The following is a 139,710-nucleotide window of genomic DNA, read 5'->3' on the forward strand; positions in this document are numbered from 1 at the left end:
GCTGCCCACCCACGAATCGAATCCCATGGCGAGGATCGGGACCTCCAAGTCCGGCCTGATCCCATGACCAACGAAACGGATCGACCGGCGCGGGTAGCAGCCGCACGTCCCTCTCGGCGGCGCCCCCGCCCGTCGACGTCGCCATCGACCGGCCCATCCATCCATCCATCACCCATCCTCGTCGCGCGCGCGCCGGGCGGAGCGGACCACCCGCGTGCGGACACGCACGCCCCCGCACCGAGCGTGCTGGTCCGCGGTTCGCGCCGCAGACGCCTCCCGCTAATACCTCCCATTGGGCACGTTGCCATTTCTCTCGCTCTCTCGCTCGCTCGCGCGCGCGCGCACCACCCCTCGCCACGGCTTACGCACGATGACATGCGCGGGGACGCAAGCGGCCGGAGACGACGTGCCGCTGATTGATCCATCGGCGGGGGCGGGAGCGAACACGTGGTTCTCACCGACGCCGCGCGCGCCAGCAATCCGCCGTCAGTTCGATCAGCCTTGCACGGCTAGGCAGCCACCGACCGTGACATGCGCCGAACCGTACCCCAAAAAGGTTTAGGCCATGTTTAGTTGCTCAATTTTGAAGTGTCAAAATCACTGTACCAGCACTGTAGCACGCTGTAGCATTTCGTTTGTATTTATGAATTATTATCCAAACATTGACTAATTAGGCTCAAAAGATTCGTCTCGCAAAGTACAACAAAACTGTGTAATTAGTTTTTAATTTCGTCTACATTTAATACTTCATGCATGTACTGCAAGTTTGATGTGATGGGAAATCTTCTTTTTGTATAGTGTCAAAGTTGGGATTTGACGGTGAACTAAACAACGCCTTACTACCTACTACTCCACCGCAGGATCAGTTCGATCATGTATCTCTCGCGACGAAATCAGCACACAGCCTAGAGACTCTAGAGACGGCTACCTAGAATGATGCTAGCAGTTACTCCTCCTCCTAGCTGCTAGAGAGCACTGAGTATCTCGAGATGTCGAGATTAAACTACGCTTTTTATGCGCACGATGTTAACTTGCATGGTTTGAGCAATGCTCAGGGGGTGTTTGGATCCCCGGACTAAATTTTAGTCCCTGTCACATCGAATGTTTGGACACTAATTAGGAGTATTAAACATATGCTAATTACAAAACCAATTTCACAACCCCTAGGCTAAATCACGAGACGAATCTATTAAGTCTAATTAGTCCATGATTTGACACTATGGTGCTACAGTAAACATTCACTAATGATGGATTAATTAGGCTTAATAGATTCGTCTCGCGATTTAGCCCAGGGGTTCTGCAATTAGTTTTGTAATTAGCTCATGTTTAGTCCTCCTAATTAGCATCTGAATATCCGATGTGACACAGACTAAACTTTAGCTCCAGGATCCTAACACCCCCTCAGTCTCCATCGGAATGAGTAGCCGCCGGCCACCAAGAGCCAACTTATTCTGTGCTAGCTCTAGCTTTCTCTCACCTGTGAAAGGAGGTATACGTGCACGCAACATATCTTTGCCGTGGCATGGCTTCAGGCTACGAGCCTACGACGAACGAGTGAGCAGTGATCAAGTGGCTAGGCTGCCAAACGCATATATAGCCCTAGCTGCTGCCTGCTGGGGTCGGCAAAGCATCCGCAATCAACTCTAACCCCTTGTACTTACTCGGGTGAAAGTGAGCCAGGAAAGCGGCACCAAACAGTACGGTGTCGATCCGTAGCTTGGCCCGTCGATCACGTACTGCCATGTATGAGCTATAATAGCGTTGTTCCCAAGCTGCTAGTAGTATCTTAATTTTTCTTGTTAGGTGTTTGATTAATCGCCTAGCTAATGGAGATTTTTTTGTGGTTTGTGGAATGAAGCACGGTGAGAAGTTTGCTTTATTACCGAGCACGTAGATCGTGGGAGGACTTGAATTTGATGCTTGCACGGCATGGAACAACCACGGCATGGGAATTGAATAGTTTATTGCATATGGACTTGACTTGATCTAGCTAGACAGGCTCACAGACCTAACAAACCACCCATCGTCGAAGGAGTGAAACGCTGCCCTTGGACCGCCAACATGCTCAGCTTGGACCAGTGTGACATCGGCCTCCCATGAGCATGACGTACGACCACCGTGTAGGCACTAGTTTAACTGTAAATAGTCGTAGCACTAGTAAATGATCATTCTGTTTTCATGCCTATCAGTTTGTTTTAACAAAAACATCACTACACATAAATAACCACTCTGCTCCCTGATAAAAAAAATTAAATACACCCCACAAATATAATAATTTTGATATTTTGGGGTCATTTTGGACCTTGTTCTTGCTCAAAGAGACTCAGTCCTGCAGATATGTGTCACCTGTGCACGAACAGTGTTCGTGCGATAACGATTAACAGCAGCCAGACATTAGTCTAATAGTCTTACGGTCTTACCGGTAACCCTCCTTTTCCAAACTAAACGAGCACGTTTTGATCCCGTCAAAAGAATCCAAAACTCCTCCAAAAAGCTGAAAGCTGAAATGTCTCGGTTTCGCCATGCATGCCTCTCACTTTTCCGACTAGATCACCCAGCCACCAATTTGACCGGGTCGTAATCCTGACCATGGCCTCCTGTAGTATGCTCTGATGGCCACGGGCAGGCAAAGCAAGGCAAAGCGAAGGAAAGGAGTGCATGCAGCCATGCAAGTGGAGAGGTCTCATAGGCCGGGAGGCCCCCTCGTTTCCATGCCCCCCACTCAGATAAGATGGTGTGGAAAAAGGATGGCCCATGGGCAACTTCCCTTTACGTTTTATCCTGAAAGTGATGTGATCATCTGGGTTTGAGTTGGGAGTTGGAACTGCTGTTCGCTCATGCCTACATTCCCCTTTAGCTAGGCTCTCTCAGCTTTTGGCACAGGATTTACCCGGATCTCTTTCCCGGCTTCTGGTTCATACTACGTTGTACACAACAGTGAGAATGGAAACAGGCTGCTTTGTTAGCACTAGCAAGCTTATTAGCTTACTCAGATCATGTGAGTGTTTTATTTGATCTGGTCAAACAAGTCACGGAACGTGCATGGTCCAAGGGGGCAAGGGGCAAATTCTGTGGCGATCCACAGCCACTTGCCTCATTGTTTACTCGCTCCCTTTGGACCAGCAGCCAATCGACGGGGAAAGCTTTCAATCAGGTTCAACGTCATGTGATCGGCCTGTCTCTGCTACTTTAGAAAACCCTCTGATCCATCCCATAATTTATGGTGGCAGATTGGCATTTCAGTTACATCAGGTATGCATGCAATCTACCGGCCAGATGCCCCTTCCTCTGCTGGATGGTACTCCTACCTAATAATCCTACAATGTACTACTTTATTGTTATTCATAATTATTCCTTATAAAAGATATAGCATGGTACCTCTAGTCCTCTACTATCGTTTTTTTGGAAAAATTCTAGAAAGGTAATGCACAGAAATATTTCCTCCTTGCACGATCTTTTGAATTCATCAATTGCACAAAGTGACCATGGTTTACCAAGTAAAAAAGCTACACTTAACTTGGAAGATGCTTCTTCTTCCTGTCTTTTTTTTTTAAAAAAAATGGTTCTTTCATCAGAGCCTTGCAGGACAAGAGTACTGGTGCTTGTCAAAGATCGTTACAGGAGTGGACTGACCACTGACCATTTGCCTGCAGAGTTTGTTTATAGATACGCGTGGCAGGTGCATGGTGTTTATTACCACTGACCATCTTGGGGCCCCTTTGACTTGCACTCCTGAGTCCTGACCAGTTGGGTAGATCGAGGAGGGGAGGCAGTGTTTTTATACACATAAAGCCTTTTTATTTTTTTATTACTCTCTCTTTCTCCTTCGGGGGCCGCAGAGAATCTTCTCCCAAAAGACTTCATTCAGGTCCGTTCACACCTCTCCACTTGGGGCTCGGGCTCGGGAGGGCCCTAGCTCCAATGATTACCTGTGCTGAGCTCATAAAGTTCGGGACGGGAGAATACGGGCACTGTGACAGTTCTGTCAGATGTGTTTGGATAATCCGGACTAAAATTAACGTCCCATCCTTCCAAATGGGATAAGAGAATTATTACTACTCTTTTTCTTTCTCTCAGTTGAAGAAATAATTGGAAAATAAAACAACAAGTACAAAAATAATTAATAAACCCATTTTCTTTACTTATTCAGTTAAATTTGGTGTTTTCGAAGTCCTTATGTGAGGAAAATATTCGGAGGCCAATTAGAAGAACTAAACATGAGCTTAATTATAAAACTAATTACACAGATGGAGGCTAATTCGCGAGATGAATCTATTAAGCCCAATTAATCCATCATTAGCACATGTTTACTGTAGCATCACATTGTCAAATTATGGATTAATTAGGCTTAATAGATTCGTCTCGCCAATTAGTCTCCATCTGTGCAATTGGTTTTGTAATTAATCTATGTTTAATACTCCTAATTAGTATCTAAACATTCGATGTGTCAGGAATTTTAGGAGGAATTAGTATCTTTTGGTTGGATGCCTCGCTTCCTTTTCATGTAAACCTCCGTCGGTATTCAGACCCGGCAACCTACCGAGAAGGTACCCGAGGTAGTGCTTTATGCGTGGGGTTTGTCGAAGACCAGAAACTCAAAGGTAAACTCGATCACACGATTTAGACAGGATCGGACCACTTATGTCGCGTAATACCCTACATCCTGTCTGTTGGTTGGATTTGTATTGATTGATGATTGTTTGGAGGGGGTCCCTGCCTCGCCTTATATTGCCGGGGGTTGGGTTATAGGTCATGTTGTACAAGAGTACTAGTCGGATTCGACTAGAGAGTCCTACTCTAATTGCGATGAGTAGTTTCCTAATCCTCAACTAGTCCTTTTCCTCCACGTAGACCACGCCGTCCTGCACCGTAGTCTCCATGTCTAACACGTCTTGGTGTACAACCCCGTATCTAGGACCGCCCAAGTGTCCCAGTGGGCCCATAGTTGTATGGCCGACAAACCCCCGAGTACTTTTTAGTCAAATGCAGCAGTCAAGTACTTTTGTAAATATCTCCGACTAGTTTGTGGTGCTCCTTTTGAGTACTCCAACGGATTGATTCTTCAAATGTGCTCGAGTACTACTATATGGCTAGAAGGTGCTCAAGCCTCATTTAACTTGCTCTTGAATCTTAAATCTTGAATTTTATATGGAAGTGCGATGAAAATCGCACTCCATATGGAGTAGCCCCCGAGCCTTAGGTTGAATCAAAGAATCAGGCTAAGGGTCACATCTTTTTCCCCTTAAAACCCAAAGAAAAAACTTTTTGTCCAACGGGCACGTGGCACACATCCTCCGAGCCATTACACGACTAGTTTGGGTATAAGGGTCAACCACTGGTCATCGTGACCGTTCACCTTCAGAAATCTTATCTCTTCAAAAAAATTGGAAACCGTTCCGGTGATAACTGAGGGCTTTAAAAATGGAATATTCCTCATAATTTTTGCCTCTCGGTTAACTGTACCGCGGTTATAAATATCAGAGGGAGTTATCCCCTTCCATTTCACCCAAGCTAGTGCGCCCGTTCACCTCCTGCACTATAGCCCTAGTGCCGCCACCTGCCATTCCCAAGCTCGAGCGCCGCCACCCCCCACTCTCTAGCCCTCCAGCTCATGCGCTAGAAGACCATCGGAGCAATGGCACCGAAGAAGGCATCCTCGAGCAAGGTGGCGGAGACGAAGAAACGCAAGGCCGCCTAGAAGGAGAAAGAGATCTGGCTACCGGCGCCCAATTATGGGAAGACCGACCAGATGGTGCCGCCGAATCAGACCTGTGCCTGGAAGAAATCTGTCTTGAAAGATGCAGACGTCCAAGCATTGGTGGATGCAGATCTACTCCAAGAGAAGGAGTTCATTGATTGGAGGGAAGCAGCCGGCAATCCCTAGCCTTTGGAAAGCTACCCCGATGAGACAGTCATCTTCGTGCATTTCATTGAGCGTGGATTGGGTTTGCCGTCATCCGACTTCTTTCTGAGCCTTTTGAGGTACTACAATCTGGAGCTAGTCCACCTCAACCCCAAATCCATTTTGCACATTGCGATATTTGTGCACCTCTGCGAGGCATTCCTGAGCGTTCAGCCCCACTTCTGGTTATTCAGGAAGTTCTTCAAAGTGAAGCTCCAACCCCGGATGGACCATACAAAAGTAGTCGGAGGGGCAAATTGAGTATGAACTTCGGGAGCAGTTCAAGAGCCAGTACATTGAGTATGAACTCGTAGACTCCCAACTTCACTCCTTATTTTTCTCAAGGAAAAGGTGACAATCTATATGCTCATTTATGTAGATGATATAATTGTTACCAGTTCTTCTCAAAGTGCAATCACTCGTCTACTTCATGCTCTTGGTGAGGAATTTGCTCTTAAAGATCTAGGTGATTTACATTACTTTCTTGGGATAAAGGTTGTAAGACAAGGAGACCATGTGGTACTATCTCAAGAGAAGCATGCTAGAGATATTCTCACTCGATCAGGTATGATGACATGTAAGCCCTCGCCTACTCCTCTCTCAGCTTCAGAGAAGCTTTCTCAGTTTGAAGGAGAGCAATTAAATCCAGAACAAAGTACAAGGTATAGAAGTATCGTGAGGGCTCTTCAATTCCTTACCTTGACATGTCCTGATCTTGCCTTTGCTGTAAATGAAGTTTGCCAATTCTTGTATGCACCAACTACTGCTCACTGGTCTTCAACAAAGAGGATTCTGAGATATATTAAGTACTCTCTTGATGTTGGGCTAATAATACAAAAGTCAAGTTCTACATTACTAAGTGCATTCTCAGATGCTGATTGGGTTGATAGCATTGATGATAGGAGATCTACAGGAGGTTTTGTAATATTTTTTGTCCAAACTTGGTGTCCTGGAGTGCAAGAAAACATGCTATTGTTTATAGTTTCTAGATCAAGTACAGAGGCAGAATACAAATCAATGGCAAATGCGACAGCTGAAGTAATCTGGTTGGAATCTCTATTGGCTGAACTTGGTGTTCGTCTTTATCGACCACCCTGCTTATGGTGTGACAATTTAGGAGCAACATATCTATCAGTTAACCTAGTTTTTCATGCTAGGGCAAAGCACATTGAAGTAGACTTTCACTTTGTTCGCGAACGAGTCACCAACAAGCAGTTAGAGGTTCAGTTTATTCCTTCTAAAGATCAGCTTGCTGACGGATTTACAAAGGCTCTCTCGGTTTAGAAGTTTGAAGACTTTAAACACAATCTAAACCTTGGCAAGAAGAAGTAGTTTAGATTGGGGGGTGTTAAATAATATCTGTAATCTACAATGTAACAAACATGGCTGCGTCCATGAATTAGATTTGGCTGGACTCGGTTGAGATAGATTCTCTTAGAGATAGAGTTGTAACTCGAGTTCAACTATTCTGTAAACAAACTCTGATGTAATCTCTTTGGGTACTTGCCTATATAAATCAACACACAGACGTGGTAAGTTAAGGTAGGCAGCCACGTTCTACTAAACTTTACACATTGTACGTGCAACAAGAAGTCAGGGATCGGCGTATGCCTGCAGCCTGCCTGATTGGAGAAAGCATACAACCCAAGACCCATCTGTTTCAACTGAAACAAACAGCTAAAGGGACCTGGTGGCATCCAGTTCGACACGACGGCAGGAACACATCCCCGTTCTGCCGCCCACTGATAGATCCCATCGGCCATCAGCCATCTCGCACTGACGACCGGACTTTTACCAGCGTCCGGTCGCCGTCAAAAGCGACCGCGGTGATACGGAAACCACCTGCAATCCTTCCCACCTGTCTCGTACCAACCATCCACTCCCCACTTCCACAATCCCCAGCTCGTCATCGGACCGCCGGTCGAGCTCGGGCCGGAAGCCGGGAACCCCCGGCCAAAACCCTGGTTGACACTCCACTCGCGCAACGAACAGCGCCGGTGCGCTTGGGCTGCCGAACCATGCGTCCATGCGTGCGCAGCGCAGTGTGCACCTGCCCGCTCGCGCACGGATGGGCTCCCCCCGCGCCCGCGCGCAGACGCCAGGCAGCAGGCACGGCAGCAGCCGCCTGGACCGACGCGAAAGCGCGTCCCGGGGCGCGGGGATACACGCGTGTACGTACTGCGGACGCGGCGGGCACATGACGTGCCGGCCGGCTGCGGGATGCGCTGTTCCATCGCGTCAGGGCGCGCAATGCTATGCTATGGCTATGCGCTGCCACGCGACGCCTGCGGCCAGCGCGCGGGGACAGGCGATCGAGGCGAAGATGTCAACGCCCTGGCCCCGCGAGCTTTCGATCTCGATCGGGCGCCTGTTGGAGCGTAGCGTAGCGTCCGCTAGCTAGGCCGCGATGGATGCCCGTGCGAACAGACAAAAAGAGAGAAGAGGGTCAGAGGGAGGGAGATGTCTGTCCGGCTGCCTGAGATTCGCCGGCCTCTGAGTTGGTGCCTCTGCCTGCGCTCCCCGCGTGATTCGTGGTGGCGCCCATGATTCTGCTTGCCCGCTAGCCTGCGGCTGCAGCATCGGTGTCTGCAGCCGCGGGTGTATCCTGTCGATCGAACCGTCGGATCCATCAGCAAAGCCCACGGCTGCTGCTGCTCGTGGACTGCAGCATAGTATATTTTGTTTCCCCAGATCGATGGGTATGGGCAACGGGATATACTGCATTTGGGTATGGAGATCGAAGCTGTAGCGCACAAAGTCAAACGCCCGAGTATTTTAGGCCATGTCACGCTTGGTCGCCGTTTTGTCTAGCGCCTGGAACTCCCAAGTTGTAACCGGCATTTCGAGGAAAACTGGTAAGGGGTTCTTGTCGTTCGCAGGAAGGTCGGTGTTTCACTGTTTTGAATGGGGAAGATGGCATGCAAAAAAAAGAGCGCTGGTTGTTACGGCGGTAATTCCGGTCTTGGCTTCAGTTTACCGATACGTAATGGGCTAATCGCGGTTTGAGTCAAGAACTACTTACCGATATGTGTGTGTGCTGCAAAATTATCGGTGCCCCTGAACCCTGATCTGATTCGGTGTCTGCGTACAAGTGCGATTAGCTGACTAGCTATTGCAGTTAGAAACCTGAGGGTTCAACTCGGGCGTGTTTGGCCCTGGAAATTTGTACCTGAAGCATGTCGAGCGAACAGTGTCGCTTTTCGATATGCCCTTGTCAATCAACAAAAGAAAAGAAACAATCAAACAACAATGTTTATGAGGCCAGAAGCCAGGTCGATCTTCATTTAGTAACTGGACCGTGCCACGCACGTATTTGATACCATAGGCCCAAATTACTCGGCCCAACAAGTAAAGACGAAATACAGGCCCATAAAGAAGCGATAAAAAAACTCTGTGAAAAAAAAAAAAGGAAAACGAAAAGGGCAAAGAGCATTCTAATACCGAGACAGAGCGAGCGATCATCATCCAGGTAGCACTGTAGTAGAGCAAAATAGTGTATCTGACGGCAGGTTAACAGAGAAGAAACATTGCAATATCTTCTCCAACTACTAGGGCAAACCCGGAAGCAGAGCTCGTGCGCTTTGCTTGTGTATGACTTTTGCTAGATAGGTAACAGATGTTCATCAAGCCATGCCTTGTCGCTCATCAGTCCACTGTCCACAAGCATACAGTGACGACCATCTACAGATATCAAAGGCTTGACGCCAAAACACTGAAAATTGCTGCCACAGAAGTGGCATGAATATCAGAGGGTGTTTGATACCTCAGACTAAACTTTAGGCCTATCACATCAGACGTTTGCACACTAATTAGGAGTATCAAATATTGTTCAATGATAAAACTAATTGCATAAATGAGGCTAATTCGCGAGACGAATCTATTAAGCATAATTAGTCTATGATTGGTCCATGTGATGCTACAGTAAGTATGTGCTAATTATGGAATAATTAGATTTAATAGATTCGTCTCATGAATTAGCCCTCATTTATGCAATTAGTTTTATAATTAGTTCATGTTTAGTCTTTCTAATTGCTATCCAAACATCCGATGTGATCCGAACTAAAAATTAGTCTATGGATCCAAACACCCCTAATAATTCCGGCAAAAGGGACAAAGCAGTCAGATGCAACGAGTGAAAAATGGCAACAAGATTAGGTTTATCCCACCAATAAACATGAAGGAAAGCGAGATGAAATGTTGAAAGGGAAAAACGAAGACTAGAGCACATTTTCTTTTTTATTTCGAAGCTGACTAAAGCACACCAGCCACCTGCATTAACAATAAGAGTTTCATAATTCAGATGTCCAACATGCCTAAGAGGGTTTCCCAAATTTGGAATATGGTTAAAAGATATAAAGAGGCTCAGGAAGAAACAAAAAACTCTTACTAGAACCATCTCAGACCAAATATTAAGAAAATTGCAAATGGCAAGTTCAACAAAGCAGGCCACAAAATTTTTTCCAGAATAAACTACTGAATATTCAGATAGTTTAAACTAGTTTTTAGCATTGATGGGAATTGAAGTAATAACCACAGGAGAGAAAATCAGAACAGCAAACAACCTGATCGTGCTGATTCTTTTTTTGCATTTCAGTCATGGACTTTCTGTTTTTCTTTGCTTCGATGTACTGTACAACCTTATAACTGATGTATATACTGCTTACTATTTCTAAGTAATGAGGCCCCATAACTGACGCATTTGACAGCCCTCTTCTTGCTTGATGGCAAAGGCCATGGGTCACACATCCACTATTCACAGTTGCCATTTGAATCAGAACATGCAGTCAATCCTGTGAAGTTGGAACCATTTAGAAACAAGCAAACATCCACGAACATTTTGCAAGTAAGAACACAGTGCAAAGGGTAAATTGTCTATGTAAAATTAGCTCTGCCATTTCGTAGCTGTATAACTACCCCATTCACACATATCAACTATGATATGGTATTCATCCCTGCTAGACGACGCTTTTCAACTATTCATCATCTTAAAGCACGAAAAAAAAATATATTCAACAATCTTCAGCAACCATACTCTTCTCTATTATATGAAATGGCCACATTCTTGTACCAGTTCGTTAAAAAAAAATCTTCAGCGACCAGGAGGGACGAGACAAGCACAGTGATAGTGTAGTGCAAGATACAATAGTGATAAGATCATGGCACGCTGCATGAGATGATGAGAAAGACAATAAATGAGTAACCCAACTTTTCCAGGCATGCCAACAGTGCAGGTGATAAAACACAGAGAAGTACATTGTCAATGATTTATCACATTATGTAACATCCTACAAAGCATAGTGAGTTTGCATATCATAAGGGAAGCATCTGACATGCCATAACATTTCACCAGGTTGCCAAAGTTGACATGCTGCGGGCAAGAAGGCATCCTATCCTCAGGTTGTCTATAAAACCAGTGAAACTCTTTAGAAACCAGGTCCAGAATCTTGAAAACAGAAATTTCAACATGCTTAGTACATCAGATAATGACAGAAAATACAACACTTTAGCATTAGAGTAAACCCAAAAAGTAATTCTTAAACATTGAAAAACAAGAGTAAACAAGAAAAATAATTCGTAATTATGCAACCCCCTTCAGAAGGAATCCTGCAAATACAAAAAAGGTGAAGCTTCAATAATAATCATCACAGATGTAACAGTAACACCAAATAAGTCAATTACAAGCTTTAACTCGAATACTACCCAGTTAATTTCACATGAATACGAATGACGATACATGGACATGGGCACCCAGCCTGCCAATTCATTTCAATGCCAGACCTTTGCAACCAAACAAAGAACAGACAAAAAGTACAGAGCACAGAATAACTGCTGCCCCTGACATTAGGTCCAGTAATCTGACATCTTTAGCAGGACAAGGATGATGTTGTCAAAACTGCTATTTAAGTCCATAATTTGACATCCTTGTATAATTAAACATCATGTCCCATAGTCATCTCAGGGTCTAATAGCATGTGCATCATGAAGATGATCATTTATAAAGGGATGGTACAGGATGATGAAACACTTTTCAAAAAGGAGAACTTAAGGAATCATACAAGAGAGGGCATTTAGAGAAATTGTGGAATGGAAACACAAAGAAGCAAACTAAAGGAATCATTCGGACGGTGCAATAGATGAATAAGGGCTTGCTACTATAATAATAAACACTTAAACAACAAATTTATGCTGCATGATCTAAACTTACAAATTTATAACTGAAGATATATGAATAATTACTGCACAATGTAAGTTGGGACTATGAAATAAGCAACACTCACATTGATCATACAAACATTGCCAGCTCAGGTCGGCTGAAGATATTATCCCCATCATCCTCCAAGGCAGGATAAGCAGCAACAAGTGCATCTTGTGCACCAATATACAGTGAGTTGTAGATCTTCCAGTAAACTTCACGCACTTTCTTTGCTGGATGGAAAAGGCCCTGGAGACAATAGTTCAAAATCACAGCAGCACCTAATGCGACTCTCATCCCCTCAATTGCCTCCATGACAGCATTTATGACATGGGGAGATGTCTCAAATATGTTGGACCAGACAAAGTTAAGCAATGGACAAGAGCAACCTCACAACCCAGGCCAGCCACACCTAGAGCGATGTGCTTAGTAGCAGATGCAGCAGTCTGCTGGTGAACAAGGTCTCTGTCCATGAGAGCATCTTCGAGCAAGGGACTGACAGCATATATGTAATCTTTGCCCATCTCACCAATATACTCAAGTTGTATGGTGTTTAGTTCATGTTAAGTGATATTTTTTTAATGCAATTACACATTTAACTGATTTTCTTCACATAGGCTCTAAAGAAGTTTAAGGGCTGAAATCAACAAAACGAGAAAACCCCAAAACCAAAATTAATTAATGCAATTAGTTTTAATAATAAGGCACATGTTGCAGATTAATCAAATGCCATGGTATTACATTACTACAAGAATGGTTTCCTAGGTAACTTTGTCTTCTAGATGCTTTCTAATTCAACCTGGGTTCATCAATGAGCTATACAATATAGTTTTGGAGAATTCCAAGGTAGCACAAAAAAACACCATGTTTCATGTGCAAAACCTTACCTAGTTCCTTCATGGTTATCAGCTGGAATTTTTTCCGATCACGAGTATGCCTGCACAACACCAGCGCTAACTATTAATTATGCGATCATGCAGGAAGGACAAAACAACAGATGCATTGGCTGTACGTGGGAGGTGAATTGGAGACGGAGGCAGAAGGGGTGATGGACGATAGACGGATGACAAACCCCTTCTCCTGGCCACACGTGGTGAAGCAATGGACGATGGCCGCTGTGGAGTGATGGATGACGGCAGCGGCGAAGGAACCTTCTCTTTGCCGCGGTGAAGCGATGGACGATGGCCGTGGCGAAGCACCTTTCTCCTTGCTGCGGTCAAGCGATGTTGCTGCAGTCAAGCGATGGACGATAGCCGATCGACGGGAACAACGGGGGCGATTGAGGACGACGTCGAGATGGCGATTGAGGAGGGCGTCAAGGTGGCGATTTAGGGCGCGACTTTGTGTGGATGGTGTGGTGGACGGGCGGCAGCGGCGGAGGGGATCAAAGTGAGGAGAGGCAGTGCGCGGGGAAAGATGTGAGAAGGAACGGGACGATCGAAGGGGAGGGACGTTCGTGGGTGCGAGTGGGGTCCTCTCCTTCGATCGGAGGGCGCTGGAGCTCCCCTCGCTGCGACTCACGCTGACGGAGGCGGTCATTGGCTGGAGGGCGGACCGAAACTGAGCGGAGGACCCGACGTACGACGTTTTGACTCGGTTTTGCTTTTTTTAAGCTGTAGAGGCAGGCGTGGCGCTGCTCATTTTGGCGGTCTAATAAAATTTGGACCGATAAGCTTAAAATGAATTATATTTGTACTAAAAAATGAATTATATTTGTACTAAAAAATGATGGGCGAGCTAGCCTGAGTCTGAGCCCGGTCCAAGTTGGATCCGATTTTGTTGGCCTGATGAAGTTGATGAGCGGGCTTGGTAGAAATTTGAGGCCTGAAAGAAACGAAACTTAGCATGGTGGTATATGCGTGGGCTGGGCTTACTCAAACTCAACCGACCTACCCCCGTCACACCGAGAGAATCCGTGAGCCAAATCTGTGTTACCAACACAAATTTTCTAGTTCAATAGAGAGAGAAGAACGCAGGCAGGCCGATGATCCAAAAGGATCAAAACTACGGGGCCCAAATGCCCGAAACAGTCACGCATGTGGAGGAGAAAAGAAACATGCACGCCCTCAGTCCTCACCCATGGTTCTGCAGAACAACGTCAAATCAGAGAAGACAGGAAGAACAACGCGTGGTCATCTCCAGCGCAGGGATCTCCGCGGTGCCGAGCGCGTACGCTGTGACCTGACCTGTGAGATCCATAACCGCATATATTCGACCCGACAGGTCGGTTTCATCATGACATACTTTTGCGTGCCATTTGCTTATCGCGCACAGGGCGTTGGCTTCGCTCTCAGCTGCAGCTGGTGATGCTGCAACAGCAGTGAAGTGCACTGAAAACGAACGGTTATGCTCCGTGCCTAACGATGGCACGAGCTGGACCGTCATCCGCGGGCGGCTCTCGCTCCCGGCCCGGCAGACCAAAGCGCGATGCGCATCGCCATCGGGGTTCGCCGCGTTCACGAAACTAAACGATTCTGAAAGTTCCGTTCGGGAAGCTGCCTGTGTGTTGGAACGTTACCGCAGCCACCACGAGCCCTGAGAAGAGGAGCCGGCCGTTGAGCGCACGTCCGGTTTGACCCGATCGACCGCCTGGCCCCAGATTCTTCGGTGCTGTACACGGCTGCACCGCGTTCAAATGATTGGGAAGGAACTGGTTCACGGTCGAATTGACCTTGCTTTGCTTTGCTCCCAGAACCTTTGGCTACCGTTGATTAGTTGGCAGCTAACGGTTTTGCTTAAGCTCCAAGTTCCCGGCTTGGGAGGGGTGGCTGGCGTCATACATCATCTGAATGAGGGACAGCGATTCTTTTTTTTTTTCTTCCTAAGAAGCCTCTACTAATGATTTAGAATCATTTGAGTAAATTTGAGGCCTATTCGTCTGGTCACCTAGCTCTCCACCATCAGGAAATTAAACAAACTGATTATAGGGCACCTTTTATGCTATGACTTATCATTTGGAGCAGAAGCAGGTTTGCATCGATCGTGCCTTGGACGTTTGCAGATGTTGTCTTCCTCTGTGCGATTAGAATTGAATGATCTTCTGTATCGTCGTGGACTGCAATTATCCGCCCTTACCTTACTGACCGTTAGCTGGGCGCACATGAGGTAATTAAAACACAGCATGGCTATTGACTACTATCCTGCATCCAGAATCAAGGGTCCATTTGGCATTGTTGTGCTACACTCCACAGTGAGTTAATTAGTTTTCTCATGCGTAACACCGCTGCGCTAGTCAGTTTTAAGCGTACGTACGTGAACCGAGAGGATACACAGATGGAGACAGAGCGATCTAGACAGGTTACAGTCGCCTGATCGTCATCCCAGACGGCAAAAACACGGACGGAATGAAGAACGCATGCCTAATAACCCGCCCGGTTCCAGAAATCACACACGCCATTCAATTGTTGGCTCCAGCTGCCGATCGAGCCATCCGTCCATCACAAACGCATGGTGCCCGTCCAAATAAGTCTGAGCTGAAAGAGACGTCGGCGTCGTGCCAGTGTTTTTCAGCAGCTTATTCGGGGACGGACAGCACTAGCTGCGTGATTGAATCGGAGGCGGGTAGTAGGTGGTGCTGGTGTGTGGTGTCCGTGCATCCATGCAGCTAGCTAGCCATGTGACCGGCCCTCGTTTCATGCGACCGGACGCGAGTTTTATGCGCGCTGCACTACTCGTGGTCGTGCTCATCGATCGGCTTTGGGAGTTTGGGGCCCGAGCGAGATTGCCGCCGCCCAGCTGCACAGGTTTAATGATCGCACACCGGTCGCCGGCGTGCAGGTGTAACGAACTTCCAGCGCTGGGCAACGGTCTGAATCATGAACGGCACTGTACAAGTTGGTGGTAATGCCAATTGCCTCCGTTTTGCTGGACCTTCCGCGGTCGTGGTTAGTGACCTCTACAAATTTTTTCAGGCGTGCAGAAACTGCCGCCCAAAGCAGAAGGAGCCGACAGCCATGGGCAGGCAACTGCTCCCAAAACACAGGTGTGTTGAGCGGTTGAGCCTCGAGCCCTTGACCAGCGGTTCTCGTCGCTGCTCGAGGCCACCAACCAAACAGCGCCCCGGTCAGGGGACTTCAAATTTCGAACCGGCCGCTACTAACGGTCCGAGAACCGCCCCAAAACTAGATCAAACTATATATATATATATGTATATATATATATAAAAGAAAATTAATTTCAAACCACATCAACCAACCTATTACTCTTATATATCTAAACCAAACCAACTAAAGGGACGTTTGGATTCGAGATGCTAAACTTTAGCAGTGTCACATCGGATGTTCGGATGCTAATTAGGAGAACTAAACATGAGCTAATTATAAAACTAATTGTAGAAACTTGTGCTAATTCACGAGACGAATCTATTAAGCCTAATTAATCCATCATTAGCAAATGGTTACTGTAGCACCACATTGTCAAATCATGGACTAATTAGGCTTAATAGATTCGTCTCGCGAATTACACTCCATCTGTGCAATTAGTTTTGTAATTAGCCTATATTTAATACTCCTAATTAGCATCCAAACATCCGATGTGACGGGTATTAAATTTTAACACCCTATTGCCAAACAGCCCCTAAGTGGTGTAAAAAACTACAAACGAAACCAAACCCATATCTCAAACTGGTTCTAAGCCACTTAAAATCTATTATATATATATATATATATATATATATATATATATATATATATATATATATTATAGTTAGCTTTCAACATGGACCCACATATAGATCTAGTAGTACCAATTTGCACGAAGTAACTAATTGTCATTTTGAGACATCTCTAACAAATTTCAGTCAAATTTGTTAAAATTTTAAGGTGTGAAATTGAGATTTTAGTTTTAGCGTCTGACTTTCGACGTGGGATCCACGTGTAGATCTAGGCATGCTAATCTGCACAAACAAAGTAGCTGACTATCATTATGAGACATCTCCAACAAATTTCAGTCAAATTCGCTTAAAATTTAAGGTGTGAACGCGATGTTTTAGTTTTAGGGTCCGACTTTCGACATGGGACCCACGTGTAGATCTAGCCACGACAATATGCACGAAGTAGCTGATTATGATTCTGAGATATCTCAAACAAATTTCAGTCAATTTTGCTAAAAATTTTAGGTGTAAACGCGAGATTTAAATTTTAGATTCAGCTTTTGACTAGGTCACACATATAGACATACTAATTTTACTATTACTGAATATTTTGAATTAGTCAAACCAATTCCAACCGCCCAAACTATTACAATTGTTAAACCAAACCCAACCATTATATATGTCACCTCATTGTCCACCAAACTAACCAACACCAATTAAGAAAACCAAACCACTAAAACTAGTTTGAGACCATGATGAGGACATCACCTCCTCGCATACAACCATATTAGCAACTTTTGATTCAAAGGTGAAATGATTCATAGTTATTATTGTATTTGATACATTTGATGAATTGATGATGCACCATGATGTGTGTTCATCGTTATTTTTAAAAATACATACATGGATCAAAAAGAGTGTTAAACATATATGGAAGGCATAGAGGTCCAAAGAAATTGATTGGGGACTAAGTCCAAGAATTCCCAGCGTTTTCCACCAGGCCACCATGTCACTTTTGGTCCAAGGAAAGAAAGAGATCAAATCCAACACGTTTCGGAGTTGGATTCAGACTGCAGAACGATACCAAATTGTGACGGTCATCATGATCGCATACGTACTCGGATTGGGGTGTCTAAGTACTTGATGAAAATCTTATCAAGTCTATTTTCATATGAATTTGAACTCATGTCCATATCTTTTTTGAGGCGGCCGCAAACGTCGTTTTACTACAGAGACCTTTTTCTATCAATGGTGATGTGTCACCTTATTTTGGCCCAATGGGTCGTGCATCAAGTTGGGTCCATTAAGGACGCATCCTAGGGTTGGAGCACAACCCCAACACCCTGGTGGTCATCCTCCCACATTTATACACCCCTTAGCCACCACCAAGAATAATTGGATTTTGTTTAGATTAAAGTTTAGCTATTGCTACTTCCTTGTAAACACGTGTGTCGATTAGACCACCTGATTTGTTGATTTAGAACCCCAAATTCGACTTTATCATATTCATCTCTTGGGTAAGATCTGTGCATTGTTTGCTTGTCCACCTGTTCTTGCTTGTTCTTTGATTTGCTTGCAGGTTGAAGGTTGTTCTTAGCACGACAAGAATAGCAACAAATTGGAGCCGGTGTAACTGTCGCTAAGACGCAGCACCCCTATTGGTCGTTGTAGTCGGGCAGCACAATGTCGGATCCACCCCAAATCGAGTTATCCTTCACTCACCAAAAGATCGGGAACAAACCCAAGCATGTTCATATCATGTGGTAATCAGAGCGAGATTTTTTGGTGAGTGATTTACCCATTTTATTTTACCTGCAGTCCAAAAATCCCCAAAAATAGGTTAGATCTTAAATTCCCAACAACAAGATTGTGCCTTTGCTATTCTTCTTAATCTTTGCTTGTTGAGTTTTCGGTTGCATTTAATGTGTAGAACTGTTGATCTTAGTGTTTAATCCTTTAGAGTTTTGAGTTATTTCACGTTTTGGTCACCACGAGATTCACCACCACCATATACATCTCTGTTGCATTTTTGCCACCACGGATCCATCTGATGTCCAATTAGGGAATTTAAATACAATATGTAAAGCTTATCTTGTGTTCTTTCTAACGGATTTGTCCATGCCTCCAAATTCCTTTTGAGCGTTTCGCAACTGTGCTGAAGATTTGCGATCTGTTATCTAAAACTAGAGTTGTTAAATTTAATTCAAAGGGGTTGTGTGCAGTAAGCCTTTTGTTTTGATTTGTCTTGATACTGAGCAAAAGAGTTTAGTCCTCTTAAAAAAAAGAGGGGAAGAAAGAAGGAAAGATATAAAAAGAAAAAGAAAAAAAGAAAGAAAGAAAAGATAAGAAGAGAAAGAGAAGAAAGAAGGGGCTGAATCTATTGTTTTGTTGGATTCCTTGTGATATCTAGTTTATTTCAAAAATGATTTTTGTGCATGTTACTATTCTGCAGTAGGAGCTATGATTTATTTTGTGTGAAGCCTTAAGTGCCTTATAAAACACATAGTGCTTTAAAAATTGTGAAACCACTTTTGTTAGTTCACTTGTGACATGCATGTTTAAGATCTAAAACTTGTGCTACTAATCTAGGTGATGTTCATGTTGTTTTAGGGTCAAAGGCCTAAATGCTAGTTGAATCTTGTTATTGGAACTATAAATGGAAGAAAATGGATAAATATGCAAGATCACTTTTGATAGGTTCCTGATGCATCTGTCTCACTAGGAAAAATACTAGCTTCTATATGCTACATGTTTTATCTTGTTTAAATAAATGCATATGGTTGAATACACTTAAAATATGACAAATAGTTTTCATGCTCAATAAACTTTGAAAAATTTATAGTAGCCTCTGTTAGTGTTAATGAAGCTTCTGCAAAAATTTCAGAACCATATCTTACCTAATGCTTCCAGAAGCATTTTATCAAGTTTAATAGCTAGCTAAATGCATGATAACAACTTCTAGTTAGAAAGGGTAAAATAGTGAATGATTAGTTATGCTATTTAAAAATTTAGAAACAGAATAACTTTCCAAATGGATGATGAACAACACCAAAATAGCCACCACCTTTCTTTGATGAATTCTAAGTTACTAAAACTTTATATGTGTATACAATCACCATCAAATAAAAACCATGTTGTCTTTCCAACCAAACTCGTTGTGTGAAGAAAAGAAATATTTATACGCTTGTCTAGATGAATGTGTTCGAAGTGCACCGTGAGCTTTTATAATGTTTACAAAATGCAATCTACATCATGAATGGTTATAAATGAAATCTTATGCATATACATCTCGTGTAGAAGCTAACCTCGCTGACAGAACATACGAGCTCGGCCCGGAACGTGAAGAAGGATACCCTCTCGTGGAGCTGAACGTGATCGAGATGAACCAAGGCCCGAACCAAAGTTTGGAAGAGCCCAAGGCTAACTTAGACAAGAAGACAAGCCTCGAAGCATAATCTTGGTTTCTAAAATTTTGCACGACTTATGCTAGTTATGTTTGTGCATTAAGTTTGAATCTGTTATTTTATTAGTGCCGTACTAGCTTTTCTTTGTCAGTGGCTACCTTTGTGCCTAGGCTCACGTCTCTAGCATGGTTTAGCCTAGGACCAGCATAGTATCGTTGTTGAACGATTATTTAGTTTGTTTTGATTAATGTGGCTCTAGCTATTCCTTGATTTTACTTGCAGCCACCTATAGCTTCACATATTATCTACTACATCATAGGGGTGCGCTTGTGTTACCATTTGTGTTCTTGTCGGATGCCAACACCTTTTGAATGGACAGGTTTGAGTGAAAAGCAATCCTCCACTACCTATTTTCTTTAGTTGGTAGGCAACTTCTTGTAAATTTTTCTACTGTCCGCTAACAATGGCAGGCCCAACGAGACACGTGGGAGCTCGGAGCCTACACCATGAGTGTTCACGACCTCGACAACATATGGGAGCACACCCACTGAAGGTACATGATGATGTTCTAACTGAAGTCAGTAATGTTCTACCTTCTTTTGAGGGAAATTTTGACCCTCGTGCATACATTAATTGGAAGCTTAAGATAGATGATGAATTTGATAATTATGATTTTTCTGAACATCAAATGATTTTAGTCGCTGCAAGTGCTTTAATGAAATATATTTTGACTAAATGAAAACATATTTGTAGGCACGACAAAGTTCCACCAACTTGGAAAGATTTTAAAATACGTTTTCGAGATGCATATATTCCCTCATATTATGTTGTTCATTTGCTTAACAAACTGGAAAAACTAAAACAAGGTAGTAAGATTGTGAACATGATTTTAAAATTTCTATCATGTATGGTGGATTAGATGAATGCATGGAATATGTTATGAATAGGTTCATGAGAGGGCTCAATTCTAAAATTAGAACCTTGTTGATTAGCAATTCTTATAGCAATATTCGTCAATTATTTTGTCTCGCTCTCAATGCTGAAAAGAAGATTCTATTATCTGTGAATACTTGCAAGAATGATGTGACCCATAATGTTCCAAATTTGTCCACTTTATATGCTAATCAAGAGCAACAAATAGTAGAACCTGCTGCTGATTTACCTTTGTTACAAGATGAATTCCTTACTGTTCCTTGTGATAAAAAGGACTTGTGTACTGATGATTCTTTTACTCCTATATCACAAGTAGTAAATAAATATGATACATTAGTTTGGAACCATACACATGTGCTGAAGATAAGTTTTTCATCCTATTACTTTTGCACAAGATGAACTAAAATTGTTGTCCACTTTAAATACTTTGGGTTATAATGAATTTGATATTATGTGCTATCTAAATTGTCTAAAAGAGAAACTTAAATTTGATTCTGATTTGCCAAGTTTTAATCATTGTTCACTTCATGCAATTGGCAAATATAACAACAAAGGAGAATATTTGGTGCATAAAGTTTATTTTTTTCTCTAATCTCAAATATCCTTTTGAGCTGCAATACCATGATTAAATAGGGAGCTGCACTAACACTAATAATGTCTTGCAAAGTTTTCCCAGTTTTTCCTTTGTGCAACAGGGTCAGCCCGAAGAAGGGAAGCATTGCTGGTTGTGGCCGTGCAGCATAGCCGTCGCTCCGTGTTCCAACATCAAAGCAAGCACCTTTGAATACCATTGGAGTAAGTCGAGGACGACTTGCAACCAAGAAGAGGAGAATGATGAGGACATCACCTGCTCGGATGCAACCATATTAGCAACTTTTGATTCAAAGGTGAAACAATTTTTTATCATGATTGTATTTGATGCATTTGATGAATTGATGATGCACCATGATGTGTGTTCATTGTCATTTTCAGAAATACACACATGGATCAAAAAAAGTGTTAAACACACATGGAAGGCATGGAGGTCCAAAGAAATTGATTGGGACCAAGTCCAAGAATTCCCAGCGTTCCTCACTAGGCCACCACGTCACTTTGGCCCAAGTAAAGAAAGAGATCAAATCCAACACGTTTCGGAGTTGGATTCAGACTGCAGAACAACACCAAATTTCGACAGTCACCACAGTCATATACGTACTCGGATTTGGACGTTCAAGTATTTCATGGAAACCTTATCAAGTTTATTTTCATATGGATCCGGACTCATGTCCATATCTCTTCTGAGGCGGCAGCAATCATTGTTTTTATTACAGAGGCCTTTATGGTGTTGCGTCATCTTATTTTGGCCCAATGGGCAGTATATCAAGTTGGGTCCATTAATGACGCATCCTAGGGTTGGAGCACGACCCCAACACCCTGGTGGTCATCCTTCTACGTTCATATACCCCTTAGCCGCCACAAAAAATAGTTGGGTTTTGTTTAGATGAAAGTTTAGCTACTGCTATTTTCTTGTAAACGTGTGTTGATTAGACCATCCGATTTGCTTGATTCAGAACCCCAAATTCGAGTGTATCATATTCATCTCTTAGACAAGGTCTGTGCACTATTTGTTTGTCCACTTGTTCTTGCTGGTTTTTTGATTTGCTTGTGAGTTCAAAGTTGTTCTTAGCACGATAAGAACAACAATAAATTAGAACCGTTGTAGCTGTCGCTAAGGCATAGCACCCCTATTGGTCGTTGTACGTCGGATCCATCCGAAATCGGATTATCCCCGCTCACCAAAACATCAAGAACAAACGTTCGTATCTGACCAAACCATTCCCATCCTTACCGGCCACTCCCTCTCCAATCCCGCTCCGTCGTGCCGCCCCCCAGGTCGGAAAACCGTGACAAAACGTGCGGCGGCCGAGAGCGAACAAAGTGGGCACGGAATGCCATCCTTCCCAGCCAGTTCGGCTCCAGCCTGGCGCATCCCGGCCCAGCCAGCGCTCGTGCCTGCGAATCATCGAACACCTGTAAAAACTTCCGCTGACTGCTACCTGACCGTTCTGCACGCCCTGTTTCGTTCAGATACATCCTCACGTTCTTTTTTCGCATCAGTCAGAGGCAAACGGAACCAAGAGGAAAAGAGCAACGAAAATTAATCAAACACTTAAAAGTCTAGAACTGCACGACTTCAGACCTCTTTTGATTCTTGCTTGACGGCCAGCAATCGCTTGAAGATTTTCCTTTTTTAAAATTCGGTTTGAAACTCTACCTTCTCGAATGAGGTTTCGTTTTCACGAGATATTGTTTAGCTTCTGGAAGGTCACGAATTTATGTCTCCGAGTTACTGCACGTATACATATCTCCAGGAGAAATACGTATCGGTCAGTTTGCCGTCGCGATACCAACGGTTCGAAACCAAGCCAGCAACATGCCAATAAACGATGAGCTGTACTCTCCTTGTACAACACACGGAGCGGAGTACGTATAAAGTATAAACCCCTGCCCCAGGGTGCAAAATGCAAACCGCCGCGAGAGCAGAGGACTCCGGCCTCCGGGACTCGGCGCGAAACCGGTTTCCTTTATAACCCCAGTCGTGACGTCCCCGGTCTCCGCACGGCCCGCCCGCCGTCCCCTGCAGCTGCACCGCTGCACGTCGCCTCTCCCACTTCTCCCGTCCCGTCAAAGAATCTCCTTCACCGACGACTCCTCCGACTCCCGACTTCCCGGCGTCCATGGCCATGGCCGCGCATCATCATCAGATGGACATAGCGCCGGCCGAGGGCACCTCCCCGGCGGCCGCCACCGGCGCGGCGGTGCGGCAGCGCAGGTGGTGGCTCCGGCGGATGTACTCGCCCGTGGGCGTCGCCGAGCGCGAGCAGGGGGCGGTGACGGCTGCCGTGGACGCCGCTGCGGACGACGATGGCGGCGTGGCGAGGAAGCCGCGGCGGGGCGGGTGGCTGCGTCGGCTGGTGCCGCGGGAGCACGCGCTGCGGCGGCGGTGGAAGCTGCTGAGCGGCGCGCCGTCGAGGCTGGCGGCCGGGCTCCCGCGGTGGAAGCGGATGCCGAGGCGGCTGTCCGTCGGAGGAGGCTGCGCGTCGGCGCTGCTCGACGCCGCCGCGTTCCGCGTCATGTACGTGGTGGAGGCCGTCGTGCTCGGCCTCGCGCTCTCCTGCTTCTTCTGCTGCTGCGGCTGCCAGATATGATAGCACCGCGCAGCCGCCCTTCTTGCTCGCCTTCTTCCGATCCGCCGATGGGTGGGCATGTAATTCTCGCCTGGTCTCTCTAATTATTGTTTGCTGTTTTCATTACGGTGTAAAGTTTCGCATCCTTGAAATTTCCATTCGCGACATCGATTTACTTGATGCGTCCTTCGAACGTTCTTGGATGAAAAAGAACGGCGGCGTGGACCGCGCGTTGCTTCCGGGGCGCGAACGGCCGGGCTTGCTTGCATAACGCGTCCGACATTTGCCAAGGCGGCGCCGCCGCCTGCGAACCCGGTGTATGTCAGTACGTTTGCCGATCACCATGGCCTGCTGCGCTAGCAACGATTGCGCCGCCGTTATGGCGGATATCTCTGCAATTGGCAGCGGGGGAAATTTTCAGCGCTAAGTATTTCGTTAGTAAAAAAATTATATACTCCCTCCGTTCCGAATTATAAGTCATTCCAATTTTCTTGGAGGGTCAAACCATTTTGTATTTGACCAAAATTATAGATAGAATCACAAATATTTATGGCACCGAATAGATATACTATAAAATATATTTAATTAAGAAACTAATTGTACTTATTTGGTATCATGAATGTTAGTGCTTTATTGTATAAATTTGGTCAAACTTGAGATGCTTTGACTCTCCAAGAAAATTGAAATGACTTATAATTTGGAATGGAGGGAGTACAAGGTTTACCATATTTCATTGAACTTTGTTTAAATTTGTTTGAATTTTATTTCAACTTTGTTTAGATTTTGTCTAATATTTACGATATATGACTCTAAAGTCTGAAATATTTCTTTTCTCGTGCATTTGAGCTTGTAAGAAAAACAAGAGTGAAACACATGATTTTGCAGAGTGATGTGTCCATCAATTCAAATGTGTAGAATCTATATCATCTGTTTTCATAATAACATAACAAAATCAATCTATTTATGGTGGGTGGGGGCATATGTCCTCTTAGTTTTGATCATCATATATTCCTTATATTTTTATAAACTAGATAAAATTTTAACACTCAACTATACTCTGAGTCATGTACAACCATGTTTAAACCCTCAACTATATCTTGAGTCTCATACAAAACATAGTTATGGTGGCGAATATTGAGCCAATAAGGGGGCAATGAGGCCTACATAGACACGACATGACATTCTAATTGCTGATATTGAAAGATTGGTCAACACAAGCATTGAAACTACCCTTTTTCTTTATTAGTTGTGTCATAAAACTTTCATATTTTTGTTAGAAAAGAATTAAACTTTTCTAAACTTTCAATGTTAATATCTCCATGTTCCTGAACAATTTGCTAAAAGAAAATTATTTTATAGATCCATCTTTTGAATTTTTTGAATCAGTACATAAATATTGATACAAATATAAAGTTGTACCAAACAGTAATCAAATAATTGAGGGAGCGATAGGGATAACGGTATCTAAACCCACATGTCCGGCAAAAAAAGGTTGTCTATATATTTTGTTACATTTGTTGAGTTGTAACAAATATAATTTGAAAAACATGAGATGTTAGAAACAATTTAACCTAGGGTGCACACAAGTGGCTTCAAAGAAGACCGGATTGCAGTTTAGAGGATCTGATGGTTGTAAGGTGGGTTTAGGACAGAGTTTTAATTGAAACCTTTTCAATTCTTAAAGGCCAAAGTCGAAACGTACGTTAAACGTATACCAAAGGCGAAATGTTAAACTTAAATCAAAAGATATTATTTCTATTTTACATGGGGGATTAGGTATGTTTATGCCAGAGTTAATATCGACTAGAGAAAACATTAAGTGTAGCCCAAGATATAGTGATGCATATACTGCTTTCACTTTCACCATGTTTGTCTTCACCGAAGTGATTCCGACTCCGAAGCACAGTATTTGTCTTCACATCAAAAAAAGCGCATCCCTCCCGTGATATTTCTAACCGGGCTGATGCCCGGCGGCCGGCGCCCTGGTGAAACGAAACCGTCCTTTACCGTGTGTCGAATCAAATCGGCAGGAACGGAGGAATCAGTAGTTTACAAATTCACGTCGTTTTCTCCGTGCGCTACCGAAATATCCACCGCGGCCAGCGCGGTTAAGATATCCTGCAGTAGTGGAGTCCACATCGGGGCACCTGAAAATCGAGGAACTCCCCGGCTTGTTTTTGCTCAGCTAGATCACGAATGGGAGCATGGCTTCTTGCTAGTGGGGATAAAAAGGGGGTCTTATCTGCAGTCATTTCCCTTTCCAACACCGCGCGGGAGAAGAGGAGGCTAGAAGGATAACAAGAGTACGATCGGCAGCGATGGAACCGAAGGAGCAGAGCTGGTGGTCGAGCGTACGGGAAAACTATAGGCTGGGCAACGGCCGTCGGCCGGTAGGGTGCGCGAGGTGTCATCAGCGAGCAGGTCAGCCGGGGGTGCAGTAGTGGTCTACGGGCAGTCAAGATTGGAAATCTGGAAGACGCTGAAAAACTGGAGCAGCGTGTCAGACGCAGCTGCCCATATGGTCAGCACAAAAACCCATCCGGTGGCGGTTTGTAGGAAAAACACCATTTATTAAATTTCAACTGCTGCACATAAAATCGAATATATACAGATTCCAAAGAATAATACAGATATTCACAACTGGAGTTTCAGAGCATGCGTGGGAGGATCACGTCAGTAGTCTTCGTCAGTGATGACCTGCAAATTAACGTAGTCACACAAAGCTACGGGGACTTCTGTACACCATTGTTCCTGCTACAACTGGCCTCTCCGGCCGGCTTCCAACGCATCCAGTTCGTGGCTCGTGGGCGCTCCCATTTCTGTGGGTAGCTGCGTTCGGCTCTCCTCCTCCTGCTCGGTGATGAACCTGAAGTGCGCGTGCGGCCACGAACCTGCCATCACGCAGACAGTCAGGGCACGCGTTTGGTTTACTACCTTGTTTTCACCCATGGCAGGGCAAACAAATGGACGTGCGGGCGTGCGTCTGGAAGCATTATTGTGCTGAAATTTCAGAATTCTGCTACATTTTGCATCGTAGCGCTCGTTATGATGTTGTATTATATGGCAGGCGCATGCAGAGCCTCAAGATTCGGCGTGTTTTCAGAGTTCAATCAGATGTCTTGTTCTAGTTTTAGCCCTTTTTTTCATCAGAGTATCCTCATCAATGCAGCACCTCGCAAGGATACGTGCGATGTGCGACTGCACTGAGTCAAAGGGAAATGAGGTATACCTTTCTCGTCTGACGGAGCTGGGAAGAACTGGAGGTAGCAAACTGAAGCAACCACCAATCCTACATGAACGTACATGACAGTTGACAGACCCATCAGCACCAAGGAAAGACGATCAAGGGAGTTTCAGAGCAGTGACCGAAGGGCCTGCTGGTAAGCTAGCGCAATGGTATGGTATGGTTCGAGAAACACCAACCGAGGACGCCGCCGGCGCAGACATCTTGCCAGTGGTGCCAGTAGTCATCCACCCGCGAGATGGCAACCATCGCCGCCAAGACCAGAGGCAGGAGGACAACGCAGAGCTTGGCAACGTGCCCCCGACGGTCGAACACGGTGATCTTCCCGGCGAGGTACCATGACAGGAACCCCAGGCCGGCAAATGACCCTGATGACAGGGAACACGAAAATGTTGATTAGCCATTATTGCACTCGAGCAAGGGACTACTCCGTAGTAGATCATAATCTATTTCTCAGTGTCCCTCCCGCTGCCAATGATGATGGTCGTTTGGTTTGAGTGGGATGTCCGGAGTCGGGTTCGAGCCCCTCATGATGTTGCATTGACAAAGGTCCCTCAATGTGCAAATCGTCTTCTTCTGCGGCCGCAAGAAGTGCAGATCGTCATCTCCCTTTTTTCTCGGAGCCTCAGACTATCCAGACCCTTTTGTATGATAGGAATTCGTTCTAATGTAATAGGTATTGCGTTTCGTCTAGAAACAGAACTTCAAAATATTCCTTAACTTGCATAAAATTTGGAGTTGTGTTAATATAAGTGAGCATGCATTTATTATTATTCTAAAAGCATCTTATATTATTTCATAGAAATTGGTGGTTATATAATCCTTATGTAAGGGCCATCCTATCCAACTTTCTAGTATTGGGATATGTTTAAGGCTTGGATGATTATCATAATAGATTCCCACCATATCATAAGATTCACGTTCTTAAAATTGGCACTTTTCCAAACCCAGAAGACAGACAAAGACTTTTATGCGGTGTACTTAGGGGGTGTTTGGAAGAGGGTGCTAAACTTTAGCACCTCACTTTTAGCACTTGAACTCCCAAACAGGGGTGCTAAAAGGTAAGTGCTAAAGTTTAGCACCCTTATTTTCTTTAACATACCTAAGGAGTGCTAAAAGGTGCTAATGGGTGCTAAAAGTGGTCCCCAAGCTCACTTTTTCCCTAGTTGCCCCCTCTCTCCTCTCCACTTTTCCCCAAGCCAGTCATAAATGAGGACAATGTAGTCATTTCTCACCCAAGTGCTAAACTTTAGTACTGTATCCAAACAACCCCAAGTGCTAAACTTTAACACTCCATTTGAGGGTGCTAGAGTTTAGCATTGTGTATCCAAACGGGACCTTATTTTCTATCGGCATCCTACTGTATTCTTGTAAGACCTATAACTGGTGGCTAGTTACTTTAAATGCTTTGCTATAGGTTGTTTTTTTATTGTTTATCGCTTGATTCTTGAGGTTCTTAGAATGTGTTCTTATCGTTTTAGTATAGAGGATGACTATTTTGGGGATCCACTGGTTGATATGTCGAGTGTGATTGCGACTCACATGAGGTGTGGCCACTCGGAAAACTCTTGTGCCCTTCCTTGATCGCGCTTGGATCGCCGTGGCATATCACTCCTGTGGTGACGTTGTCGTACACCTAGTAGACATCAAGAGGGAGCTACTCACTTTGGGTGGAAAACGAGTGCATTTTTTTAGTGGAAATCGGCAGCATGCGATCGAGGGTGAGATTTATTTGTTACCGCTTTTCCATCGGGGAAGCAGCGCCAGAAGAAGTTTGGGCGCGGCCGGCCGACGGCGTCCTTGATCGCATCGGTCAGGACTCCGGTTATCACCACGGCAAATAGGATACCTGCTCCGGCGATCACCATGCCGTAATACAATGAGCACTATTACTTCTCTCTCTTTTTTGAAAGCCCAATACAATGAGCACTGTAATAAAAAGGAGCGGTGACAATGTACACATTGACCCTGGAGTAAGTACTAATAAAATGAAGTTACCTAGAATCGCATGGTGCAGATCGTACACGTTCCTCCGCCTTATGTAGACCATTAGGAAGATGACCACGGGCCCAATGACGGCAATGAGCTGCATATACATTCATGGCGACAAATATAAAATAACACGATTGGGCCACCGTACGTCCTCAAGAATATCATTCGTTCTTAATCAACGAGATATGCATCATGACGAGAAATTGCGAGGAAAGAGGTGAGATCGTTTGCCGCACCGGCACGGCCCAGACGGGGACGGTGTTGGTCTTCATGGGGTATCTGAGGTCGGCCATCATGCCGGCCCCCACGAAGCGGTGGAACGGCTCGACGAGGTTGAGCGCCCCGTCGACGGCGACCAGGAGGAACAGCGCGATCCAGTCACACACGTGCGACCGCAGCAGCCTCGGCACCGTCGGGAACGCGCACGGCCCCGCGGCGCCGCCCGAGCTCGTCGAGCCCCACATTGCCTCGTTCGATGCCATCGCCGCCGACGCGCTCCCGATCTGGCAATACCGAACACAACCGAACGGCGCTTCTGTCCTCCTCGGCGGGCTGCTCCTCTTCTTCTTCTTGCTGGCAGCGGATCGATCTGTTGGGCTAATCGGCATCATACCATATTTTATAGGGGCACGAGATCGGAAAACGATGATCGCAGGTGCGGCGATGGGCATCATTTGAGGGGGATTGCTGGGGAGTTTCTCTCTTCATAAAGGCCTGACTACTATTGATAGCATCTGCATGTTACTGCCGAGTTGGCTTTGGCTCCGGCCCAGTGCAGCACCGCGTCCGCGACGCGTTTGTGCCGTGTTTCGGGCGCGTGGCCGCTGCCCACCATATGTCCACGGGAGAGTGTGTGTACAGTATGATAGGACGCAGGAGTGCTTGGAAAGGCAGCCTCAAATTTCTAAGAAATTTCAGGGCATTGACTTGTCCCTCCCAAGTCTTCCCACGCTCAAGGGGTCGTTTCAAATATTCGGAAAGGTCGCTTCAAACGCTAAAGCGGGCAGATTCCAACCATATGTCCATATTCGGAGCAACAGTTGGACAGGCTGGTAAATATGCTGGTAAGCCTGCCGGTGTTCGTTTTGCAGGCAGTAAAATGTATGGGCGGTAGTTATCCAGTTTCCCGAACATTGAAACCTTTAAATTTGTTGGTCAAATCACAGTTACTTAGATTAAATATCCACATGTCTGGCTGACGTGGAGCTAGGTGGGACCTCCTCACCCTCTCGTCCGCTCTTATCTCCTCTTCCTCCTCTCCCACAACATGTGAGTACGGGGTGGGGAGGGGGGGGGGGGGGTCACTTGAAGCAGCGCGAGGGGTCGGTGGCGGACTTGTCGCAGGCACACGACGATGGCGGCGGACCTGCGCCAGTGGAACGGACGGCGGCCCGATGCGGGGGACAGCGGCGGCCGCGCGCGACCCCACGTGGGTGGAGCGGACGATGGTGGTGGCTCAGCTCGGGCGCATGGCGGCGGCCATGCCTCGGCGCGGGTGGAGCTGGCGGCGGCGGGAGGGACGTCGACGGCGGCCCTTCGCGGGATTTCAGGGAAAGAGAACAGAGGAAGGGGATGCTCAAGCTGCTGGTTTGCTTTTCTTGTGATGGAGAAATGAGAGGAGGGAGAAATTAGCTAGATGTGGTCGATTGATTCCTGCGGTGGAGGAATTAAGAGATTGGAGAGAAATCAGAGAGATGTGTGAGGGAAATTAATGACTTGCTTGCACGGTGGAGTGGAATCAGAGGAGAGATGGGTTCCCGCTACACTGCTTGCTTGCTTGGTCGATTGGAGATGGAGATCAGAGGGGCAAGGAGCTGCACGCTGTTGTTTATGTTAGAAGAAGAAGGCTTCACGATGAAGAAAAGACAGCGGCTCAGCGCGGGGGGATGACAGCGGCGGCCACGCGGCGGCCACCTCCTGCACAACATCGTCCGCCGCGGCAGCTGGCAGCAACGCCGCGGGAGGCGGTGGCGCAAGAGGAAGGACGTCGCCGCGTCCACTGAGCCCTCCGCGGATGACATGGCTGCACCGCCTCATCGGCGACGGGCACGTGCCGGGCGGCGGGGTCGCGCCTGGCACCGTGGAGGGCGGCGAGAAGCGGGCCAGGCTGCAGCTCGATGGCGACGGTGTGGGCTCGTTCGGCCGCGACGCCGTCGACTTCGACGGGTTTTACAGCAGCGGCGATGTTACCGTGGATGCGGCCCCTGGCGGCGGCGGCTGCTAGTTCGCGTTCGGCGTCGACACAGGGTACTAAATGTCGTGCGGAAATGCGTGCGCTTACGCCGCCGGCAGGAGATCGAGGTGAGAAGTGGGCGAGGGAGAAGGTTGGTGGACCTCACATGAGATCCACATGTCATATCTAAGTCAGCATGCTATGCTTGCAATTTAACATGGAGACGGAGATTTGATATCACGTGAACTCATTAGCAAGTTTAACGATGCTGATGCTATGCTTGCAATTTAGCACAGATTATGGAGATTGGACTTCCCGTGAACTCATTAGCAAGTTTAAGGACGCTGATGTGTATTTTCGAAGTTTGTGCTTTTGCACGTAACAACGAACAAACACTAATCTCAGGGGTGTTTGGTTCTTTAGTCCGGACTAAAGTTCCTGTCATGTTTAAATACTAATTAGGAGTATTAAGCATAGATTAATTATAAAACCAATTGCACAGATGGAGGCTATTTTGCAAGACGAATCCATTAAGCCTAATTAGTCCGTGATTTGACAATGTGATGCTACGGTAAACATGTGCTAATTAGCCTCTATAATGTTTAATCATGAATTAATTAGGCTTAATAGATGCGAGAATTAGGCTTAATAGAGTCGTCTCGTGAATTAGCTTCTATCTGTATAATTGATTCTATAATGTTTAGTCATGAATTAATTAGGCTTAATAGAATCGTCTCGCGAATTAGCCTCCATATGTATAATTGATTCTATAATGTTTAGTTCTTCTAATTAATCTTCAATATTTAGTTCTCCTAGTTAATCTCCAAAAATTCAACGTGACATGATCTAATCTTCAATATTTAGTTCTCCTAATTAATCTCCAAAAGTGCCATGATCAAAGATCCAATATTTATTGATCCAATATTTAGTTATTTAGTTCTCCTAATTAATCAAATCTAATATTTAGTTCTCCTAATTAATCTGATCTAAGAATATTTATCTGATCTAAGAATATTTAGTTCTCCTAATTAATCTGATCTAAGATTCAATATTTAGTTCCTTAATTAAAAATTAATCTGATCTAAGATTCAATATTTAGTTCCTTAATTAAAAATCTTCAAAAGTGACATGATCTAGTTCCTTAATTAAAAATCTTCAAAAGTGACATGATCTAAGAATCCAAACACCCGCCCCCTAGTCCCCGCGTAACGCTTCTACCGTCGGTGAGCAGCAACCGTGGATGACGGACGCACGTCGCCACGTGTAGAGACTGAAAAAAACTGAATCACTTCGCACGTTACGCCGAGTAAGAGGATGAAGACAAGATAACTTCACAAAAGAAATTTTTGCTTCGGTATTGTAGGGCTTTCCCTCCTTCGAAAAGGTGGAGCCCTTCCAGAAATTCTCAGTGGCCCAGAGGGCCAAAGAGGGGGTTTGGAAATAGTTTTCAACCAGCAATTGACGCGCCTCGGTATGACCTCACTAGCTGCGTCATTGCCCCAAGCGCAAAGATGGTTTCCCTCCGTGCCCTGACCCCTCTTCTTATTCCCTAATCCCTCCCTCGCCCGTCCTCGCTAGCCGATGTGGTACAATTCAACGAAACCATCGCTCCATCGGCCGCACAACCATCGGCTATTCCCGCAACCATTTATTTGGGCTTCCGTGCTGCAACTGAGAGCCCAGTCAGAAGTGCCATGGGCTGGTGATGCGTCTGGCCCATGAGAGGTTGCGAGGCTGAGAGCTCAGCCAGCGTTCAGTCGTCTTCTCCAGTTCTCCCCACCTTTCCCCGTGCGCCTCTTCCCGTTCGCCTCTTCCTTTCATCTGGCTGCCGTTCTCCACTCCTCGAGCTCCAAACCTCGCGTAAACCCCAGCCCCCGCGTCGCGGAGGGGAAGGGATTTGCCTCCGCGGGATGAAGACGAGGTCGCAGACGGCGCCGAAGCCCCTCAAGATGGTGGCGCTGGCGCCCAGGCCCGGCAGCCCCAAGCGGAGGCCGAGGCCGAGGCCGAAGCCGGTGGGGAAGGGCGACCCCCGGGCGCCCAAGAAGCCCCCCACCGCCTTCTTCTACTTCATGTATGTACCCCGCTGCGTCTGCATCCCGTCTCTTCCCTTCTGTACCTGCGCGTGTTACTGCTCTGCCCGCGGCTCAGGGATTGACTGGTTCGCGGTATTAGGGGCTTTCTTGAAAGCTGACAGTATGGCGATTTTCTGCAGCACTTACCTCTCAGTAAGAGCTAAGTGTATGTTAGTGCTATGTGTTTATTCGCTACCCTCTGATGGCGATTTGTAATTGCTTGCATTTGATTTGGGATGCTGGGAGGTTAGGAACTTAGGATACTGGAAGCTTTTATTTGGTCATGCAGTTTGAATCCTCCTGGTGCTTGGTCAGAGTTCGCCTCTTAGCCATAGATCGGCTAGAGGCAGGTTTTAGTTTTTGAGATTCCGTCTCTCAGCTTCAGAAATTCAGAGCTGAGATTATTGGATAATATCAGATTAGTGACGTTTCCAGACGGCACCATTTCAGATGGACACAGCCCGTCTTTCTGATGTGAAGAACATCTGACTTGCCATTGAAATCAGCCTTTTATACTTAATCCAAAGTATACTGGGAACTGGTCGACTTTATCAGTGATTTATAAATAAAATCATATATGTTGTTGCTAGCAGAATTTTTTATGGTTGCAGAGTTTTAAGTTGCTGCTGAAGATAACGGCAATAATTGCATTCGATTTGTTTAACCTAAAGTCTTTATGCTGCATCCATCCACCTCCTCAAGGTTTCTTACATATCCTTAGGTGTAACACAAATGTGAAAGTTCTTTCTGTTGTTTGCCTCTGTGCGCTATGCCAATTTTTAATGAAGCTGTATGTTGTGTTGAAGGGAGGATTTTCGGAAGACTTACAAGCAAGAAAATCCAAGTGTAAAGTCAATGCAGGAAGTAAGTTTCCATCACTTTAGTGTTGGATCTTTGAACTTTGTAGTCTTCTAGTAATATATCTTGCACTGCAGATAGGGAAGGCATGTGGTGAAAAATGGAATACAATGGCATTTGAGGTCAGTATTTCCTCCTTACAGCCTGATAATAGTGATGCATTAGGTATTTACACAGAATGCTGCCTGCTGGTGTAAGTTGGTTAGTAACACCATCATGGTGGTGCGTATTTGAACACTGTGGAGTGGATATGTTTCGCATATAATTTTTTTCCCTGATGGATCAGTTTACAGAAAACAATACTTGGGGATCAGAAAATCTCTTTATTATATTTAATTTGGTTCACATCCAGCTTAAAATTTAAAGAGCATAAGCTATTGCCTTTTTTTTCCCTTGAATGGTGAAGAAGCAAATTCCATTGGCGCCCATCTCTTATTTAAATTATTTCTTGTCTATAGGCCAAGTGGTAGAACTAATTTCATTGTTTAATTTGCTCTAGGTATAGCAAATTAATTGTTGAGTTTGTACTTTAGAGAATATGATGTTGGCATGGATTGTCTGAACTGTCAACTTTCCTTACCTACATTCTCAAAATGAATTTTCTGGGCACTGTAGCTTTGATTCAGTTGGACTATGGCATGTTTGCTGTTATTTTGTATTGGTCAAGTGGTGTATAGTTGCTAGTTCCTGTCTCAGTATTTGAGCTCCCCACTTGTGAGCAGACATTGTTTACTCAACCTTGCTTTGATGCAATCGAGCTATTCTCTTAATGTGCATGCTAGCAGACCACAAGGAAAATAAAAACAATGCGATTGTTTTTTCTTTTTTGGTAAGCAAAGTGGCAGGAAGCTCTGCCTTTCATTTTTGGTAGATAGAGTATAAGAACATCAATGTTATACATAATACATTGGCCTGGACACACTGCATCAATGAGCCGTATGATTGCTAATATAAAGATAACCTATGAATTCTTTCAAGCCAAAAATATTGAGTGCTCCTATATGGTTATGAAATTTGACTTTTTGAAAATATTAGATTTCACTTGATTCGTTTACAGGAAAAGGTGAAGTATTATGATATAGCTACTGAGAAACGTGCAGAATTTGAGAAGGCGATGATTGAATATAACAAGAAAAAGGTGAAATCCCATTTCTTATGGGTGAAATCATAATCATCTTCCACATCCTCATGTTTGTTTTGTTTTTCCATCAGGAAAGTGGAGAAATATTTGAGGATTCAGATTCGGGCTAGAGCTGAAGATTTTGCTATTCCAATTCCAGATGGTTCACCATTACTAGTTGAATCAATGAATTGTATATTACAGAACTGTGATTTGTAAGGCAATTTGTAGGTACTAGTAGTAGCCTTCAGTTCATGCACAATTGTATCATCTGTAATAGACTGGTCGTATTTAACTGACACCGAGTCACTGGTGGTTCTAGTCTGGACAGAATTTGCCAACTGCTCGATTTGTTCACACTTCACAAAGTATAGCCTATCCAGAAATCTGAGCTACCGTATCGCAGTTGCAGCTTGATGGTTGCCTAGTATGTGTTTGGGCATAGGGTTTGTCGCAATTGTCCTGTTCTAATGTGTCTTAAAGGTTGTGTGTCGGTTGCGCTTGGGAGGGATTTTCTTTTTAGCCCTCTTTTCTGTAACATAATATTCTTGATGTTTGAGAAAAAAAAATTATGGTTGCCTGGTAGGTTTGATTTGATTACGTTTATATCATTTGCTCAATAACTCATCTCAACAACGACTCCGTGGCCCAATGGATAAGGCGCTGGTCTACGGAACCAGAGATTCTGGGTTCGATCCCCAGCGGAGTCGTTTCTTATTTTTTTTAACCTTTTTCTTCTGTATCGTTTTGGGGGTGATTCGTTGCGGAACCAAACACATCAGCAGCGCTGCTGCGGGTCTTCCATTCCTTTTTTTAAAGCATTTTTGGGGGTGTGCACGAGCTTGTATGTGAATTTCAATTCGCCACAACCATTGGCACACAACTATTTTGCATTTGGAATGCTAACATTCACTCAGGACGGGCTCATCAGTCATCATCCGTGTGCTCAGATCAGCATCACCAATGGCGTGTCTTTATTGCCCAAACTCCAAAGCCTTGTCAATGTCAAACTGCAACAGCCTCACATCTGCGGCGCGGCCGGCGGCGGCGCGTAGAGCGACCTGAGCTGGCGGTCGATGAGCTTGCTGTGGTTGAGCGCCACCTGCAGCTCGACGTCGTCGGCCCACCACTGCTGCAGCCCGTGCGCGTCCAGGAACTTGGTCGGCCCCTTGGACACCAGCACCATCCTCGCCAGCCCCGCCCTGCCCGTGCCCATGCCGTTGCCCCCTCCCGCCGTCACCGTGTTACCGCTCCCTCCTCCGCCGCCTCCTCTGGCCGTCACCGTCGCCGTCCCGGCCGTCGCGTCGGTGTAGTAGCAGCAGATGTAGTCGTTGGTGTTGATGTACAGGTGCGGCAGCCACTTGGCCGTCCCGGCGCGCTCCAGCGTCGTCGGCGCCTTCGCCGCCTCGCCGCCGCCCGCGTCCGCCGCGGGCTGCGCAGCCGCGGGGGAGCCCACGTAGGGCAGCCATGCGCGCACGCGGCCCCACATCTCGCCGGCCGTCTCGGCGAACCCCCTGAGGCTCGTGGCCAGCGACACGGACGGCGGGTTGAAGACGTGGCACTCCACGAACACGCCCTCCTTGGCCAGCGCCTTGCCCACCTGCAGTGCGAACCCGGCGCCCAGCGAGTGTCCCCCCACGCACACGCCGCGGGCGCCGTGCCTGCGCGCCGCGGCGCGCAGCGCGGCCAGCGTCCCCGCGAAGCGCACGGAACCCTTGAGGCTGTCCCAGGCGAGGAACCGGAGGTCGTCCGTGACGTCGCGCCGGAACGTGGCCCCGCTCAGGAGCGTGCCCCGGAGCGCCACGACGGCGGCCGGCGCGCCGGCGGGGCGGAACGGGGCGTAGCCGGCGAGCATGGCCTGGCGGTCCCACTCGAGCACGGCGCCGTAGATGGAGCCGTCGCGCTCGTCGACGAGCGTCTGGGAGAGACGGTACATGAAGTGGCGCCACCACTGCGGCGCCAGGCCCGTGCGCTCGTCGCGCTCGTCCTGCCGGTCCAGCTCCAGCAGGTACACCCCCTGGATGAAGCACGCGATCACCATCCGCCGGTAGTTGGGGTCCTTCCTGCGTGCATGCAGTGAACAGAATGTAACGCACAGCTCTGTAGCGAGCTTCGCGGAAACGAAGATGAGAGCAAGTGAGCAACTGACCAGCTTGAACGGAGGAGATCCCACCAGCTGGGGGACGACAGGTGCCGCGGGCCGTACACATGGAACTCGAACTGATTCGTCGCCGCCGCCGCCACGGCCTCGCCGGCTTTCTGGCTTGGCGACGCACTGCCCATTGTTCTCCGGTGAGGTCGTGGTCGTGCGGTTGTCCTCTCGGCTTTAATAGCACAGGGGAACAGTTTGGAGGCGGAGATATGCCGCCCAGCCGACTCCAGCAAGAACTGTTTGTACCAAATTGGAGAAAGAATCACAGAAAGCGAGAATGAACTTTTTATCCTTGGTTACTTTAAACCATCATCGGGCATTCGGGTCCTATCCAACCAAGGGAATATGGAACCTGTTGCTTCATCCTCTCGTCTCTACTTTACCAAGTTATTGCACAACTTTCTGACGACTAGAACTTAACAGCTATGCAAGTCTACAACATTATATTCGTCAACTGTTTGGCTTACGCATTACCACATATCGTACAGAAATGGAGACACACCAAACGTAATGGGAATATGCTCTAAAAATAACCAGACATAATAATTGGAATAAAGCTGAAGAAATATGGACTTATGGAGTGATGGTATAGCGAAAATGAAGACACCATTGCCTAGTTTTGTGTACAAGGAATGTTCTGCAGGACCAACTGTACATACAATCATCGTTTCCTGAGTTTGACTTTACTGGATCAAAGAAACACTTGCGAAGATGTTCTATCAGTTGCATGGTTGTATGATCTACTGCAGCAGCTACTCATAAGAAATGCGAGGACATACACTAGCTAGCTGGTAGGTCATCACTGGCTGAAGACGCCTGTTTTTCAGCAATCAACTTCTCCAGCCGTTTCTTGAGGTAAGCTTGCCTGAGTTTCTCCCTACGAGCAGCATCCTGCTCTTGTCGTCGAGATCTCACTGTTGAAGCCTTCTGCCTTGCCTCGCTTACTTCCTCATGAACCTCCCTGCAGATGTAACATGGTGTGAGTTAATCAAAGGGCCAGTGACACATCATTGTCCAAAGAGGACAATGCCAAGTGAAATCATGGCGATAAAGTCGAGAAGTTTTGTTACATATTGAATTATTGATATCACCCGGTGGCAATGAAGTTCACTAATTTCACCATGACAGGAAAATAATATTGTTCAAAAATGATACCAGGCAACTATCAAACAATAGATATATCATATATAAGGGTCTTTTGTCTTGAGATTTCAAATCAGTTACCTAATAAACCAACTAGAAGTGACTGGACATAAGAGATAGTGGTCTACAATAAGCCAACACCCAAAATCTCATAATGAGAGCTCAATTCATGTTCACCATGCTGTCTGCATATGCACCTAGTGCTCAATTCGTATCTCGCAATGACGTGTTAGGAATATAGTAACATTTCTTTAATTTCATTATTCATCTCTCATAGAGAAGCTAATTTACTTTGATGTCCATAGAATCAATGAACCACAAAAATGACAGTGAACTATGCATTATAACTTGATAAGTGTGTCAACGCAACCAATGTTCATAGAAAACAGTACCTCACAAAGCGTTTGTGCTCATCTCTGTCGATTGTAGTGCCTGCTCGACCAAGGCCCATCGGTTTGGCACCTGGCATAGAATCTTCATGATCATTTACTGGCTCAATGCCATCAGAGGCTCTGTGGTTGCTCTCTGGCATCTGAGGCTCATAGACACGATCAAAACTTTTTTGGAAGAAATCCACACAGTATTTCTCCTTGTCTTCTTCATCAGGTAGCTCGCCTCTGGATAATTTTTCGTACAACTCTGCTTTCTTTTCTAGAGCCGCATAGCTTGCAGAACCATCTTTCACAGCTTTAAGCTCCAACTTATCTCTGTGACCAAAGAAAAACACAAACACAGAAACAATAGCTCTGTCAGGACTCAAAACTAGACAGCATGCACAAAAAAAGAATTGGGAATATGGCCATATGAGACTGGCAACAGAATTAGCAGAAACATTTGCATCTAAACCATGACGCATGGAGATACTGTATAAACAGTCAAATAACAGGGCTTGCGATGAATGAAAATGCTTAACTGTAAAGTAACAAAGAAAATTGTGGCTAGGGTGTCAGTTAATTGGCCAGGAGCAAGAATTTATTTAAAAGAAATTGGCATTTCATTCTGTCTCGTTAATTTCAATTCTACATTTTCAGAGAAAAACTAAACCGTGTTGTTTGGGACAAACCAAAGTCCCACAGCATGCCAAGTATTGAGCTCCATTGTTTTGTTTCTGGTAGTTCAATCGCAAAGAAAATGCTTGAAAAGTGTTCTCTTCTCATTCAATAAACAGTGTGAATCACATTCCCTGATATCTTAATGTTGCAAAAGGTGATCAGGTCAGTTATCACTTGACCATATTGATTACAAAATGACAAGGTAATATTGATACGATGGAAGATTAACTTTCCTAGTTTCCTACATTCCTAGCATCAACAAATATTGTTAAACACAACACAACCAAATCTTGTAAAAACTTTGCCGTGCTAAAGCCCTAAAAACATAAATTAGGACTATGTTATTGCCAAAGGATACAACTAGAGCTATTTGTTCCCAATCTTTTACCAAAGCTCTTGTATTAGCCATATAGGGCATTAAATTTTATCAAGGGCACGCCCAGGTTCATCAATTCCACCCAAAATCACAACAAAATGGAAATGCAACAGTTGCAGTAACTGATTATTTGCGTGTACAAAGAGCTGAGGAAACGTACTTGTGGGCCCGGGCGTCAACGCCTGAGTTTTTGGCCCCCAGGGGATCCGAGGGAGCGGAGCGTATTTTGGCGCGGCGGAACTCCCCGCCGGAAGCGGCGGCTGTGACGGCACCAGGGGCGGTGGGGTTGCGGGCCTCCTCCTGGGTGCGGTAGAGCTGGGCCTTGAGGTCGAGGATGGAGGCGGCGCCCACGCCCTCGATGGCCTTGTGCTTCTTCGGCATCACCGCCGACTCCGTCAGCCACCCCAGCGACTCCATCCTCCGCTCCCTCGAGGCGCCCTGCTGCTCTGGAGGCGGAGGCTGCGGCTGCGTCTGCGTCGCGCCCGAGGAAGACGGCGCGGTCGCTGCCGGCGACGACATCGCAGCGGCGGTGGCCGTGTCGGGAGAGAAGGATCGGTGGGGATTGGGGAAAGAGAGGACTGCAGGAAGGTCGGCATGGGCGTTGGGCTGGGCTTCTGGCTTTTGGGAAGGCTGTGCTGTGTACTAGGGCCGTGCTCTCTTGGGCCAACTCCCAGGTCCACGCCGGCAATCCAACAACAGAAGAACCCAATCAGCAGGCTCTCCGCTCTCTCTCGCGTTTGTTCCAGAAAAAAAAAATATTGTGGGCCCGTCAATCCGCTAGATCCAACGAAGTTGGAACAAACATGTGGTGTGGCGCGGCCGTGGCAACGCTTCATTCTCCCGGCCACGCCATTCTGTGGTGGGGACGAGCGGCACCACCGGCGACGCAAAAAAATGGGAATTTGAGTTTTTTTTTTTGTATGATTGGAATTTGATTTGAAATAGCCCTCGACGAACCTCTTTCTACTCCCTTCGGCGTTCGGCCCTTCCTCTCCACCTTCGCGGCAACCTACCTGCGCCTGCGAGCGTCGATCGATCCATTCGTCTCCATGGCGTGCAGCTTCTCCCCTTCCTCCGCCACGAGGCTACAGGCCGTGGACGCCGCCGCGGCGGCCGTGAAGAACGGCCGGGTTCCCATCAAGGCCTCCGTCGCCCCTGCGCAGAGGTCGCTCGGCTGCTGCAGGGCGACCGCGCGGCAGGAAGGCGCCACCAAGGAGCCTAGCGTCGCAGGTACCACACCGCATGCTCCTAGACTTGTCACTTTGATTGGAGTGATCCGTGCGTAGTAGGATGGTCTGCTTTAAAAAATTATCGCTTAGGTTTGATTGAGGTGCTTCCTGGCTTTATATGCACCGAACGAACATGACTTCGTGACATGAGTACACGGCTGCTTCGGTATCAATTTGTTCCCTTTGGAGAGAGCAAGTGGAAGTGTGTGCACGGATAGTTGTGTGTTCATATCACGTTCAGTAATTTCTTGAACAAGGTGGTCACAAGCGATATAGAGATGAAATGATATGTATAATGCTTTCAATTATAGGAAATCTAGAAAAATGTTTTCAGTTGTAGGATTTTTTTTCTTTATATTTGCTTCATCAAGCGTATGAGATTTTGCTATTGGCGCTATATTGAAGAAATGTGAATCCAAGACAACGTTTGGTATGAGATTATGCTACTTATGTTCTTTTAAGAAAAATGAATGTAAACCCATTTCCTTGGCCATTTAAAACTAAATTTCAGATGAAACGCAGAAATGCCCATTCCCGAGTGTCAGATGTTTGAAGTGTGATTACTGCTGCTTCTTACTAATGTCAGATGTTTCAAGTATGACTATTGCCATTTTGATTTACTAAAGGAAGTGGCTAATGGTACCATGTTGTGTTTTGAAGTTTCTTCGGCCCGTACACAGTTGGACCTCCTGGAACAACTGACGTCCCCTACACTTGATGGCATTGCTGGTAAGTCTATGTTTACACATATTTCGTTGTCATGCCTGATCCAAACGACTCTCACTACAACTAAGAAACGTTTCATCAGGCCTAGAGAATGGTACACTCCCTGAACCCCGTCAAGGCGCAACTATCCGCGAGCAGCTGTCGGCGCTGGCCAATGGTAAGGTTGACGAGTTCACCCTACCATTGGGCAAGAAGCTGAAGGAAGGCCTGAAGCAACTCAACCGTTTGACGGTGTCACAGAGGAGGAACATCAAGAGGCAGGCCATGCTTACCCAGGTCAGTGGACGGAATGACTCGGTGTTCTTCGCGACCGTTGGGGCATTTGTGCTCGTTCCACCTTTTGCCATTCTAGCTATTGCTGTCCTAACTGGTTATATCCAGCTCTTGCCTTGAACATGAAGGCGCAGGCACCAGGCAGGTTCTTTAACTTGTCATCTCCAGACTGTCATATAGGAAGATGCCTTTGCTCTGCAGTAGAACTGTGTATATATAGTAGCAATTTGTATGTGGGGTAAGTAGGTTTTGTGTTCAAGGTTGTAAGAACTTGATGTGGCATAGATTTAGCATAAGAAACATCAATGGATCGATATGAACACAACGAGGAAGAACACACATAGTACTGAATACAAACATAAATATAGGTGCAACATGTATCGAAAAAAAGGTAATGTGTGTTACAAATTTATAAGGTGATCTCTTCCAGTATTTAGCACTGTGAAATGCTGCATATCCTAAAGTGCTTTCTGACAAACCCAGAAAAAAAAAGTGTGCACTCAGTCGCTCATAGAACATATCATTAGAACATGGATCCTGTATGTTCAAAAAAGAGAGAGAGCATGGATACTAAGCACGGTTCTGAACGTTTCGCCCCTGAAGACACGCTAGTATAATGCTACAGCTGTCTGCTATCGACATACAGCTAGTATAATGCTACAGCTGTCTGCTATCGACATACTGTCCAAATGGTTGGTCTAACCAAAACCCAAAAGGCGATATGCAAGATGCAACACCAGAGGCTCCAATCCTGAATCCTCTGCATTCTCAACTCAACTGTAAAAGCTGTACAATATTCTGGAATGCACACTCTCACTCTCACATGTTCTAAAGAACGTCACACCTCTCGTAGCAAACAAGTTACCAAACCATTAGCAACATTACTATCTTCTTCAGCAAACTTTACAGCACCTCGCCTTCCATCCAACAATGCCTTTCCATTTGGAGATCTCACTCTTGCACCATAGCTAGCTCTTTCCGAAGGGTAGTCGGATAGGTTCTTCGGTTGTCGGTAGGCCTTAGCTGCTCAACGGAGACGTGCCCTTGCTTCATCATATAGCTCCATCTATCTATCATGAGGTAGGAGAAAGCCAGCAAGATGACCTCAACGGTGAGGAGGCCAGTCAAGAGCCTCACGCTCTTGGTGGTTTTCTCATGGTAGGTATGAAGGCCAATGTAGACGTTCACGATGCCCGTGGCGCAGATTGTGATTCCAAGGAACCAATGGAAGAAGTACCAAAGACTCCTCACCTTTACACCTCTGTAGAAATGAGATTTGATATGGATTAGATTCTTTTGTAGGAAATATGGAAAAAGTTGCTGCCGTGCATATGTAAGGTTGTATCCCCACCTTTCTGGCCTGAAGAATCCGATAATTGGCTGAAGCCACATGACTCCATAAAGTGCCAATCCTACTCTTTGGTGACTGTTACTGAATGAGTTTTCAAAGTTCATCAAGGACAGTACCGCACCGCCTGTAGCAAGAAGGACAGCTGCAACCTGCGAACTCAATTGAGCACATGAGGAACGCTATAACAGAAGCATTGATAAGAAAATGTTGTCTCACGCAGAAGATGCAAACAGACCTGTGAAATGACATGGCAATAGAAGAGGAGTCGAATGCATCCGCCATTACGGGATTTGCTTGACATCCTGACTAGTATTATCCCTAATGGCATCAAGAAACCGAACGAAGTCCAATGGAACAATGCGTGTAGCTTGAGCTGAAATGATACTTTGGGTGTCATCTGGGGGGAAAAACCAAGAATCTGCAATCAGTAGTGTAACACTGCTTGTACTGAAAACCATAGAACATTTGAATCAACAAAGACCAAGTACGATTCATAACTAACAGTGTAATTAAAAGATCTCAAAATGGATTCAGTAAAAATAACTTTCTGATTACCTCCAAAGGATTCCCGGTCTTGTTGTGGCTCTGATTGAGAGTCTCCGTGGAATTCGATGCGCCATCGGACGGCACAAGAAGCGAAAGAATCACAAAGCTTGTGCGCACAAGGAGCAGCCTTCTCCCAGACGCTAGCATTTGTGTCAACCGATTGACCACCCCGATCAAAACAGCAACAAGCACGCAGAACTAACCTCCGGAGGGGCTCCTAAACCGGAGAAGGATCAACGGACACAAACACAAAGTCCCCTTGCCGACTCTGAACAGCTAGTGGCAGGAGAAGAGGAGTGGCAAACTCAAGCTGTGTGACCCTCCCTTCCACACTCACTCATGCTGCCTCAAACTTCAGAGTTCAGAGGCATCCTTTCTTCCAAACTTCTGAAAGGTTCCTTCACCTCGCAAGTCTCAAACGCACCAGAATCCCAAGAACGGGTGGAAGCTAAACAAACCAGTCTGAAGATGAACAATGAGATCGTCAGAAGCAACAGCTAATGGGATGGAGCACACGGTTCTAGATAGCGGGGGTGCTGCCGGTTGCCCTGTGGTTTGTGGGAGGTTTTGTTGGTATGATGATCATGGAAGCACCCCTTTTGCTCGGTGCTCTGCAATATATTATGGCACGCTCCGGTAGCTCTGCGTGGGGGGACCGACCGGGGGGCGGAGGCGAAATGAGAGGAGGGTGGAGGCCTTTTGAGCGCATTTCGCCGAGCTTTTTACAGCTCCTGGGGTGTGATGATGGTGGTGTGGTAGGGCGACGAGGAGAGGCTTTTTCCTGTGTGTGGTAGTCCGGCTCCGGCACGGTGGTGCGGGACGCGGCAAGGAACTGATTGCACTCTCCGTTGTGTGCGCCTCCAGCTGAAACGCAGGGTCGTTTGGTTGGGTTGGGTGCTCACCGCTCAAGTGCCTCCCAGCTGTTCGTGGCGCCGGCCGGTGCCCGTCGGTGCCAGTGGAAACCGGCGGCCGGTCATCTCTTGTGCTCATGCATGGGCTTGTCCGAGATACCTCCTGGCTAGCTACGACTCGCATCTGGAGTTGCAGTCACTTTGGTTCGTGTGATTTTTGGCTGCAAAGGAGATTAGAGGAAAGGAGAAAACAACAGGTTGACAGTGGCTCTCCCCGGCGTGGGTGACGTGGACGGGTGGAACAGGCAAATTAGCGTGTTGGTGGGTGTGATTGGCATCTGCCAACATAAAGCTTTCTTGGCCGGCAGGGGAGCACCCGCCAGCACAGTGCTGGCGGGCGATGCAACCACCCGCCAGCATAGAGGTCACTATGCTGGCGGGCGACCTAAGCACCCGCTAGCACAGATGCACCCCATCTGTGCTGGCGGTTGGCTTATGTCGCCCGCCAGCACATAGCTCGCCCATTTATGGCCGCGGGTATCTTTTTCCCCAGGCAACCTTCCATTTGGAGCTTGCCCAAGAGAAGCTCGGGAAAAGCTTCAAAAACACCAAATCTAAGGGGAAGGTTTTGCTCTTAGAGGTGGCTATATAAGGTGAGTTTGTGCCATTCCAACCTTTCTTTTCAACTTGTAACCATCATTTCTTGCTTCATTAGCTTGTCATCTAGATCTAGATCTAGAACTAGGAGAGAGAGGAGGGAAGAGAGAGAGAGAACTAGAAATGGATTATTTTTGTAAATAAAATTCTATGATCATATTATAACCATTACAATGCTATGTTTATCATTTTAATGTAATATAGAATTGCTATGTCTATCATTTTAATGTAATATAGAATTGAGTTTGATTATATTTTTCCTCCTTATTAACTATTACATCCATAATTTTAATTAATGAAGTTGATTATCTTAATATATAATTGAGTTTGATTTTTTTCCTTCTCCTTATTAATTATTACATTTTAATTGAGTTTCATTTAGGGTAATATAGAATTATTTTTTATTAAATTTCTTCCTACTTATTAGTTACTACGCCTATAATTTAATTTAGTTTATAGAATAGTTCATTAAATTAGTTAATATAACATAGAATTCTTGTCATAGGTTGTTAAAGATGGATCATAAAGCATGGATGTATGGAATACGGAGGCATTTGCATACTTTTATGTCAGAGGTATCGAAGTTTGTGGAGGCTGCGAAGAAGCACGCTCGCATTTGCAAGACAAAACAAATGCATTATCCGTGTTTTGACTATAGCAACAATATTGTATGGGAAGATACTAATGTCATCAAGAGGTATTTGATAAAGCAAGGTTTTGTGGCTGGATACATAATTTGGTCCCACTATGGTGAGGCAGGAGGTACTTCCAACAATATAGACATCAATACTGGCTGTGATGAAGTGGGTGGTGATGATGCAAATGACAATGATCATGTTATGATGAATGATGATTACGACTGTGGAGATCAAAATGGTGATCAAACAGATGTGCGTGTGGAACCACAGATGGACGAGGAACATGATGTTAATATAGAGGATATGTTGCGCCATATTGAACCGGAAGTGTTGCTAGGGAGTGCTAAAGGGTTAGAGAATTTTGAGACACTCAAGAAGGCAGCAAAGGACTGTATGTATGTGGGATGTGGAAAGGAGTGGACAGTACTGCATTTCGTTCTTCATCTTCTGATCTTGAAGGCTAAATTCGGGTGGTCAGAAAATAATTTCGATGATCTCCTTACTCTGATGGTCAATTTGCTCCCGAAGCCTAACTTTGTGCTAAAAAATACATACGAAGCAAAGAAAATTACCAATCCATTGAAGATGCGTGTGCAAAGAATATATGCGTGCAGAAATCACTGCATATTGTACCGCGGTGAGTACTTGGCATTGGAAAAGTGTCCAAATTATGATGCTAGCCATTACAAAAGTAATGCTAATTTCTATGAGGACTGTGCCAGTTCCTCCATCGGGAATAAAAGGAAGAAGGTTGCAAAGAAAAGTGACGGTGCTCAAGTGGAGGACGAGTCCTATAGCACGACGACTCAGCGTAGAGTTCCTGCCTTGGTGATGTGGTACTTGCCGGTGGTGGACTGTATGAAGCGTTTGTTCTCAAACCTAAACACCGTTGAAATGATGACTTGGCATGCTGATCGCCTAGTAAAGGATGATAGAAAGCTTCGACATCCTTCTGATGCTCGCCAGTAGAGGACCTTCGATGTCAATTATGCAGAGTTTTCAGATGAAAAAATGAATGTACGGTTCGCGTTGAGTACAGACGACATGAATCCATTTGGTGAAAGAAGCAGCACGCACAGCACATGGCTAGTGCTGACGACCATATACAACCTTCCCTCGTGGCTGTGTCACAAGAGAAAGTTTCTTTTTCTAACCATCCTCATACAAGGCCTGAAGCAGCCTGGCATCGACATAAATGTTTTCCTTGAGCCGTTGATGGAAGATATGCAGAAGCTTTGGGAAGATGGGGTTCGGATGTGGGATGAGTACAGACATGAACACTTCACACTAAGGGTCATTATCTTTGTTACCATCAATGATTATCCCTCCCTATTTGCCCTGACAGGTCAGGTAAAAGGTAAGATAGCATGCCTAGTTGGCCTGGATGGAACATCATATGTGTACCTGAAGGGATCTATGAAGACAGTGTTCATGCGGCATAGGCGCTTCTTATTGAAGACGCACAAATACCACAGGATGAAGAACTTTTTCAATGGCACCAATAAGATGACTTCGCTCCAAAACTGGCTACTGGTAAAATAGTATTTGAAATGTGCGAGAAGGTCAAGTTCAAACTCGGTAAGAAGTCATTAGGTGGTGCTGATAATTCAAAAAGGGGGATGAAGCAGGCTGAAACTACAGACGTCACAAATGTGCCGTTTAAGAAGATGTCTATCATCTTTAAGTATTTTCCATACTGGCGAGAGTTGGCGGTGCGCCATGCCATTGATGGGATGCATCTTTAGAAGAATGTGTTCGATAGCGCCATTAGATTCTTGACTTATTAGGCAAGGCAAAGGACGGACTAAAATCACGTAAGGATCTGGTTGACCTTCAAATCAGACTAGAGCTCCACCCACAAGAACTACCTAATGCTAAGCATTACCTTCCTCCGGCTAGCTACAACTTAACACCACATGAGAGATTGGCTATGTGCAAGTGATTGCACAAGTTTAAAGTGTTGACCGAATTCTCATCAAACATCCGGTCACTAGTCTCATTAAAGGACATGACGCTTTGCCGGCTATAACTCTCATGATTGCCATGTGATGATCACAATTTTTCTCGCTATTGCGATCCGGGCTATCAAACCAGTATTCGTAAAGATGGTTATCACATGGATGTGTTACTTCTTCAACGTGATTTCGCAGAAAGTGATTGATTATGTCGAGTTGGCTAGGCTTCAACTGTTTGTGTCAGAAACTCAGGCCCAGCTCAAGATGTGTTTCCCTCCGTCCTTTTTCGATATCATGGAACATCTCATGGTCCACATGGTCCAGCAAATAACTGAACTAGGACCCATGTACTTCCATAAGATGTGGACATACGAACGGTTCATGTCGACTCCCAATGGAAACATGAGAAAGAAGGCCTTTCAGAGGGCAGCATCATCAACAGCTACCATACATAAGAGAGTGTTGATTGCTGTATAGATTGCATAAAAGATAAGAAAGTTATTGGTTTACCGAAATCTCGACACGAGGGCAAATTGTCTACGAGAGTTACCATTGGAATGAAAAGATTCATAGACAAGCACTACCAGCAATTGGAGAAAGCGCATTCAAGCATTCTACAACAGCTTGCAATAGTGGAGCCCTTCATCAACCAACACCTAAATGTGGTTCGTGGATAAAGTAATGGTCGCTTGGAGGATTGGATCATCAAAGAGCAAAAGCGGCGTTTCCTATCATGGTTGAAGGACCATGAGCAGCTATTTCAAAGAAATTCCACATAAGATGTAATATTGACCAGGTTGGCGTCTGGGCCATCAAGCAATGTCACCTCGTGGCAAGCATATGAAATTAATGGATACACATTTTATACCACTGCAAAGGACCAAAAGCGTGGCTTACCAAAATAGTGGTGTTCACATAGAGGCAATTGATACATCCAGACAGAACATAACTTACTACGGTTTCATAGAGGAAATATGGGAACTTGACTATGGAGAGAATATTCGGATCCCCGTCTTTTGGTGCTAATGTGTCAAACACCCGAATGGCATTACATATGACAATAATGGGTTGACACTTGGAGACCTAGCCAATGTAGGTTACAAAGATGACCCATGGGTACTCGTTGGGCGTGTCGCACATGTATTCTACATAACCGACCCTATGAATGCAAAGAAGCACATTGCCGTCTCTGGAAAACAAAGGATCCTTTGAGTTGAAGGTGCAGTGGACATTGAGGATTACAATCAGTATAAGGAATTGAACCTTTTGAAAGACCATGAACGAAGAATCAAGCGTGTTGAAGCAAGTATTGATAAATCCATGAAGCCATAGTTACGTACTGATTGTGAATGAAGAATTGTTAAAGGATAAATTACATTTATTTTCTCTTATGTTGTAAGACTAATTAATATTCTTGTAAGATTTATTCATTATCTTATAAGACTTTATTAATGTGAATTAGACTTTATTATCTTATAACCGACTGTTAGCATAAGAAAAGGGTAGGGATGCATCCATGCCACAATACAATACAACCGGTTCTGATAATAGTGCAAGTTATTACATCAGTAATTAAAGGTTCTAGAGAGAATAAGTTCAAATTTCAAATGCATAAGAAAAGGATAACGGTACAGCCATGCATGTTACATATTTCATACTCCGGCTCACCTCCTTAGATATTGAATATAGTTAAGGTCTCCAATCGTCTAGCCAAGAACTTTATCAAAATAAGTTAGAGCACGAATGAGTGCATTCTCCTTCGCTTCACATGGACGACCACATACACTACTATAAACGGAGAACATTGAAGATGTTAACTGATATGACCTATAGAAAGTGAGTTGAGCCTGGGACTTTAAATCTAGGGTGAACATCAGGTAAGACAAATCCGGCAATGGTAGTACCATTTATATCCTATAAAAGATGATTAGAACATGATGAAAGTTAAAAGATGTAACACTAATAAAGTTAAAAGAATGATAAAAGAATGTTCCATACCATGTCATGAAGCCGAGAAAGCCTATCAACAGTCACAATCACATTGTTGTCTTCCTCCTCAACCCATCTAATTCGAAAATATGAAAAGTCTGGCACAAAGTACCCATGATATGCAAGCTGCTCTAGGCAGGCCTCCACGACAGTCATGTCAATAGTTACCCTAGATGGTACTGTGCTACCCCATGCAGCAATTGAAATCATCGGGATGGCCTGTCCTGGTGAAAATGAGGTCAAATCTGGATGTCGAACAGGTACTTGAAAAGAGAGATGTGCTCTTTTCATATTTTGTTCACCTACGTCCTCGGTTTGCACCACAGGAGAAGTACCACCTAAAGCTTCAACAACATCTTTGAGCCATCTAATATAATTGATAAGTTGCATTGAAGTAAATTTAGAATTTATTTATGTGTAGTAACAAAATTAATTAAAAGAAGGAAAGAATATTACTATTTTGGGAATTGTTCCCCTGCTTCGATCGCCGAATGGAAAGTCAATGGAGCCATGGGAGTCAAGTCCTGGACGACTAGTGGGAGTGTCATCGTGCCCGAAATGTCCCCTACCACTTCCACGGCGGCCACCTCCATGACCGCCACGACTATGGGGAAAAGAAGTTCCACTTGCCATAGTTAGCCAAAACTATCCACATAAAATTTACAAAATGCTTAGAATAAAATATTATCCAAAATAATGGAAGAAATTTACAATTGTTGGTTTAGATCTCATGAACATTATTATAACTAATTGTAACATATTTATTATCATTTTGCAATTGCATGGAAAAAATGGTAAAAGGTAACAACTTTTAATTTCTCACACATTCCTTATGTAAACAAAATTTACACTATCTATATGAAAAAAATAATATATAGTGGAAGCAAATAATTTAGAAACAATAATGCAAAACTTCTTTAAATCAAATAATCAGATCTACTTGAACAAGCAAGGAAAAAAATGGAAAAAAACATCAACCGGCCGGGGAGGAGGACGGCGGCGCTCGGTGGACACGGCGGAGTCCCGGCCGGGGTTTATATGTGGACGATTCAGTGCTGGCGAGTGCTAACACCGCCAGCACATGCTGGCGAGCCACATTGAAGAAATTTTCAACCAATTTAAATACTTGATAAATCATTTGAAAATTATTTCAAACTTTTACACATGAACATAAACGCTATTTAGTGAATGTAAAAAATATAATTTCATGCATAACACAAATGTGAATGACTAGTTAGTTCACTTGCCACTACAGGTTGAAACTCCTCATGAGTTATAATGTGATCTTGACTTGGATATCCATTGGGGAAAGACGTACTGTTACACTATCTCAAAATTATGTTAATTTTTTGTCCACGTTGGTTCCATGCTAAAGTGGTTACGTGCTAAATATCATTATTGTTGGACCAAATTTATATTTTATTAAAATGTAATAAAATATAAAATTGTTGAACAATCATGATAAAATTTAACAAAATATAAAATATCCAAATCCTGACACGAAACTTTCACTATGCCGTTAGGCTGCCAAAATTTCGCACCCGAACCACCACCCTCCTCAACGCCGCCGCCGGTCAGCCGAGCACCACCTCGCCTCCCGGAGCGCCGCCGCGGTCCCCTCCCCAACGCCCCTGTCGTACTCTCAGAGCGTAGCCGCTCGCATCGCCTCCCTCTCCACCGCTACCCTCCCATAGCTCTGTTGCCTCGCCTCCCCTCGACGCCACTAACCTCCCGTAGCGCCGCCGCCGCTCGCGCCCCCCTCTCTACCCGCCGGTCCTCCCCCGGCTGCCGCGGCCCCTCCCCAACGCCCCTCGACACCACCGGCCATGCCCCCCTCTCCACTCACCGGCCCTCTCCCGGCCTCCGCTCCTCCCCAACCCAACGCCCGATGCCACCGCGCCTCCCTGCTCCACGCCACGACGTGATGCCGCGCCACCACGACGTGATGCCTCACCGCCGCTCCTCCCCGAGCCGCGCCTCCTCCCCGACCGCCGGCGCACCGCTCCTCCCTGAGGCCGGCGTGCCACGCCAGCCCTCCCCGAGCCCGCCGCACCACCGGCCCTCCCCCACGCCAAAGGACCTCGGTTATTTTTTTTTCATGCAAATATAATTAATTTTCATGAGTAATAAAGTTTGGTATACAAATATGTGTTGATATGACCAATATTTATTGATATGCATAAATTCATGAATAATTTTTAATTGCAAGTATTACAATTTTGCAGATTTAGAGCGATGGACAACAATGAGAACAATGTTGAATCCGCCAAGGAGGATTCTGATTCCGACGACAATTGTGGATCGTATTCTACTCCACATGAGTAGGAACAAAGCCCACCTAGGACTCGCAGGCGTGTAGATGAAGATGACCCTGAATACGATCCAACCGCGGATCATCAGGTACCTGCATGCATATTCATATGCTAGCTAGTGATGCGTTTGTTGTTCATATGAAGATGATAAACTCCAATTATTGTTTTCTTTATAGAACAATGATCAATCCCTGGTTCATTCGCCGCTGCGACATCGTAGAACATCTACTCTACAGGAAGGTGAGATAGTTGCCTCTACACCATAACCTTTAGCTACAACTGCTTCCACTAGTAATCCGAAAAGGCAACATGGGAAAAGAAGCCAAAACCAGATCCCTGAAAAAGGTATTCTTGTAATAGAATTGCTTGGCTCCAAAGGTGAGCCCATATTACCTGAGGGGATAGCTGCTAGGTTTCAGAACATATGTGGAGCTATTGTTAGGGATAAATTGCAGACATGGATCATGACTAGTAATTAGAAGGATGTGCCTACCACTACAAAGGATGTATTGTGGGCTACATTGAAAGAAAAGTTCACTTTTCCTGAAGGTCAAGAGGAATCCACAGGAAACTTTGCTGAGGGCCTCCTTGGGAAATGTTTCAAGAATTGGAGGTCTACTTTTAATAAAGAATATATGTACAGAAAGGCAAGAATGCTAGGGATGACTTTGATAGGATTCCTTCTGAAATGTGGGAAGAGTTCATACAGCAGAAAAACACACCGGAAGCTAAAGCCCTAAGCAAAGAAAATACCAAGAGGGCTAAGAAAGCCGTCAAGAACCCCATCACTTGGGTGCGGGAGGGTACACAGCCAAGATCGCTAAATGGAGGAGAGAGGAAGAAGAATAGAGGATAGCTGGTTTACCAGATTTGTTTGAAGGCTTGGATGAGCGTAGCAGGAATTGGGTACTAGTTCGAATTCCAACATTCACACCCAATGGCAAGGTTAAATTCAAATATCCAATAACAGACAAAATTTACGCGAGGTTGGAACAGCTCACCGAGATGCAAAAGAAGGGTCTTTTCAAGCCAGACAGGGAGAGAGATCAGCTAACCGCCGCAATCGGAACCGTGGAGCACTTTGAGCATGTTCGAGGGATATCATCAACATTGCCCTGGGGTAAACCATTCAACAACGACCAAGCAAGCTACAGAAAGCGGGACCATTATAAGAAAGACCTTGAGGAGAAGATGAGAGAAATCACCAAGTAGGAGTTCATGGAGTTCTTGGCCGGCCATCAACTACAAACAAGGGCTGACCTGACAGTATCCGATGGTCAACGACAAGCAGAACCAACCATGCAGCTTGCCCACACAAGATTCGTTGCTCCGAGTAGTACTAGCTCCATTGCAAATGTGAGGTATCCCGTTCACGATATACAAGTGGATACACCATGCCGGCTGGTGACACCTTATGGAAGGAAGCAAAATAAGTTTCGAGAGGTCACAACCGGTATGGCAGTAACGGGTCATGTGTTCCCAAAGGAACCCCTGCCAGAATACGCCTGGGTGGAAGTTGTTACGGTATTGGATGACTCGTGCGAGATTGACATCCCTACTGATGAGGAGATTGAGATTCTTGGTGATGTGATGAACCAGTACATACTATGGCATCGCCGAGATATCGTTCTGAATAATGCATCGCTAGAAACCTCACGGTCGAGCCAAGATGTACCCCTACTACATTCAAATGTTGACACGGAGCAGCCAACACAGTCACATGTGCAGGGAGCTACCAATGACGGCGAGGAGCCAATGCTATCACCTATTCTAGAAGGTCTCACTGAGGACGAGTAGATATCACTACTCCAAGGTGATGAGCGGGTAGATGATTTACCAATTATTGATCCAACATCACCTTCGCCGGCATCTCCACCTCCCCAGAGGCCAGTGATACCTTGTATGGTCAGCACATATGATCAAAAGGCTCCATCAACAGAAGTCGACAAGTTTTTAAATGTATTGAAAAAGAAAGCTTCATCTTCCGGTGAGAAATCTGTAGCTTCCGGCGTCTCTCGGCAAAAAGAAAAGGATAAAAACCTCAATTTGTTTGCGTGAGATGAAGTCCCAGAGAATTATGAGCATGGTAAACCATTCTTGTATCGATGGGATCTGCTGGATGGCCCATTGGAACTGAACAAGCTGCATGGATAGATCATGAAAGCAATGAAGCAAGGCATTCAAGCAATTACCTCGTGTGTCCCGAAAAAGGTTTTCCTTGGCATTCTCGATTACCAGATTGTGATCGATTTCGAGGATTTGCACAGACCTTACTGTCGACAACACCTCGACGTGAATCTCATTACCGTATGGTGCTTGTAAGTCCACATTTATCGCATACACGAGTTTTAAATACATACATATATATTTTATATGTCAAGTACCTGAGTGACTACCTATTCTGCAGGATGCAATGGAGGAGGAAGAATTGACGAACGACAGGTTCAAGGTAGCGTACCTTGACCCAGCACAAATTAGCGAGCCAGAGACAAGTTCAAAATGATGGAAACGGTCAAAGAACAAATGGAACCAGCACAGACACAAGCAGAGAAAAATACTATAAAAGCAAAAGCCCACAGAGATAAAATGCACAAAGTGTCCGTATACATTGCAAGAGTAATGAGAAAAAAAACTCATAAGGATTATATCATGGCGGCTTACGATTTTCAGTAAGCTAGCCAGTTTTAATTACTATATATATACTTGGTGCTATTTAATGCCATCTATAATATAAATTATTCTAATATAATGCAGAGACCACTGGATTTGCATCGTTAATTTACCCAAGCATGGAGAAGCAATGGTCCTCGACTCAGCCAGATTTAGCAGAGATAGTTACAAGAAATTCATAGGCATTATACAAAAGTAAGACATTCCTTGGCAGTACTTAAATGCATGATGAAATTCTATACACCTAAGTTGTATTACTAACTCTTGTGTTTATATCCCCAAAGTGCGTACAAGCTTTACATAATAAAAGGCGGGGAGTGCCCTGAAAAAAAGAAGAAAGCTATGAAAATAATATATCATAGATTCGTAAGAACATAAAAACTTGGTTTTTTTTCATATAATGTAGACTTGTCATTAATAACAACTCATCATTTTTTTCTATTTGATTGCAGTGCCACAGGCAACCACCCGGTACTGCGCTATGGCGGATATTATGTGTGCGAGTTCCTCAGAAACAATTGGAGGTACCGGACGAACCCCAAAGACGTAAGTCTCTTATACACTGCCATGTGCTAAATTCCTAATGGTAATACATCCTAATCGTTATTTACTGTATACCTGCAGATGCCTAGGATTGACACTCGTGATGCGGCGCTCGAAGATAAAGGCATCGACAATATTTGTAGGGACATGGTGAGGTTCATCCAACGCGAGATTTGTCTTGAGGATGGAGCATTCTTTGATCAAGATGGTGTGTTGATGGCGGACGAATGCAAAGGTTTTCGTAGATGGACGTAGTAGTTTTAATATTAGCGTGGCAAAGAATAACTCTATTCCAAATGTTGAATTATGTGAATTATTTATTATTCAAATTTGTTGAATAATGTGACTTATCTATTATGTACGATGCAACTTTTAATAATATGAATTATTTATTATTTAAGTTTGTTGTTATGTGGTTGGAGATACATACTTCAATTTGGCGGCTAAAAACTGGCGGGGAATATAAATAATAAATAATTCATGGGAAATAATATATTGAATGGGAAAATACATATTCCGCTGGTGGCATAAGCACCCGCCAGCACAGAAATCTCCTGTGCTGCCAGGTGATGTAACCACCCGTCAGCACAGAAAGCCTCTGTGCTGGCAGGTAGCTAACGTCGCCTGCCAGCATAGAGCGGTCTATGCTAGTGGGCGAGCACCCGCCAGCACTGACGCCATTTGTGCTGGCTCAACGTTGCTGGCGGGTGCTTGGCCCGCCAGCACAGAGGCCTTTTAGCCGCTAGCACAGATCTTTTGTGGCCTAGTGGCCCACCCCTCTCCTCCCTTCCTTTCGCCACGCCACTGCTCGAGCCGGCCGCCGAAAGTCCGAGCAGCCCATAAGGACGGCGGCGGTGGGGTGACTCCCTGCTTCTCCTTCGCATCTAGGTGGGCACGGCCGCCTCGGTCGTCGGTGCGGGCAGCTCGCGGCAAAGCCGGTGAGGATGGTCGGATCCGGTCTTAGCGGCGGCTGCTGCTGCTCCCAGGTGCGGGGCACGACAGCGATGGCTGTGGGCGGATCCGGCGGTGCTGCACCCGGATTTGTCACCCCCACCCATTCTAGCACACGACTGCACGGCGAGGGGCATTGCGGCAGTGGAGCAGGTCAAGGACGGCGAGCATGGGGTGACGGTCGGCCTCGTCCTTGGGGGCGGCGCCGTCGGTCATGGCATGGGCCTCATGCGCGGGGTGGCCCTGGCAGTGACCTTGCCGAAATCAGGGTGCTGCTTTCGGCGTGTAGGCCCAGTGGTGGCTGCGCGTGCGGACGCCAAGGAGACACGGGCCCGGCGGCCCGGCGTGGGGCGAGGAGGCCGCGAGATGCGGTTGGGTGTGGGGCAAAGCCTGCGGCTGTGACTTGACGTGGACGGGCGGTCAAGCAACAGTGGCATGGCGCGCCATGAGGGGCACAGTGACTGCAGCCTAGTGCTAGGTGAGGAGATCGCACAGCGAAGTCGGCGAAGCCCGCGCGAGAGGAGGTTCTACAACGACGATTGCGTGTGGGCTCCCATGGCTGCGGTCCAGGGAATGCCGGGATGTGTACGTGCAGTGGCATGGGATGGGATGCTCCGGGTGAAAGCCTTTGCCGGCAATCTTGCTAGTGGCGATGGCGGCGACGCCCTAGGGCATCGTTCTCCCCGTTGGGGGCGTCATACTTGGAGCTTCATCTCTTCTGCACGGGGTTCTCTGAGTGAAAACCCTATCCAGATTCTGGACGAGCGATGGCGGCGCCAACAGTGTCGTGCCCTCCTTGGAGGCGTCGTCTCTAGAGACCTAACTCGACCTAACTCCGCTTTGGCATTGCTGGTGACGCGTTGCTCATGGGAGGCTGCAGCCGATGGCAACGGACTTGCAGCGCGACAAGGTGGCATGGTGCAGGATGGCAAGCTTGACGGGGGTTTCTGAGCTCACGTGGAGGCGATCGCAGTTCTGGTAGTGACTAGGGGTTGTAGCATTTTGTCGGGTTGGCTGCTTGCAACGGACCATGGCAGCTGGCGTTGTTTGGCAACTGTCGGTGCGGTGTGGGACTGTATCGGAGGATGGCGCTTGCAGCAACAACATAGTGGGATGATTAGGCTTGCAGCATACTGTGGCGGGTTGCTCAGCTTTGTTGGGCTACTCCGGTGCGGTGCATCATCAGAAGATGGCTCAAGCGACTACCTTGGCTTGTTGACATGGCGGCAGAGGCTATGTGCGAGGGTGGAGCAACAAGATGAAATCGACCTGCGGCGGCGGCTTGGCTATTTCATGGAGGCCTGGGGCAGCGGGGCAACATTGCTCACCATTCTGATGGCGATAAAAGAAATATATCTGTGACATGGAGTACTGTGGCAGGAGTGGCGAGGCCCCGCGCGTGTTGTTTCTTCGAGGCGACGAGAGTGAGGTGGAGTCTAACGGCAGATGTGGCAAGGCCCCCGCGCGTTTGTGTTATCGTGGTGGCGACTGCGAGGCAGCCTGCGAGAGGTCTAGATCTGGTGGTATCACTCTGTCGGGTGGAGTGTGATGTTGCAACGGCACTACGACGAAGGGTCCCGCATGGCGGTGGCCTTCTCGATGCAGTGCGGTCTATTTCTCTCGGTCTCCGGTCATTGCGGGGTCACGATGAGAGGTTTCGGCAACTACATGAGGGTGAGAATGTTGGTGGATGCCGCGATTAGGCTTCGAGTCGGCTGCTATTGTCAAGTGGAGTGGTGCGGCTGCGTTGATGTCCCAATCCAACCGGTCGGTTTTGGCAGTTTTAAGTTGAGTGGTTACTGCCGTTGATGTCACAATCTAACCGGATGAGTATAGTTTGCTTTTTCTTTTCTTTTTCTTTTCGTGCCTATGACCTCTCAGGATCGTAGTCTTATTTTTTTCTGCTATATCAATAGAAACTCGCACAGTCTTGTGGGAAAAAAAAGATTGACAGGGGTCGGCAGATTTGTTGCATGGCGTAAGAGGCCGCCAAGCTGGTTTGTTGCTAATGGGAAGTTCAGTAAGCGAGTCCTTGTCATCTGAACCTGGAGAATTTCCTTTTTCTGAATCTACACATATGGATCGCTTCCGTTGTCTGGCGCTACGAGGTTGCCCTACTCCTACTCGTAGGACTGTGTACAACACATGATGGTTAGCACATTAGTATGTTAGATTTCTTGATGCAGCAAAATGGGTATTATCATGACACCTGTGGGAAGTGGTAACTGTACTGACAAGTGACAAGACAAGATGATGGCGGTCAAAGATATCATATCTGAATCAAGCACTTACCGTTAGTGATTGGGTTAACTGATTGTTCTTAACGGTTACTCATCGTAGCTAGGTTGAAACCTAGACTGGTCTAGATCACATCATTCTGCGCCATCTGCTGAATTTCAGAAGGTTTTGGAAGTTTAGAGCATCTTTGCATTCAGCTCAACGGTGTAACATGACTGCAAACTGTACGTTCCCTCCAAGCATTGCAAGGTGACAGGTGAATGAATTCTACGAGTGAAAGATTTGGCGTGCTTTCCTACAACCACCATACACATGCATTGAGGGAACGTATACTTCTTGTTATTATTTTTTTTTAAAAAAGATTTAATCAAACTGGACCATGCCGTCCTTTTCCCTTTAAATATTCCCTTAAATATTTAAGATGGAGATTGCCAATGATGAGCTTTTAGAGGGAGATAAAGCGCTAACGACAGCAATTAGACAACACGCTCATCATGACTCGCCATTTTCTACTCTTAAACACAATAATTTTCCCAACTTTGCCCCTAGCCGTGGCATAACCCGACAGGGGATACCGATAAACAACGAGATAAGGTTCGACAAATCCTGTCACACGGTGTCGAAATTATACGCTCACGAGTAGACAGAAACACCAAATGGCAGGCATGCTATGAGTTTCATACTTGTGCAGCAGTCTCACTCATTAGATCCTGCAGTCACGGACCAGCTCTCCGTCTGTCCATGGAAATCCAGTGAGGGAGACCAGTGGAAAAGGTTAGAGATACACATGGCAGCCTTTGGTCCCCATGCCACCATCATGTTGCTGCTACGTATGGCTCTTCTCCTCAGCTCCAACACTGATCAGCAGTTCAGCTTCAGGCCTTCAGCACCACAGTGTTCTACCAATTGCTCCAATTTCTCAAGGATAAAATATGCTGAAATGTGCAATCTTGCAGTATGGTATACACAAACAGAGGCAGTTGATACCAACATGTGGTTGCAGAACACAGAAACTGATACAGTTGAGCCCAACTTGTCGTTGCAGGCACTGATGCATCATCCTCCACAGACGGTCGATACCTACTTACTTTCTTGGAATATAAGCCAGTAAGTAGCTACGCAGCGAGCTAAGTAGCTCACGGTTTTTGAAATGCAGTTCGTTCGAAGCATAATGATGGCTGCGATCTCCTTTCCAACAACCGCAATTCACCAATGATCTGATGAGCTCTCCACCGGAATTCCATCGATTCGTGCTGGGGTCCTTCGCTAGAATAAACTTCCGAGTGAGTGGCCAAACCGGGCGCAGGATCGCATCAGTGCCCCCTGATTAGCCTGTGGATTAGTTTCGCTGATGGTAACTGGTATGTGATGTTCCTGAATGGAAAGAACCCATGTGAAAGCTTCTCCCTACTGAGGCTGAGACTACTGGTCTGCATGAATGTGCTTTTACATTCCAACTTGTATGATCTTTTGAGCAATTTGCCCACATTAACACATTTTTACAATTAGAAGTGACCTACCCATGCCTTGAAAGCACCGTGGATCTGTGACTTGAGCATTTTGGTCAATCCTGCAATGAAGTATAGATGCTATATATAGTGATAGTTCACATGCATCATGCATGTCAGTTGCAATGCTTTGTCCAATAATCCAATTATTTGTCTGCCTCAATTAGCAGTAGCACAAAAGAAATGAAGTCGCGTCTTTCTTTCTCTGTTACGTTACCGGATTTCATTTAATCACGTAATTAGATGTGCTGATGGCATATCCTTGTATGGTGCACCTAATTACTTCCCAACGAAAACATGCCTTTTTTCTGGGCATCTTTTTCACTACATTATTTGTTTCTTTTTGTCCAATGAGATAAGCACACAATGCAATGTTTAATGTATCTTTTGCATGAAGTGACAAAACACCTGTTTAGGAAAAGGAGCGCTTCATTTTGCTTTGTCCCTACACCAAGGAAAAGGGGCAAAAAAGAACGTCAGAAAGAATTTGTTAGGGAGTACGAGATGTTTCTTTTTATAAATCTATTTGGCACTGCTTTGCAAAAGAAGCCTACCGACTATGGTTTCTAGAAGCCAGATTAACCTCGGGAGAAATGGTAATTTGTTTCTAAAGTACTTCAAAGTAAAATGGTTAGAGAAGTTCACTGACACAAATGTGCTGAGTGCTATTAGCCTATTACATGGTATAGTGATTAGTGAAGCTGAAACTTCAAAGGTCCAGTTAGCTGAGACACGCTTGCTTGCAAGTTCCATCGATTCAGTTGCTAATGAGTATCACCCTTTTCTCATTGCGTCAGTTGACCTTTTGCTCTGCATATCCCAAGATGTCGAGGCGATTTGATACGCCAACCACCGCTGCTTAATTTCCTCTATATGAAGGGAAAGCATAAGGCACTCGAAAGCCTATCCATCCATGTTGTACTGGATGATTTTGTGGACTCACACACCAATGCCATGACCTAAACACCAGTGGCCTGCTGAGTAGTGCAGCTTCACCGGCCTAGAGGTATTCAAAAACACAACCTACCATGTACAATCTCCTATGCGGATATGATCATGAAAAGAAATAAGCAGATGAACTAGTGACTGATTTTTTCGACAGGAAGAGCAAGACTGATGAACATGTGTAGTCGGTGACGATTTTTTTTAGAAACATTATTGGCATTCTTTTCACCTCATTCGACCAAGTACTCTGCACGCGTTTTTTTTTTCCAAAAACATAAAATAAAAGAGGATTTAGTTTATTTGTGAGGCGCAACTAATCATAGATGGTTTAGCTTTAAGGTTTGTGCTATATCAGACTATTTAACTTACTTACATTATCAAAAGTTAATGCTTTGACGTATATACTTTGTAGTTAGAAAAAAGCATGAGCTCTCCGGCTCTCCTTTAATATAATTAAGGTGGATCAGATGATGGCATCGTGTACGTTCTCTAAGTGCAGAAGGAAGAGAAGAGATCAGTAGTATCTAGAAAATCTACCATCTCTCCTGCATGGTCCCTGAATTACAATGCTGTGCAGTGTTGATCAGATTGTTCTCCTTGAGCCGCCTTTTCTGTCACACGGCTGAGTGATTGCTACTCGTGTCAAAAGGTCTGCACGAAGGGGGCACGTCAAAAGCCTATTAGGCTCATCATGGGGAGCATGCCTACGCCAGGTCATCGAAAAATCACGTAGTGCGACACGTGCTATATATTTCAAATATTCCCTGTCGAAAACATAGAAGACGATGTATACACGGCATTAAGAGATCTCAATGGGTTGAAGAAGCGTTCCATATGCAATAAAATATTTCATTCAGGCTTCTTGTCCCATTGTGCAAGTAGTCAATAGGAAAAAAAATAACAGAATTTATGCTATGGACAGATCATAAGATGATAAAATAGCATATGTGTATAGTACAACATTAAATAAATAAAGTAGTTGATAGCCACGGAACCATTGCAAGCTAGCAGGTTGCCATTGGCAACCTGGACTCCTAGCAAAAAAAGAAAAAAAAACTGAAACACTACTACTCCATTCAAACAATCTTGCGTGAACACTACTACTTTCGATGGATCCATCCTCAAAATCTTTTACAGACTTCAGGACTCAAGACTCCCCAAACTATATGAGAATAGTGGCCAGATCTTACCTCCTACATGGCTACACCCCAATCTCAATTTCACTTTACATCACCCAATTTTCTGCACAACTTTAATCCTTTTGATTCTTCAGTCCACCAGCCACCCAGCCACCGTATGGTCACTCCCCTCTAAAATTTCAAGGCGTTCAATACCTAGACAGTTGGCTGGAACCTACTTCACCAAGCTTTCAAGGTTTTTATTTACAGGAAAGCTTCTATCCCTTACCAACTATGCAATTTGCAGCTACAACCAATAGATCATCATATGTTCTGCAATTTAGCCGATCCGTTGGAGCTGCAACCAATACTTCTTCCCATTGATTAGTTTAGTTCTCCCCCAAGGTTTAAATTCTACTCCCTCCGTCCTGAATTATAAGTTGTTTTGGCTTTTGTAGATTCATGGGTTATACTATGCATTTAGATATACACTATGTCTAGATGCATATAAAAAGTTATGAATCTAGAAAAGTCAAAATGATCTATAATTCGGGATGGAAGGAGTAGTATTCACCTACTTAAGTGTTTGCAAGTTTGATTAACTATTCACACTGGATGAGATTTTGTGCGCCGCTAAAAAATGAGGGCCGAGATCATGCATACTAACGGGTACCTATGCCAAGGGAACCCCCACGAGAAGGGTCCGAGATGACCGAACGTAAAGAGGCCATGGACCCAACAGCAAGAAGGATACCAGAGACGGCCCATGCGACGTCGCGGCCTGCCTCCCAACCTTCCGTGGCTGGCTGCTGAAGACCATGACTCGCCGTATCGCCCGGCTCGAGGGTAGGGCCCGCAAAGGGCCCAAAGCGCCTCACCTACCTTTTGACTAAGGGTGACCAATGCTGTACCCGGCGCATTAAATGCGGGACGTGGCTTCCCTAACCGCCCCACGTGGGGACGTGACCTAGCGGAAGGCGCTGACTTTAACCAGGGGATCCAAGGGTGAGGCTACACCCTTCAGACTACCCAGGACTACTTGAGGGACGGGGCCATGCGGCCCGTACTCGCTCACGCACCCCGACGTCATCATCACCCTCCCCGCCACGGTGACATGTTGTGATCAAAGCTAGGCTGGCACGACAGGTCTAGTACGGGCCCGCAAGCGAGGCAGGACCCAGGGTCTGGCGTCACGACATCGAGCGATCGTGAGCATGTTGGAGAGGTCGGGGAAAGCCGGGGAGAGTGGCATGCCTCGTCTAGGCTGTTGACCTAAGGCTTACCTACTCATCCTAGGTACGGACGACAGCAACAGTATCCATCCCGTTCACTGCCACGGGGACGGAGGACGTGATGGAGGCGCACCGTGGAGTAGGCCAAGCCATGCATAGGCAATCCACGCCACACAGAAGCCACCGTACAGGGAATGTGAGACCCACGACCGACGAAGAGGATAGAATAAGGAGACCCCATGATGTCAAGAAGGGCCATGCCACCCGACCACACCACGACCCCTGACTTTCTCCAAAATGTTGGGGACCTAGCCTATATAAAGGAATCAGGCCTTCTCTCTCACTCTCTGGACAAAAAACACACGCACCACACGAACTCTTGCTTTCAAGCATCCCATTGTAAGCCCAGTGCACTCAATCCAAGGAACATGACTTCTACCGAAACTGGACGTATGGACTTTCCCGAACCAGTATAATTCCTTGACTCTTATGTGCTAGCCATCAGAAGTGAGGAGAGCGCAGCGTACCCTCAGTGGTACAAATCATCGACACGTACAATACGTGCCGCACTCTGAAGTACGTTTGGCATGCTCAGTCTTTCGGAGGTGCTCATAAAGGTAGGGTTGCTTACGTGTGTTCGTAGGAGCGAGTGTGGGTGCGTGTGTATATGAGTGTCTGCATCTCTATCGTTAAAAAATGTGGGCATGACAATTTTTCTGCCACAATTTCGAATAGTATTGGATTGGATGTCAAGATGTGATAGCTAAAAAAATTTTAACTTTCAACTAAACAATGCCAAAGTTTATAACTGAAGTGGGCAAATTTTGGAGCCCAACCAAACACTCGTAGCCTGCCGGTCGCGCTGGCCAGCAAACTTGCCGTGTGCCAGGCCCACCTGGACCGTAACGCGCGCGAACCCCCGACCGAGCCCAGCCAGCTGCCAGCCCGGCAGCCCGCGCTTGCTGGGCTTGGCTCGCCGACGTCCGGTCCCACACGTCAGCGGCCAACCCGTCGTAACTGGATCCTCACACAGTCCATCTTCTTCCCCAAGCCCGGCCGCTCGCGCGCGATCCGGCCGCGCTCCCGCCTCGCCTCGCCGGCGGCGACCAACCCCCCACCCGCTTATACCGGCGATGTCCTCCTCCGTCTCCGTCGCGGCGGAGTGGGACCTCCTCTCCGACCGCTTCTACCGCCGCCTCACGCTCTACTCCCCTCTCCCCTGGTCCGCCCCGGCACCCACCTCCACCTCCTCCTCCTCCGGCGTCGGCGGTCCCGTGATCGGCCGACTCGACCTCTCCACCCACATCGTCGCCGCCGCGCCCTTCGGGGGCCCGATCGCCGCCGTCCGCGACGACTCTAAGATCGTGCAGCTCCACTCCGAGCCCTCCCGCCGCCGCCTCCTCCTCTTCTCCTCCTCGGGCCACCCCATCGCCTCTGCGCCCTGGCCGCCCATGCTTCCCCGCCTCCACTCGCTCGCCTTCTCCAGCTCCCTCAGCCTCCTCGGCCTCATCTCAGATGGCTCTCTCCTCCGCTTCCGCCTCCCCGATCTACAGCCCAGCCCTAGCTCCAGCCCCATGCCCCTACTACCTCCGGCCTCTGGAGGCGTCGCTGACGCTGTATTCTGGGGCGGCGGTGTAGCCATCCTCACAGAGGACAACCGCGTCGTGGTCGCCACGGACATAGAGGCCGACGACCCACACCCCCGTGACCTCGCCGACCCAGGCGTCGGTGATGAGGAGCATGTTCTGTGCATGGCCGTGGTGGAACCGCAATTTGTCATGTCAGGGAGCCCAGAGGTGCTGCTTGCGGTTGGCGACCGGGTGGTCGCGGTAGATGAGGATGGCGTGCAGGTGCTCGGGGAGGAGCTGGAAATTGGACCTGTGCAGAAAATGGCAGTGTCACCCAACGGAAAGCTTCTTGCAGCATTTGCACATGATGGGCGCCTGCTCGTAATCCCCACTGATTTCTCCAGGATCATATTCGAGTATGAGTGCGATGTGAGTTTTATAGCTCTGCTGACTGCTTGTCCAAGCTTATATTCTTTGCTTTTGCTGGGCTCCAATCATTAATGTGGCAGATATAGCTTTAAAAACAGATAGTTCATCAAGATATTTAGACCAGTTTGGAGTTTGGACTGTGGCTGACTGAATAGATAGGGAGGTTTTAGCTGATGCACTGCATAAGAATCGCACTTAATATGTTAAACTTTTCTTTGCTAGTTTATGTTCTGCTATCCTGTGTCTGAGAAGCAACAGTGTATATCTCTTATTGAAGGGTCACCAATGGACAGTAAGCAGATAGCTGTGTCTATGTTCAACAGTTTGTTTAATCGCAAATATTGGAAGCACTTAAATTTCTGTTGCCTTCCTCGACCTCTGCTTCAGAAGGTGTCTATGATGAATAGTGCCATAGGTTTTCAATGATAAATAGTTCCATAGTTGTTCAGTACTAGGCTCACACCTAGGACCTAACAGCAGCCTAACAACAGAAAAATACAGCTGTATCTGGAACTAAAATTCTCCTTTTAAAGTTTATTTCTTTTTTGTCCTAGCTTTGCATTTGGAACTTGATTTGTGTATTTTAAGCAATAGAGAAAGGGTTATGAAATAGTGCTCTAGGTATGAATGCTTGTGCCATTTTATGTTCTGTTGCGCATGTTATTTTAATAAACTGTTCATTAGTTAACTTATTTTTTTCTTTTCTTTTGGTTATCCCATAGTCAGCGTTGCCACCGGAACAAATAGCTTGGTGTGGACTGGACAGTGTACTCCTCTACTGGCCTGAAGTGCTTTTGATGGTCGGTCCAAATGGAGATCCTGTGCAGTATAATTATGATGAACCCATAAAACTCATTCCTGAGTGCGATGGTGTAAGAATCCTCTCAAACTCAAGTATGGAATTTCTACATCGAGTCCCGGACTGTACTACATTAATTTTCGGCATTGGAAGCATGTCCCCAGCAGCATTATTGTATGATGCTCGAGATCACTATGACAGGCAAAGTGCTAAGGTACTGTTAATAATCCATGGGACTTTTGTAGCTCCGTTTCACATGTGGATAAATTCTGAATGAAGTTAAACATCATTTTATTGTTGTAGCTTGTTTATCTTGTAGTACTAGTATTCAGTTATACACCAGTTGCTAGCTTAGTGATCAGGACCTTTGGCATACTACTGTTTTATCCACTAAATACATGTTGTATGAGCTAGATTGAGATCCAAGGCTAAGTTGTTTTACATGCATGGACAAGAAGTTGGGAAAGGCCTGTGTTGCTAATTTTTATTATGAAGACAATGTTCTGTCTGACCATTTTGTTCTCCCCTCTTCCACCTCCCAGTCCCCCACACAAGATGACAGAATAAAACTGCAAGAAACAGCTTTGTATTCGCACAAAAATATGGATTGCCAGGGTGGCCTTGAGGGCAGCTCCCACATAAACTGTTAAACAAATCGGGAAATGACTCCTTTCTTAACTAAACTGCCAATGAGCCATTGTCAAGATAAAGAGTTCTTATCTATTCATTGTTCAGTTCTCTCAACTTATATCATTGAAGTTGGTTTTCTGTGGTAGACCACAGTATGTGCAGCCCTTAGTAGTATATGACAAGGTCGCCAAGAAAGGAGGCGTGTGTTCCAAGTGTGGTCTATTGATGCACTAAAGATGTGCTCTTATATTCTAAATTTCTAATCTATTTTGCTGGTTGGGTCTGTAGTATCAGAGTTTTGCCGCACAAGTTAGTGTGTGTGTGTGTGTGTGTGTGTGGTACATCTTGACATGTTTTCTTATGCTTCATATTATGGCTCTCCACACATGCTACATGCAAATTATATCAAAGTTTATTAACATCTAAAGTAGACAAGTACCACTTATCTCATATCTTGAAAACCAGAAATGGGACATTAACAATAATCCACACTTGCAGGCTTATGACAACTATCAGCTAATATCATCTTCATTGCCTGAGGCAATTGAGGCTTGCATTGATGCTGCTGGCCATGAGTTTGATGTTTCACGCCAACGCACATTGCTAAGAGCTGCTACTTATGGCCTAGCTTTCTGCAGGTTGATTTTTCTGCTTTTAGGATGATATATTTGTGCACTCTATTACTACTGTTTTTTTTTTGCTTATTTGTAAGTAATCATGTTTGTTTTTTTTCTTTTATACCTCTACTAATCTTAAGCTGTTGATTGGAGAATAAGTTTTTTTTTTGTGCAACGATTGGAGAATAAGTTGTATCCTTGATTAGTACACAATTTAAATTTCAAGTGGTTTTATATAAAGTATAGCACTACTATTTCTTTCAATGTCTATTGTTATGGTAGCATGTAGAATAATACCCATGCAACAGATAACTAGTGTCTGTACTCTCCAAGTTTGTATGAATGGATGGGATCACTGGATTAGGTCACGGTGTACCAGTTGAAAAGTGATAGTTATGTTAAAGCTTGTTCTCCAATGTTTGATTTTTTTTTAGTATAATTTAGTTCAGCAAAGGTCAAGGTTAAGCCCGAAAGCTTCTTTTAAGCCCAAGAATTGGCTAATTGTGGAACTACAGTAAACAGCTTAGCTTCATAACTGGAGTAAAAGTGTTATGTAAGCAATTTTGTGAATTCAAGCTCCTACTTATCATTGAAGTCATGTGAGCTACCACTTACCAAAATTATGCAATTTATTCCTTACAAGACTCCCAGATGAGATTCCCAATTTCAGACAGTGGGAACTTGGGCTAGGCCCTGAATAGGCGCAGACAAAGCAAGTGATGCTAGATAGATTTCTTTTCTTGAACAGAATTGCAACATTAGTTGAGGTGTAAAAAAGCTGGATATTCATATGAGAAGATAGCTGAGTACTCGACTTTTGCTAATGTGGGGAAAAACTTTGTGTGTCAGGGATACCGATTGCTTTTTCCTCCACAATATATGCTTATCCACTTACCAATTTTGTTTTTCTTATTGCCTACCTGGTAGCTTGCTTATTCGTTCAGATTGTGTGACTAATTGAACAAATTAGCTCAAATAGATCGTAGATAATGTGGCTGTTTCTGACCCCATCTTTGTTGATCAGTCGACCATATGCTTCTTGGTTAACAACAATTGCTGTTATACTGCATGCCATGTCTTCTAAGTACGACTGTACTTTATACACTACTGCTACTCTGGTACTGCATCTTGCAACATTGTAGTTTTATAGTCCAATTTATTTATTTCACCAAACTTTCAAATTAAACCAAACAGTATCTTTGGTCATTACTTTTACTCGTAATATTTTTTGAGTAGTGCTATTCCTCTGCATAGAATACTTTATTTCTGATATTTGAACTTGGCATTGATACCCAGTTGGCTTTGGCAGTCGTTTTCCACATGAACGCTTTCAAGAAATGTGTAAAATGTTGCGAGTTCTAAATGCTGTTCGTGATCCTGAGATTGGGATGCCACTGACCATTCAGCAGTACAAGGTTTGTGATACCCTCCATTCTTTAATGAACCTTATATTACCATTGATACCTTTTATGTCTTAATACAGTCATCTTTTCTGTTGTTTTCTTTAGTTGCTTACCGCACCAGTGCTCATTGGACGTCTCATTAATGCTAATCAGCACCTTTTGGCACTTCGCATTTCTGAGTACCTTAACCTGAATCCGGTAACCCCCTATTTCTTCTCTTTATGTTTTGTTATCTGGAAAAATTGCTTTATTGCGGGCAAGTACTGTGCCTTTGCCTTCCACAATAAACTCAGAAGCACAAGTTGCCCACTGTTAGTTCCAAGCATTACATAACCTTGTTCTAAATTACTTTTCATGTGCAACAAAATTACTTTCAGATAAATTAAATCATTTACTCCTAGTTGTTATTTTTAATGAGAGTGACATGTGCATTGCTTTTCCATAGATTTTACTTGATAAAGTAATATCATTTGGATTTACACCTCAAACCTTTTATAGGAGGTTGTGATAATGCATTGGGCATGTGAAAAGATTACGGCATCAGCATCTCTTCCAGATACAGTCCTTCTTGAGGGCTTGCTTGATAAGGTTTGTGTTTACTATAGTCAGGCTTACACCTTGATACTTTTACCTGGTAAATGCATACGCTACTGCAGGTCTTCAGTTATGTCTCCTTGTTTTACATCATTGCATGTTCTTTCTATTGCAGCTCAGGTTATGTAAAGGGATATCATATGCTGCAGTGGCAGCTCATGCCGATAACTGTGCCCGGCGGAGGTTGGCTGCAATGCTTGTTGATCATGAGTCACAATCCTCAAAGCAGGCAAGTTTTCTTTTGTGCTGGTGACTCAGGTAGATATGATGCAACTGATTGATTGAGGAGTGGGGCATAAATATGATATTCCCCAGTAAACGAAAATGAAAAGAAACTAAGTGAAGAATATGGTTTTGTCATAATTATGTCCTAATTATATAGGTGTTGAGGTATTTTTGGGTACATCATAAACGAAATTGTCTAGATAAACTGCGAAGTGTCTTTCTGGTTTGCAGAAGGAAGTGGTAACCTGATTAGGATGTGGAAATTGAACTAATAGTTCTGATATATGAGAACCTTTTGTAGAAATTCTTATACTCAATTAGGTTGATGATATGCTTGCCTTCTATCTGAGTGAGATTTTCTGGCTTCTGAGCCTGTGATAGCTTTAGCTGGTTTTGTATTTTCGTAGATGCTAATAGGCCATGACTCTGCAGGATATGCTATATCTTTAGTAATTACGGGAAATCTAGCATGCTTAAATAACAAAAAAAAGGGAAAGAGTTACTGCATATCTAGTAGGAAAGGATGGGCATTTAAAATCATCTGAGTGGTTTCACCTTCACAGATTCCTTTGTTGCTAAGCATTGATGAACAAGACAAAGCATTATCAAAGGCAATTGAAAGCGGTGATACTGATCTTGTGTACCTTGTGCTATTCCATATCTGGCAGAAGGTAGCTATAGAGAAGGTAAATTCCTCAGTCCTCTTTAAAAGATTAATATTTCCGGTTAAGATACAGCTGTTAGTAATTTTTTCAAGGATCCAACATCAAGTATGAATAATTGCTAATTTGTAAGTTTTATCCTTGTGAAACTAAACTTTGGGAAGCATAACTGAAAGTGCTCCCTATCAAGTGTTGTATTAGTGTTAATGTTCTGTGATGACTATACATTTTACAGAAAGCTCATTTGGATTTTTTCGGTGTAATTAATGCGAGGCCTGTGGCTAGAGATTTGTTTATAGCATATGCAAGGTGATGCATTTTTCCTGTTTACTGTTGCTACTTCAACTGTATACATCTGTTTCCATGCAGTTCAGTATCTCTAGTTTGCTTTCAGACATTCGAAGCATGAAGATTTGAAAGACTTCTTTTTATCGACTGGGAGACTTCAAGTAGGTTGCATATACAGTAATCTGCCAGTTCTTTTATCTGATTCTTTAACACATGAATGCCGTCCAAATTATTTGCAAATCAGTAGTATGCTATTCTGCCTTTTTATTGTACACTCTAGCTGTTAATTCTATCATCCAGATAAATTTAATACATCATAAGTGCGGGATTTACTAGGTTAAATTTACTTTTGCATTTCAATTGCCTAAGCTATTGAGAACTATTGCAGGATGCCGCCTTTCTTATGTTGAAGGAATCGAGTGAATTGGAAAAGAATCCCATGGCAAGCAAGGGATCTCATCTCCAGCAAGTGAGGCTAATTGAGCAGGCCCATAGACTTTTTGCTGAGACAAAGGAACATGTTTTTGAATCCAAAGCTTCTGAAGAGCATGCTAAATTGCTAAGGTATTTGAGGATGTGACGTGACATTGAATTTGTCATGTGAGGATATACTGCTTCTTTCCTGGGATTCAAATGATGAAGAATTTACAACAATTTGGTTTTTAGCAAGGTTAATGGCTTAAATAAGAAATCTAAATCATGTGATGCAACTTAAAACTGTGGGGGTATTGCATGTCTCAAAGCTTATTTGATATTTTGCTTATCAATCTAATCAGCATGAAACATATATTTCCTCCGTTCTTCAGGCTATTCTGTCACTTGTCAGCTCACAAGCCTTAGTCATATGCAACTTCATGCATAAAAATTGGTCTTTGAGTAACCTGCAACTGGCTAATGCTTAGTGTTCTATTAAGACCGTTTTCTTCATTGTTTTCTTGGTGAATAAGGCAAGGTGCTAGATCCATATAGATTGAACTTCATCATGAAAATTTGGAGAGATGTGGCTGTGATTTACTGAACTCCTTGCTGTAGATCTAGGGTGAAACCATGTGCAGACTCCTGCTTAATAGTTATGTCTTAGTCACTCTGTTTACTTCTTTTCATTCCAGATCACAGCATGAACTGGAAGTTTCCACAAAGCAGGCGATATTTATGGGTTCTAGTGTTAGTGATACAATCAAAACCTGTATTGCAATGGGAAATGAGCGAGCTGCACTCAAAGTGAAGTCAGAATTCAAGGTATTCAGATGACCTGGAAACATATGGACCTGTTCCATTAATTTGTAGTTTAGTCTTTCTGACGGTCCTGTTTCTGCACAGGTTCCTGATAAGAGGTGGTACTGGCTTAAAACATGTGCTTTAGCTACAGTTGGAAACTGGGATGCTTTGGAAAAGTTTTCAAGAGAGAGAAGACCACCAGGAGGTGAGTTTGTACATATGACTTTGTTTCATGAAAGTTGAGCTTAAATGGAATTGATATTTAAATTCATACTTCTATGGGTGTGAGCAAGTTCATCATTACCCTACACAAAAGATTCGTTCTTGCAAAGTAGCACTTTTATGCCAACTAGATTTTTTTCTTTTGTTCTGTTTAAAAGTTGAAGCCTGATTTGAACCATGTAGCAATGATGTAAACATTAACTTCTCAGTTCTCAGCATTGGGTTATCTTCATTGGCTAAATTCAAACTTAAGAAAATTGCTTCCCTATAATAATGCTTTGCCTCACGTTGTCTATGCCTTTTTTGAATTTGGTAAATTGATAATGTCGTGTAGTATAAGTCTCTACTTTCAACTTACAGGCTACAAACCTTTCGTGGAAGCATGCATTGACGCTGGTCAAAAAACTGAAGCTCTCAAATATATTCCAAAGCTAACGGATCCTCGTGAAAGATCTGAGGTATATTTTAGTTTGCAAGTTATCTACAGATAATGCATATAAACTTTATTTAAGAAGCTGCTGCTGTGTTTATTTCCCTGCATCATATTTTTTATCTGGCTTCAACCTTAAAAGAAAATGAGAGGAGAGCAAACATTTACTCCATCCCAGAATATAGCTACATGCCTACATTTAGGTTTGTCCTAAGTCTAACATTTTTAACTTTTAAAAATTTAGAAAGACTGTCAATGTAAAAATGATGTTAGTAGAATCATTGTGAAACAAACTAACATAACATGTAGTTTTTTACCATTTGAAATAGTTTTTTTAGAGATTATTAGTCAAAAATAAAGTTTGACTTAGGACAAACTAGCTATATTTTGGGACGGAGGGAGTAGCTAATAGCAAGAAAATGAAGCTCTGCTTGCCTTCTCTATGTAAAAACCTAAGGCGAATGTGCCTAAGTGAATAAGAAACTGTTTAGCAACATTGATGTTGACCGATTGCAGTAGATGATAGATCAGGTAAAGGATACGATGAAATAGAAGATCCCCAATAGCCAACACATGTAGTCTCTCACTTCGCTTGAAATAGAACCCAAGATTTCATTGGTATGATTTAGAATCTCAGAAAAACGACTTGATCTTGTGATTACTTTTGTGTAGGCATATGCACGGATGGGTATGGCGAAGGAAGCTGCAGATGCAGCCTCACAAGCTAAGGATAGTGACGAGCTATTTGGCCGCCTGAAGATTACACTTGCACAGAACAGTGCTGCCGCCTCCATTTTCGATACATTAAGGGATCGGCTATCCTTTCAAGGGGCATATTGAGCTGCATGAATCATGATTGTGTATGTGTTGTAGGCCCAGGCTATGCACCCTAATGTTTTTAACAGGTCCAGCCTTTTATTTATCCATTTATTTTTTCGCCTTGTTTTGCTGTGTACGTGTATGAAAAAATTGACCTCAGTGTGAATACATGAATGTCCATAGAGATTGTATAACAGCAGTTCCCCACAGCAATAGCACGTGCTGGAATTTTGGAATGGGAAAGTGTGCAAGCCATCATGTTTTATCGATATTGTAGTGTAGCTTCATTTTCTTTTCGTGGAGAAGTGTGTAGCTGAACAAGGGAAACGGGAAATCTGGAACAACTTTTGCCCCATGCTACCAGGCCAGCGTGCACCGAGCCACCAAGGCTGCCTCATGGATGCTTGATTCTTCCAAACACAAACGCAGAGGCGACGATCAACAGAAAGAAAAGACATGCAAACAATACAGAAGGCCTCCACACTGATCACCAGTACCACTTAAGTCTGCCAACTACTCATAATACGATACTCAAATGGTTCACCAAGCACGTTTCAAAACGAGATGAATCATCAAACCTCTGAGGTCTTAAGCACGTCAAAACTTAAAACATAGAACTTACGACTCTTATGCTCCCAAACACTGACCACAGCACAAGAACAGCTGAATCACATGAACAAGTTCGGCCTCGACGCCTTGAACGTGGTCTTCAGCTTCCTGGTTGGGGGCCTGATCTTGCGGGAGACGAGGGGGAACTTGATCTTCGAGTTGTGGAACTGCTTGGTGTTGTCCCTCTTGCACAGCTTGAAGTGGACCGTGGCAGTCTTGATGATCTGGATGCAGGGCGCCCTCACACGGTGGCGGGAAGCCATCTCATTGTACATCTGCTCCACTGCACCGTTCAGGGTGGTGTCACGGTACTCCTTGTACATGTTGTGGTAGCCGGTTCTGCTCTGGTAGCGCAGCCAGATGCCATAGTTCTTGATCGTAGTTGGGTTACGCTCAAAGATCTGAAACAACATACAGAACTTTGTGAGTGCTACAACACAAAGAACACCATTTTGTGGATCATTGTCTAACAATCATTTATGCAAAGTGCTCAAAAGGTCAAAATAACAAACATAATGTTAACGTGTAATCAAACACTCAGACAATAACCCCACTGGAGCTGCCAGCCATCCGGGATAATCTCAATACCTAGTTGGTTCCCAATGCAGTTTAAATACAGCTAACACATCTGACAGTGCAGACAGCAATATTTAGGTGACAAGGAGACAAGACTGCTCATTTTCTGAGATCATGGCAATACTTAGATTGATTATTGCAACGTGTTCATTGTATTAGAGGCAACATTCAGAAATACCCAATACACAACTAGCTGATAGTGGGTGAAAACAGACCCCAAAACAAAATAAATTTGGTGATATAACTACAAATCAAACAATTGCGACCATAATGGCATACACCAACAGCTCGGTACAATGTAATTATGTCATCAGTTTGCCAATCCTAGGCTATATCAAATCAACAGCAGTGCTGAGCTACAATCTCCAGACAAACTTCCACTCATAATATATTGCTTACTAAAGGTCATACTAACATCAAAACAATATTAATATTGGAGACCGTGACTCCCGGAGACAAACATGGTTGGGCGTCCGGAACATAGCGACCATACACAAATTGTTAGAAGCATGGTGCTAAACAAGCAGCGATAGGATAGCAAGGTTCATATGGAGCAATCTGATGTGCTAAAAAAGGCGTGCATATCGCAGAAGCAGGCGTACCTCGTTGATGGCGAGGACCTGGCCGTTGCTCTTCTTAACCTTCTTGAGCTTCCTGAGGAAGTACCTGCACACGGGCAACAGCCGGAGTTTAGGTGCCAACTCAGATCGAAGATGAACGAAAGCCTTCGACAAAGAAATCTGCAGAAAGCGCGGAGATTACGGCTTACCAGAACTTGCTCTTGGCGCGGACCTCGTTGGTGGCCCAGAGCTTCATGCGGTAGATCTTGGGGTGCTCATCGCCGGGCGTCGGCAGCGCGCGCCCCACGACCTGGTACTGATGGAACTGCACGCGTGCGAAAGCGGAGATCAATCAAACGCACGGATGAAATTCGAACTGCCGCCGTCGGAGGGATGGAGCAGGCGAGGACTCACCCTGAAGGCCACCATTTCCGCGAGCTCGTCGAAACCCTAGCCTAACCTAGCCTACGGAGGCGAGAAGGAGGACGAGGGGAGGCGGCGGCGGGCGAAGACGGCGCCCGCGGGTGTGAGAGGAGTGTTTATAGGTGGCGAGTTTGGTTGTAAACCCTAATAGGCCCTTGTTCGCTCCGTTATCGGCCTTCTTCGCGGGAATTATGTTTGGGCTTTCGCTTCTTTCGACAAGGCCCATATACTTTTGCAGCAAGTGACTAGTTTTTTTTTCTCAAGCACTTTTTTTTATTGCAAAGACGATTAGTTTTTTTTTAAAAAAAAAAGAAATTGCAAACACGATTAGTGACACTACAGAAAGTTATTACACGTACGCCAATTTGTTCCTATTCGGATGCTAATCAAATTCTGATCCTTGGGTCTTGCCTTGTGATTGTCTACTGTTCCACCGAGAGCCATCCAATAGAACGGACAGCGGCTCCAGGGGAAACCGGTTTGCTTTGCTCGGCACGGGCGCACGGCAGCGCCTCACGCTGCGCTCCGTACTGCAGCTCAACGCAGACAAGCAATAGGAGTATAAGAATCCACGACGGTAACACGACGAAGCTTATTACTGTCAAGGTCAGATGACAAAGTTTGATCAAGGGGTTCAGGTAATATTAACATAATGATATCAACGCAACTTTACATCAAAACTAATTAATATGAGAATACATTGACGTCACTTCATTTTACAAATGTGCTATAGGTCAGACAATGGGAGATGAAGTCAACTCGTTCGCCCTATTCTTGCTATGTATACATGTACAACCCAGACAACTCAACTCAACAAAGTAGGCGAATAATGAACATTTACTGAGGCAGACCGCTGACCACCGAAGGCGTTCTCACCACACATCAGCTCCTTTCGTGGCACCAAGCAGCACAGCAATTGCAGCAAGCGAGGCCTGTTTATGGCACCAGAAAGTTTGGGGGCAGCGTTAGCTCAACCTTTGTGTGTTCATTTGCAATTGAAGAAACAGAACAACACGAGCATAGCTACCAAACATTACAGAATCAAGTATTAACAACTGCTTTCACCATACTAATGCAGCCACTAGCTAAATTTGTGTTGCAAAGTTCATAGAATTGTTCTTGGTCGAACTGACAGATGCTTACATCCTATTACTGAGATATCAAAGGCTAACTTGAAATACATTTTTTCCTTCATAATATTTTTTTGGGAAAAATAAAGGTGATGCATAATTAGTCAACTATTCAAGCTGCAGTAAGTCGATTTATTTTAATATCCTTCCCTTATACCCTTATAGGGTGAAATTTCAACGTCATAATGATCCAGCAGGATTTAGATGTCTTTGTGGTTCGTGCATGAAAAACTGCAGGTTAAAAACTGATATTGCATCTTCAGTCTCAAGTGATCATGCTCTTGACCAGCAATCCACAAGGGAAAAAAAAATATTATAGCTGAAGGGAACATAAGAGTGCTGAGCAATGCATTGCTAGAAAAGACTTACAGCAATAGTGCAAGCAACATATCCTGGTTTCTCCCTGTAATCATGTACTCGGACGAAGATCAGAACAAAAGCTCCAACGTACCATGGAATGGCAGCAAGGAAGAATCCAATTATAAACCTTTACCAAACAGCGGTACATCAGTTCCTCAGAATTCAATATGAGTTCAGAAATGAAACGCGAGATGATAAATGTTCAGATAAACTTACAGAAACCAACCCATGCCAAGGCCACAACATGGAAGACGCCGCATTCTCACAGGCCTCCCTTCAACTACAGGAATATAACCTACAGAACACCAAACCACGAACTAGCCAAGTCAGGTCAGAGTCCCATTTTATGTATTCATGTTATATCTTCTGTCGATGAACATCATAAGCGTGAATCATCGACTTACTCATGTTAGTAGCATGCCGCATTGTTAAAGGACCATTTCCACATATAGATTTATTTGTAGAGTTGAATTAGTTTGTCACAGAGACACTCATGTATTCCTTAGTTGAACTTACATTGCACACAAAAATCAACTATCCTGCATCTAATTGTTTGTTCCAGCACATCAAATTCCCTGCTCATTTACTTCCAACATTCCAGAACACTTCAATGAGAAAAATTATATAACTTCAGATTCTCTCGAACTCCATGAACTACAGATCTCTATCAATCACTAATTTTGGCATGAGAAACACCAATAACCTGCAACTTGGAGTAGAAATGGCAAAAAACTATGCAGAAGAACTGCAGATTCAGGTAAGCAGCAGGGCAGGATACCACCAAAATTAAACCAATTTTGAGCTTGCATCGGTAAACTTAAACCAAAAAAATTATCTACATGCTCTAGAGCATTGTAATGCCATATTGCCATGTGACCACGTCAGTATAGGCGATTACAAATTATCTACATGGGGATACTTTATTATACCATGCATATATGAGGTTAATTCTAGTTAAGTAATTTCTAAATTATTATAAGCACTGCATAGAGCAGAGCCAACAAGGCTTCCCCGACCTAATTTCTCCAACGGCAATTGCATTTAATCAACCAACCACACGTGACTAAACTCTTCATCGATCCAATCAAATGAATCAACCAAAAGCAGCACAGAATTCTAATCATAGAGGCGACTAGGATCCCCCGTACCTTGCACGGCCTGGTAACCCTGGGCGTAGTACGGCGCGGCCGCCGAGTAAGGCTGCTGCGGCGGAGGCGGGTAGACCGCGTACGACGCAGGCGGCGGCTGCGGGTACTGCTGCATCCCTGGCGGCAGCGCGGGTTGGGGGAACCCGACCGCAGGCTGCGGAAACTCCCCGGAGCCACCCGACGGGGTCCCGAAGGTGCCGTACTGGTGCTGGTGCTGCGGCTGCGGCGGCGCCGACGGCGGGTACCCGTAGGAGGCGGAGGACGAGTCCGCCCCGCGGGGCTTCCCGTCGGCGTCGGGCATCTCGCCACCCATGGCTGGCTCTCCTCGAGGTGGCAAGGGTTTCTTAGGGTTGGGGAATTGCCCAAGGGGGGCGCGGGAGAGGAGACGAAGGAAAGAGACGAGGCTGTCCACGAGCAGGAGACGGAGGATTTGATTAGCTCAGCGCGTTGCTGTTTGTTTAACGAGACAAGATTAACGTGCAACTCCAGCCTGGACCTCTCTGTTTCCCTGTTTTTTGTTTTCTTTTGAGAGATGTCTATTTGCCAGTTTGTAGAGCCAGATCTCATCTGAGTTTTGACTTTTTGGCAGCTAAAACGTGCGGTGAGGAGCAGGTAATCAGCAACAGTTTTTTCTCTGGTTTTTCTTAGGACAAGTACATTGCTACACGTCAGCTGTCTCATAGTTCGTCTCATACAGTGTCACGTAGAATTTTTGATGATGTAGAGGAGAGAGAGCGAGGAGAGAGAAAGAGATCGTTGCTTCGCGAAACAACCACCTCATGAGCTAAATTGTAGGACTACGAGACAACTTAACAACCATTGTACGAGTTATTGTTGCCATGCAACTTATAATATTTTATTTTTCTTATGCACAAATTAAGGAATTATATACCACTACCAGATAACTTATAGGACAACCCATTGTACGGGTTGCCTGTTGAATCGTCTCAAGATTACGTGTCAATGCATGAGACCACCTATTAGACGACACCAATGTACTTGCTCTTAAGCGGTTAGGAAGCTTTTTTTTCCAAGATCTGGGTCCCTGTCCATGTCATTTACTAGTTCTCGTTGTGAGGTTAAGAAAGTTTTTCTATTCACAGATATTTGGGTTCTTCACTTCTTGTCCATGTCGCAACTGTAGTAGAAATGGTGTCTGCTAACACAAGCGAGACTCTCTTTTCTAAAAGCTGTTTCTGTACATGGAAAACTTGGAAGTTTGACAATCGAGCAGGCTTCGTTCGATTCGACCGGAACAGTCCGGAACAGAGGCCCGTTCTGGGGGTTTGGTCCCAATAAAAATTACTGTTCGGTTAGCTGATTCGGAACCAAACATGGGTCGGTTCGGTTTCACCCCTACCTCCAAGGCCCGGAATGAAACCCCGTCCTATGGGATATTTACATATTTGCCATCGTTGCAAATGCCACTCCTTCATTTACCACTTTTACGGGAGCTTCTACGTTTTTGCCACCGCGAACGAAATGAAGCAACAGATTTGCCACTTTTGCTGACGTGGCACGCCACGTCCCCGCGACAGCGTGTGAAAGGGGTGCCAAAAGACTTGTGTGCCCTCGCGTTTCGCCTCCGTTAACCCCCCCAACTAACAGACCCGATGCCATCCTCTTCCCCATCTCCACTTCTCCCCCAGGCCTCCCTCCTCCCTACCTCCCTGACGAAAAACCCTAGGTCAGAGCGGCGGCGGCGGCGGCGGCCATCCATCTCCCCTTCCCCATCTCCCCCGTTCCCCATCTCCTCTTCTTCCTCCCTGCGCAGCGGGTCAACAATGGAGCCTCCTCCCTGGTAAGCCGCAAACCATCCCCTCTTCATTGAGTGTAGTGTTTGCCTCAGAGGAGTTGGATGTTTCTAACTTCGTATTTTGTTATTTTCATTATTATACCAGGATTGATCTTGGAAATGCATTTAGAATAGTGGTTAAGGTTGAAAAGTATAAGGCATTTGCGGAGTCTGGTATTGTAGAAATTGATGAACAAGAACACGTGCTATGGTTTGATAGATGCGGTGGGTATAATCTGGATAGTTTTGTTGTTGAAATGGCTAGCAAGATATACTGGGGATCTAGTCAGACAATTGCAGTGTGGTGTGTGGATGTTGACAGTGAAGCTGAGTGGAAGGTTAGGAAAAATGAGCATTTTGAGTCAATGATTAAGCACAGATGGAATGTTGAGTAGCAAATGTTAGGGTAGAAGTTGTGGACAGATGGAATGAAGGGTACCAGAATGTTAACAGTTGTGCAGGGTCAGTAGGCACTTCTGGAGTAGGCACTTCTGGAGTAACAAATGAAGGTGCAAGTGAAAATTGTACATCTCCAGCACAGCATGAGCAAGCCCAACCAGAGAAAGCCCAACCAGAATTTGTTGATTGGAGTACACTAACAATATTGCCAGAGACTCAACAAGATGGTGAAGCTTATGTTTTGGCTGATGAGGACATGGTTTATGAGCAATGGGCTTCAAAGCAGCAGATGAGGCAGCAGCTCAGGCAGCAGCACAAGCAGCAGCAGAAGAAGAAGGTGCTATCCCTGACATTCCTCCTGATGTACAAGAAGAGATGCATGAGGCTGGAATTAATGTTGATGACAATGAACCTTCAGAGTCAATACTTGAGTGGGATAGGGACAACCCAGACATGAGGGTGGGCACAATCTATCCTAACATGGTAGATTTCAGATTGGCAGTGAGACAGCATGCTATAGTCAATGAGTTTGAGCTGGGAACTGAGAAGTCAGACAAAGAAAGATTCAGGGGGCATTGCTTGGCTAAAGGGTGTCCATGGGTAATTAGAGTTAGAACAAAAGCTAATGGTTGTGTCAGGGTACATTTACTAACTTACATGTGTTGTAATGTTTTACTAACTTAACTTTACTATTTGTTTGATCTTGAGCTAACAAATCTTGATGTCCTGCAGGTCTAAATAAATAATGGGCTTCACAAGTATGCTTCAAGAAGCAGAGTGCTAGAAAAAATGGCCAATCAAGCATGGGTTGCTGAGAGGGTCATACCTTTGCTCAAGAGGAAGCCTAGAATGGGTGCTGCAGATGCGAAGGAAGCATTGGAGGACAAGTACAAGATTAAGATCAACTACCAGACAGTTTGGTATGGTAGGCAGAGAGCAGCTGACAAATTATTTGGTAAGTGGGATGATTCGTTTGATTGGTTGTATAGGTTTAAGGCAGAAGTTGAGTTGAGGCAGCCTGGTAGTGTAGTTGAGATAGATACTGTCAAAGTTGGAGAGAAGCACCATTTCAACAGATTTTTTGTGCTTTCAGAGGTAGTATAGATGGGTTCTTGTATGGGTGCAGACCTTACATTAGTATAGACTCCACAGCTTTGAATGGGCAGTGGAATGGACATATGCCTGCAGCCTTAGCTTTAGATGGCCATAATTGGATGTTCCCTTTGGCCTTTGGTTTTTTTGATTCAAAGACCAAGGAAAATTGGATTTGGTTCATGGAGCAGTTAGGCAAGGCTATTGGAGTACTTCCAAGAATGGCTATTTGTACTGATGCTTGTAAGGGCCTAGAATCTGCTGTGAAGCATGTTTTCCCATGGGCTGAACAGAAGGAATGTTTCAGGCACTTGATAGAAAACATGAAGAAGAAGTTCACAGGAAATGTATATGCTGAAAACATGTGGCCTGCTGCAAGAGCTTACTCAGCTGCCAAGCACAATTATTTTATGAGTAAAGTCTTGGAAGCTAGCCCTGAAGTAGGAAAATGGTTAGAAGAGCACCATAATCTCTTGTGGGCCAGATCCAAGTTCTCTCCAGACATCAAATGTGACCACATCCTCAACAATTTGGCTGAGTCTTGGAATGCATGGATTAAGAAATTCAAGGATCTGCCACTATACTGTATGGTAGATGCTATAAGACAGAAAGGTGTGGTCATGTTTGAAAGGAGGAGGAGGATTGGAAGAGCTTTGAATGGAGTTATTCTTCCTGCTGTGATTCATCAACTTAATGCTGCCTTAAAGGGGATAGGACACTTAAAAGTCACCAAAGGACTTCCACATCAAGCTGAGGTGACTGAGATATACAAGGATGAGGAAGTAAGAAGACATGTGGTCTATCTAAATGAACAGAGCTGTACATGCAGAGAATGGCAGGTTACTGGTAAGCCTTGCCCCCATGCATTGGCTGTTATAACCACTGTGAGGCAACCAGATTATGAAAAGTTTGTGGACATGACATATTCTGTGCAAAGATTTAGACAAGCATATGATGCTGGGTGGCCTAACATCACAGATAGGAATCAATGGCCTGAAGTTGCAAAGGACTTCAAACTGTTGCCACCTATAGGGAAGAAGAGAGGCATTGGTAGGTAGAGGAAGAACAGAATTTCCTCTTGCTTGGAGAGGTCAGGTAAGCCTACTAGGCAATCCATATGTGCAGCCTGTGGTGAAAAGGATCACAGGAAGGGCAGTAGGCACTGTGGGCTCACTGGGACCAAGAAAAGGTATGTACTAAGCCAGTTATTTATTTGTGCTCTAATATTGCCATGACTAACTACTGATCTTGTTTTACAGGAAGAGGACCAAGAAAGCAGCAGTGAAGCCAGGAAGGAAGAAGGCCAAGAATGACACTTCTGCTGAACCAGACCAAGTTCCACCACCTAGGACACCAAGGACAAGAGCTGCAGCAGCTAGGGAAGAAGCTGAAGCAATTGAAGCAGCATCAGCAAGGAAAGCAGCTAGAAAAGCAGCTAGGGAACAAGTTGAAGCTGCAGCTCAAACACAACAACATCTGTAAGCATCAAGGACTAAGAGGTTGGTATTGCAGCTACACCCTAAACATTTTCAATAATATGTGTATTGAGCCTATTACATCGTACAGGAGACTTGCTTTGGAGGCACCACCAGACCCACCTGCTGAACAAGCAGCTGATTTTGAACCTGTACCATTAGAAGTGGTGGTACCAGCAGCACCAAAAGTTGCAAAGAAGATGACCCCAAGGAAGGTGCTGGCGACCAAAGTCCAGAAGACGCCTAAAAAAGTTTAAACTGTCTGTGTGTGACTTTTGTTTGTTAGGCCATGAACCTGTGTGCTAGCCTATAATTGTTGTGAGATGAACAATATCTGTGTGTTTGACCATGAACTATCTGTTTGGTCATGAATTATGCTTTTGTGTGTTTGCTCATGAACAATTTCTGTTGCTAATGAAGTTTGTCTGGTTGACATTAAGTATGCATGTTGCCTATGAACTATATCTGTTTGCCATTAAGTATGCATGTTGGCGGTTCATGTATCTGTTTGCCATGAACTATTTGGCTGTCAACTATATATGTTTGCCATGAACTATGTTTGTTGGCCATGAATGAAATTCAGCAATCAACACAATGATCCCAAAAATAAAAGTGATGTTCATTCATTACACCAAGATACAATACATTGTTGAAGCAACAACATATATACCATAAGTGGACCACAAATGTTACTATTACTTCAACATGTTTCCAACAACAACACCCATAAATCCTACAAGCAACACAGTCAAAAGCACCAAGGCATTCATCATTTTATCCAGCTTGGCCTCCATGGCTTCCTTCTCAAACTTCACACTTGCAACTGCCCTCTCTGCACGCTCCATGGATTCAACATCTTGTTCATCAACTTGGTCATCAACTTGCCAATGAAGCACTTCAATCACCTTGGCATCAACCAAATCTTTGAAATAAAACCTTTGCCACATGTAGTACTCACATTTATCTGCAATCTGAATATCAAGTCAAGAAAATCAATCCAACACCAAATGCAAATGCCGAAATCAAAAAACCGAAATCAAACTCACCCATCTATCATTCCTTGGACATTTTATGTATATCCAACCTAGTTCACCGAATCTTGCTGTGTGCGCCGCTCAACTACCCGTGCCCTACGGCACAAAGGGCACTGGATCAAAGGTAACGGCACAAAGGGCACTGGATCAAAGGTAAGCCCATCTCCTCACCGACAAGGGCATCTACAACCGGCCTTCTCACACTTGACGACGCTCCAACTTGCGACATGGCTTGCACGTGGCGGATGGGGGAAGAAAGGACAAGCAGCGGGTGATGTTGACCTGCTGCGCAGGGAGGAAGAAGAGGAGATGGAGAACGGGGGAGATGGGGAAGGGAAGATGGATGGCCGCCGCCGCCTCCACCTCCGCCGCTGCCGCTCTTACCTAAGGTTTTTCGTCGGGAAGGCAGGGAGGAGGGAGGCCTAGGGGAGAAGTGGAGATGGGGAAGGAGAGATGGATGGCGTCGGGTCTGCTAGCGGGAGGTTAACGGAGGAGAAAGATGAGGGCACACAGGTCTTTTGGCACCCCTTTCACACGCTGTCGCGGGGATGTGGCGTGCCACGTCAGCAAAAGTGGCAAATCTATTGCTTCGTTTCGTTCGCGATGGTAAAAACGTAGAAGCTCCCGTAAAAGTGGCAAATGAAGAGTGACATTTGCAACGGTGGCAAATATGTAAATATCCCCCGCCCTATCCCCTCCGGAATGAATCCTCGGGAGGACGGGAGCTGGCGGCGCGAGACGACGACGCGATACGGCGTGGCGGCGGCGCGAGCTAGCGGTGTGGCACATCCCCGACGGCGTCCCTCTCCACCGCCTTCTCACCGGTAAGCCGCGGAGCGGAGGAGGCCGGCAGCCGCGGGGTGTGGGGAGACGCTGGAGGTGGAGCGCGGGCTCACAGAGTTCATCTGCCCATCCCGCCCGGGCCGGCGCCGGCGCCTCTCCCCGCGCCCGCGGCGAGGCTGCCATGCGGGTCCTGCGGGGCGATACTCGCCGTGCCGCCGGGGCTCGCGCGCTGTGGCTGCCCGGTCTGCGGCGCCGAGCTCGCCGTCGACCCCGCGCGCCTCCGCCAGTACCTCCTCTCCACCGCCGCCGCGCCGCTTGTGCCGGTCTCGCTGCCGCCGGTTATGCGAAAGTGTCCCATTCCTGCCGTCCTGGGCTTCAGGCTTCCTCCTCCCCCGCTGGATCTCTAGATTAACTACGCTACTTTGCTTGCACTTGCTACCTCGTCCAATAGAATAGGTAATCCTGTCTGGACAATGTTGCTTGTAGCCTTCACGGTGCTAATTTAGTGCTAGTCCCTTGGAATTGAGGCTCCGTTTCAGAAATGTAGGAGCAGCTCCTGCGGTTATGCTGTTGCCCAAATTAGGGAAAGAAATGGCCAAATGCACCTAGCCTCCTATCCCTGTTGAGATACTAGTCGGTGCAGGGGAATGTAGTATCACCAATGGTCAAGGTATTTTTGTTGTACCTTGCATTTTTCACTATAAGAAGCTCCGAGACTCAGAGTCTAGATTCATGAATTGCAACAGGTTTTTATCCCCAATATTACAACTTTCTCTGTCCTGGCTATGTTTCCAGTGTGAGGAGAGTGAAAAGATAAACAAGATGATCTTTTAATCATTTTTTAACTTTTCTCAGCAATATATGTAAAAGTATGTCACTAGATTTGACTGAATAACTAAATTTTGTCAATAGATGTTTGTTAAGATTCACACGTCTGTTGCTCTTCTTTTTTTTTTACACTTAAGATATGAATTCAGTCAAGTTAAAGTGTTAAAACATGTCATTTTTTTATTGCCATTTCTTGTGCGTAAAAACTGACTTTTTTTTTTCGTCGTCTCAATTTCAGGTCTGGAACACTTACATTTCCATTGAGTTGAAGGGCTTCGCCGGTTTACCTTCTGCAAGTAATTGATTACTTCTATAAGTTTGGATTAACAAGACTCTGTCCTAGATGCTACTCTATGTTACCAGATGCTGAGTTATGTCATTGTCATGGTTCCTATCAGTGATGGAATGGTTCACTTGATTAAAAATGTTTGGTGTGCAACAGCACGTACCTGAGAAATTCACGATGTTTCCTATGTTGGTAGTTATTCATGTTTTTCTCGCTTGATTAAAAATTGTGCATGGCTGAAGTTGTTTTCTCACAAAGTTTCAGTGAACAATGTCCTACAGCAAATATTTATCCGAACAACGTGAATTGAACATTGTAGTTATGATGACATTGTGTATGGCTGAAGTTTTGAACTGAAGTGACAGGATCCGATCCTTTGCCACCGAACGCATGATAATTGCTTGTCTAGAAGCATTCGTTCTCTGTGGTCTCAAAGGATGATCAGTCGGATTGCTGGATTAATTCCACGCCGGGAATGAGTGAAAGGGCCGGATCCACTGATCCTTGGAACAGTTCCTTTGCTGCTGAACGAGGCCTCAAGTCATTAAACCTTTTTTTAAAGGCTATCTCACACCTTAGCATATGCTACATCCGTTTCAAATTGTAGGTCGTTTTGGCTTTTCTACGTTCACAGATGTTTGTATGCATACAGACATATAAACTATATTTAGTGCATAGCAGAAAAGTCAAAACGACCTACAATTTGGGATTCCTTTGCTGCCGAACGAGGCCTCAAGTCATTAAACCTTTTTTTAAAGGCTATCTCGCACCTTAGTGTCTGCTACATCCGTTTCAAATTGTAGGTCGTTTTGACTTTTCTACATTCATAGATGTTTATATACATACAGACATATAAACTATATTTAGGTGTATAGTAGAAAAGTCAAAACGACCTACAATTTGAGATTTGGAACATAGGTATAAGTTATAACAGGCTGGAATGTGACATCATCGGATAGCTGCAACAAAATGATAATGAGCTTCAGCATGCGTAATGTTCAGCCTAGGTCCATTTTTCATACCTAGTCAGAGAGCTTCCACGCGTATATGTTTTCTACTTCAATGGTAGTGCTGTTCTCATTGATCCCATCAAACAATAGTAAAAAGACGAGAGGCAAATTGGCTTCATTTATCACTAGTGTTGCTCTCATTGATCCCATCATACAGTAGTGCCTTCCAAGTTACAACTACCGGCCTCATTGTCCATTGACTAAATTATTTTTCTCGTAATATCACAGGCTGCAGCAAACAAATTATTTATTGTACAACTGAGTTGCAAGCCTCTCGTGGTGATCCTTTGTTCGTAGATAACCCGAAGCAGCACTGCAGGCTTCGAACGGAACAGCTCAGATCTTCGGTGGCGGATCCTGGATGCCGCAGACCAAATTGGCGGGTACAGCTACATCTATCATCTTTGGATAAGACAGGTTCAGGTCTGCCAAGATGGGAGTAAATGATCAGTTTCATTTAGCTCAAAAGAAAAGGATTAGTTTGACAAGCAAAGCGGGTATGTCAGAAGGAACGTGGGTATTCAGTATGAAAAACCAAATGCATGTAGCTACATATCCATTGTGAGCACTTACTATCCATAATCGTCTTGAAAGTTTCCTGCATAAAATAAATAAATAAAATACATTTAGGAACAAATGCTGATAGGTGCGGTTTAAGAATTTCTTTTTCCAGCTTAAGAATTTCAGACTGAGCTTCAACTAGCAATTACCTTATCTTTCGTTAGTCGGGCGTTATAGGCGACCTCCTCTTCAACAGTACTAACCTGCAAATAACACATTCAAGTGACTGGTAGCATGGCTGGCAAACTTCAAGATACATAGTACACTACTTACTGTGAAACCTTTGTAGTCATGGGCAGGATATAGCAGGGTATCCTTTGGCAGTGTGAAAATCTGATCAGGAATACATAGTTTCAGTTAGACAACATTCATATTTTGTCTTACATTGATCCGATACAAGATTTTGCACGCTTGCCTGTGAATGCACTGACTGATACAGCAGATCAGCGCTTCCTCCCTGTGACACCAGAGAATAAATGCAAACTATCAGCAGAAATCCACACATATAAGGCTAACAAAATTTCTCTAGCATGACTTCTGAACTTTGTGTTGCAACTGCAAAGCATTCCACAATTCCACTTGTGGGATTAAATAACAGATAGCCTAGAGTCTATCACTAATATTAGCCATATTATCATTGGCATTCCCATGTCAGAACACTAGCACTAAATGGTAAGTGCTGTTTCCTTAAGCTTTAAATGCTGAAAAGCATCAAGTCCTTTACTTTCCTATTTTATAGGTTGTGAAGACCAAACACTGTAAACATGGTAACCATTAACAAACTACCATATTACCTGGAAGTCTGTCCTTCCACATGCTCGGATAATCAAGGTGTCACCAGTAAAAGCCATCCTTGGTAAAGGTTGACCATCACCATCACCTGTTATGTAAGTCACACAGCCAGCAGTATGTCCAGGAGTAGCTCGCACCTGAAAAGGAATGTCATTTCTGCATAAAACTCCATATCTACAGATGTCATAAGATAAATTCCTTAAAGGCAATCATTTGAAAATAGTTTCTTTCCCGGCACAAGGTTGTTTTTTTTTTCATATTATAACAGCTTCTGGTATGGACATCAATCAACGTGTGAAGATAAAGCAGTTGCAAAAACGAACATCAATCAAAATATGAAACATTATGTAACAAAGGGCCTCACAGCAGTACATTAACCAACCATATATAACAAACGGCTTTTAAGAATTATAAGCCAACTGAATTACATGAAAGAATGCTTCCAGGAATCCAGGTCCAGGTTCTTGTAATCTTGTATTTAAAGGCAATACAGTATAACATTAATCAAAAGTTATCAACTGCAATTTCCATATTTATAGAAGAAACAATTTTCAAAATTCTTGATTCAGGATCAGCACTATTCATCAATTAAGTTCAACAAAACTGAAGAACTTAAAAGAACTATTTATATTATCCTCCACGGAGATTAGCCTTTTAGTATCAGAATTCTGGTGTATTTGAAAGCACAAAACTATATGCTTGTGTATATATACTAAATGAATAAAGCAGCACAGAGTAAAGTAGCTTGTTAGAATGTGATAGTACCTCAAGGAAAAGGTTCCCAAAGTGTATTTTGTCCCCATGATCAACAAAATGATCTGCTTTGGCTCCACTAGCTCTTGAAATAACAGACTTAACTCCTGGTAGCTTAGTCTGCAAGTTCATATCATTAGCTGACCATGTATTGCCAAAGAGAACAGAGCTCTGTGACCATGAAAAGGAAAACGTATTGAAATATCTGTAGAAGAACTGAAGATCACAACTGCTTACTTTTATTAATCCTGTTCCAGTGACATGATCAGCATGCACATGAGTATTCATAGCATACACGAGCTTCAAGCCCAATTCCTTGATAAGATTAAGATCTCTGTCAACTGTTCTGTCGACAGGGTCAATCAACTGACCAAAGAGAATCAAATAGATTAGATGAAAACATGGGATTGACCAAATGTATATATTTATATATCAATCAAGGACAACGAGCACTACTACAGCTCAAAGCTGAGTCAGTGATTGCTACTAGTTTAGTAATAGTTAATTACTTGTGTGGTGCATCCTTTAAAAGTCTCAAAAATTTTGACTTGCAATTTCTGGTAGAGAAGTCCACAGGCATCAGAGAAATTTTAAGGTGAACAATAAAAAGAAAAGGGAAAAAGTTCTTGCTTTCATTTGCTTTGGTCAATACAATCCTGAAAATCCAGGACGACTTCAATCTTGCCTATCAGATTCTAACATATAAGATGTAAAAGTGGACCATGAAAGCTAACTACTGAAATCAGCCGTTGACGTACATTTTAAAGTCAGAAACAGCTCCAAAATTACTGAAATGATGCAATCCAATTAAACAAACTGAAGCCAGTTCCATAATTTATCAAAACTGTAGATTCTGAATTGACAACAGAAATTAACCACACTGATTACAACATATTCATGTGAGTGGTCAAATCACCGAAGAACATTTACAGCCCCGAATTACAAGCAGGGAGTACTGGCTGTTGCACAGTTCAGAGCTAAATCAGTTGATCGTGCTGCAGGTTTGTTCACTGATTGCACACTTTTATGTTCGCGTCTACATTCTGATTCTACATCTGGCTCAAGTCGAGGCAAATAGTAACAGTCAAGTTACTGTTGGCGCAATTGGCCGTCCGATTAACCTACAGAGCAAACCCATTCCCACCAAAGTGAGCTACCCAAGACAATGCCAATCCAGTTTCAACCGCCAAACTAGCCAGAACCCCTGAAATCCCAGCGCACCCAACCAACCAATCCCAACACAGGAAGAGCTGGACTCACCACGGCGGGCTTGTCGGGGTCGGCGACGTCGGCGAGGAGGTAGGTGTACGTGGAGCTCTCCTTCTCGAACAGCTGCCTGAACAGCAGCCTCCTGTCGGCGCCGGTCCCGGTGCTGTACGCCGCCGCCATCGCGAGAGCCGGGGCTAACGTCTTCCGGCACGAGATGGGCCGGGGAGCGCGCGGCAACCTGGCTGCGGCAGCCAACCGCGGGATCAGGCGAAGCGGAAGAACCATTGCCCCACGGCCCGCCTGGTTATATAAGGAGGAAGGCGAGAGCAAGCGGCAGGGACCGGCTCGTGGCTCCTAGCGCGGTGCTTGGACGGGGTCGTCGACCTCGCGGGTGGCGTGGTTGGGCTGCGTTGGGAGTAAAGAATTCGGGCGGGGGCGAATGGGCGGCGGTGCGAGCAAGGGGTTGCGGCGGGTTCGGCAAAGCCGTCGGCGCGGAGGTCAGGCGGAGCCGCCGGGAGAGGACAGGGCGGCCGCGGGGGCGAGAAACCGCGGCGGAAGGAGTCGGCGGCGGGGACGTCTTCGGCGCCGCACACTGACGAGGTTTTCCCTGCCTAACGAGGTCAGTTTGGCGACTTCGCATCTCATCGCTATCCATATAGTACAGTGTTTCATTCAAATTGTTCGGATTTCAAATTGTTGCACGGAATCTTTTAAAAAAAATAAATTGCTACACGCAGACCGCAGATATTTTAAATTTTGGATGCAGATTGGATTGGACAGGGCTTACGGAAAAAAAATACTGTAGGACCAGTTCGCACTGTAGCACGGCCTGTTCTTGCTGCAGCTGTGCATCCTATCATCTTTGGATCCGACAAATGACGAACCATGCTGTGGTCTGTGGAAGGTAGTGATCGGTGACCTCATGCATTACATATCGCGAAAAGGATACCGGACAGTCGTTCTGGAACACCCAATAATCAGAAGCCATAAACATTTCGCAGGAAAAAAAAAAGGCCATAAACTGATGCCTGACATGTGTGTGTATTATAATAGGCGCATGCTGGCTGGCACGTCGCCAATTTGGCAATCCCTGATCTTATGCGGTCTTTTTCGGTCATCAGCTGATTGAGAGGGCAATAAACATGAATGCTAGTGGATTAGCTTCGCTATCTGATCAAGCTTAGCCGAGTAAGCACGCACTTGTTCAGGTGGATACCAGCAGTGCGGAAAAGAAAAGTTCATGCGCGGTATGCCAGCATTTGAGCAACACAGTTATAAGTTCTGTACCTGCTTAGTGCTTTTACACTGCACTTGAACAGTATTTTCTGGGGGTCGGCTGAAGCAGATTGGCAGGCAACCATGCCATCACTTTCCGTGAGAGGAACCTTAGAGCCTGAAAACTACTCCCTCCGTTTCAAATTATAATTATAAATTATTTTAACTTTTCTATATTCAAATTATTTATTATGTATCTAGATATAAACATATATCTATCTATGTGCATAGCTAAAACGATGTACCTAGCAACAAAACAACATCTAAATTAAAACAGAGGGAGTACCAGTCTACACGGACAAGGGCATCAGCACACTACCTGATCCTTCTCTGTCCGAATAAGTTTATTTGATTGCTTTCTACAGTAATTTGTATGATTTTTTTAGGACAAGTAATTTGTATGATCTGAATGGACCATTTTCGGGAGGATGTATAAAATTTAACATGCAGCTCTTTCTTACTTGCGCAAAGCTGTAAGGCTTAAGCCTTAGGCCTGCAACCAAACGCCCATGAAGATTCCACCTGGGCCCAGCAGTTAATGGTGGCTTAGAGCCCAGAGCTTGGGTTGTGTTTGTAGCTCCCTTGGGCCGAATACTTTCATGTGGCTCATGTGCTCAACATTGCATATGAAGGTACTCACGAACTTAGGACATGTTTGTTTCATCCAAAACGAAAACAAACACGCAGATTTTTTTCCCTTGGCTCCACAGTCACCCTAAGAATGCACAATTTGACAGAGAGGGTTGCGAGGAAGAAGAGAGTATGGCACACGCGTAAGGGGGCGTTTGGTTCCTCGAGCTAAAATTTAGTCCGTGTCACATCGAATATTCGGAGGCTAATTAGGAGGACTAAATATGAGTTAATTATAAAACTAATTGCACAGATGGAGGCTAAACAGCGAGACGAATCTATTAAGCCTAATTAATCCATCATTAGCAAATGGTTACTGTAACAACACATTGTCAAATCATGGATTAATTAGGCTTAATAGATTCGTCTCGCCGTTTAGCCTCCATCCGTGCAATGGGTTTTGTAAATAGTCTATATTTAAGACTTCTAATTAGTATTTAAACATTCGATGTGACCGGGGCTAAAGTTTAGCCATTTGAACCAAACACCCCTAAGTGTGAGGAAGAGCCCATAATCCACGGTCTAGAGGTTGTCAAACCACTACCGGTTTTTGGATCTACAACTTTAATAATTCAGCTTTCTGCACGATCCATGTACAGAAAGTTATCTGTTTCATTCATCTAAGAAAAACGAAACTGCCTTCGGATCGACACGATGGATTGCCTGATTCAACCTTCAAGTACGACAAAGAGTACAAAGCACGATTCATGCAAGACCCTCTTTCCCACTGCAGTCAGCCATTTGTGTCCATATCTCTCGTACCCATACCCCCGTAGTCCTCGACAGTCAGACCACGCCCACAGTTTCCAATCCCCAGGGAATCATGGATCCAATTGCATTGGGAAAAAAGAAAAATCCTGTGGTTATTTCTGGTGCTCTAGTATAGTACCTTACCAGACTCGACAGTGTACGTACATGTGCATCTGCATATAGGCTGCGTGTTAGAATTAGCTATGATCTCATGTACCCGAGATACATCTTGTTGGACTTGGTCTCTATGATGTAATATGAGCATATTGTTGCGCAGGTTTAGATAGAATTAGAGATAGTATGCTTGGCTTGCAAGATGAGTTGTATTAGAGATAAAATCTTGTAAATATTTGGCTATTGACCCTATATAACAAGGATCCGTGGGGATGTCGAGTTTGGCAACCACGTTTACCAAATTTCACATGATAATCAAAGTATCCTCTTCCTAAGATACATCTACATCCTCCAAAGTATCCATGGCGTCCTCATTGTCAGCCTCGCCGATCCACCTCGACTGTCTCGAGGAAACTTACCTGAGACAATCATCTCCTATGGAAGTCGCAGTTCCTACCAGCAGTTCGTGGCGCTCAGCTCGTGGGGATTCTTGAAGGAACCTCCCCGCCGCCACCCAAGATGTTGGAGGTCATGAAGGACACCAAGAAAACTATTGTTCCCAATCCCGAGTATGACTCGTGGCTAGCCAAGGATCAACAACTATTGAGTTACCTACTAAACTCCATCACCAAGGATGTGTTGGGGCAGGTGACCTCCGTGACTTCATCAGCTGAAGCATGGAGCATGCTGGAGGTCATGTTCTTAGCGCAGACCAGAGCTTGCGTGACCAATCTACTCATGCAGCTCTCTACTCTCAAGAAGGGTAGCATGTCGTCCACAACCTTCATCAACAAGATGCGGGCAATCAAAGATGAGCTCGCTGCTGCAAGGAAAATCGTCGACGACAATGAGGTGGTCTCTCATATTCTCAATGGCCTTGATTATGATTATCATCCGTTTGTTGCTTCAGTAATTGGAAGTTCAGATCCCATCCCCTTGAATGATCTCTACTCATGGCTTTTGGCCTATGACTACCGTCTGGAGTTGTATCAAGATGGCGGTCAATACCTCCGCCAATGCTGCCTACCGTGGACGAGGAGCCCCTTGTGGCTGCGGCAATAATGGAAATCGTGGGCAAGGGCACAATGGTGCAAATCGTGGAGGATCAAATCGTGGAAGCAAAAGCTCGAGCCCAAGTATGCCCAAACAGGAGGATAGACCAACAAGGTGGTTTGTCAAATTTGCAAGAAGGTGGGACTTGAAGCCCCAAGGTGTTGGTACCGCTATGATGATGAGGAAGATCAACATCAATACTCAAAGATGGTAGGAGCAGCTACAATTTTACATACCCTTAGTAGCAATCTACACTTAAATAATATCCTTCATGTTCCTAATGCTAGCAAGAATCTTGTTTCCATTCACAAATTAGCTCAAGATAATCATGCCTTTCTTGAATTTCATCCAAAGTTCTTTCTCATTAAGGATCAGGAAACGAAAAAAGTCCTGCATCAAGGTAGATCACGTGGTGGTTTCTATCCTCTAGTAGCACATCCTTCAAGTGGAGGTCTCAAGAAGCAAGTCCATGGAGTCAGTGAGTCGTCAACATCTAGATGCCATAGTCGTTTAGGTCATCCTGCTCTTTCCATTGTTGAGAGGGTTCTTAGTAATAATAAGCTTCTTTGTGCTACTGATTTAAATTCTGAGTTAGTTTGTGATGCTTGTCAAATGGCCAAGAGCCATCAAGTTACCTTATTCAAGATCAGATAGTATTTCTAAGGATCCTCTTAATTTAATCTTCTCTGATGTGTGGGGGCGTGCCCTAGTTTCTGTTGGAGGTATGCCCTAGAGGCAATCATAGAGATGATGGTATCTGATTGTATCCATGATTTGTATATATTGTGTTTATTGAATATCCATTAAAGGCTACTTGAATTGATCTGCAATTATGTGAATTGTATGTGGAACCCTTTACTTGTATGGTTATTCTAAAGTTGTCCCTAGTTGGAGTTCATGTGAGGACACACATGAATATTAGACTAGTACATGTATTAGTTGATGACTATGTTTCACAAGTCATGGACATGGAGATGTCAAACTAATAATGTAGGCGTATGTGGAGACATATGCTAGGACTGACCCAACACGAGAAGTAGTTCTCTCTTTACACGACATGTACGCTTTGTTCTTGGACCTGAGATTGTCGCATGTACTCAAGATGTGGATCGACTTACTTAGGGGCTATCAAATGCTACACCGTAACAGGGTAGTTAAAAAGGTAGCTTTCAGGTTTGTCGAGAAGCATGCTGTGAGGCATGGTCAATCAAAATGGAATTTGCCCCTCTCTGATTGAGAGAGATATCTCTGGGCCTCTCGAGTGATCGGATCCGAAAATGCATGGCCATGCTACGTACAGTTAAAAGTTAACCTACAAAGGGATTCCGAATCACAGGATTGAGAAAGAGTGGTTGGCTTGAAGCTTGACCAAATATCGTGAGGTAAAGGGAATAGCATGTATGTGATGTTGTGATGGTTCGTCTGATATGATCTTCATGTGCGTATAGGAGTTGGCACGTCTTGCTAGAGGCCGCTACCGACTATTGGGCCGAGTAGGAGCACTCGGGCCATGTCTATACGTATCCGAACCCATAGGGTCTTACACTTAAGGGGCTGTAAGCCCAATTAGAATATGATCCGAGTTGGATCAGGTTTAGAAGTACTAATGGGCCTCGGACCCAGAGGCCCATCAGGAACCTCTATAAATAGAGGGGTGGGGCGCCCTAGGGTTTCATCCCTTTGGTCGAAAACACATCTGTCGCGCCTCCCATGCCCTTGCCCTGTTGCAACCCGCGGACCTAGCAGTCCGGCTTGCGACGCTTCCTCCCTGCACGTGTGGATACCTTGGAGGTGTTGCACCTGTAGCACTTGGACGAGCCGACGACAAGCCGCAGCACGAGGACGACCTTGCTGCACGTGGACGAGCTGCTGAGGAGCTGCTCGACGTCGACATGATCGACTACGTGTCCGACTACGCTGATCAACTTCGCTGCCCCGACACGATTCTACATCTTCCGCACCAGTGCGTCGAGTGGTAATCCCGTGATCCATATACGACAGTTTTCCTGATTTACACGGTAGAAAAATTTTATTTTGCGCTAGCGTAGCCTACATCGTATGCTAACAGTTTCTACCAGCCGACATACTTGCTATGTGAGCTTTATTGTTGATTTTAGCAAATATACTTGGATATATCTTCTCAAAAAGAAGTATAATGTTTTTCAAGTTTTTCAAAACTTCCAAAATTTAGTTGAGAGACAATTTAATAAAAAGATCCTTGCCATGCAATCTGACTGGGGTGGAGAGTATGAAGGTTTAAATTCCTTCTTTCAACAAATTGACATCCATCACCAAATCTTCTGCTTGCATGCTCATCAACAAAACGGTGCTGCTGAGAGGAAGCACCATCATATTATCGAAGTTGGCCTTTCCCTTCTAGCTAATGCATCCATACCTTTGAAATTTTGGGATCATGCCTTCTTGACAGCAACCTATAAATATTCTTCCTAGTAAAGTTATTGAAGATGAGACTCCAATTAAGAAGCTCCTGAATGACACACCGGATTACAACTCTTTGCGAATTTTTGGGTGTGCTTGTTGGCTAAATTTGAGGCCCTACAACAATCGAAAGCTGTCCTTTCGCTCTATCCGTTGTGCCTTCTTAGGATATAATGTCATGCACAAAGAATTCAAGTGTTTGATGAGATCTATTTTCCCTTTGCTCACCTTCATCCAAATGTTGGTGCTCAACTCAGAAAAGAAATCATTCTCCTTCCTGAATATCTTCACAATCTAGGGGGTGTAGATTGTCCTGACTCTATTATTACTAATGTTGATACTAATCAAAACTCCGAGGGAGAAACACATGATTTTTCTGCAAACAATACGGTGCTCAATGGAGGCTGGACAGCAGCAGCAATGGATTCCCAGGGCGCAGACAATCCGAACGCCGGATCCAATGGAGATCCTCGAGGACCCGCAGAAGAATCTAGCGCGTGATCCCATGCTGATCCGCTGCCAAGCATGTCGGCGTCCACCTCCACCCCGACAGCTCCTCCTCGCACTGCGGGAACACAATCTCGCCCGCGTCCGCTATGCCCACTCCGCCGTCCGCTCCGCTGTCGCCGTGTGGCGCGCTGCACCCTCCACTATCGGCATCGCCCACAGTTCCAGGTGGATCTTCTATGCCCGCGCGGATCCGCTGTGGAAGCTTCATCAGAAACGCTGGAAATTTCACCAGAGCCGGCGCCATTGCTTCGCTGGACCAGGCTGTCAGGCACTGTCAAACCTAAAAAGTTCATAGATGGAACAGTAAGGTATGGGCATTTTTGCAGTACTGGTGAGCCTAAAAGCTTACAGGAAGCTCTTGGTGATCCTAAATGGAAAACGACTATGCAAGAAGAATACATGGCACTTCAAAGGAAAAAGACATGGCATCTTGTAGAAAACAAGAAAGGTAACAATATAATTGATTGTAAATGGGTATTCAAAGTTAAGAAGAAATCGGATGGGACTATAGACAGGTATAAAGCTCGTCTGGTACTTAAAGGTTTTCGCCAACGATATGGTATTGATTATGAAGATACATTTAGTCATGTTATTAAAATTGCTACTGTTAGACTTGTGTTATCAGTTATAGTGTCTAGAGAATGGTGCCTCAGGCATTTAGATGTACAGAACGTGATTCTACATGGTGTTCTTGAAGAGGATGTGTATATGAGACAACCACCAGGCTTTGAAGATGCTGCTACTCTACACCTAGTATGTAGGCTTGATAAAGCAATCTATGGGTTAAAGCAGGCGCCTAGGGCCTGGTATGCAAGGTTGAGCTCCAAACTTATTGATCTTGAGTTTAACACATCTAAGTCAGATACCTCATTATTTATCTACCACAAGTCTAGAATAGCAATCTATATGTTGATCTATATTGATGACATTATCGTGACAAGTTCAAGTGAAAATGTTGTTGCTGCATTACTACAAGATTTGAGGAAAGAATGTGCTTTAAAAGACTTGGGTGATTTACATTATTTCTTGGGTATTGAAGTACAACGTGACAGCAGTGGTTTGGTGTTGTCTCAAGGAAAGCTCATGAGATATTGACTAGAGTAGGGATGTCAAAGTGTAAACCTTCACCAACACCTTTGTCAACTACAGAAAAGCTCTCGGCACATGAAGGAAAGTTGCTTTCAGCACAAGATAGCACTCATTATCGAATTATAGTTGGAGCCTTACAGTATCTTACTCTCACAAGACCAGATCTTGCTTTTTCGGTTAATAAGGTTTGTCAATTTCTTCATGCACTTACTTCAATGCATTGGATAGCTGTTAAAAGGATACTTAGGTATGTTAAGCATATGATGGAGGTTGGCTTGTACATTCAACGATCCAGAACATTCTTACTAAGTGCCTTCTCATATGCGGATTGGGGAGGCAGTGTTGATGATCGACGATCCACAGGAGGATTTGCTGTGTTTCTTGGTCCCAATCTTATTTCTTGGAGTGCCAGAAAAAGCAACTGTGTCTAGATCAAGCACTGAAGCAGAGTATAAAGCTATGGCTAATGCTACTGCAGAATTAATTTGGATGGAGTCTCTTCTTGCAGAACTTGGCGTGCAACTTGATCAAGTGCTGTGTTTATGGTGTGATAACTTGGGAGCGACATATCTATCGGTAAATCCTATTTTTCATGAAAGGGCCAAGCATATTGAGATAGATTTTCATTTTGTCAGAGAACGAGTTTCTAAGAAACAATTGGAGGTACGGCTGATATCTACTAATGATCAGTTAGCATATGGATTTACTAAACCGCTGCCGGTCAAGAAGTTTGAAGACTTTAGAAGCAATCTAAATCTCAAGAATAGAAAGAGTTTAGATTGAGAGAGACTGTTAGAATTAGTTATGATCTCATGTACCCCAGATAAATCTTGTTGTACTCGATCCCTATGATGTAATATGAGCATATTGTTACGCAGGTTTAGATAGAGTTAGAGATAGTTTGCTTGGCTCACAAGATGAGTTGTATTAGACATAAACTCTTGTAAATCTTTGGCTATTGACCCTATATAACAAGGATCCGTGGGGACGCTGAGTTTGGCAACCACGTTTTCCAAATTTCACAGTGTTCGTACATACTCCATACGTAGTAGACTAGTAGTATCACCTCTGTGACTGAGCGCAGTAAAAATTCGGCCAAGGCTACGAGCACGCACAGTCAACTACTGTCTGGCGTCTACCGTGGTAATCCTCTGTCCCTGCCGCGACCGCGGCCGGTTTCCTCCCCTTCACGGGAGCGCAGTATCGCCCGGATGCGGCCAACCTCGCCACCGCCGCACCCACATGCGCCCGCCTTCCACTGTTTGTCCGCACACCTGCAAACAAGGCCCCCCTTTCCCTCGCTTGTCTCCGCTCGCGCGCGACGCCGCTACCGGTTGCGGGATAAGACAGCCTTGTCGCTCACCCTGGTGCGTGTGCTTCGACACTTCGTCGTCCAACACACACTTTCATTTCTCTCCGCGCCGTAGCAAACTAGGTAGTAGTAGCGCGATGGATTCCTCTCGAGGCACCCGCATCCGCCGTCGCGTCACCTTGTTCCTCCTGCTGCTCGTCGCGTCGTCCCTCGTCGGGACGTCGCGCGCCAGGGAGGCGCAGCCGCTGCCGACCGCGGCGGCCGGCGGTGGGAGCAGGCGGGCGCCGGAGCGGCACGGGCTGTCGCTGGACTTCTACGCCAAGACGTGCCCCGCGGTCGACCAGATCGTCGCCAGCGTCACCGCCGCACGGTACAAGGACTTCCCCGCCGCCGGACCCGCCGTGCTCCGCCTCTTCCACCACGACTGCTTCGTCGAAGTACGTTGTAAATCCTTGAGTAATACAAGCTCGCATTGTGTGTAATTATATATAGTTATCATTGATTCTGATGTGAATTGCACGCGCTTGACGCAGGGCTGCGACGCGTCCATCCTGATCGCGCCGACGGCGGCCGGCGCGGCCGCGAGTGCGGCGCCCACGGTGGAGCGCGACATGGAGGAGAACAAGAACCTGCCGCAGGAGGCGTTCGACACAGTGGAGCTGGCTAAGGCCGCCGTGGAGAGCAAGTGCCCCGGCGTCGTCTCCTGCGCCGACGTCCTCGCCCTCGCCGCCAGGGACTACGTCCAGCAGGTACGTATAGTATATACCTGCGCAAGCCGACCGAGAGAGCCTTGGGCTCCGGCGACGGCGAGACTGTTTTTGAGTAACGTACAGTATTATGCAACCGAAAGCAGGAGCAGTCTGAGGCTGTGAGCCTTGAATTCCGGCGAGAGAAACCGACGTGGCTCTCTAGCGCAGCAGCCGGGCTTGCAAGTTGCAACTGAAACGCAACCGCCAGTACTTAAAGTTGGTAGGGGTACATTGGCAAGATAGGACCAGAGCGAGAGGCGACGCCGGGGACGGGCCGGGCAAGAAAAGTTTTACCTGCTTTGGTATGCTTTTTGCACTGCATGCTGAAAAAGGCGCAGCCGGCCACTGCACAGTGCCGGTGGCCGGCGTGTGAAAAAACGTCGTTAGGAACGGGGCGTGTGTTATTAGCTTGGGTCATTAAGCAGGCCGGTCAGGTGCGCTGATCATGATTACGTGACCGTAAAGATAATCGCACCGTGTTTATCCTATCCTTTCAGCAAGGTTCTGCAACTGCCATATTGATCATCATTCATCGTAGTAGTAGCACTACTCTGTGGTCGGTGATATATCTCGCCATCAGTAGGGCTTGTGGCTTATGGGCTTGTGCCTATTGCCTATACAAAAGCAGATTAGGACGATCAATGGCTTTTAATTCACGTTACGTAACGGGAATTTAACTGGCACGAGTAGAACACTGTCTGCACCATTTTTAATTTGTTGATTTTGCGTTGTCTGAACAGTTACCTGATCTGGTAGGCGCTACCGGCTATGGAGACAAAGTGTCGGCTAATACCATTTGGGCTAACCTTGGAGATTCGCCACTCTCTTGGATCCTGGTCGCAAGGCACCAAAGATTTGCCTCAGCCGTGTCAATGCCAGCTGATTTGGTGATGCCACGAGCTAATTTAGGGCCACATGTGTGGTGTTCTATACGTGTCGCACACTCTCACTGCCACGGCAAATACCTAACCATCACAGGTGACGCTTGACAGGTGGTCTTAGGCTCTTAGCCCCGTCCATCAGCCTCTGAGCAGGTCAAGTGTCGTCTTCTTCCCTCCCTCGCAATAGTCAAGCGTCCAACCTGGCCCTCGCTTTGTTCTGTAGCACGGGCAGCCGTCTCTGGAATCGGCCCGCGCATCTTTCCGGACCACGTTGCCTTGCTAGGTCCTAACCTAGGAAAATGCCCAATCCTGCAGCAGTACTACAGCAAAATGAAACCTACGGCTCATACTTTTTGTTCATTTTTTTTCTCTCGTTTGGAGGACACGAACATTTCCCAAAAATTATTTTGAGCCTAAAAAAGAGAGTGGTGATTGGTTTGACTAACATCGTTTTTGAAGGGGGAAAAAACTAATCCACGCCCTAAAGGGCTAAAGGCCGCGGACCTAGTTGGTTGGGCCCAACAATAAGAGCCCGTCACAATTTGATTGACCTTCTGTTACTACGCAGGCTGGTGGGCCGTACTACCCGGTGAAGAAGGGCCGGAAGGACAGCAAGGTGTCCCTGGCGGGGAAGGTCCGCGGCAGCCTGCCCCGCTCCAACTCGACGGTGGACGAGCTCCTCCGCGTGTTCGCCGGCAAGGGCCTGGGCACGGCGGACCTGGTGGCGCTCTCCGGCGCGCACACCGTGGGCTTCGCGCACTGCGTCCACGTGCTGGGCCGCATCTACGACTTCCGCGGCACGCGGCGGCCCGACCCGCTCATGGACGCCCGCCTGGTGAAGGCGCTCCGCATGTCGTGCCCGTCCTCGGGCGGCAGCGCCCGCGTGGTGGTGCCCTTCGACGTGAGCACCCCGTTCCAGTTCGACCATGCCTACTACGCCAACCTGCAGGCGCGGCTGGGCCTGCTGGGGTCGGACCAGGCGCTGTCCCAGGACCCGCGGACCAGGGCGATGGCGCAGGAACTCGCCGGCAACAAGACGCGCTTCTTCCAGGCGTTCGTGGCCAGCATGGACCGGATGGGATCCATCCGGATCAAGAAGGGCAGGAAGGGGGAGATCAGGAAAGTCTGCAGCCAGCACCTGCTTGCAGTCTGATCTCCATCGTCGTCGTCCCCGGCTTGTATCCGACGATCCCGTACGTCGTCGGTCAGTACTCAGTGTCAGTTGATCAGCGAGTGGCAGCATATACAGGAAAAGATAGCTCGCGTTTGGGGAGCTCCTTTGCATTGCGTGATGATTAGTGCTTAGTTTAGAGCAGCTATCTTTGCTGTATATGGCAGTTTAGAAAGTAGCTTTTCAGGTTTTTGTGTCGCGTGTTTGTGCAGGAAATGCAGGTGTCTAGGCAGGCCTCTCTCTTCTGTCGTGTGCTTTCCCTCTTGGTGTGTTCTCCTTGGGCGTGCCAATTACACGCCTGCTTTTGTGATTGTGAGTGCGAGCGTGAGTGTGTTCCATTTGTTTGATTAGACTGCAGAGTGCAGAGCAGAGAGTACGTGTGTGCAATGAGCAGAGAGTACGTGTGTGCAATGACCAACGATCTCTCTTTGTCGGCTTCAGTAAACAATCGATCGATGCTAGTCAGAGTATGGTGATGAGCTTGAAGATGCTGCATGGTGCAGGGCAACATTGCAAGTGAGCCAAAGCTAGTCAACAAAGGCCGTGCATCCTGACAGGGTGGTCAAAATGGCAAACACGCACTTCCACCCGTGCAGTTCCGGAAAGGAGGTCGAGGATCGAAAAGGACATGGCACCAATGGTCACGGGCCACATCAATCTACCGGACCTTTTGTTTAGTTGCTCAACTTTGGGGTGTCAAAATTATTGTAGCAACACTGTAGCGTTTTGTTTGTATTGGTGAATTATTGTCCAAATATTGACTAATTAGGATTAAAAGATTCGTCTCGCAGAGTACAACAAAACTGTGCAATTAGTTTTTAATTTCGTCTACATTCAGTATTCCATACATGTACCGCAAATTTGATGTGACGAGGAATCCTAATAGCGCAGATCCTAAGGCGAAGGCGACGGCCCCGACCCGAGCGAGTAAATGGAAAAGCTGATCCAGGTAGGGCGCAAAATCAATGGAGGGAGCACACGCACACGCCCCTGCGCCGCGTAGGCAGGCAGGCAGAGCCTAAGCGGATAGCCTCCTGTGGCCCTAGCCCCGGCCGTAGCGATGTGAAGTCCCGTCGGCAGATCCTACGTTTTGCCTCCTGCTGGATATCTCCGTCCGCCGGCCACGGGCAGTTGGGCACGAGCGCGCGCACGCGCCATGCGTCCCCGTGCCATGACCCTGACCCCTGCCGTGTTGACGACAACGGCAGACCGGACCTGCTTGACGAGAGAGACTGACGAGAGAGAGACACGGAGAAAGAGAGAGGGGAAGGGTCAGTCATTCAGTCAAAGAAGGTAGGCAAAGGCAAAGAGGGCGTCCGGCTGGTCTGCCGACGCCGGACGGGAAGGACAGTCATGTCCTGTGCTACGACATTCGTAGGCGCCGCGCAGCAGATGGATAGGACATAGGAGTAGCTCTCTCTCCTCTATGTTTGGCTCTTCGGTTCCAGTTCGCCTTCTCTGTTCTCTCTCCTGCGCATGTGTGTGCAGCAGCGCTGTCTGGCTTTCTGGCCAGCCGCGGCGGCAGGGGGGTGGGGGCCCTGGTCTGGCTGCTCCCCTGCGGCACGGGAGCGGCCTGCCCGCACGTAACCTTGTGTATCGTGTCCCCCGCCCATGCGCGCGCGCGCGCGCCACAGTGCCAAACAGCGTCGGCACAGTGCGGTGCAGGAGCAGGAAAGACTGGGGAGTGAGATCGACCGGCCGAGGAAAAAAGCGCGATGCGTGCCGGTGCCCGGCTCCGGCCGTGCGCCTAGATCTGCGCCGCGCGCGACCGACACGCCAGTGCAGGCCGTCCTCTGGTCCCCATCTCCCCGGCGCCTCGGTGGATTTTAATCTCTGTTTTTTTGGCTTTATTTGTCCACGACCTGGCCCAGCGCATTCCATGCATGATGTCCGAATTACTTGCGTCGTCTCGGTACCTGTCCGCTTCGTTAAGAACAGCGCAATCCGAAGCTTCCTTGATGGAAGCATGTACTCCGTACATTGTACTACTAAACTGCAGCCTGCAGGTGCACAGCGAGCGCACCGGCGTGTTTGCTATTGCATTTTATGTCACGTTTCTGTACATCCACGATCCAACTACACACACGCAAACACGATTTCTAGATCAGCAAAGCGGTGTCCCCGTAATTTAAAATGTGCTACTTCCTACGTTACGAACTAGCTAATTGGTTTTTCATAGACGTCATGTATATTAAAAATGGGTAGGGTATATGTTAGCCACTCGATTTCTCCTTATATTACTGGCAATTGTTCTTTTTTAAAATGATGAAACCATTGTTTTACTACATTTGTTGATCATATGGGAAAGCACATTTGGTGCTCTGAGTTGCGGTTGCATGAATTTCAAATCTTGGTGTCCACATTTTCAAAAGATAAATTATGGTCTACATTACTAGTTACTGTGCAAAAATCAGAGAATATGTTAGTATATATAAAAAAACCGCACACCATGTTGACCAATTGTAAATGGGAAATGTGATTTAAGCTCAACAAAAACTATAAGTTGGCACATAGATGACACATTTGTATCATTGATGTAGCAGCCCATCACAAATCACTAGTGCTTCAAAACATATGTAGGACCCGGACATTATAGGACATCGTTTCTTTCTTAAAGGACTTGTGTCACTGTATACGTAATATATGTTGACATCAGAAAATGCATTTGTTGTCTTGTTAAAGTTGCGAGTCCATCACCTTATCCAATTTGTTTCAAATCCAGATTCTCAAATCTTAAAACATATGAAATGACTAATAAGTTCATGTGCATCCATAGCTAGTGCAAAGTATGGATAGTATCAACTTCCACTTATGAAAAGAAACTACATGATGAAATGTATTAAAAAATATGTGGCTTGCTGTTTCGCTGTTTTAATGGTTGTTTCTCAAGTTTGGAACTCCTCCTTTTTAATATAATTTGCAGTTCTCCTACCTAGTTCGTTTAAAAAAAGAAGCAATACATGGCTTAAGCTTAAGAAAAGAAATCTTTCCACATAATGGACACATTTGTATCTTATTAAAATAGAAGTCACTGTATGTTTCAAAATATATGTAGTCAAACCACGCCTTTGTCCTTATTAAAAAGGACAGGCCTTTGCCTCGTTTTTTATCGAGATATTTCACCTAGTAAGGCCATGTTTAATTTACATAAAAAAGTAGGAAAAATGGAGTGAATATTTTCCTATAAATTTTTCATTATAGCAGCATTTGGATCAAAGGAAATTGGCACAAACCACTCCAAAGGAAGCATGAGCAAACCTGTACTTTTGGAGGAAATGAAGAGCTCTTTGATGTTTAGAAATCTTTCTGCACTTTCGCAGCTTTTACGTTTTGTGTTGATTATTAGCCTTGATTTCTAATCCCGTGTTACTGGTCATTTGTCACTATTCCTGCAGCATGTGATTTACATTTTTCCTGTTTTGGCATGGCAGTCCAGTCTATTTCTTACTTTTCTCAATCTTCCATTTTCCTTTTTTTGAAAGGGGGGAGCTTATATTAAATTAACAATTCATATTTACAATTAAATTACAAAGCGCATGCCGCAACACCTTTAGAAACAATACAAGATGAGAGTTCTCTCCTACCAATCTATCCTAGTTCATGAGCCACTCCATTTGCACTTCAAACATGTTCTCATTTTTTGCTGTTGATCGAAAATGATGCTGCTGGACAATGAATGCTATTTTTGGCGTAGTGGTTGACAAATGAAAATTATTTTGGCCTCTTCGTACTTCCTGACAAGATAATTATTGTCAATATCACCAAGTATTATTTACTTGACGGATGTGATTATTAAGGGAAAGCAAACATTGAGTATGAATTTTCTTTAGAGCAACTCCCACCGAGCTCCTGTTCCTTCAAATACGAGGTCCCTAAATTCAAATTCTACCCCTAATTCTTAGCCTGGCTGCTCCAATCATTCCTACTTAGAGAAAAGAGTGGGGGCCTCTTACATCAGTGGGGAGAAAATAATGAGGAATCTCTCATATGTAAAATAAGTCATTAAGCCCTCAAAAATAGGATAGGGAGCCAAATGGGAGAGTGGCTGGGGGAAAAAAAAATCCGTGCATGATTTTCTTTTTTCCTTTTCACATCGCAGATAAAATCTATCCAACTTGATCAGATGAAAACTCCAAAACGGTATTGTAAAGATATATATTAGTACTTGTTTTCATATTTGTTCCAACAAAGTCTGCTAAACACGTTTTTCTTTTCGTTTTGCATTAACCAGATAATGTTCCAACAGGATCAGATGAAGAACTTGCACATGGTCTACTACTGCCAAGCTAGGCTTAACATTTTCTTAAGATGCTGGTACAGTACTCACTAGTAATTATACTTGCAGAGACGTACACCAACATACGATCAGGACATACTTTCGCATGATATAGCTCCGTAATGTTCTTACTGCCTAGCTAGCGTACGTGCTGCAGTGCACGCAAGACGCAACAGAACACAACAAAAGCATGGATAAATCGGTGCACACATGCAGCAATGCAGCATATATTCTTGATACCCTAAACCACTTGTCACGTACTAATAGTAGGCCTTTGCACGGCACGGCCGGGAACGCTTGCTTCTGCACGCTTTGCGTCCGTTCTCTATACCAGCACGTAGTAGAAGGCGCCGTGCTGCAGCGGTTGCACGGTGCAGCCCGACGCGTCCACGGGGACGTGCTCGAGGTCGAGGCCGCGCTCGCCGGCGCAGCGGAACAGCACGGCCGCCTCGCCGAACTGTGCCCGCACGTCGAGCCTGGCCGCCGCGACGCTGTGCGCCACGCTCCTGCCCGTGACGCTGTCCGTGATGCACAGCGCCGCGACGCCGGCGCCCTCCTGCTGCTCCCCCGCCACCGCCGCCGTGGCAACGGCAACCGGCGCGCCGGTACTGGTGGTGGTGGCCCCGGCGCCGAGGGCCCCGTCCGCTGCTAGTCCTGCATGCGTCCATGTAGAGAGACAGTCAAACAAACGGGGAGCGAGTGCGCGGTAGTATTAACTGCCGCGAAGTTATTGTCAGTGGCCCGTGAATTCAGAAATCGAAGGCGTTTGAGGAAACCCAAGTAAAATGACACAGTCCAGCCCAATGCATGCGTGCACATGAACACTTGAACAGAGCCGGCCTTGAATTGCCATGCGCACGCACGCTCACTCTAGGTAAAGACGCCCTGTAGTGTGAAAGGAACTTTAAGGGGCTTTGCTCGCCTAGCGGCAGAAATTTTGACCACCGTCACTTCAATCTTTTCAAGAACGTACCTACGCATGCAAAATTTACCATATTCTACCCTTTTTCTACGGAGAGAAGCTACTATGACAAGACCTCACAGAAGGGGGCACAATTTATGAGTTGTGTGACTTGTGACCAAGCCCTAGGGTTATTGCCACTCATCCATAGGGTTGCACTTGGATTCCCAGCTTTATTTTTCTCCAATTTCCAATATTTTAAATTTTAAATCATACAATTCAGATCTTTTCAGTAGTACTATATACATTAGTGCCTTTTCTATACTTGCATTGTTTCTACATGGATGGCAAGCTACACTCAAGCAATATCTGTGTTTGCGGGGACCAAAATTGGAATCATGCTGTAAACCTCGTGCCTTTTGTTCCCCCAACTCTAGTCGTTGCATGAACATGTCGACTGATGCAAGCACAGCACGCGTGCAGAAGATGCATGGACTCGTTACGTGCAGTATTGGATGCATCTACTCCCTCCCTCCTCCGTTCTCACTTCCCGAGAATTCAAATCATAATCAACTTTAACCAAATATATATAACAAAATATTAATATTTATGATACATAATTAATATCATTAGATAGATCAATAAATTTATTTAAAAATATAAATATTTTTAATATTTTCTACAAATGTAGTCAAACTTTAAAAAAGTTTGAACAGCATGTTTTCCACGGCAACGGATATTAAGGGACAGAGGAAGTACATAAGATGATACGATGTTTTGTCACCATGAAATAGTTCACATCTTTGAAACATCCTTTCTATCACGAACTTTTGTTCCTGATGTTTTGTCACCATGAAATAGTTCACATCTTTGAAACATCCTTTCTATCACGAACTTTTGTTCCTGATGGGGAGAACACCTCGCAAATTTTGGTCTTTTCTAAAGCTTCGCGCTTACAAAATGACAAATCTCCGCAACTTTTATCATGCATGCGGGAAAGTGATGCATGAAAAAGGCCGTGACAAGATTGAACATCTACAAGAGATTTTACATATGGCCTAATCTTCCCTGATTGCCACATGCATCCCTTTAGGCATACAAACACTGACTGCAGTGCCCTTTTGCGTTGGGATCAGTAAGATGTGATTGGAGCTTTTTATCAAAAGGAAATCTGTGCAATCCCACGCGAACAAGCATGCAGATTGGACGTCTTTGCGCATATCATAAGGCATGGGAAGCTAGTAGTCTAGTGCCATGTCAAGCGCGCTCCTATGTCATAGCTAGTGGTAGTAGCAATGTACACTACTATTTAAATTCAAACGAACCTGAAAGAGAGACACAATATACTACTACTGATCATGTGATGCGACACACTGACAGCCCTAATTCATACAAACACAATCCATGCATATGATGATATAATACGTACTGAGCACAAAAAAAAGGAAGAGGTGAACAGACTCCAATGGTGCTCCAAGATTGATCGAATTCACATACCTTGCAGTTGCATCAGATCATAGTTGGCGACGACGCCATTAGGAGCAGCACTACTTGCAGGCAAGCCTGTCAGCCGAGCCGTAGTAGCTGTGGCAGCCACGGTCGCCACGGTGACAGCAGCGTCCCGCGTCGTTGCAGCACCGGCGGTCGCGTCCACGGCCGTGCTGTCGCCGAAGCAGTACTGCAGCAACCCCAGCTTCGTGGCGTCCTCGTGCGCCACCTCCCTGGCAGGCGCCGCGTCGGTGTTCTTGCCGAGCTGATGATGCTCGGCGCCGCCACCGGGACAGTACTGCCCGAGCCCTGCGCCCCAGGTGGTGCAGGTTCTTTGGCCGGTGATGGCCGGCTCTGTCACCTCGTTGCACAGCCCCAGGAACGCTCCGGCGGGCAACGCCGCCGGTGGCTGCTGTTGCACGGGCACTGGAACGTGCATGTACTGACCCCCGAGAATGGCGGCGAGCTCGGCGGCCGACAGGCAGCAGCCCTGCGGCCACGGCTGGAAGATGGGCTCGTCGGAGGCCACGAGGTCGTGCACCTTGTGCGCGGGCGCCGAGGCCGGCGGTGCCACGGGCTGGCCCTGGTAGTACATCTGGGGGCACGCCGCGGCGAGCGGGCCGAGCAGGTCCATGGCCGCGGTGGGAGACATCGCCTGCGCCGCTCGCTTCGCGGCCGGCCTGCTGGACCCCGAGGAGCGGTCGGAGGAGGACGAGGACGAGGAAGTGGGCGCCGCCTGCGGCACGGGCGAGGCGAGCAGTTGGACCTGCTGCGTCGTCGTCAGGAGCTGCGGCGGCGCCGGGGGCGGGGGCGGCGTGACGGCGGCGGCGCGGGCCGGCGCGCGCGCGGGGCACGGGCGCGCGGCGCCCGCGGCCCGCAGCTTGTTCTTGGAGCGGGACTTGCGGTTCTGGAACCAGTAGAAGACGTTGGCGTCGCCGACCTGGCCGTACTCCTGCAGGCGCATGCGGATGCGCGGGATCTCGTCGCGCGGCGGGTTGATCATGCCGGAGTTGAAGATGGCCTCCAGGATCCGGATCTGCTCCGGCCGCGGGTTCCACCGCGGCTTCGGATCCGGGGTCCGCTCCTCGCCGCCTGCACAAACCACACAGATCAATCGAGCAATTCCCTCTCGATCTTGATCCCTTGCAAGCAAAACCCTACCCCGAACTACTGGCATGCAAGTAAGGCTGCAACAGGATCATGCATGCACACACAGCTCCATCGATGGGCACGACGATAGGGCGGCGTACCTGCGTAGCCTGAGGAGGGGTGCTTGTTGAGGCAGGAGCCGCCGGTGTTGGTGGTGTTGCCGCCGCCGGAGAGGAGGGACGACGGCGGCGAGCTGCTGATGTCAGGCTGCGGCTGCCACTGCTCGGCGGCGTGCTTGGACCTGAACATGCTCGGCCAGTGCCTGTTGTTGAAGGAGGAGGCCATGCCGATCGAGTCCAGCCTTGGTCGATGCAGCACCACCAGATCTTCAAGCAAGCTCACGACGGCGAGAGAGAGTGGCGACGGCTAGCAGGGATTCTTTCTTAACTACTACCCGTGCGCCTGCAGCTGCCGCAGAGGAATTATGTGGAGGAATCAACAGGCCGTGGCGAGAGGATCAGTGTGCTAGCTTGGCTTCCTATACTACCGTGTGCCGTCGCTTTGGTCTTTCACCTAGCTAGCTGCCCCTTATAATGGGCCGCACCTACTACCCCGGGTCTCGATCGCGAAGTGTGGCCGCGCAATGAATGGTCTCCCAGTTCTACTGGCCGATCGAAGCCGCGCTCCCCGCTGCTCCTGCTTGGAGATGCGCGCGCGCGTGGTGTGACCGGGCCCCGTCGCGTTGCGCCGGGAGGGAAGCCGCGCGGCTCGCCCCCGCTGCGCCGCTGGTGGTGCCGGATGGGTGGTGCACCGTGCGGAGGGTACGCGTCGTACGCGACTAGGCGAGCCCCCTGCCAGGCAAGGAAGACACGGAAGGGCCCCGACGCGACGGGCCCCTGCTGCTGCGTCGTCTCTGACGGTGCCTTTTCCGCAAGAGGCCGCGTGATGGCGACCCGGGGGATGGATCGGCTCCCATTTGCCGGAAGGAATGAGGAGAAACGGTAGCGGCGTCACATGGCGTTTTGTTGACCGTGGTCGGGCGAGTCTGTTGTTGCGAGGAAGAGGAGTATCTCCTGCGCCGCACAGGAGGAGAAACTGGGGAAAATGTACGTAACCGCAGCGCGAGTCACGCGCACTCGGTGGACAACCGAAATTTGCTGTACAGTTTTGAGTGGACGTTGGACGCTAGCAGGTCCGGTTGATCCACACGTCAGTAGGATATTGAATGTGTTGCCTACTAGCACGTTACTACAGGACGATTACGGACGGACGGAGACGGATTTCAGTAAATGCGGTGTACTCTACGAGTAGTCGTGCAGGAGTGGGATAGTAGTCATTTGTACTAGTGGCGTACTGCCACCACCAAGGAGGCAAGGCGTGCACCTTCTCTGCAGAGTTTCAGTCGAGGAACAAGGATCGGAGTACACCATGCCTGTCATAATCCTTCACGGATTACTGGCTGGCCTCGGTATCCATTCTAACAAGGTTGAATAATCAGTTCAGAAAGCTTTGGATGCCAGTTCCATCCCGCTTTTCAGTTCAGAAAGGCCACTCACGACGTGCCAAATGTTACTACAACAGCTTTATCTGCCCGTTTCCCAGCTTTCCCCAAGCGAATTTGGCTCGTCTTATCCGGTCAAAAGAGCCAGGCAGCAGAGTTAATGCCAGTGGATGTGGAGTTGTGGACTGGGGCTGTTTCCTTCTTTCTTCAGTTCTTGTGTGTTTGAGCAAGAGAGATGGTTTCCTTGTTTCTTTTCTTGCTTTGGCTTATTGTGACGTGGCATTGAATGCGTGGGGGATCCAAGTGCTACTACTCCTACTAGAAAAGAGTGAAGAGAGCGGAGGATTATTCTTATGGAGTGTTGATGATGGAGAAGTTGTTGCATGGAGTAAACAAATGGCGTAGAAGGCTGGGGAGGCGATGCGTGTGCGTTTACTCGGCACTGTACGTGTACGCCGCATGCATACATGCATGGCGCATGCATGCACCGGAAGAGAACCCAAGGAAGACGACGACGGTCGCGGGGACCCGGCCGGCCGGCACCGGCAGTGCTGAGGTGAGAATTTCTGGTCCAAGGCAGTAATGGCATTGCCATCTGCTGGTGACGAGTGATTTATTGATGGGATGGATTGACTCGAGAGAACCGGCGTGCACACATGACACATGCATGGTGACTTTTGAGTTCCTTGGACTGGAAGGTGTTCTATACCTCTGAGGAGGAAGAGTACTGCTCATGTACATAAACCCAAGTTACCAACTGCCCTAGGGAACGTGTTTAAGGAATTTTGAGGATAGAGCTTAAAATGTAGCAAACTAAATCACATAATCCATCTCTTCACATTTTGCAGTACTACTATATATAATGTAATTAATGAAAATATAGGTTAAAAGGATTCAAACAGATGAAACACAACAAAAAGAAATCATCGGAATTTCTCACCTTTCAATATGTGCCTTCGATTTGTGCTTGGAAGGCTGGTTTCTTCTATAGGGAGATGGCAATGTATCTACTGACAGTCGGGGCTATGGTTTTGAGTCCCTTTATGCCTAGGGTCAGACCAAGATTCTCAAAGATTAGAGGAGGTGGGGAGAGCTACCCGAGGAAAAGGAGGGCAACACAGAATAGTAGAGAGTGTTGGAGTTGAGGAAGAACAGCTATAGCGGTGGATGCACCTTGGTGGAGGTCATGGTGTGGGAACGATTGTGTGAAGGAACGGTGGGGCGAAGGGGAAAGTTTGGTAGAGGGTAGAGTTGAGGGAAGGTAGCAAATAGGGACTCTTACATAAAGCCATTCATGTTAGAGTATCCAGTTCCCGCCGTCCTACCACCCCTCCGTCTGCCATGATGCCACCACCTCAAGGTAACCTATCTCCCAACTCACGTACCTACATTGGCAGGGAGTCGGAGAGTGAAGCAGGGGCAAAACCAGCAGGAGGTCTAGGAGGATGGGGAGAGGGTGAGTAAGTTGGGGTTGAGGTAGGATGCCTTTATTTTAAGGGCGTGATTAGTTGCTCCGGGCATGGAGAGCCGGTATGGAGGACCGGTCCAGGCTCACGGGAGGCAGGTTGAAATCGTTCACCGAGCTGTGTTTGGTTATCTTTGTTGTTGGTCCAGTATGAGACGGAATCGTGTTTGGTTGCATGTATGGATAAGAGTTTTGGGTGTATGTCACATGGGCCCTGCGCGCTCACCTGCACCGTGCCATCCCGGCTCGCGAGGGAAGGTTGTTTTTGGGCGGATGGAGGGATGCGGGATGGGAGGGGTGGAGTGAACGAGAGGGTGCAGCCATATGATGCGGGGAGAGTAACCAATCATGTCTAAGTGCACGAGATGATGCCGGATGGTCCTCCGGACGCCACCATCCCGCCTACCAATCACGCCCTAAATGGTGGATGGTGCATCATTATATACTAGCATAAATGTCCGTACGTTGCTATGGGTCCTTACTTGCTCTCACGTTATTATTCGCTTGTTCCTAATATATTGGCTTCGCTTCACAATATGTTGGTGCGTTATCCCTAGTAGTTATCTCTTTGCAAATATAGTAGTAAAAGATATTTGTGGGTGGTTTGATGCCATCTGATTATTACATGGGACCCACACATGGAAATAAAAAAATTCACAACTTAACCTCCACTCTATCCATTCATTCGATTTCCTCTGTACTCATCGTTATCCAGCCAGTCGCTGCCTCTTCGTCCATTAGCGCCACCCGCATCTTGCCCCATCCTTGCCATCGCCCAAGCGCTACGCATCTTGACCCATCCTTGCCATCGCCCAAGCGCTGCGCATCTTGCCATCCTCGCTGTCGCCTAGGCAAACGCTCGTCCTCCCTGTGCCTAGCCTCATTCCCGCTTTGAGCGCTAGGCCACAACGCCTCTGGCCGCCATGAGCAGGAGTGCGTTCTCCTCTTCTTCTCTTTTCCATCCACCTCCCTTCTATAATCTACTTCAAATCGTTCCAATCAAGTGCAAAATTGAGCCCCAATTGCTAGATGTGGAGGCCTTAGTTACGGATATGAAGGGGATGGATGTCATTGAGACGGGGGTGTGAGGTCCCAGCTTCCACCCCTGTTTGCGTTGCCTGCCGACTGCTGCTACACCCCCCTCCCTGGCACCATGCCCTCGCTGACACATGGCTCTACTTGGTTGACTGCAAGAAGGCACTCGGCTCCTTGTTTCCTTTCCCCTTCCTCCTCTCTCCTTCACCCCTTAGGTCTAGGTGGCGGGTAGGGCGTGCAGCCCGAGGGAGCAGCTGCCCGTCAGGGCGAGCAGCAGTAGTGCGTGGTGAGCATATGGAGGGTTGGCCACGCGAGTGACGAAGCGGTGGCGCGCGTCCCGCGCCGCCGCCGGCAAGCGCGATGTGTGGGCGGGACAAAAGAACAAGAGCGAAGGTTGGACCTCGGGTCAATTGCAGTAAAGTTTGGGGACCTTTTTGCAAAATTGTCAAGACATATTTCAAGGACTGCGGGTTGATTACGAAAAAGTTGAGGGACTTTTTTTGCAAAACAACCATGATGGTTGGAAGAAACAACCACACTTTAATATTAGGTGGAGATTGATCCAAAGATTTAAACTTTCACAAAATTCTTTTTAGATAAAAGCATCTAGGAGATCCAATATACACAACCATGAAAATTTACCAACCCTGACCATGGTACCTTTTCAAGTTATGTTTTAATTCTGATGTTTCATCATTGATAATTTTCCACGTAGATGTTAGGTCCAGGCAAAACATTCATTATGTCAATTGTGGAGGCCACAATTCCTTTTCTTTATTTAGCAAAGACACTATACAAATGCATATGCTCAAATACATACAGTCACATTCATTCCTATAAACACACGCAAACTCATCCATGTGATTGGCTCCGAGAGTCTAGACCGGGAGATCTTGAGATTGGCTAAGTTACCACTTACCACAGATGTCTCACTGTCAACAGGCATGTTGCGTGCCATAGAAAGAAAAATTAGTAAAAATACTAGCATCTGAGATGGGACGGATACTCGAAGGATAATTTCCTCTATATAAGAATTAAGAAACCTAACCAACTAGGGACCACATACCATAGTCCCATGAACTTTTTCTTAAAGTTCATGGTTTCTTATTTTGATGACTTTAGAGTTGCGAGTTCAAAACCATGTTTATGTGAAAAAAATGTACTCCCTCTGTCCCAGAATATAACTATGTTTAGCTTTTTTTCAAAGTCAAATCTTTTTAACTTTGACCAACAACATCTCTAAAAATAATTATTTCAAATAGAAAAGGTTACATATTATAATATTTGGTTTCACTGTAAATCTACTAACATCATTTTTATGTTATTAGCCTCCATGATTATTTTTCTAATCTTAGTCAAAATTCAAAAAAATTGACTTTAAAAAGTTCTAAACGTAACTATATTTTGGGACAGAGGGAGTACCTTATTACCAGGGGAACTTCCTTATTGTATATGCCACCGATACAACTCATAATGTCTCATATGCTATTGGATTTTCTATGACACGAGGGACCCTCCACAATCACTAACAATGGTACATGAAGGATTTAAGTTTTATCCAGTGGCATGTGAGCAATTTTTCCTTATTAAAATATGGAAAGACACATGTTCTGTGGTGGCAAATTGTTGACCACAAGTAAGGAAATTCAGAAAAAGACTAATAATATACAAGTGGAGGAAGATGCTAAAATGTGCAGAACTCATGTGTGCGAACATGCTAAATACGTGCCTTATTGGTCACACTCATTCTAAACAAGTGTGTCAAGGTATAGATACTAGCCAAACACCTATTTTTCCCCATTATTCCTAATTTGGTCAACTGAAATTTCAGTTTATATAGTCAAAAGAAACTTATTTTAAAGAAAGTTTGGGGGGTTCACATTTGCCCTACTTAGAGAGATGCCCTTTGAGCTAGCGGCTTTGATTGTAGTGGGGAAGGATGTGAGGGATGCACAATAAACTGAAGCCAATGGCACTCTACAAAACACCCGCGTCACCCCCGCGAGGGCGACTTGGGCGAGTGCCGACACCCCCGCCGCCGCCCCTCCACTAACAACAGCCCCGCCGCACCGTTGCCCGAGCGGTTCATCAAAAGCCCGTGCGGCTTGCGTTGAGGGCAATGGCGGGGCCCCTTCGCCTTCCTCCGGCGGATCTAGGCAGGCACGGCCGCCAATGGACGCCTGAGGGAGTTTGCCGGTGTGGGCGGTGCCACGCGGCGGCGGTGACGGGGCGGCCATGGATCCATCACGGTGCTGGCTGGATCCGGTGGCTGGGCGACCGGTGCTCCCCTGAGACGGTGGATCTCGAGGGTGACGACGCGCGGTCAGCATCGGCGACGGCTGCACGGGAGACGGTCTGGGCTTGCGGTGCGGCAGCGTGGGGTAGGCAACGGCCACAACTTGGCATGAGCAATGCTGCGGCCTGGGGTAAGTGCGATCAGAGGAGAGGGATGAAGCTCGTGCGGTGGCCAGCATCGGCTAGCCATGAGGAGGCACCCCACGACGATGGAGACTGGGCGGCCACGGATCTGGCACAGCACCGGCCGGATCCGGTGGCTGTGCGACAGGAGCAACCCGAGGCGGTGGCGGCAGCCGGCGGCAGTGTTCGACGGCGCGTGAGGAGGACGACGGCCGGCGTGGGAGACGGTCCTATTTTACGCACCACGCGGAGGTGAGGAGGGACCCGCCATCGAGAGAGGAGAGACCCAGGGCGCGACCGGCGAATGACGAGCAGAGACAGCACGACAAAGCTGGGAGCGGTTCGCCTGCGCGCGGAGCGGCTTTTTTCCGGCAGTAGCGGCGGCGGAGAAGATGGAAGATGTGGGCGCATGAGCACCCGGAGCTTGCCGGGTTTCTGTTTGAGTGGCTCTCGGCATTGGGGACGACCTGGACGGTGATGCTCCACGATCTCGGGGCCGGTGGCAGCGGCAGCCACTCAAGTCCTGCCCGCCTAGCACTACAGGTCTTGTGTCTTCAATGGCGGCGACGTGGTGTTGCGGTCGGGGTGGCCTGTGCAAGGCGTGCCAGCGACGCCATGGAGGCGCGGCAGGGACGCCTGGCGCAGGGGTGAGCTGGCGGCACCAAGGTGGTGCTTAAGGCGTTGTCGGGCCACCTCTCCTCGGATGAGGAGTTGCAGAGGCGGTGACGGGAGAGATAGGTGGCTGGGCGCTGGTGTGGGCTCACACGATGAAGAGGAGGCTGCGCGCGGTGAGGCATATGTGGAAGGTGGCGCCGCACCGAGGAGATGCCTGACGTCGCGTGATGGTGAGGTGGTGCGACGGTGGCCGCGTGCGAGGAGTGGGGGTACGACCGAGTGGAGCAGAGGTGGAGGAGAGTAGTGCGTGGAGGCGCAGCAGCGATGCTGCCCCGGATGGGCTGCCATGACTGTGGTCCAGGAGTGCAGAGCCGTGAGCATGCAGCGAGGGGTTGGGATGCTTCGGGTGAAAGCCCTCTCTGACGTTCTTGATGGTGGAGATGACAGCGGAGCCCTAGGGCTTCGTTTTTCCCGTTGGGGGCGTCAATGTCTGAGCTACAACCCTGCTGCACGGGGGTCCTCTGGGTGAAAACCCTATCCAGATCCTGAATGAGCAACGTTGACGTCATTGGTGTCGTGCCCTCCTGGGAGGCATCATCTCTAGAGACCCATCTCAGTTTGTAGCATTATTGGTCCATTGGTCATGGACGGCAACAGCTGGTGGCGGCAATTCCGCCACGTGGCAAGCTGATGGGTGTTGCCGAGGCCACGTGGAGGCAATTGCAGTTATGGTGGCGGCCAGGGGTTGTCGCATGGTGGTCGGTCTTGGCTGCTTGCAGCAGACCACGACGGCTGGCGTTGTTTGGCAACGGTCAGTGCAGCGTGTGACTGTGTCAGAGGACGGTGCTTGTGACAACGACATCATAGGACAATTATGTTGGGATACGAGGTAGGCTACACTAGCGCAAATCAAAAATTCTACCGCGTATAACCAGGAAGAACTGCCGTATAAGGATCACGGGATTACCACTCGACGCACTACTGGTGCGGAAGATGTAGATATGCGTCGATGCAGTGAAGACGATCACATAGTCGTACGTAGTCGATCAACGTAGTCGTACGTAGTCGATCACGTCACGTCCAGCAGCTCCTCAGCAGCTCGTCCACGTGCAGCAAGATCGCCTCCGATGCCGCGGCTCGTCGTGGCTCGTCGGCGGCTCGTCGATGGCTCGTCCAAGTGCTGCAGGCGCAACACCTCCAAGGTATCCACACGTGCAGGGAGGAAGCGTCGCAAGCCGGACTGCTAGATCCGCGAGTTGCAACAGGCGAGGGTGTGGGAGGCGCGGCAGGTGTGTTTCGCCAAAAGGTGTAAACCCTAGGGCGCCCCCACCCCTCTATTTATAGAGGTTCCTGACGGGCCTCTGGGTCCGAGGCCCATTAGTACTTCTAAACCTAATCCAACTCGGATCAGATCCGAATTGGGCTTCCAGCCCCTTAAGTGTGTGACCCTATGGGTTCAGATACGTATAGACATGGCCCGAGTACTCCTACTCGGCCCAATAGTCGGTAGCGGCCTCTAGCAAGACGTGCCAACTCCTATACGCACACGAAGATCATATCAGACGAACCATCACAACATAATATACATGCTATTCCCTTTGCCTCACGATATTTGGTCTAGCTTCAAGCCGACCGCTCTTTCTCGATCCTGTGATTCAGAATTCCTTTGTAGGTTAACTCTTAGCTGTACGTAGCATGACCATGCATTTTCGGATCCGATCACTCGAGGGGCCTAGAGATATCACTCTCAATCAGAGAGGGGCAAATCCCATCTTGATTGACCATGTCTCATAGCATGCTTCTTGACAAACCCGAAAGCTACCTTTATAACTACCCTGTTACGGCGTAGCGTTTGATAGCCCCTAAGTAGGTCGATCCACATCTAGAATACATGCGTCAATCTCAAGTCTAAGGACAAAGCGTATATGTTGTTTAAAGAGAGAACTACTTCTCGTGTTGGGTCAGTCCCAGCACATGTCTCCACATGTGTCCACATTATTAGTTCAACATCTCCATGTCCATGACTTGTGAAACATAGTCATCAACTAATACATGTGCTAGTCTAATATTCATGTGTGTCCTCACATGAACTCCGACTAGGGACAACTTTAGAATAACCATACAAGTAAAGAGTTTCACATACAATTCACATAATTGCAAATCAATTCAAGTAGCCTTTAATGGATATTCAATGAACACAATATACAAATCATGGATACAAATGGAATATCATCATCTCTATGATTGCCTCTAGGGCATACCTCCAACAGTCTCCCACTTGCACTAGAGTCAATCTAGAAGGTACCTAATACCCATAGCTCTTACATGCGCATCATGCTTAGCCTGCGGGAGTGGTTTTGTCAACGGATCAGAAATGTTCAGATCCGTATGTATTTTGCATATCTTGATCTCACCCCGGTTAACGAAGTCTCGAATGAGATGAAATCGCCGCATTACGTGTTTGTTCTTCTGGTGGTTCCTTGGCTCCTTTGCTTGCGCAATTGCCCCATTATTATCACAGTAGAGATTCAATGGGCTGGACGCATTCGGGAACACACCAAGCTCAATGAGAAAATTCCTTATCCAAACACCTTCCTTCGCGGCTTCCGAAGCCGCGATGTACTCGGCTTCTGTCGTAGAATCGGCCACCGTCTCCTGCTTGGAACTCTTCCAACTAACAGCACCACCATTCAGTATGAACACAAATCCTGATTGTGAATTTGGATCATCTCTGTCGGTTTCGAAACTAGCATCGGGGTAACCTGTTACAATGAGCTCCTCCTCACCTCCATAGACGAGGAACATATCTTTAGTCCTTCTCAAGTACTTAAGAATGTTTTTCACCGCTGTCCAGTGACTCTCACCTGGATCAGATTGGTGTCTGCTTATCATACTTAGCGCATATGAAACATCTGGGCGAGTACTTATCATTGCATACATGATAGATCCAATAGCCGAGGCATATGGCACTCTACGCATGCGATCCCGCTCATCAGCAGTCGAAGGACACTGAGTCTTGCTGAGATGTATGCCATGTGACATAGGCAAGAACCCTTTCTTTGCCTCTTCCATGCTGAACCGCTTCAACACTTTGTCAATGTAAGTATCTTGGCTTAAACCTATAAGCCTTCTCGATCTATCTCTATAGATCTTAATGCCTAGAATATATGCCGCTTCCCCTAAGTCCTTCATCGAAAAACTATTTTTCAGTGAAGTCTTTACGGACTCAAGCATAGGAATGTTATTTCCAATCAGTAATATGTCATCCACATATAAGATTAGAAATACTACAAATCTCCCACTAACCTTCTTGTAAACACAAGACTCTTCTTCGTTCTTGGTGAAATCAAACCCTTTGACCACTTCATCAAAACGAATGTTCCAACTCCTAGATGCTTGCTTCAATCCATAAATGGATCTCTGAAGCTTGCATACCTTTCCAGCATTTTTCGGATCGACAAAACCCTCAGGCTGTATCATATACACGTCCTCAGCTAGGTTTCCATTTAGGAAAGCTGTCTTGACATCCATCTGTCATATCTCATAATCGAAATATGCAGCTATAGCTAGAATAATCCGAATGGACTTAAGCATCACTACGGGCGAGAAGGTCTCGTCGTAGTCAACTCCTTGAACTTGTCGAAAACCTTTTGCGACAAGTCGTGCTTTATAGATGTGAACATTTCCATCCATGTCCTTTTTCTTCTTATAGATCCACTTGCACTCTATGGCTTTAACACCATCAGGCGGGTCAACCAAGTTCCAAACTTGATTGTCTCCCATGGACTCTATTTCGGATTGCATGGCACTCTGCCATTTTTCGGAGTCTGGGTCCATCATTGCTTCTGCATATGTCGCAGGCTCATCATTGTCCAACAATAATATTTCCCTCATTTCGCGTAGCCTTACTAACCTTCGTGGTTGTGGCGGTGCTTCTCTTGCCATGGGTATCTCAACTTGTTCTGCTACATTAGCATCACTCATTGGTTTTTGCCCGATCGGCTCATCTTGAACTTCTTCAAGATGCACTGTCTTTCCACTCTTTTCTCCTTTGAGAAACTCTTTCTCTAGGAAAACACCATTCCGAGCGACAAACACTTTGCCTTCTGATCGGTTGTACAAATAATATCCCAAAGTTTCCTTTGGATATCCCACGAAAATGCACTTATCCGACTTGGGTGTGATCTTGTCCGACTGAAGTCGCTTGACGAAGACTTCACATCCCCAAATCTTTAGAAAAGACAAACTAGGAACCTTTCCAGTCCATATCTCATATGGTGTCTTAACTACGGATTTAGATGGTACCCTATTAAGTGTGAAAGCTGCTGTTTCTAGAGCGTATCCCCAAAATGACAACGGTAGGTCCGACTGGCTCATCATTGATCGAACCATGTCTAACAAAGTTCGATTACGTTGCTCGGATACACCATTTCTCTGAGGTGTTCCAGGCGGCGTAAGTTGTGGAACAATTCCGCAACTCTTTAGACGATTGCTAAACTCGTGGCTCAAATACTTGCCTCCACGATCAGATCGTAAGGCCTTAATTTTCTTGCCACGCTGATTTTCAACTTCATTCTGAAATTCGTTGAACTTTTCAAAGGTTTCAGACTTGTGCCTCATCAAGTAGACATAGCCATATCTACTAAAATCATCAGTGAAAGTTATGAAGTATTGTAATCCTCCTCTAGCCGTCGTGCTCATTGGTCCGCATACATCACTATGTACGAGTTCCAACAAGTCTACTTCTCTCTCAGGAAATCCTGTGAAAGACGTCTTGGTCATCTTGCCTAGCAAGCAAGCCTCACATGTCTCGTATGATTCAAAATCAAACGAAGTTAGAAGTCCATCAGAATGGAGCTTCTTCATGCGCTTTTCACTTATATGACCCAAACGACAATGCCACAAGTAGGTAGGACTCAAATCATTAGGCCGAGGCCTTTTAGCACTTACATTACAGACAGGTGAACCATCAAGATTTAAAACAAATAATCCATTCACAATGGGTGCAAAAGCCATAAACATATTATTTCTTAGAGATCACACAACCATTGTTTTCACTCGCAAATGAATAACCATCCTTCATCAAGCATGAAGGAGACAAAATGTTTCGACTTAAACTAGGAACGAAATAACAATTATTCAACTCCATAATAAATCCTGACGGGAGGTGGAGTTGCATCGTCCCGACGGTCAACGCAGCAACTCTTGCATTATTGCCCACGCGGAAATCAACTTCTCCTCTTTCCACGCTTCTACTTCTTATCATTCCCTGCATCGAATTGCAAATATGTGCAACCGATCCGGTATCAAATACCCAAGAATTAATAATTGTATCAGCGAGAAATATGTTGTCTATAACATTAACAACAAGCGTACCTGAGGTAGAAGTACTCTTACTTCCGCCATTCTTCAAGGAAGCTAGGTACTGATTGCAGTTTCTCTTCCAGTGACTAAGTTCATGACAGTAAAAGCACTCTTTGTCTGGAGCAGGTCCAGGTCCAGCTTTAACCTTGGGCGGTGGGTTTGGCTTGGACATTCCAGCCTTGCCCTTCTTCTTCCAAGAATTGCCCTTCTTCTTAAAGCTAGGCTTGTTTTGTATAGCCATCACATGGCTGGTACTAGCGCTTTTCTTGATGTCAGCCTCTGCTGTTTTAAGCATGCCACACAGCTCATTCAAACCCTTCTCCGTCCCATGCATATGGTAGTTGGAGATGAAGTTCCCATAGCTAGGCGGAAGAGACGAAAGAATGAAATCAGTGGCCAACTCTTGGCCCAGTGGGAAGCCCAGTTTCTCCAACCGTTGAGTGTAACCAACTATCTTGATTACGTGTGGTCCTACTGCTGCGCCTTCTGCTAGCTTGCTCTCAACAAAGGCCTTAGACACATTGAACCTTTCAGTCCTGGCCTGTGTTTGGAACATGCCTCTAAGCGCCACGATCATATCGTGCGCCTCATGGTTTGTTTCGAACTGCATCTGCAGCTCGGGTTCCATGCAAGCAAGCATAAGACAGCTTACTTCGAGGTTAGCATCACATGCTTTCTTGTAAGCATTCTTAGCAGCAGCGGGTGCATCATCAGCAGGTTCTTCTGGTAGTGGGTTGTCTAGAACATCTTCCTTTTTCTCAGCCCTGAGAACAATTCTCAGGTTACGGATCCAATTCGAGTAATTTGTTCCATTCAACTTGTCCTTCTCAAGGACCGAATGCAAAGCAAACGGTGTAGTGCTGCTAGGTGCCATTTAATCTACAACAAAGTAATGCAAAATACACTAAGACAAATGTATCCATGATAGAGCAAATCACATTAAACTATTTTAACAGAATCTACTCCCACTAAAATCAATATCACTCTATTGAAACTTAGTGATTCAGGATCCACAACTAACAAGTTTACTAGTGAGCTTTAGCATCACCGCTAGCAAACAAGGTAGATCGGTAAGCAACTTTTGCTAATCATATCACATATGACTCCTGTTGTTGGGTGACATCTCTATGTCTCGGCGCCCAACCTTTATGCCCCAAGGTCCTTAACCGTTAAGATGACCTTGTTAAGCAAACCAACCCTTATGCGTGTAAGTGTCCAACACAAACCCGTCTAGTCAAGGAAAACTAGTGGTACCCTAATTTCATAGACTCACCACTAATTGTACAAGACATGGGACGGTGCAAGTTTTAGTTGGGAGGGCATACTAACTTAAACTTTGTGAGGGAAGGTTCTACTTCTAACATCACAGCATGCAGAAAGTAAAACATAAACAGAATAGCATTCACACAGTTGTGACACAGTATGGCCCGTTTTCAATATGGTGATCTCCATCTCCATAGAATCTGTTCACCATGGTGATCTCTATCTCCATGTTCCATGTGCGCCATCCTCCTGGTGATGAGTCCTCCAAGAACTAGAACATGCTATTACGCCTAATAGCTAATAAAGAAGCTAGTAATGAAGATTACATAGTTGCTTGGATCATCACAGATTGGTACGCAGACCATTAAATACAATAAAGTGACAACACATATGGCTCCTGCCGTGTTGCCGTACGCGCGACACGCAGGTCACAAATGAGTTACACACATGCATCACATACACAAGGGGGCCATACTGATCACAAGATACATACATACATCCTGCAAAACAGAGTTAGGCGTCCTAACGTTCCAAACTTCGGATGCCCGAAACTCCATCTTCCAAGCCGAATTTGGGAAATCTAATTTCACCGAAAATGGCGAAGCGGTTAAATTTCATGTGTAACTTTTTCTGTAGATCAATTTTCATATAAAATTCGCCCCAATCCGAGATCGTACCGAAAAGTTACGGCTGATTTACCGAAGCATACACATACGGCAAAAATCCCGACCCTGGCAGTAGATCTCATCTACTATTGCACATCTAATGCGCCTGGCGTATGACCCTGGATTTCGATTCGACCAATCATATTGATCTTCGCTCACTGCAACTGGATTTACGTGTATCACTTAACTCCGATGGCGGAAACCGACCGGTAGGAGTATGTCGTTACACTGCCATTGCAGCAAGGGCACGAAAACAGGACATAGATCAAACTGAAAACTCGCATATCTCTATATGCACACATCCCGAATCCAAAACTAAGCAGCTACGGCTCTGATACCACTGTTGGGATACGAGGTAGGCTACACTAGCGCAAATCGAAAATTCTACCGCGTATAACCAGGAAGAACTGACGTATAAGGATCACGGGATTACCACTCGATGCACTACTAGTGCGGAAGATGTAGATATGCGTCGATGCAGTGAAGACGATCACGTAGTCGTACGTAGTCGATCAACGTAGTCGTACGTAGTCGATCACGTCACGTCCAGCAGCTCCTCAGCAGCTCGTCCACGTGCAGCAAGATCGCCTCCGATGCCGCGGCTCATCGTCGGCTCGTCGTGGCTCGTCGGCGGCTCGTCGATGGCTCGTCCAAGTGCTGCAGGCGCAACACCTCCAAGGTATCCACACGTGCAGGGAGGAAGCGTCGCAAGCCGGACTGCTAGATCCGCAAGTTGCAACAGGCGAGGGCGTGGGAGGCGCGACAGGTGTGTTTCGCCAAAAGGTGTAAACCCTAGGGCGCCCCCACCCCTCTATTTATAGAGGTTCCTGACGGGCCTCTGGGTCCGAGGCCCATTAGTACTTCTAAACCTAATCCAACTCAGATCAGATCCGAATTGGGCTTCCAGCCCCTTAAGTGTGTGACCCTATGGATTCGGATACGTATAGACATGGCCCGAGTACTCCAAATCGGCCCAATAGTCGGTAGCGGCCTCTAGCAAGACGTGCCAACTCCTATACGCACACGAAGATCATATCAGACGAACCATCACAACATAATATACATGCTATTCCCTTTGCCTCACGATATTTTGTCTAGCTTCAAGCCGACCGCTCTTTCTCAATCCTGTGATTCGGAATCCCTTTGTAGGTTAACTCTTAACCGTACGTAGCATGGCCATGCATTTTCGGATCCGATCACTCGAGGGGCCCAGAGATATCACTCTCAATCAGAGAGGGGCAAATCCCATCTTGATTGACCATGTCTCATAGCATGCTTCTTGACAAACCCGAAAGCTACCTTTATAACTACCCTGTTACGACGTAGCGTTTGATAGCCCCTAAGTAGGTCGATCCACATTTAGAATACATGCGTCAATCTCAGGTCTAAGGACAAAGCGTATATGTTGTTTAAAGAGAGAACTACTTCTCGTGTTGGGTCAGTCCCAGCACATGTCTCCACATGTGTCCACATTATTAGTTCAACATCTCCACGTCCATGACTTGTGAAACATAGTCATCAACTAATACATGTGCTAGTCTAATATTCATGTGTGTCCTCACATGAACTCCGACTAGGGACAACTTTAGAATAACCATACAAGTAAAGAGTTTCACATACAATTCACATAATTGCAAATTAATTCAAGTAGCCTTTAATGGATATTCAATGAACACAATATACAAATCATGGATACAAATGGAATATCATCATCTCTATGATTGCCTCTAGGGCATACCTCCAACAAACTAGGCTTGCAATAGACCGCGATAGGTTGCTTAGCTTGGCTGGGCTACCCGTTGCAGTACATCGTCAGAAGATGGCGCAAACGACTTCTCTGGCTTGCTGACATGGCGGCGGAGGCTTTTGCGCGGAAGAAGCAAAGAGACGAAGTCGAACTGCTGCGGCGGTCTAGTTCATCGATGGAGATCATGTGGAGCGGGGCAACATTGCTCACTACTCTAACGCTGACAAAAGAAACAGATCAATGACATGGAGTACTGTGGCGGGTGAGGCTAGGCCACCGCGCGTGGTGTTTCTTCGAGATAATGAGAGCGAGGTGGAGTCCAACAGTAGATGTTGTGAGGCCCCCGCGCGTTGTGTTATCGTGGTGGCGACTGCGAGGCAGCCTGCGAGAGGTCTGGATTTGGTGGTATCACTCTGTCAGGTGGAGTGTGGTGTTGCAGCGGCACTACAGCGGAGCGTCCCACATGGTGGTGGCCTTCTCGGTGCGGTGTAGTCTGCTTCTATTGGTTCCCTATCGACACAGGGCCACGCCTCTAGGTTTTGGAAAATACATGAGCGTGAATGTTGGTGGGTGCCGCCGTGGTGAGGCCGCGTTGATGTCCCAGTCCAATCGGTCGGGTGTGGCGGTTCTGAGTTGAGTGTTTACCCGCGTTGATGTCCCAATCCAACCGGGCGAAGTTGTTTTGTTTTGTTTTTCTTTTCTTTTCCTTTTCCTGCCTATGGCCTCCCAGGGTTGTAGTCTTGTATTTTTCTGCTATATCAATGAAACACGCACTATCTTGTGCATTGTTCTTTCAAAAAAAACTGAAGCTAGATATGATATTATGACAACAACAATTAGCGTAGTAGTGTGTAGTGTTGTATAGCAATAAGATGTTGATGGGAGGGGGCAAACACATTTTTTTAAATGAACTAAGCAAGAGAGCTACCAATTATATTGAAAAGAAGATAAAAACCCAGATTGAGCAATACAATAAAAGGGAAAAACAATAAACCCAATGCTAAACAACTCAACAAACATGCGACGCACCACTCTTCACACTACAAATACCAAGCCAATACTCCTATGCTACACACTACTCAGCCACCGCAGACTCTACAACTTAGCATCATCGTCAGCCTCCACTTGAATGTTACTTTTCTCTGGTACGTGGCAACTCGCGTCAAACAACTTCATATACCACTGCCTGTAGTAGATCATTGATACCCTCCCAAGCCATGCTGATCAAGGCATTCTCCATCGCCTTAGCCTCGCTGATGTCGAGGCTGAACATTTCCTTCAAAGCAACACCCATGTCCGCAAATAGGGGTCCATTCAACATGGCAATAAACTCTTGGATCATAGCCTCAATTGATCCAGGCTCATCATTCAAAAGTCCAAGCTTGCAACAAAGGTTACGCTATGCTTGCTGCAATTGAGTCATTGAACATGTGGTGGAGAGACGTGCATTGCTTCGTACCTGTGACATGTCAAAAGTATGTTGCCGCCGTCAATGAGGAGTTGGTGTTGGTGCTGGTGCTGGAGCTGCCTGAAGCACCAGTCGTGGCGGGATCGTGAAGAGGCTAGGCAAACCTGTGACATCATCATGGCTAGTTGGTTGATCCGCAATAGGAACTGCCTCGCCGCCTACTTGGGTATTGCCACGCATCAACGGAGTGAGCCGACGCTAGTGGTGAAGCCCTTGGTGGACAGGGTGGCTGCAACAATGATAGAGGTGGAATGGCAAAGAGGCTTACTATCCCCCATGTCAATGGTAGTAATTGCGTCCAAACTCACAGTAGTGTGGACAGTCAAAGCAGACATGTTGGTGTGGATCGTTGCATCATGTTTAGTCCCTACTCTAGTGAACTCTACATCATCAGTTGCCATGACATGCAGTGTGTTGTCGCCTATTAGATCTTTGTTGAAAGGGAGCGATGGACTGCCAGCATTGTCCTCTTTATTATAGTTCTTGATATGTAGATCCTTGATGGCAAAATTATGGGAGCATGTGGGGCCCTAAGTCAGGAGGGCCAAAATTGTTCTTTTCAATCGTACTTCACGGTGCATGGATGGAGATATGGACAAAATGTCATTATCGGGCATACACCCCAGGTCCACGAGTAGGCCTTGGACGGCCCACCAAGGGACGTACTCGGACAAGATCAGAACAAAGGATGGGCGTATCCTACTCGGACTAGTCAAGTATGTTTATGGAAAACTACTCGAGCCATTACCGACTAGAACTCTGTAATAGTACCCGACTAGGACTCAGACTTGTAACCCTGCCCTCCCGTGTATATAAGGGCGGGCAGGGACCCCTCTCAAGAAGGAGAAAGGGGAACGAACCTCAACACACGAGGACAACTCCAGTTCATCAAATACAAACCAACATACAGGACGTAGGGTATTACGTGATCTAGCGGCCCGAACCTGTCTAAATCGTGTTCCTTGCGTCACCATTGATTCCTTGATTCTCGACGACCCTTACCGCATAAAAGACCACTTAGGGTACCCCCTAGGTGGGTTGCCGGTCTAAAACACCGACATTCATTGAGGGGATAAAACTTAAGTTTAATGGCACTGAAAGAATTTCATGAAATTTTATAGCACATAGGGAAACGTCATAGATTTTGATGGTACTGAGTGTCGACGTTTAGTAACATCAACTAGTGAAGATTTGCCACGTGAATTCTCGGATGGGTTTGTTTGCAAGACACAGGAGATTTATACTGGTTCAGGCGATTTGCCCTATGTCCAATTGGAGATGTAGATTCTTTATTCCCGGGCTCGAGAGCTTAAGTTTGCAGTATGGGGTTACAAACGGTGCGTGTGTGCGTGTGTTCTACTAGGAGTCGAATCGCTTCTCTTGTCCCCCATGTCCTGATATACATGGCTCACGGGGAGGGTTACACTGTAGATTGTCGTGGGAAACCCATTCAGTTGAGCGCTCTCCTCTGATTGGTAGTCGTGGGGCTCGTCCTCCAGTCGGGCCCTCTTTCTGCTTGATACCCACTGAGATCTTCGTCAGGGCCCGCTCTTCCAGTCGCCTTGGTTATTGAACCCAACCCTTACACGTATCTGGGGGGCGACACCTGCCCCCAGTCACTTCACCTGACAATGTCATGATGGTGAATTAGGCGTGCTTGACTGGGTATGATTCGGAACAGCACCACAACGCCATTCCTGACTAGGGATCTTTGTCTTGGGGCGGCTTTCCTTTCCTCCGAGGCATGGACAACGGTGTGCCCGACTGATCGGCCTGCGTTTCCCACTCTTTGGCTCACGTGGACTTGGTTGCGGCCGTCACATCGGGCAGGTCTAGCTATGTGGTAGGCCTAGCCCATCATTACATCTCGACTCTCATGTGACACCTTGGGCCGGTCCGATGGTCTGTTTTCCTCGATTCTTGGGCCTCGCTCTCAGGTACCATTGGCTAGTCGGGCGGTGATGGCGGTGGCCTCCCGTCCGGTCCAATTAGCTTTGTTTTCTTATCCCTTCTCTACCCAGGCTTATTGATGGTTTAGGATATCCCTAATCCGGATACCCATCACTGAGGGAATTGACTTTTCTTTGTTAGAGAGGGGCAACATGTTGCCAACATCCCCCTCGGTGTAACCAATAGCATCCATCTCAAGCCTCTGATCTGGAACGTATCCTCCACATCCTGGTGAAAGAAGAGGATTGAAGAGCAGTCCATCTCGACCAATGGCATGTCATTCCATAGTCTATTGAACATTTGATGAACTGTCACCGAAGGTAATTGTGAAATAAGAGTAGGCGTTGTGTAGCCGTTGCCAAGCACATCATACCATTCACGGTCTAGAAATGCCTCACAAGTATCGAGAGTCTCACACTAACCAAGCTAGAGTTCACAATCGAGGACGTAGTCCTCGGTGGTCCTTAGCCATTCCTAAATTTTCCCCCATAGCTCACTGAGCTGAGCATGAAGAGGCAATGTTGCACTAGTGATAATTTGTCTCCTTCATCGCAGAGAATGACATCTTGCTTGGTAAAAAATGCTTGTAGAAACAATAAGTCCTTGAACTTGAGCTTTGACATACTACAAGAAATGTTCCGACTAGTGACAAATAAAAGTGTCATAAATGTATTTTTTGTATCATAAACCATGATTTATGATGTGCGAGTGATGAAAACTCTTCATCATTAGTCGAGCGTCATAAACCGTGACTAGTGACGTTCCTTATTTGGGTGCGTCACTATGATAATGACGAATAAAAATTCATCCCACATGTCATCATACACTGGCATTCCACGTCAGACCATAGTCTGATGTGGCATGACGGTTGTGACGAACTGTTTTGTCATAAATTGAATTAGGCTCAATTCTTATTGGACCGAGCCCAATAATTGCTGTCGTCATAGATTGATTTAGGCCCAACTTGTTGTGTCGAGTCCAATAATTGTTGACGTCATAACTTGGTTTATGCCCAATTCTTGTTGGATCAAGTGCAACATATGCTGACGTCATAACTTTGTTTAGTCCCAATTCTTAATGGATTTAGCCTAACAATTGGTGACGTCATAACTTTGTTTAGGCCCACAAAATAATGGGCTGAGTGGGCGAGCCCACGAAATTGTGGGCCTAGTTATTTTCGCGTGTAGCTCAGGTAGCGCTTAATTAAAATATAATCTAATTTATTATTATATAAAAATTAATTCGGTAATTGACATCACCATTAATCTTTACATACCACACATACAAATAAATATTTCTCATCACACTTCACACATTATTATTCATGACCAAAGAACAAGAACAAGTATATTGTCCATAAGAGATCACAAACCACTACACATGATATCTCTCTGACCAAGAACAAAGCTGGCCTAGAAACACATTGAGCACAAACCACAATACTCACAAACCAGCACAGGCAGCTAGGAGGACATGAGCAGATGCTTAAGAAATACATTGACCTTCCCTCTGAGTTTAGCAGTTGATGAAGGAGATACTCAGTTTCTCTTACTACTTTCTTCAAACTCTCAATCTCATCAGACTATATTTTCATTGCTGCATCTAAATGTGCCTTCATCTTCAAGTCGCTCAACATTTGCTTCTGTTCAACAACTTGTTGTCTTAGTTCTGCAGCTCTTTGTAGCCCTCCGAAAGAAACTTCAGATCTTGATCTTGTAGGTGAGGCTGGCTGCACGGCCACATAATTAAGGAAGGGACTTGACTGCAAATCATGATGACCAAAATTTGGTACTGCAACCCCAAGGATTGTTTTTAATATTTTAGCCTACAAATGAAAGGAGCAGAAGTTAAACTTCAATCTTAAACAAAGCAACTGAATAAAGTAAAGAATACAGGAGTAGGATAATCACCTGTTTAGTTACATACCACGACATGTGATTGAATTGCAGCAATGTAGGAACGTGATAGTAGGCCCTGCACAATAAGTGTTTGGTCAGAGAATACCATGAACATAGAAATGCAGATGCTGACCTTGCAGATAGATCTAGAGCAGCCAAAGTAAGATAAGGATCTCAAATCTAACACAATACACCGAAAAATTGACGACCTCGCTAAAGAAATACTCCATCAGCATGGGGGCCGTGGCCATATCTAGGAGTAACTAGGCTCCGCTCCAAACAGAAATAAACTTGAGCAGAGTGCTCTCCGGAGAAGCAGATGTAGATCTATAAAATTAGAGGGGACTACAGAGAAAAGAAATGAGATTCTCACTTGTGGAGCTCGAAGATGCAATGGCTCATGGTTGGATGGGGTAGAAGGTGCTTGCGCAACATCCTCAATCAATTGCTCAGTTGCATAAGCATGGGCACAGCTACTGCATGGACGCTAAGATGTTCCTCCAAGAGTGCCGCCGACCATACCGCACCTTGATGCCCGTCACCCGTGGAGCTTGCCGCCGCCGCCGAGGTACCCTGCGGGCGCTGAGGTCACCCGCCACCGTAGATCTAGTTAGACTTTACAGCTAGCAGAGAGGAGAGTGCTGATTTTGGAAATACAAGCCGGGAGTTTGGAGGGACACTGCGGTAGCCATGTTTTTATTATTTAGGGGGAGGCTACAGAATTTGAAGACACCGCTTTCAAGTTCCTGGGTTCGAAATTAAAATTTGGTAAGCCACACTTACCGTGGGCCTCTTCCAGATATTCGTCTCCCGCTTTAGTGAACCTGGGTGCATTTTCAGTCGCTGACCACAAAGGGGAATAACTACTTTCTCCAACTATAATGCCTGCGTGTCTGTTTTTTAACTTATGTAGATGTCAGGATTTTCCTTCTTTTTATCCTGACCAAAGGGCACTCGTGTACCCGCCAAATATTTCGTATGCCTACCCGTGAACAAAAGCTTGGATATTCCGTCCTATACTTGTGGCAGGATTCTTGATCTGTGTAGGCCTGCGTATTCTGAGCATCCCACACAAAATGTGTTGACGCAAAATCCTGAAGGTGGTGGACCCTGCATCACCACATGAGGACCTGGGAGATCTGCTTAACTCCAATGCAGAATCCAAATCGGTGCGCATGGTGTGCGCGGGCGTGCCAGTCAGTTTGACCATTCAACTGACAAGGTGGAGATAATTCTCTCGAAGTTCGATGGAGTCGGCCGATCGGGCCGATTTAATATAATTTACAATAACCATCAGCCATACGGCCGATAGGAAACACGATGCTGTTGAGTTGTTGCTCCATCATAGCTAGAGCCACAAACCGATGAGATCTAAACTAAACTCTCCACCAATATCTCTAGATGAAACCACAGCGATGCGCCCGGTAGTTGCAGTCTAGAAATATTTAGCAGGATGTTAATCTGAACCCCACCAGCCGATGATCCAATCACAACGGAACTTACTCCCAACAACACTCGAAGGATGGCCAAGATCAAGATGCAACAGGCTATTAAAAATAGATCTATCGTCTATTCCAACAGAATTAATAACAATTAATATGTCGTAAACAGCAAGACGATAGAACAAATAAATATCAGCCGATGCAAGCTTAATCAAGGTGGGATAACTGGTGAATACCGTAGATCGAGACAGAAGCGATGCGACGTAAGTCAAAGATCCAAGATACTCGATAACTGGTAGATGAAACTAGACGAAACCACAGCGATGCGCCCGGTGGTTAAAGCCTAGAACACCTGGTGACGGAACTTGCAGCTCGCCGGAGATCGAGGTCGATGCAGCCCAGCTTGCTAGAAGGAACTCGTCGAGAATCTACATTACTCCTACTCCTAGGGCAATGGCGTGAAGCCGAAAGGTAAAGGTCAATATGTTGTATTATTGATCGTGTGATGATTCTTTACAATGGCCACGTCCCTTTATATTTATAGGGCGGTAACCACGCACAAGGCAAGTCACGTACACAATCTTTTCTAATAAAAAACTCTATCTCTAACTAACCCAACTCTATCTCTAAAATATTTTATTCTATGAAACAACCTCCCGTACATGCACAGATCAGCCGCATGCATAATTATTCTGGAAGCCTCCCACGCATGGCATGCAAAGTGCACCAGAATCCATGTTGTATATTCTAATCATTTTTATCCATACGTGCTGGCCTTTCCTTTATATCATCCTTGCCTCTCCTTGCCGATCAATCGAATGAAGCCGATTTGGACTCCGTGCCCATATACACGCATGCTAGCTTCTTATTGTTGTACGTGACTCCAATTATCTTGTACTCCAACTTTATAGGATTGGTCAAAATCCGGTGTCAACACAGGCCCCCTAGTTTCGGAGTATGAATGCTTCATGTTCCGAAACTAATTATAGAAGTCTGATAGTTGTCTTCAGAGCTAATGACGTCTGATTGCAATATCCAAAGTCACGTCGACTCCTCTTCAAATATAAACAACACCATCGGCATTGCCGGCAGTAGAAACAACAGATCAGTCTGTTGACACCAAAACTTGGTGCAGTAACCAGCAAGCTTTTGTTGTCAACACAGGCCCCCCAGTTTCGAAGTATGAATATTTCATGCTTCAAAATTAATATCCAATAAATTCTATAAGCAGTCGATACAATTTTTCTTGAACCAATCAGCCGATGCAAATTTCTTTATTTGCCAAGCAGTCAATCGGCCAATGCTATTTTTTTTATTGGCCATTGGCTCGGAGGCCGATATGTATATATTTGGCCGATATTATTTTGAACCAAGCCGTTGATACCATTTCGCTTGAACCAGCAGCCGATATATTTTTTTTTAACCAAGCAGGAGATCACAAACATCGGCCGCTCTTCCTTGTCTACTTTTATCTATTTCCTGCCTGTCGGCTGAGGTGCCATTCGGCTGCTCTTCCTTCTTTTTTTTTCTTCTTTCATTTATTCATTTGCCAATCGGCTGGAACTTCCATCGGCTGGCTGCTCCCTTCTTTTTTTTTTATTTCCAACTGACCGATGCTAATCGGCCGATGCCTCTCTGTTTTTTTTAATTCCAATAGGCTGACGCTAAGCGGCCGATGCCTCTCTCTAATTTTTTTTTTCAATTCCAACAGGCTGACGCTAATCGGCCGATGCCTCTCTCTATTTTTTTTTCTTTTAATTCCAACAGGCTGACGCTAATCGGCCGATGCCTCTTTCCATCAGCCGATGCAATTTCCAATCGGCCGATGCATATTTTTTTTTTAATCAGCCGATACAGCTTTCAATCGGCCTATCCAATTTTCAATCGGCTGAACTGCTCCTTTCTCTCTCTCTGTTTTTTTATCTATTTCTTCTCCGTCGGCCGGAGCTATCGGCTGCTCCCTCCTTTTTATTTTATTTTCTTGTCCATCGGCTGAAGATTTTCTATCGGCTGCCCTTTTTTGTCTTCTTTTGTTTATTCATTTGCCAATCGGCTGGAACTTCCACCGGCTCAAAAATATTGCATCGGTTGAAAAATCTTCCATCTCTCCCATCAGCTGTGGGAGAATATTAAATAGGCAGCTGATACTTGAGCAGCCGATTCAACTCCCCCCTTTTTTTTCTTAATTCTAACTGGGCGATGCTTTTTGTTTTAACTAACCCGCCGATGCTTCCCTTCAATCGGCTGATGCACTTTTTTTTAACCAATCCACCGATGCTTCTCTTCAATCGGCCGATGCCACCTGTTTTTTTTCCTTATTTTTTTTTCAATCGGCAATACCAATTTTCCATCGGCCGATGCCACTTTTTTTTTTTCTTTTTTTTTCAATCGGCCGAACCAATTGTCCATCGGCCGATGCCACACTTTTTTTTTTCTAATCAATCGGCCGATGCTTCTCTTATTTCAATCGGCCGATGCATTTTTTGCTTGAAGCAATCAGCCGATGCTTCTCTTATTTCAATCGACGATTCATTTTTTACTCACTAATTGCAACATTGGCCCGTATATGCTTGATAAAAACAATTCTTCCCAGATAGAGTAGCCAATCACTTTGCAGGAAGCTTCATCTTTTAATCATCATTAGAATTTATGTCGATGGTCCCTCGCACACTTGACTTGATTTTTTTTTCCAATTGCTCAATCGGCTGCTTTTGTTGAAATATTATACTGAACTAATTCTAACAAGCCGATGATCACTAATTTGGCCGATGAACTCGATACAGCGGCCGATGATGATCTTTATAAAAATAAAAATGTGAGCCTCATAACCGTGTCCCACCGGACGTGCCAAAATGTGTTGACGTAAAATCCTGAAGGTGGTGGACTGCATCACCACATGAGGACCTGGGAGATCTGCTTAACTCCAATGCAGAATCCAAATCGGCGCGCATGGTGTGCGCGGGCGTGCCAGTCAGTTTGACCATTCAACTGACAAGGTGGAGATAATTCTCTCGAAGTTCGATGGAGTCGGCCGATCGGGCCGATTTAATATAATTTACAATAACCATCAGCCATACGGCCGATAGGAAACACGATGCTGTTGAGTTGTTGCTCCACCATAGCTAGAGCCACAAACCGATGAGATCTAAACTAAACTCTCCACCAATATCTCTAGATGAAACCACAGCGATGCGCCCGGTAGTTGCAGTCTAGAAATATTTAGCAGGATGTTAATCTGAACCCCACCAGTCGATGATCCAATCACAACGGAACTTACTCCCAACAACACTCGAAGGATGGCCAAGATCAAGATGCAACTGGCTATTAAAAATAGATCTATCGTCTATTCCGACAGAATTAATAACAATTAATATGTCGTAAACAGCAAGACGATAGAACAAATAAATATCAGCCGATGCAAGCTTAATCAAGGTGGGATAACTGGTGAATACCGTAGATCGAGACAGAAGCGATGCACCGTAAGTCAAAGATCCAAGATACTCGATAACTGGTAGATGAAACTAGACGAAACCACAGCGATGCGCCCGGTGGTTAAAGCCTAGAACACCTGGTGACGGAACTTGCAGCTCGCCGGAGATCGAGGTCGATGCAGCCCAGCTTGCTAGAAGGAACTCGTCGGGAATCTACATTACTCCTACTCCTAGGGCAATGGCGTGAAGCCGAAAGGTAAAGGTAAATATGTTGTATTATTGATCGTGTGATGATTCTTTACAATGGCCATGTCCCTTTATATTTATAGGGCGGTAACCGCGCACAAGGCAAGTCACGTACACAATATTTTCTAATAAAAAACTCTATCTCTAACTAACCCAACTCTATCTCTAAATATTTTATTCTATGAAACAACCTCCCGTACATGCACAGATCAGCCGCATGCATAATTATTCTGGAAGCCTCCCACGCATGGCATGCAAAGTGCACCAGAATCCATGTTGTATATTCTAATCATTTTTATCCATACGTGCTGGCCTTTCCTTTATATCATCCTTGCCTCTCCTTGCCGATCAATCGAATGAAGCCGATTTGGACTCCGTGCCCATATACACGCATGCTAGCTTCTTATTGTTGTACGTGACTCCAATTATCTTGTACTCCAACTTTATAGGACTGGTCAAAATCCGGTGTCAACACTACTGTAATCCCATGAGGCGTGAGCTGGGAGAAGGTGCATTGCGTTGTTGGTTAGTCACGGTGCTTCAATAAATAGGCATGCCCCTAAGGCCTTTGCTCATCGGCTCTACATCTTACATGCATTGTTAGTGGTTGTGCTAGGAGACATCGAGGGAAGCTAGCACGAGAAAGGAGAGGACCAAGAGGGCCAGAAAGGGCCCAGGTCGATCAGTCTAGGACCTTCTGGGCTGATCGGTCTGGCCCATTCTAGGGCCCGATTGACCTCCCGTTTCTTCAGCGTGAAGTCTACGATGATGTTTAGGATTTTTTCATCGACATTAACCAAGAGCCGCTACCTATTGGAGACTATAAATACCCCCTCATGGACTTCAAGGAAGAGGAGTTGGAGAGAGAGAGAGAGAGAGAGAGAGAGAGAGAGAAGAAAACACCCCGCAAACACCATCCACGGCCGTCACAAGGAGAAAAATTGGAGAGAAGATTGGATCTACAAGAAGCCACGCGAAGAGGAGCACCAAAGGATGGAGAAACCTCCCAAGACAATCGGCTTGGAGGTGCCTAGGCCGATCGGCCTGGGGCTTTTCTACCCCAGTTTGTCGTCGTCTTCGGTCCAGTTGATATATAGGGCGATCTTTAGCTAGAATTCTATCAACATATGTAAGATCATGGGGTAAAGTCTCTATTTATCCTCGGGGTTGTATGGAGATCTTGATTTGTAATTGTTGAACCTCTTATTTAAGATCTATTTGTTATATATCATATCTTGGTGATGCTCTTTCATATAATGACTGGCCAGCGCTACTTTGAGTTGTTCATTTGCTTACCTAGAACGATCATCATGTTGTGTTCTTATCGTTCAATAATTGAGTACCCTCGTGTAGAACAACATGCGAGAGGGAAAGTGTTGGGCATGGTTCACATCCACTCACGATAACATTTAATCTAGTTCTTTCATGCATGGAGATTACATGTACAAGTGATCCTAGATCCTTAGGACAAGCGTTTCATCTATCTTGTTTACATCCATACTCTCTATCCGTTTTAATCTAAGTCACTAGTGTTTTTGTTAGTTCAATCTTATCATATACAAAGAACCTTCGGTTACATAGATTAGTGCTTAGTTAAGTATGAAAATCCACTTATTTCATGGATTGATAAACCTTGAGGAATTACTCTAAGGGAAGAGCTACAACTGATCCGTACGCTTGCGGTTCATAAATTAGTATGCTAACTGCCGCTAACAGAAAGTAGCAGCACAAAATAGGGGACGGACCTGACCGTAGCTCCTACTCCTCCCTTCGCTGCTAGGATGCGCCATTCCTACCACTCGTTGCAAATCTGCACACCGACGCCTCTAGGCTCAAGTCTTTGCCATAGCCAACAGGAGCGTGCCAGCGAGTTCCTTGCAGTGTATGCTGTTGCAGATCTACCCGTTGCTCTGGCATGCATCTGGGAAGTGGACCACACTTATTAAAACCATAAACTGCATTATGTCTTAGTGGTAGTGCTGACTCTTTTGTCTCTTCAGAACCAAGAGGTCGTCGCAGGTTCGATCCCTATTGTGGACACTATTACCTTTTCATTTTTCTTCCTTTTTTATCTCAAATTTAGATGTGGATCCTGCCAGATTTTATTATCTCAGCTGCCAGTTGTATTATAACACAACACATTTGTGTATATACTACCAATATCTATATTATTAGTGTTCCTCAATTATGCAACATATCTAAATTCTGAATGGTAAATATGCTGGAATCAAATTGAAAGTAGATTAAACCAAAATTGTGTAATCAAATTGCATGTCATAGCCATTCTATTCATCACTACAAAGTTCATAATCATCATTCTTACTTATCCTAATTTGCCAGATAGTACATCACAGCAGGAATGATTGTTTGACCATCTTCACCACATTGGTGGCCTGTTCCAGGTGTCCCTTCATATTCTGTAGCTCAACGGCAGTCGCTTCAAGCTTCATGTTAGCCTTTGCGCATTCTTCCTTCCACGACCTTGCTTCCTCTTCAGCTTTTGCCTTCCTCTTCACCAGCTTCATTAGAATACCTTTTAGTCCTAGCATCCCATTTAGGATCAACCACATAAACGCCACGCATTTCAGCTCTTCATGCTGCAGACACCGATTACGTTTATACAATTCTCTATTTACAATACTAA

General features: G+C 45.8%; 13 protein-coding genes, 2 non-coding genes and 2 pseudogenes across 15 annotated transcripts; 8 read left to right on the plus strand and 9 right to left on the minus strand.

Moving 5' to 3' along the window:
• Positions 1-23,462: 23,462 nt before the first annotated feature.
• Positions 23,463-24,365, plus strand: LOC117855840 (uncharacterized). Its single transcript, XM_034738236.2, has one exon. It carries the CDS (start codon positions 23,741-23,743, stop codon positions 24,209-24,211), a length of 471 nt encoding a protein of 156 aa, XP_034594127.1. The 5' UTR covers positions 23,463-23,740; the 3' UTR covers positions 24,212-24,365.
• A 2,374-nt stretch (positions 24,366-26,739) lies between these two features.
• LOC117855438 (lipid phosphate phosphatase 2) lies at positions 26,740-30,121 on the minus strand. The gene is made up of 7 exons (XM_034737792.2): positions 29,663-30,121; positions 29,433-29,520; positions 29,174-29,283; positions 28,977-29,070; positions 27,614-27,802; positions 27,420-27,479; positions 26,740-27,081 (listed from the first exon to the last, which is right to left on the minus strand). The coding sequence occupies exons 1-7, from the start codon at positions 30,098-30,100 to the stop codon at positions 26,945-26,947; spliced, it is 1,116 nt and encodes a 371-aa protein (XP_034593683.1). The 5' UTR covers positions 30,101-30,121; the 3' UTR covers positions 26,740-26,944.
• A 2,841-nt stretch (positions 30,122-32,962) lies between these two features.
• On the minus strand, positions 32,963-33,112 carry LOC117859369 (U4 spliceosomal RNA). The gene has a single exon (XR_004641167.1). It is a non-coding gene; the product is annotated as a U4 spliceosomal RNA (small nuclear RNA).
• Positions 33,113-33,203: 91 nt separating this feature from the next.
• Positions 33,204-35,990, plus strand: LOC117856631 (uncharacterized). The gene is made up of 5 exons (XM_034738969.2): positions 33,204-33,670; positions 34,478-34,535; positions 34,607-34,651; positions 35,587-35,667; positions 35,742-35,990. Exons 1-5 carry the CDS (start codon positions 33,318-33,320, stop codon positions 35,778-35,780), a joined length of 576 nt encoding a protein of 191 aa, XP_034594860.1. The 5' UTR covers positions 33,204-33,317; the 3' UTR covers positions 35,781-35,990.
• A 296-nt stretch (positions 35,991-36,286) lies between these two features.
• TRNAR-ACG (transfer RNA arginine (anticodon ACG)) lies at positions 36,287-36,359 on the plus strand. The gene has a single exon. It is a non-coding gene; the product is annotated as a tRNA-Arg (tRNA).
• Positions 36,360-36,415: 56 nt separating this feature from the next.
• Positions 36,416-38,721, minus strand: LOC117856628 (GDSL esterase/lipase At4g10955). The gene is made up of 3 exons (XM_034738966.2): positions 38,581-38,721; positions 37,799-38,037; positions 36,416-37,712 (listed from the first exon to the last, which is right to left on the minus strand). Exons 1-3 carry the CDS (start codon positions 38,599-38,601, stop codon positions 36,671-36,673), a joined length of 1,302 nt encoding a protein of 433 aa, XP_034594857.1. The 5' UTR covers positions 38,602-38,721; the 3' UTR covers positions 36,416-36,670.
• On the minus strand, positions 38,391-40,973 carry LOC117856629 (uncharacterized protein At4g18257). The gene is made up of 3 exons (XM_034738967.2): positions 40,533-40,973; positions 39,337-39,651; positions 38,391-38,762 (listed from the first exon to the last, which is right to left on the minus strand). The coding sequence occupies exons 1-3, from the start codon at positions 40,889-40,891 to the stop codon at positions 38,582-38,584; spliced, it is 855 nt and encodes a 284-aa protein (XP_034594858.1). The 5' UTR covers positions 40,892-40,973; the 3' UTR covers positions 38,391-38,581.
• Positions 40,974-41,323: 350 nt separating this feature from the next.
• Positions 41,324-43,032, plus strand: LOC117856632 (uncharacterized). The gene is made up of 3 exons (XM_034738970.1): positions 41,324-41,602; positions 42,262-42,330; positions 42,410-43,032. Exons 1-3 carry the CDS (start codon positions 41,422-41,424, stop codon positions 42,718-42,720), a joined length of 561 nt encoding a protein of 186 aa, XP_034594861.1. The 5' UTR covers positions 41,324-41,421; the 3' UTR covers positions 42,721-43,032.
• Positions 43,033-43,341: 309 nt separating this feature from the next.
• LOC117856630 (cytochrome b561 domain-containing protein At2g30890) lies at positions 43,342-45,167 on the minus strand. Its single transcript, XM_034738968.2, has 4 exons — positions 44,507-45,167; positions 44,187-44,348; positions 43,952-44,100; positions 43,342-43,861 (listed from the first exon to the last, which is right to left on the minus strand). Exons 1-4 carry the CDS (start codon positions 44,642-44,644, stop codon positions 43,552-43,554), a joined length of 759 nt encoding a protein of 252 aa, XP_034594859.1. The 5' UTR covers positions 44,645-45,167; the 3' UTR covers positions 43,342-43,551.
• A 19,978-nt stretch (positions 45,168-65,145) lies between these two features.
• On the plus strand, positions 65,146-74,244 carry LOC117854976 (protein VACUOLELESS1). Its single transcript, XM_034737246.2, has 15 exons — positions 65,146-66,101; positions 66,824-67,114; positions 68,029-68,168; positions 69,457-69,562; positions 69,656-69,748; positions 70,049-70,138; positions 70,260-70,373; positions 70,933-71,055; positions 71,267-71,340; positions 71,426-71,480; positions 71,708-71,883; positions 72,429-72,558; positions 72,640-72,742; positions 73,120-73,217; positions 73,862-74,244. The coding sequence occupies exons 1-15, from the start codon at positions 65,238-65,240 to the stop codon at positions 74,027-74,029; spliced, it is 2,625 nt and encodes an 874-aa protein (XP_034593137.1). The 5' UTR covers positions 65,146-65,237; the 3' UTR covers positions 74,030-74,244.
• A 248-nt stretch (positions 74,245-74,492) lies between these two features.
• On the minus strand, positions 74,493-76,328 carry LOC117854978 (large ribosomal subunit protein eL20). Its single transcript, XM_034737248.2, has 4 exons — positions 76,168-76,328; positions 75,963-76,078; positions 75,796-75,859; positions 74,493-75,018 (listed from the first exon to the last, which is right to left on the minus strand). Exons 1-4 carry the CDS (start codon positions 76,180-76,182, stop codon positions 74,677-74,679), a joined length of 537 nt encoding a protein of 178 aa, XP_034593139.1. The 5' UTR covers positions 76,183-76,328; the 3' UTR covers positions 74,493-74,676.
• Positions 76,329-76,796: 468 nt separating this feature from the next.
• LOC117854977 (uncharacterized) lies at positions 76,797-79,270 on the minus strand. The gene is made up of 4 exons (XM_034737247.2): positions 78,815-79,270; positions 77,883-77,961; positions 77,676-77,793; positions 76,797-77,108 (listed from the first exon to the last, which is right to left on the minus strand). Exons 1-4 carry the CDS (start codon positions 79,125-79,127, stop codon positions 77,049-77,051), a joined length of 570 nt encoding a protein of 189 aa, XP_034593138.1. The 5' UTR covers positions 79,128-79,270; the 3' UTR covers positions 76,797-77,048.
• Positions 79,271-80,598: 1,328 nt separating this feature from the next.
• Positions 80,599-83,832, plus strand: LOC140222881 (uncharacterized; annotated as a pseudogene).
• Positions 83,833-87,616: 3,784 nt separating this feature from the next.
• On the minus strand, positions 87,617-91,447 carry LOC117859150 (persulfide dioxygenase ETHE1 homolog, mitochondrial). Its single transcript, XM_034742351.2, has 9 exons — positions 90,883-91,447; positions 89,860-89,988; positions 89,635-89,742; positions 88,872-89,006; positions 88,493-88,534; positions 88,351-88,410; positions 88,227-88,280; positions 88,090-88,114; positions 87,617-87,941 (listed from the first exon to the last, which is right to left on the minus strand). The coding sequence occupies exons 1-9, from the start codon at positions 91,114-91,116 to the stop codon at positions 87,853-87,855; spliced, it is 876 nt and encodes a 291-aa protein (XP_034598242.1). The 5' UTR covers positions 91,117-91,447; the 3' UTR covers positions 87,617-87,852.
• Positions 91,448-94,434: 2,987 nt separating this feature from the next.
• Positions 94,435-94,566, plus strand: LOC117859396 (small nucleolar RNA Z247; annotated as a pseudogene).
• Positions 94,567-99,897: 5,331 nt separating this feature from the next.
• Positions 99,898-103,222, plus strand: LOC117854643 (peroxidase 19). The gene is made up of 3 exons (XM_034736874.2): positions 99,898-100,440; positions 100,537-100,752; positions 102,202-103,222. The coding sequence occupies exons 1-3, from the start codon at positions 99,934-99,936 to the stop codon at positions 102,784-102,786; spliced, it is 1,308 nt and encodes a 435-aa protein (XP_034592765.1). The 5' UTR covers positions 99,898-99,933; the 3' UTR covers positions 102,787-103,222.
• Positions 103,223-106,882: 3,660 nt separating this feature from the next.
• LOC117855661 (WUSCHEL-related homeobox 7) lies at positions 106,883-111,154 on the minus strand. The gene is made up of 3 exons (XM_034738044.2): positions 110,720-111,154; positions 109,479-110,561; positions 106,883-107,734 (listed from the first exon to the last, which is right to left on the minus strand). The coding sequence occupies exons 1-3, from the start codon at positions 110,901-110,903 to the stop codon at positions 107,406-107,408; spliced, it is 1,596 nt and encodes a 531-aa protein (XP_034593935.1). The 5' UTR covers positions 110,904-111,154; the 3' UTR covers positions 106,883-107,405.
• Between the last annotated feature and the right edge of the window lie 28,556 nt (positions 111,155-139,710).

Source organism: Setaria viridis, chromosome 5, assembly GCF_005286985.2.
Source record: "Setaria viridis chromosome 5, Setaria_viridis_v4.0, whole genome shotgun sequence".
Lineage (NCBI taxonomy): Eukaryota > Viridiplantae > Streptophyta > Magnoliopsida > Poales > Poaceae > Setaria > Setaria viridis.

Bases quoted from the DNA above. Each gene is read 5' to 3' on its own strand.
- LOC117855840 (XM_034738236.2), top strand. From the start codon at position 23,741: ATGGCCATGGCCGCGCATCATCATCAGATGGACATAGCGCCGGCCGAG.
- LOC117855438 (XM_034737792.2), bottom strand. From the start codon at position 30,100: ATGATGCCCATCGCCGCACCTGCGATCATCGTTTTCCGATCTCGTGCC. The intron at 29,521-29,662 runs GTGCGGCAAACG...ATGTATATGCAG, and splicing joins TCCCCGTCTGGGCCGTGCCG to CTCATTGCCGTCATTGGGCC. The intron at 29,284-29,432 runs GTAACTTCATTT...TCGCCGGAGCAG, and splicing joins TCTGCACCATGCGATTCTAG to GTATCCTATTTGCCGTGGTG.
- LOC117856631 (XM_034738969.2), top strand. From the start codon at position 33,318: ATGAGAGGTTGCGAGGCTGAGAGCTCAGCCAGCGTTCAGTCGTCTTCT. The intron at 33,671-34,477 runs GTATGTACCCCG...GTTGTGTTGAAG, and splicing joins ACCGCCTTCTTCTACTTCAT to GGAGGATTTTCGGAAGACTT. The intron at 34,536-34,606 runs GTAAGTTTCCAT...CTTGCACTGCAG, and splicing joins GTGTAAAGTCAATGCAGGAA to ATAGGGAAGGCATGTGGTGA.
- LOC117856628 (XM_034738966.2), bottom strand. From the start codon at position 38,601: ATGACCTACCAGCTAGCTAGT. The intron at 38,038-38,580 runs GTATGTCCTCGC...TGGTACAAACAG, and splicing joins TGACCTACCAGCTAGCTAGT to TTCTTGCTGGAGTCGGCTGG. The intron at 37,713-37,798 runs GTCAGTTGCTCA...GCATGCACGCAG, and splicing joins GATCTCCTCCGTTCAAGCTG to GAAGGACCCCAACTACCGGC.
- LOC117856629 (XM_034738967.2), bottom strand. From the start codon at position 40,891: ATGTCGTCGCCGGCAGCGACCGCGCCGTCTTCCTCGGGCGCGACGCAG. The intron at 39,652-40,532 runs GTACGTTTCCTC...CTTTGGTCACAG, and splicing joins GTTGACGCCCGGGCCCACAA to AGATAAGTTGGAGCTTAAAG. The intron at 38,763-39,336 runs GTACTGTTTTCT...TTACATCTGCAG, and splicing joins GAGCACAAACGCTTTGTGAG to GGAGGTTCATGAGGAAGTAA.
- LOC117856632 (XM_034738970.1), top strand. From the start codon at position 41,422: ATGGCGTGCAGCTTCTCCCCTTCCTCCGCCACGAGGCTACAGGCCGTG. The intron at 41,603-42,261 runs GTACCACACCGC...TGTGTTTTGAAG, and splicing joins CAAGGAGCCTAGCGTCGCAG to TTTCTTCGGCCCGTACACAG. The intron at 42,331-42,409 runs GTAAGTCTATGT...ACGTTTCATCAG, and splicing joins TACACTTGATGGCATTGCTG to GCCTAGAGAATGGTACACTC.
- LOC117856630 (XM_034738968.2), bottom strand. From the start codon at position 44,644: ATGCTAGCGTCTGGGAGAAGGCTGCTCCTTGTGCGCACAAGCTTTGTG. The intron at 44,349-44,506 runs GTAATCAGAAAG...TTTTCCCCCCAG, and splicing joins AGACCGGGAATCCTTTGGAG to ATGACACCCAAAGTATCATT. The intron at 43,862-43,951 runs GTGGGGATACAA...TCATTTCTACAG, and splicing joins GGATTCTTCAGGCCAGAAAG to AGGTGTAAAGGTGAGGAGTC.
- LOC117854976 (XM_034737246.2), top strand. From the start codon at position 65,238: ATGTCCTCCTCCGTCTCCGTCGCGGCGGAGTGGGACCTCCTCTCCGAC. The intron at 71,481-71,707 runs GTAGGTTGCATA...GAACTATTGCAG, and splicing joins TATCGACTGGGAGACTTCAA to GATGCCGCCTTTCTTATGTT. The intron at 73,218-73,861 runs GTATATTTTAGT...ACTTTTGTGTAG, and splicing joins ATCCTCGTGAAAGATCTGAG to GCATATGCACGGATGGGTAT.
- LOC117854978 (XM_034737248.2), bottom strand. The intron at 75,860-75,962 runs GTAAGCCGTAAT...GCCCGTGTGCAG, and splicing joins CGCGCCAAGAGCAAGTTCTG to GTACTTCCTCAGGAAGCTCA. The intron at 75,019-75,795 runs GTACGCCTGCTT...ATGTTGTTTCAG, and splicing joins AGGTCCTCGCCATCAACGAG to ATCTTTGAGCGTAACCCAAC.
- LOC117854977 (XM_034737247.2), bottom strand. From the start codon at position 79,127: ATGGGTGGCGAGATGCCCGACGCCGACGGGAAGCCCCGCGGGGCGGAC. The intron at 77,794-77,882 runs GTAAGTTTATCT...TGTTTGGTAAAG, and splicing joins CTTGGCATGGGTTGGTTTCT to GTTTATAATTGGATTCTTCC. The intron at 77,109-77,675 runs GTAAGTCTTTTC...TGCCATAAACAG, and splicing joins ATGTTGCTTGCACTATTGCT to GCCTCGCTTGCTGCAATTGC.
- LOC117859150 (XM_034742351.2), bottom strand. From the start codon at position 91,116: ATGGTTCTTCCGCTTCGCCTGATCCCGCGGTTGGCTGCCGCAGCCAGG. The intron at 88,281-88,350 runs GTAAGTAGTGTA...TGTTATTTGCAG, and splicing joins ATGACTACAAAGGTTTCACA to GTTAGTACTGTTGAAGAGGA. The intron at 87,942-88,089 runs GTAAGTGCTCAC...CCATCTTGGCAG, and splicing joins TTTCAAGACGATTATGGATA to ACCTGAACCTGTCTTATCCA.
- LOC117854643 (XM_034736874.2), top strand. From the start codon at position 99,934: ATGCGCCCGCCTTCCACTGTTTGTCCGCACACCTGCAAACAAGGCCCC. The intron at 100,441-100,536 runs GTACGTTGTAAA...CGCTTGACGCAG, and splicing joins ACCACGACTGCTTCGTCGAA to GGCTGCGACGCGTCCATCCT. The intron at 100,753-102,201 runs GTACGTATAGTA...GTTACTACGCAG, and splicing joins CCAGGGACTACGTCCAGCAG to GCTGGTGGGCCGTACTACCC.
- LOC117855661 (XM_034738044.2), bottom strand. From the start codon at position 110,903: ATGGCCTCCTCCTTCAACAACAGGCACTGGCCGAGCATGTTCAGGTCC. The intron at 110,562-110,719 runs GTACGCCGCCCT...TGGTTTGTGCAG, and splicing joins CCCCTCCTCAGGCTACGCAG to GCGGCGAGGAGCGGACCCCG. The intron at 107,735-109,478 runs GTATGTGAATTC...GGACGCATGCAG, and splicing joins TGATCTGATGCAACTGCAAG to GACTAGCAGCGGACGGGGCC.